Genomic DNA, 131,648 nt, shown 5'->3' on the forward strand with positions numbered 1-131,648 from the left:
AAATGTCATTCAACATTAGATACAGTAGCTATAGACTATATTTATTCGACATTTCTTACCATTATCGTCAAACATGAGCCAAGTCAGTTCAGCTGTTTGTCATATTAAGTCAAAATGCAGGCAAATCGTTTGGCTTGTATGTGGTGAAATGTGAGGGAATGCAATTCTTGCTCAGTTTAGAGGTGGGAAATCTTACATCAGTGATGTTATAGCAGATTTACACTGTCCATACAGTGGCTCAGAACACGAACAAAATAAATAAATATATAAGGACAAGAATGTGTTATCTTGGTTTTTAGACATTCTACTGTACAATGGTAATACCATGTTTTGAACATGATACATTACATCCAATTATTTAACCCTCCTACGGTATTCATGCCACCTTCCTATGGTATTGGGTCATTTTTGACTGGAAGGGTCAGATGTGTAACCCTTTTTTTGATGATGATGATGATGATGATGATGACAATGATACCATTTCTTCTTCCCTGAAGTGAGAACAATAAAATTATGCATTTCTTTTGGGATTTTATGCAATTTTTTTAATCTTATTTACATATACATTTCTAAACTGATCATTAATTTGCATAAACAAATAAGAACATTTTTGGAAAAAATTACATATTCAGAACCTTCCCTTCTGTAAGTTAAAACATGAGGAAAATATGAGAACGTGACATGAATTGGAGGCAGATTGCTGCCATCTGGTGAACAAAATATAAATAACATGACTTGAAATCCATGTCATGCCAGTAACAGCCAGTAAATGGCTGTAGCAACCTACTGTGCAGTCTGATGGCTTGTTGTAACCTAATTTTATATTTAATCACAAGATATGCTTTTGGACATATATTTAGACATTATCAAACTATTATTTGTCAAAGTTTAGCATTTTAAATTTGATTTGAAGTTTCATTTTATTTAGGTTTATGTCATTATGCTTGTCATCAGACCTGATCATGGTGTTACAAAGAGAAGACAGAGAATAATAATTTTTCTACCAATAATTTATTTCAAACATAAAAATGTATTATCTCAAAGAAAATGTATAATAATATAAAGAAAATGAACATGAAGAAACAGAAATAAACTGCAAAATTCTGAAAATTCTAAAGTATAAAACAAAAGAATCAGAGTAAATATTCTGCAATTTCAAACTTTATATAGTACAGTTTTATTTTGCAAACATGTGTGTGTGTGTGTTCTGCATTGTGAGTGTGTTATCTTCTCAACCCTTCATTTCTGAGTGTGTATGTTTAGAATTGTGGTGGATTCATTGAATTTATTTTACAAATGTAAAAAAAAAAAAAACATTGTGTTTCACCAGTCTCAGCAGTTCGTTCTTGTGTGTGTGTGTGAGTGTGTGTGTGTGTGTGTGTGTGTGTGTGTGTGTTTTGCATTGAGGATGTTTTAGAGTCTCACCCTGTAATTTCTGTCTGTTTCTTTTTTTTTTTTTTTTTTCTGTCATTCAATGTTTTTGCATTGTGGCTGTTTTACTGATTGTATTTGACAGATCAAAAAATGGCAAATGGAGGAAAAGTCACCAAGTCTCCAAGTCTCAGACAAAGAAAACCGTTTTTATTACATTTTTAAAAATTTATTTCAGTCAAAAATGATCAAATACCATAGGAGGGCAATCGGTGTTAGCAAAATTAGACCACATTATGAATTTTAATTATTACGAAGCACAAATATGCTTATCATTTGTAAGTTTAGGCACTGGGACTAGTCTCTCATTAATAAAACTAATAACCATGAAGCCAAGCTTGACTTTTTTGTTAAACATATTTATTTATTTATTTATTTATCTTAATGGATGTATACAAAAACAATACAGAGAGAAACGTTCATTCAAATGTACATTAAATGGTTTACACGGTTTCAGTTGTGTAAACCATAACATTACAAAAAGTAAACATTAAACTAAACGAACACAGGGAAAAAGTGCCAGCTGCCACTTATACACAATATCATAATTGCTAATGATATATCATGTTCTAATAGACTTTTTGCCTTTACATACATACAAAACACTATAATATTATGTAAACGTATATGAATAAGGTGAAAGAAAACTGGTTTGGAGCCAGAACATTTAATTGTATGTATAGGATACTTTCTCGTTAATATAAATAATTGTATAATAGCATATTAATATTGTATAACTATATTTAGTTGCTTCTTAATGAAAATGTATAGATCAATCCAATATATATTTCGTTGCATCACAGGAAACGGAAACACTGTGTCACACCGCAACCATCGTGTGGGATTCCGCTTCCTCTTCAGTCGGGAATTTTTGTCCGCTCTGCAGGAATGTGTGGAAATGCTCGTGCTGGCGAAGAGGTAACAGCTGCACCATCCAGCTGACAAATGAACCGACTAACGGATGTCCATGCCTTTGGGTTTCGGCACTGAGGATATCGGAGACACACTCGGATCGCCGTGTAGCTGAATATCTGTCCGATCATCCCACATTCCCGGAGTCGCATGATTGATTGAAACTGCTCCTCCTCCTCATGGCGAAAAACACCTTGTCCTCGCGGTTCCGGGGAGTCGACATCGACGAATACGACGAGAATAAATTCGTGGATGATCAGGACGAGGCGGCCGAACAGCAGGGACCCGACTCGTCAGAGGTGGACAATCTCATCAGGCAATATCCTTCAGTTCAGTGCTATTGATGTCATAGTCAATGATCTACAGAGCTTATCCTGAGAGATCTTCTTTATTATTCTTGTCAAAGTATCTATATCATAAGATCAACCACAAACCTTGCCCAAGATTATTGTAGCTCGTATATTATTTACGTACAGCTTGTGTTTCAGAACCTGTGCAGCGGAGGTGTGTTCGAACGCGGTGGGTGTCCAAAATGTTGTCGGATGTTTGAATGCGCCTTCGATATCCCAGAATGCTGCCAAATGTTGGACTCAACCGTTCAAATGCGCCTTTGATTCCCAAAAATGATGCATAATGTTCAAATCAACCCTTCGAACTTTTGTGTTATGCTCGACCATTTAAACGTGCCAAAGATAACCAGAAATTATATCGAATGTTCAAATCAACCGTTCGAACGTATTTCTGATACTCAAAACTGCTGTTGAATGTTTGAATCAACCATTTAAATGTACCAAAGATTCCCTGAAATGATGTTGAATGTTCAAATCAACCGTTCGAACGTTTTTCTGATACTCAAAAAGGTCGTTGAATGTTTGAATTAACTGTTAGAACGTGCCAAAGACGCACAAATGCTTTCGAATGTTCAAATAAACCGTTCAAACATTTTTGTGATGCCCAAAAATGCTGTTGAATGTTTGAATTAACTGTTCAGCGAGCCAAAGAATCACAAAAATTATGTTGAACAATCAACCGTTTGGATGTGCCAGAGATGCTCCAAAATGGCTGTTAAATGTTTGACTCAACCATTTTGCCCAAAAATGACATTGAATGATTGAATCAACCATTTGAACATTCTTCTGATGCTCAAAAATGCATTTGAATGATTCAGTTAACCGTCTGAACGCGCCTCTGATGCCCACAAATGCTGTTGAATGTTCAAATCAACCGTTTGAACATTTCTCTGATACTCAAAAAGGTTGTTGAATGTTTGAATGAACTGTTCAAGCATGCCAAAGATGCACAAAAATGCTGTTAAATGTTCAAATCAATGTTTCGAACATTCCAAAGATTCCCCAAAATGCTGTAAAATGTTTGAGTCAACCATTCGAACACGCCAAATATGCCCAAAAAGGATGACGAATGGTTGGATCAACCGTTTGAACGTTCTTCTGATGCTCAAAAATGCATTTCATTGATTCAATCAACCATCTGAACGTGCCTCTAATGCTCTTAAATGCTATTGAATGTTCAGATCAACCGTTTGAATGTTTTTCTGATGCTCAAATGCTGTTGAATCTTCAAATCAACAGTCTGAACACACCAAAGATGCCCAAAAATGCTGTTGAATGTTACAATCAACCGTTTGAATGTTCTTCTGATGCTCAAAAATGGCTATAGAATCTTTTAATCAACCTTTCGAATGCGACTCTGATGCCCAAAAATGCTGTTTAATGTTTAAATCAACAGTTCAAACATTCATCTGATGCTCAAAAATGCTGTTGAATGTTCAAATCACCCGTTCAAACAAGCTAAAGATGCCCAAAAATGCTGTAGAATGTTTGAATCAACGCTTGAACACCCCAAGGATGCCGAAAAATGCTGTAGAAAATTCTAATCAACCGTTCGAACGCACCAAAGATGCCCAGAAATGCTGTCAAATGTTCGAATTAGGGCTGACACAATTAGTCGATGTTGTCGACAAAAATTTTCGTTGCGGAATAGTAGTTTGATCTTAACGTAACATAAGATCATATGAAACTCTAATGATTGCACACAAGAGCAGCACTGCAGCTCGTGCCTGACTGAGGAGAGGAAGAAAACACATCTCACAGTCCAGACGCACTCTAAACTTTCCAAACAGCTTCAGGTGATGTAGATCGCAAAGTATGAGGGAATTATAATGCAGAAATACAAAATAAGTAAATACAGAAGCACTCTTGTTGTGGAATAAGCAGAGCCAGAGCTGATGCTCAGCTGAAGCAAAACTTGTGTGTCGAGCGTCTTTAAAGGAAACACCCCGGCGTTACATCTTTAATGCAGTTCTATTTAATGCGTTATAGCTTTAATAAAGTTAAAATAATAAGGAAACTGGCATTTCTCTGTGCGGTCATCGCCTCTTCTATGAGTTGCGCAAAGTGTCCCGATCTAAGGGGGAGAGATTGAAACTGCACCCGGCTGAGGTACACTCTGTTGCTGGGATGCTCATCCCTCGAGTGCGCACGCTTAATGCAGCTAGATTATAACGCGATGGCAACTTATTGAATCATAATATATGTGTCTCTGTGCATTTCTTATCGTGAAGAAAATTGGCAAAACGCAGCTTTATTAATAAGAGAGAGTTTTTTTTTTTTTTGTGAGTTAAAGATGGATTGAAGTGAACAAAAAAGTGAGAGAGGTAGTCTTCGCCCTATTATACGCTGCAGAAAAATTCATTTTTTATTTGTTTTCCAATATAAATATCTAAAACTCCTTTAAAACAACGTACATTTTTCTTTAGCAGCTATACTGCAGAATATTTTTTTTTTGTTATCTGAGAGTGTTGAATATAATATTAAAAATACAAATATTTTAAAATATCTAAAAATCCTTTTAAAAAAGATGCATTCACCTGAGAAGCAGCATATAAGATGTTTAGACTTGCTTTTAGAGAACAGATCTTGAATATAAGTATATTTTGTCTTTACTGCACTCGCACAAGTATAAACAAGTAAAAAAATACACTTATATACAAAATACACTTATATTTAAGATACATTCTCTTAAAGCAAGTCTAAATATCTTATTACTTCAAGTAAATGTATCTTGTTTTAAGGATTTATAGACCATTTTAAATGGAAAAAAAGACATATACTTGAAAACAATAGGATTTTTTTGTAGTGAAATATTTACTGAATTAAACATTAATTATTTTTTCCCTTTAATTCAGTGAATGTCATTTAGAGGTATTTTTAAAAGAAGATTTTGTCCTCTTTATTGTTAGTAAGCACATTTACTACAACCTTTTAAGTCGGGGCACAAGCTGAATAGTCGGTTAAGAGCTAATGATTAATCGTTGCAATAATCGCCTGAATAGTCGAATAATCGTTCTAATAATCGTTAGATTAGTCGATTATCAAAATAATCGTTACTTGCAGCCCTAGTTTGAATCAACCGTTAAAACGCGTCAAAGATCCTCCAAAATGCTGTCGAATGTTCTAAATCAACGGTTCCAATGAATGGTTGAATCAACCGTTTGAACGTTCTGATGTTAAAAAATGTTGCAGAATGTTTCAATCAACCGTTTGAATGCTTTATTGAGATGGACATCGTGCAGAAACGGTTGTTAAAAACAACAGCAGCAAAATAGCGTCCCTCAACTGACAACTGTTGTGAACGGCTTGGCTTAAAAATGGCAGTAAGTCTTAATAATTCGCTGCAACTATAACACTATGAGAACGCGCAAAATGATTGACAGGTTGAAAGTGTCATTGTCTGCGGACACATTTTTGTTTGCTGTTTACAGTCACAGAGACAGGTGAGATATCTTACAACACTTATTTCAGTAATATCTCTCAGGGAGTAGGAAAATTTGTGTACCTTTCCATGCAGAAAATGGACTGTAGGCGTGCCAATTACATTCTGCTCTAGAATTTGACACGATCATGCAGTTTTTTCAGCATATGTACCATGTTATTAAGAGAGGGTGGGTGTTTTTTTTTTGTTGTTGTTATTTTGTAAGTGACCCACTAGGACTGCCTTTTGCTTTACTCATTTAGTGTCTGAAACCAGGATTTTCCCCCTCTGCTTAATTTGATGCCATTTATTTAATGAGGTCAGCAGAGTAGGTGATTGCAATGATCTATTTGTGGTATTTGGAGGCAGAAGTGGGCAATTCCACGAAAATGTCAACCATACCATGGAAAAATGGCGATTTCAAGCTTATTTCAATTCATCATGCAGCCTTGATGATTATTATAATGCAATATGCAATCATTCAAAGTCTGCAGGTTTCAAAGCGTTTTGAATGGTTTCCCCTCATGATGTAAGTGCTGCTTTCACAACTGTCACGTCCGTAACGAAGAGATGTCACATCCGTAACGCTGGTTTTTCCCCATTTATGTGAAAACTACAATGAATAAAAAATAAATATTACATGTTCTTAGGAGTGCCAACCCTTCTAAATTCTGTGGCTGTTATTATTTGTGGATTGTGCATTTAAATTCACAGAGTTTTTACAAAGTGTGTGGTCTCCCAAAAACTACATTTTTGTCACAGCCATAACGCAAGCTCATTTCCTGATATACTGGTAATGAGTACTTTATATATGAAGTTACATTTCACATTTTCATTTCAAATGTCACATCCATAATGCTGGAATTGCCCAACTCTTTTTATAAAGATAAACTTTAAAGAGGTCTGAGTTGATTTTAGAGACTGGACTCTCACCAATAGGTGAGAAAGGCATAATTGAGTTAATTGCTTTCTGATGTTGGTGTCATTGGTATGGATGGTTCTAGTGTGTTTAGTGTTTATCTTGGCAGCAGGTTATGCATTTTTATTTGGTCTTTCATCACCCTAACAGAAGGCGATTTAACAATGACTTAACATATAAAGGGTGTGAATGATATGACTCGGATCAAAATCGTATTAAAAATGAGTTGAGATTAGCCATTGAGATTAAAACACCCATTTTGTTAATAAAGAAGCTTACTGACATTAAAATATTCTGCTAGTTTAAATTAATTTAGTCATGAAGCTGTATGTTAAAAAAATTTATATTTATATTCTTCATAAATAAATACAATCTTCGAATCCCCGTTCATTTAAACAGACGCCTATGTCAAAGTAAGATGTACAGTACTTGACATATTACACACACACACACACACACACACAAAATCTCTAAGGAATGCTCTTTTGTGTACTTTGTGAGTGTCTAACTGGTTGGTTAGCTTTCCTTAACTAACTGTGATGCACAGGGGACATGATGACAGCATTTCACATTGCCTTGAGGAATCCACCAATCAACTCCAAGAATCCGGCAGTGAAGGTAAGAGACATTAAACAAATTCTGTTTCTCTGACATGTTGATGTAGCACTTTCAAATGTTTTTAAGGCATAACAGGTTGTCTGAATAATGAGGAAATTATGTTACTAAAATGTGCTGTTGTATTTATATTCCTCTAGGGGTGTGAAATTCTGTGCTCTGGATGGTTTGATATTAAAGCAGGAAGCTGTGAGTGGCAGTGCGTTGCAGTGATTTTACCAAGGTTAAGGAATGTTGCTAGGCACCGTTCCAAGCAGAGCCTTGAGGAGCTTAATTGCTTTTATAAAACGGCGGCAACTAGGGATGCACTGATACTGGTATCAGAATCGGGTCCGATACCACGCTAATGTACTTGTACTCGTACTTGTAAAAATGCTCCAATACCAAAAACCGATACATCTGACGTACGAATGTCATTACGTAAACATTCAGCGCACAGATTAAAATCACGTCATGTCCTAGTGAGATTATTTAACAGCAAAAGTACTGATTTATGAGATAAATAGATCGTTTGCACGTGCAGCGTTTTAAATGCGAGTGCTTGTGAATGTGTGGAGCCGGTGTTGTGCTGACACAGAGACACAAACTGCTCATACCTTTAAGAGATCCTTGAATCGTACACGGAAAACACCATCATGAGCATCGCATGCTCTGTTTGTAGCAGATGACGGCAGGCAGAGCACTAATTCACTTTTTAGCACGAGTCATATACAGACTACATATTTATTTATTTATTTAAATAGTAGCCTTTTGCAGTTTTAATAATTACTGTGATTCACATAGCGACCTGCTTTTCCGGATTGGGAATCTGCTGTCATTACGTCAGAGCTCCTTGGTCTAACAACTCAGAAACTTTTCAAAATAAAAGCTCAATTTAAATGAAAAAAGTAGGACAGAAATAGATCACTACTGTATAGTTATGTAATATTCACTGTTATACTACTACTACTACTACTACTACTACTACAAATAATAATAATAATAAATCAATAGTAACTGTATTATATTAAAGCTATATCTCACATCTGTGATGCTCTGTTATGCAGCACTTTATTTGACAAAATATAACTCCAGTGTTGTATTTAGGATTGTACTGTGATGTTCTGTATGAAACCACTTCATTTGATAAAAATAATAGTTTCATGTTGAAAATTAATTGTTATACTTTCATTTGATTAAAGTTTTAATGTATTTATTTAAACAATTTTGATGATAAAATTGAAATAAACTGCTGATATTGAGTTCAGAAAAAAAAAACAGGTATCGGACTCTGTATCGGCGAGTACTAAAAATAAGTATCGGTACTCGTTCTCAAAAAAATGGTATCGGGACATCTCTAGCGGCAATAGCAGTTTGATAACAGGCCGGTGTTTAATAATGATTAGTACTGTTTATTAGAATAAATTAAGAAATGCAATGAAATGATTTAATTAGTAAGGATTCACAAAAAACTAAATGTTACATAATGAAATGCAGGCGGTTTATCATGGTTTGTGGCAATTACGTGCATTAAAGGAATGTTCCGGGTTTAATACAAGTTAAGCTCAATCGACAGCATTTGTTGCAAAATATTGATTACCACAAAAAGTTATTTTGACTCGTCACCACTACTACTATTTTTTTTTAAAGCAAAAATTCTGTGTTACAGTTAGACACTTACAATGGAAGTGAATGGAGTCAATCTGTAAATGTTAAAATACTCACTGTTTCAAAAGTACAGCCACAAGACATAAACAATATGTAATGTCAACAAACCCGTAAATGACTGTAAAAAAAAAATTACGATTTAAACAACTTTACAGCTCAAATAATACATGAGTTTTAACAGAAGAATTAATGTATGTGCTTTTATAAAATTATAAGCTTCACATTCCTGTTTGAACCCTCCAAAAATTGACCCCATGCACTTCCATAGTAAGCACCTTACTGTAACCCCGATTTTTGCTTTTTTTTTAAAGAAGCGACAAGTTAAAATAATTATTTGTGGTAATCAACATTTTGCCACAGATGCTGTCTATTGAGCTTAACTTGTATTGAACCCGGAATATTCCATTAATATGAAATCGGATGATATGTGGATAAAAGTGCTTATATCGTGTATTTTACAACGGATTTGAACGCAGCTCAGCTGCGTATATAAATAATGCCAAGTATAGTTATTTAACTCAACTGCATGCTGTTTATCATCTTAATGGTTTGTAGTAACTTGGTGCATTAATATAGAATTCAACTAATATATTTTTAGTGGCTTTAAACGTCAGATTTAGACCAGAACTATACATTTTTATAAACATGTTTATTAGAGCTGTCAGAATTTACGTGCTAATGCAGGTGATTCATTTAAAAAGATTAAAACACAATTTTTTTTTAATCATGATTAACACATTTACCATTAGTACAGCATAAACCAGCATAAACACTTGTTGGAAGGGCAGAACCTTGTCAGTGTTTACACGCAGAGTCATTACACTAACGCACACTTCACAACACACACACACACTGCACTTCTGTGTCAGTGATCTAATGATGATTTACAAAACAGACCTAGATCGAACTTGTGAAAGAAATCAAGTATTTTTTTAGCCAATGTAAGGCACATTTTAATTACCACAGAAGCACGTCAAGTCTTTACTATCACCAAAACGTAGAATGAGACGTTTTCGTCTGCAAGCGCTTTTCATGTCAGTTCAATGCGGCACTTGACGCTGGCATTGACGCCCTAATGCGAATCATGAATGCGGCTTCACAATTGCTGTAATAGTGGATAGCCACAGTTCACCGTCAGATTAATATTGTGTAGGATTTGAGGTTAAGAGATTTAAAGGGGTCATGAACTGAGAAATCACAATTTCCTTGATCTTTTGACATATATGAGATCATTGTACTATAAAAACATCCTGTAAGTTTCAGAACTCAAAACTTTCTTGTTAGTCTAAAAACAGCTTATATTGTAGCCAATCTGCCAAAACGACAGGATGTGGATTGTGCCACTTTATTATGTAATAGTGTGGCTAAACACCGCCTCCACAGAAGATCAACGCCTGCTTCTACATCACTGCCTATTTAGCCCCTCCCACCGATTCACGCATGTAGTAGGTAAATAATGAGAGAGGCAAATGCAGGTCTACGCAGACACCAAATGATAAAGATGGCTCCGAAGACAACAAGACGCTGTGCAATGCCAAGTTGTGGAAAAACACAGTCTTTGCATTGCCTTCCTTCTGATCCCAACATTAGGAAAGAGTGGATGAACTTTATTTTTAATGAAGTTCCAGACCGCGTCAGTAAGAACTTGGTCCTTTGTTCACTTCATTTTACCACGGATTTGTTTACAAACATGGCACAATTTGACGCAGGACTTTCAGAAAAATTTCAACTAAAAGACGATGCTGGGCCGACTATATTGGATCCGACAGTAATGTCACACCACACAAGTGTGAGTAACTGTTTTTATTACGTGGTCACTATTGCTTTGTCTGTTAGTACAGATCGTTTGATATGTACTGAGTATTTATGCGTTTTTAACCTAAATCACAGCAGCGTCTATCTATGAATGATGTAGGCTGTCAAACATACATGCAGAAGTTTACATCGGTGGGCACACAGCTGTCTTTTGGAACTTTGGGACTTAATCATAGAAGCAAAGGTTTTTTAAATATGCAAAACTGTTAGCCAATCATACCAGTGGGCGTTTACTTCCGAGTCTGCAATCCGCCATGCCTATTCAAACGGTGTGTTACGATGAGGGGGGTCAAACCAGGACAGAAAATAGCCTATTACCTCTAAATTATGATGTTTTTTGATGTAAAAATCTTGTTAACATTATAAGTGTACCTCAGAGAACAGTACAAAATAAAAAAAGGCAGTTCATGACCCCTTTAATGCCCATTGTTATGAATATGGAACTTGTGGAACTTGATGAATATGGGGACTAGTTCTTTCAATTAGCCAAACTCCCACTTAGACTTTGGGAAACATTTAATATTACATGAGTTGGTGCTATTTTAGTGCATTTCTATCTTTATACTGTGGAAGGCTTTGTTTAGAAAATGTTAATAAAGCATTGTATTGTTACATTTGTTTTCTTTCTTTCCTAAGATGGAAATAAATGCATTTTGACAAGAAAAAAGTATATTTAGAGTAATGTTTCAGCACTTTTAAAATCTGCAATTAACTACAAAAAATTACGTGATTAATCGACTGACAGCACTAATGTTTACACATTTCAGCTTTACCACCTCATGAGAAGACCTTTTTTGACTAGCATTTTGTTTCTATCTCACCACCATCTCTCCACTTTCTTTCTATTTCTATCTCTACCTCAACAAACTCTCCCAGGAGCGAGCGCAGGCGGTAGTTTTACGAGTGCTGACTGCTTTTAAGAGCAGCGACATTGAGCCAGCAGTGAAATCTCTGGACAAGAATGGAGTGGACCTGCTGATGAAGTACATCTACAGAGGCTTTGAGAAGCCCTCAGACAATAGCAGTGCCATCCTTCTGCAGTGGCATGAAAAGGTTGGGCAAGGAATAAAGCTCTGATATGCTTAATCCGCCCTGCGTTTGATCTTGATGTTTTCGCTTCTCACACATCAGTTTCTATTTTGGTCTTTGTTCTCCCTTAGGCTTTTGCTGTAGGGGGTCTGGGATCCATCGTGCGGGTGCTGACTGCGAGAAAGTCTGTCTGAGAAACAGAAAGAGGAAAGACTTGCAACTTGCAACCACAACTACCACAGCCAATAGCTTATTTCACTCAAAATCAACAGACAATGAAAAGATATTGTTTGATATTTCATGTAAATTATTGATTCTTCAATATGTTCTTATGGAAATCATAAAGCCTGACACGTTTCTCGACTAATGAAAGTGAACTGTTTTTGCAACAGTCCATGAACTGCAAAAGAAGGACAATGAATCAAATGGAGAGACTTTAATGTCTAAGCCCTGAGCTGAAATTTCAGGGCATTAAGTACTGTGACAAATATGAAAGTTGTATTTGCTTGTTTTACTTAGGCACTCTCGGATATGTAGTTCTCATTTCTTTAGTTCCAATTCTCATTTTTCTTATTGTACAGAAAAAAGAATGTTTAATATATGGTATTTAGGTGGTGGATCTATGGTTTCATTCATAGTGTGGGGTTGAATTGGGTTGGGATGGAAGGGTTATTGTGAAGTGCCTGGTGCAATAAAGATCATAAAGAGTGTATTTCTTTTATTTGACTATGTGGTCTGCACTCACTGAGCATTGTATTAGGAACACCTGTACACCTACTTGTTCATGTGATTATCTAATCAGCCAGTTGTGTGGCAGCAGTGCAATGCATAAAATCATGTAGATTTGGGTCAGGAGCTTCAGTTAATGTTCATATCAACCATCAGAATGGGGAAAAGGTGGTTTGAGTATTTTTGTAACTGCTTATCTCCTTGGATTTTCACACACAACAGTTCTAAAATTTACTTAGAATGGTGCCAAAAACAAAAAAACACCCAGTGAGCATCAGTTCTGCAGCCGGAAATGCCTTGTTGATGAGAGAGGTCAACAGAGAATGGCCAGACTGGTTTGAGCTGACAGAAAGTCTATGGTAACTCAGATACAAAATTGTGGTGAGCAGAATAGGATCTCAGAATGCACAACATGTCGAACCTTGAGGAGGATGGGCAACAACAGCAGAAGACCACGTTGAACACTTTATTAGGACCATAGTGTTCCTAATAAAGTGCCTGGTGAGTGTTTGCCCAAGCAAAATGAGCCCACCCCAAAGTTTCAAACATATTCTGGTCCCTCCTTCAATGTAACTCCCAAGAACGAACCCATTAGCAAGCACCACTCATTACAGTTTGATGGAAAAACACCAATTATAATACCATTACATTAAAGTTAAAGTACAATCAGATTGATATAAACAGTGAGTGTGTTTATATGCGCGATCTTACACCAATTAATAATCAGACAACGTGTAAGGTCATGAAAATGCTTTTAACGGTTTGCTTTTATCAGGGTGAATTTAGGTTTAAGCAAAAAAAAAAAAAAAAAAAAATCACGACTTAACCAATGTGCAGAAGTTTACGTTGTGATGTCAAAAGCAGAGAATAATCTGATGATTTCAAATCCTCCCTGGACCTGTGGGCCCCTAGAACTGTTACCACCTTTCACCCTACTAGCTACGGCCCTGGGTGTGAATGTAAACACATTACATATAGAAGTAAAAAAAAAAAAAAAATTCTACATTTGGCAGTTATCTTATAAATGCTAATCTATTGGAAAACCCTCATTTAAAGTGAAACTGAACCTTGTAAATATGTCTTTGCTTGATCTGATGTCTGATCTCATTTGAATTCTTCTCTAAAAATGATTCAGAAAGCCTTTTCCTTACCACTTTCAAATCCACTTTTACAACAAAAGAACAGTGTAGTCAGCACACACATCAAGATATAAGCATAAATATGTGTTCAAACAAATTCACTGAAAATATTTTACATTTTTTGCAAGTTTTGACATAAAATAGATACTGCTATGATGGCTACAGTACCATCAAACAGTTGTACAAATGTGCAGTTCTCTGTTTGGTCAAAATTTATCCTTTAAAAGAAATCTCACTTTCAGACTATCCTTACACAGGGCATTCATTTATCTGTGTTTTAGAAGGGTCATTTGAAAATCTTTATCTGCCAAATTACAGGGTGAACAAATTCCCAGAAATTAAATTTTCAGAGGAACAAAAAACAAAACAAACAATCTTTGTTATTTTAGGATGAGGCCAATGATAAGCTGGGGTTCACAAATGATTCAAGCTTGAGAGTAAGGAATTGTTGTTTGTTTGTTTTTTGTTTTTTTGCATACAACAATATGACAGATAAATTCTTTGGGTTCTGTCTTAAAAAAAAAAAAACAAAGACTAAATTTCCAACATTTGTGGAGATAATGCTGTGTTCTGTCATTGAGTGTTTAATTTTAGTGCTTATGTGGTCTTAAAAGTGTTAAAACACACGAAATTAGACATTAGAAATTAGAAATTTGCTGACAGAACAGTCAGCAAAACACTGGCTTTGACTGAAAACTAAATTCAGTCTTCACAGGTAAAAAAGGAAAGGTATTTCTAAAGAAATGTTTCTCAGGGAAATATAAATGCAGTTGATAGTATTTTAGCCTTGAATGTTAAGGCTTCAAGTGTTCTCAAATTCTTAAGTATACACTCAAATCCAAAGTACAATCAAAGCATAAAGGCATGCATGCATATTTCCTCATTCTGTGCAGAAATGCCTTTATATTACAGTTTCAAGCCCACAGTGAAGAATCTCTTTCATACACACATTCGCAAACAGTGTTGAAGATGAATGCATGTATATGATGAACAGAAAAAAATAAAATAAAATAACTTACATATCCACTGATTTAAAAATCTTTTCATTAATTATATACAGGCATTTATAAATACTTGTATGTAATGTACGCAATTATAATTTACACATACACAAGGCAGATTCAAGTAAGATACTTCCACATATTCAAAAGCATGACAGTATAGGTCATTTTATCCCACTCATGATTTTCACTGCTGTCCAGCACAGGGTAAAATTATCATGGTGTACCGCTGGAATGGAGCTGTGTACATAATTAATCCAACCATGACTTCACACAGTCCATTCTTTAGTTATGCATTACAAAAAAGTGAATGAAAAACAATCGATTTATTGTGTTGCAAGACGTTCTCCAGTTGAAGGATGCTGGAAATAGCTGTGGCAGATTCTGAAAGCAGATTCAACCAGCTGCACAAAGATGTTTCTCATGTCCGATGCTCATTGTCAGAGCAGATGCTACATAGTACTTGAGTGAGACAGATGATGATAAACATCTTTTAACGATTACTTATAAGGATTAAAGTCCCCATTCAAAAAGAAAAGGTCCATAAATTATTTTGTTTCCGATCCTTGCAATATTTTAATGGTGAAAACTGGAGAGTTAGAGCAGTTTTTTCGTCTCCCATTCTTTCAAGGGCATGATGAGGAACCGTTGAGGCAGAGAATGAAACTGCAGAGTCTGCAGTTGTTCCCTTCAGACGTCAGTTGATGTCTTTCCACTTTTTCCTCTTTCTCTTCCTATTTGTCTCTCAGCTCCAACTTGTTGAGGTTCCTGAGATGAAAGGTCGTATGATACCTTTGGGTGTGGGCTTGGAACCAAACCATGACATCTGTAACCCAAAAAAAATAAAATAATATATATATATATATATATATATATATATATATATATATATATAGACTCAAATAGTGCTTCCAGTGTTCAAACGTAAGGTGGCTACATCATTTTCCCACTTAAAGGGATAGTTCACCCAAGAATGAAAATTCTCTGATCATTTACTCACCATCATGCCATCCCAGGTGTGTATGACTTTTTCTTCTGAACACCAAAAAAAAAAAAAAAAAAGAAAAAAAAAAAAACCAATTATTTATATATATATATATATATATATATATATATATATATATATATATATATATATATTTCAGCTCTGTTGGTCCATACAATGCAAGTTAATGGGTACCAACATTTTGAAGTTCCAAAAAGAACAAAGGCAGTATAAAAGTATTCCATATGACTCCAGTGGTTAAATTCATTTCTTCAGACATGGTATGATAGGTGTGGGTGAGAAACAGATCAATATCAAAGTTCTTTTTTTTTTTTTACTATAAATTCTCCTCCTTGCCCAGTAGGTGGCAATATGCACTAAGAATGCAAATAGCCAAATACAAAAGAAGAAGAATGTGAAAGTGGAGATTTATAGTAAAAAATAACTTAAATGTTGATCTGTTTCTCACCCACACCTATTATATCACTTCTGAAGGTGTGGATTTAACCCCTGGAGTATAATTATTATAGATAACTTTTATGCTGCCTTTGTGTGCTTTTGGAGCTTCAAAGTTCTGATCCCCATTCACTTACATTGTATGGACCTACAGAGCTGAAATATTCTTCTAAAAATCTTTGTTTGTGTTTAGCTGAAGAAAGAAAGTCATACACATCTGAGATGGCATGAGGATGAGTAAATGATGAGAGAATTTTCATTTTTGGGTGAATGATCCCTTTAATAAGTTGAAATGGAGAAACTTGTGAAATTTTGGTCAATAGCCTATTTATTTTTTTTATATGGCTAATAACTGATATGATGGCCACAGTTACACATCTATACTGTTCAGCCTGTTTCTTTTTCACAGCCCTAAAGCAACATGTGTTTGCTCCAGTCTAGAATTTTAGAGGGTTCAAGTAAAATCAGGCATCAAAGCATACAGTAGAAAAGATGGATAACTGCTGGCTTTTAAAACCTCATATAGAAAGAGAGTATGTTTAAATTGGGGAAAAAAAGGCCCTGATATCATGCTTTTGATGCTGAAAAAAAAAAAAAAACACTCCATCATTGGCTTATAATGATATTGTTACCAATATATTGTGCATCCCTTGTTTCATATAGTATACCTTTGAAAAGGGACAGTATGATTTGAAGCCATGAGTGGAATGTAGCACAGTGAAGTGCAGTGATTTCCCCTGCTCTCATGTACTGCTGCTGGCATGAGTTATAAATACCAGCCAGCTGTTATTCCTGACCGTCTCACTGAGTGCTAATGGTTTGATTCAGAGCGCTGAGCCAGATTTCCTGACCCACATTGTTCGCTGCTTCAGTAGAGTGGCCTAGTTAGCCCACGGGTGCGGAGGAGAACTCTGCTTAGTGTGGTGAGGTTAAAGAAGAACGTAGGCTGAGCTTTTTTACATGTAGTCCTCAAATCACACTTACAGATATATGCATATATACACACCTTGTACTCCAGTGTCTGTTTGAGCATGTCCTCTTCCTCATGTGTGAAATGCAAAAGAACAGAAACAGCTCTGATGAGCTGGTAGGCCTGGAGGGAGGGAGGGATGGAGAAGGAGAGAGAGAGAGAGAGAGAGAGAGAGAGAGAGAGAGAGAGAGATTAAAAAAAAAATAATAGGTGTTTGGAAATGAGTAATGCCAGATTAATCTGATCGAATTTAAAAAAAAATAAAAAATAATAGAGTAAAACATTCAAGAGAAAACCTATTGCTTCACAAACATTTGTAATTATAAAGTTAAATGCAAAGGCAACAAAAGATAAAAAAAAATGGCATATTTTTAAAATTACATATATTTTTATACTTAAGCCACACTTAAAATCCATGGATGTCATTGCATTAGATAACAAAATATCAAAACAAATGACATTTATTTTAAAGATAGCACAACCACACAAAAACGAAGTTAGCTCTGAGAAAAATTCTAGCATCATTTGCTTTGAAATTCTGTTAATGCAATAAAATTAATACATTTTAAAGTGTGGCTTAAGTGTCCAAATAACATCTGAGACCACTGTACATCACAGCACAAGCCCTCACCTCTGCCTCTCTGGATGACATGAATTTTAGCACCACATGTTTGAGGTACTCAAAGTTGATCTCTCGTGTGTCTGTGAGGTCTGAACTATTGGTGACGGTGGTGTTGGAGGTAATGGGAGGCAGGCCTTGGGTTTGAGTATGTCCTGGTGCTGGAGTTGTGGCTGTGTTGGGTGTCTCTGAGACTGATCTCTCCTGCCTCCCATCCTGAAATCTCTCCTTCTCAGAGTCAGGATCTGGTTTCAGTTTCTGTTTTATAAACACAAATGAATGGTTACCAACATGGATTCTGTAGTATACTTTCTGTGGAAGGGTGAAAAATACATGCATTTAAAAAGGCACACACCAGCTCTTTCTGTAATGTCCTCTTCAGTTCTGCAAGCCTCTGCTGTAGCTGTTTTATTGTCTGAAAAGAAAATAGGCAAATATACAAATCTTTAGTCTAATCTATATGTATTCATGTGTTTGAATGTGAATATTCAAATCAGTGTACAACAATACAAATTGATCTTGTTAAAAAAAACAACATGAAACAGCATTTTCAATGCATGTAACTTCCATAAGTAAGGGGTAATGTACAGTCAGCCAGTTGTTGTTGCAAAATAAACCCATTCAGTGTGATACAAGACCACTCTGTTTCGCATCGGGGTCCGGATCACCCTGTCAGAGTGGTCTTGTATCACCCTAAAGGGGTTTATTTTGCAATAACAACTGGCTGACTGTACATTTTCCCTTACTCACGGAATTTACGTTTCATGTTGTTTTTTTTAACCAGATCAATTTGTATTGGTGTACACTGATTTGAAAATTACACGGCTACAAACCAAATAAATAAATACACATTTTTGACATTTTGATTTGCACTGAAATTCTGTTATTATGTGAGAAGAAAGAAATCGCTTAACTGCTGATTTGCACCTCCGATTTGCTTCAGAGTTCTGTTGGGGTTATTTTTTTTGCTGACTGCTCAATATCCAACTTATTACAAAGACTACTTGCCAAATAAATAAATAAATGGACAGGAAACATTTCAGATAAGTTGAAATAATTTTATTAGCTTACTTTTAGACACCTCTAAATGATACAAAAAGTAGGAAAGATGGCTCGCAAAACCCGGTTAACAGGTCTGATTTGACTTAATTCCTGGTTGTGTGGATATTAGTACAATCAGAATCAAGTATTCCAGAGAGCCGTGTAATAATGTGACATATTTCAAAGTTAACCAATTGTCAGATGGAAATAATCTAGGGTGGGACTTAATTTTATCCATTGGAATCTGATTGGATCTTGACATGTGTGACGAGGAGGAGGGCGTGGCCGGGCCGAGAGGATTCACGCCCGGCGCTGAGTTGCCCAATCAGTGGAAGACCAGAGAGAGAGAGAGAGAGAGAGAGAGAGAGAGGAGACACGCACGCAGCAGTGTTTTGTGTGTGTGCATTTGTTATGTTTCAGTTCAGTGTTTTATGTTGAATTAAAGTGTTTTGATTGTTAATCCGGTTCCTGCTTCTTCATTTCCTGATGAACGAGAGGCTTGTCTGCCACAACGTGATGATGATATAATTGGTAAATATTTTTTACCGCCCACATGATCTTATAAAAATATCAGTACAAAAAATGTTTCAGAGGATAAAGTAATTACATTTTTAGAATAACATTGATTCCACAATGATTTTGAAACCTCCAAACAAAAATGTCATACACTGAATCAAATACAGTGTATTATTTATAATACATTTTTAATAATAAATGTATAAAAAATATTTTAAAGCTAAAATAATTCATAACGTGTCCCTGGACTTTTGTTATCAACAAAAATTTTACGTTACAATTTATATGAATGTATAAGTCGAAGTGTACATCTAAGATCGTGTCTGGCTACAATAACTTTTTGGTAACTTTTCAATATTTTGCCTTCACCAGTTCATTTAAAACGGTCCTGCAGTGTGAAAAAAAACATTAGATCTCTCAAAGTACAATTATTCCATGTAGTCTCTCAATTAATATGAGCTCATTAGGGCAGCATGCATAATGATTATAAAAGAAAGTTTTTAAATAATGATGTTGAAAATCATTTTAGATGGGAGAATAGCATGTATCACTGTAGGACTTGCCAAAAGTATATTTCAACTACCCAAAAATGACCAGGAATCTTGAAAGCTCTGCTTGTCTTCAGTTTCTCAAGCTTATTTGCCCTCACCTTGTTCTTTTCAGCCATTTGTTGCTCCAGGTCTTTGTTGACTTTCTGCAGCTGGTCCAGATCACTTACTGCAACCGTCCCATTCTGTTCACTCTCACACTTGTCTGCATGTGACTGCGCCTCTAAACTCAACACCTCACCCTCAAGATCACACACCTAAACACACACAGTGACAAACAGAAACATGTAAATGCACATAATACAGCAAGTACAGGCAGTTCAGATGTTCATTGGTATGTATACAAAAAGACTCAAACACTAACTGACCCGTGATTGGTAAGAGGTAAGTTGTTGCGTTTTAGTGAGGACTTCCTGCTGAAGTGACGTCAGCTGAGAGTTGTGTTCCCGCTCTCTCTCCTCTGCTTCCAAATGACGAGACTCACACTCAGCCTGCAGAGAGGACAGACTGCTACGGGCCGCCTGCAGATCTGACACACACAAACACACACACAATAAGAACCAGCAGCGTTTTCCTGATAATCATTAAAGAGTCCATAGTGTTTTTTAATCTTCTACCCTCTTTCAAAATGTTTAGCTCCGCCTCCTTCGTCCCTAACGCTTCAGAGAGTCGATTCACTTCTTGTTCCGCCCTCTCAAGAGACTCTGTCATTTTGCTGACCTACCAGAGATGAGCAATATACAAAGTTGAAAACATGCTACTATTTCTTTTTCCATACTCTCCAAATGACAACTAACTGGCGATGATAAATACTAATAAGTTCCAAAAACAAATAGACAGATGCATGAATTAATAAACGGATCTGCATTTGAACAGGTTGGTGGATTAACCTGTTGTTGAAGCTCCTCCCTCTGTTTTCGTGTTTCCTCCAGAGCTTTGGCAATTTCAACACTCACAGTTTGTCTGCTGTTCAACTCCGCCTGTGATGCACATAAATACCCTCTTGTTGGCAATAGACCTAATTCACAGCAGCACATCTTTGATTTTTGTACAGTCTCTTCAATGACATGCACTGTATAAAGCTATCAAAAAGCTCCTGGATCACATCTAATTTTCCACAACTCGTGTTGTCTGGAGTTTTTTATGTTTTTGTCTACTGAAGTTTCTTGGAAAGATATTTTTTCCAATGTTTCGTCAGCAGTACAACCTACTGAAGAGACTGCACGTCTATCCCTCACAGCATTGTTGTCATTCTCATCAAAAATCATGATGGCTCTGCTGTTAATAAGGTCTTTATAACTCATAAAATACTTCTCGAAATGTGCACAAGTTCTGCTTCAATCATATTCCAATTTTAAATATGCACCAAAATAAATGAAGTAGATTATTCTCTTTATTCTTACTCTGGACTGCTCCAGTTCCGCAGTTAGTCTTTCTACAGTGCTCTCAACTTCAGCTTTGCTCTTCAACAGCAAGGCCTTTTCTTCTTCTAGTAACCGCTTGAGAGAGAGAGAAAGAAAGAAAGAGACATAAAAAGAGAGGTAAACGTTAGTCTGATATTTAATAACCTTCCCGGGTTTTTTGTTTTTTTTTGTTTTGTTTTTTTAATTATCAAAGAAAGTCATGCTATTGACATTTCACACACCACACTGTCCTGATGTTGGTTGACCTCTGTTTCTTTCTCCCTCTGTAGTAGAAGTAGTTCTTCCTCTAGTTTGGCTATTTTCTCCAGGCCTCTCTGTCTCTGTGTCGAGACCTGCTGTTGTAGCCTCTCCCTCTCCTGTGCCCACTCCGCCTGCTGTGGGACCAAAGGTCAAAAGGTCAACACTCTAAGAGAAAAGGTTAAAGGATTTTAAGGATTAACAATAAAGCTGATTTGAAGGCCAGTCACCAAATTGCCTTACAAGCCATTTTTTGTTAATAAACCCAATAGGTTCCTTGTCTAACAAACAAATCATTGGGGGTACTTTCAAGCGTGTCATTTAATCCAAGATCAGACTAAAGCTTTGTCCGCGGAACTCTCTTTAAAGAGTTTGATTAGACTTTAATTACATCACCACCTACCAGTTTTTCTGTATGCGTTTCACTATCTGCAAGCTGCTGTTCCAAACTCTTCATATTCTCAAAGGTGTCAGTCAGCCTCTTCTCCAGCTCGGATATCTGAGAAAACACACACGTCATTCAGGTCTATGATGCACAGTCGTGTTATGTTTGAGTTAACTGGAGTATCCTACTACTCTCACCTGTGCATCTGTCCTCTCTCTGTAAGCCTTGGATGAGTCGTCTTTGTGCTTCAACAGAGTCTGGAAATCTGTGATATTAGCGTTCAATCGAGAGATCTGGAAACAGAGGGAAACAGGAATTCTTTTATTACAGTACAAAAACAGTTAAGTACAGCATAGTATAGCACTATACAGTAAAGGTCATAAAGAATACAACTGTACAGTACAGTGTAGTACAGTACAGGACAGTATAGTGCAGAGTACAGTTTATTGTAGTTTAGAATAGTACAGAGTACAAAAGTGTACAGTATAGTACAGTGAAGTACAGTACAGCTAGGGCTAAGTGATAAGACAATATAATCTGATATCGACGTTATCTGACAAATTGCGAGAGTCACTGACAGACCATGATTGACAATATTGTGAAATTACAAAACCATGAAGCTGGGAAGTCACCAAATTTTAAATAGTAGCCCAATAGTTATCATGCACTTACATATTTAGATACTAATCAAAATGTTAAAACGTTAAAAGCATTATGGATAAAAGAGGCCGGTTGTGTCCATTTTCACTGCCAACATGTTCTCTGGAATCGCATGAAACATTTTCCAGTTATAACCCACTCTCTAGACTCAGACATGACTTGTAACAAACATGCTTTGGCTTAGCAACTAGATAAAAACAGCACATACAGTATATTGGAAATTTCATAATAAAGGTGGTACAGCCTATCGAGAAAAAACATAATTATAAAATGTCATTTAGGTGAAATTAATGAGTGACGAATCATCGGTCATTATGAAAAACTTGTATTCAAAAGTTATTCAAAACATTACTTTGTGACATCAACTTCTATTTATCATCCACTCCATTAAGAAAATTTTTTAATGTGCAGACCATGAAATTAAACTAAAGTTTACTTTTGAAATAAAATCATGGCATGCATAAACGCCATTAAACAATTTTAGGATTAGCTTCGGGAACGTGCAGTTTAAAAAACAAAGATAAGAGATTAAATCATAAAATAATACAAAAACACATTCACCTTAAACCTAAGATTGACTATTTCATTTTCTTTAGGCAGCATTAACTGCATTAACAAAATGCAATACAAACACAAATTTGATAAAACAGTGGAAATTATTTGCATTAATAAAAACACATTTATTATGCTTACACATAACAGGAAAACTGGAGTTTTGTAATCATTTATGCACAGACTAAGTGAAGTAAACAAACTGTTGTAGCTGTTTCATGAAAGTAGAAATTATGTAGGTTGTGTTGAACTTTCTTGTGGTAATGGTTCATTTATATTTCAATAATTAGGGGGCCAAGCAGCGAAGCTGCTGGAACCCTATTGTAATTGTACAGATTTTTTTCCTTCTTTTTCTTATTATTTAAATTTAAAAAAGAATGTTGCCCTAAAAGTGTCTGGGTGTCAGAGACCTTAAGTCGTGGAGACTCCAAACTTGGCAGGATGATCCCAAATCCACCCAACTACTCAGGCGCACAAACACACACCCATCTGACCCTAGGTGGCGCTATAATAAAACATTTTACATTGACTCATATCTCTGCAACCGTAAGGACTAGAATCAAAATGTTTTCCTCTGATTCCTTGAGTAAAGCCCTACAAAATGTACATCTCCGATTTCATTTCAGTCTATAATTTTTTTTCTGCCATTTTTAATTTTATGAGAAACCTACTTTTTCTAACTCCTCCTAGACCGTTTGTCCGATCAGCATATAATTTGGTATACATCTACAGACCCCCCGACAAAAAGTTATCAAAAGAATTTCAATACGTGAAATCCTTCCGAAGATATTAACGATACAATTCCTTCGGTTTAACGCAATTTGAGTAATTCATCAATATCTACTCAACGCAAACTCCAAAAGTAACCAAACTCACATAGTCAACAGGACGTTTAGAAGACGTCAGCAAAGTTTCGTACAATTTCACCCCTAGGAGGTGCTGCAACTAAAAAAACGTCATAACTTTACAGCTATTTGAGCGACAAAGTTCAAATTAAATATGCATCTTCTTTGGTTCAAATGCTAAAATATTCTTAAAATCAATCCGCCAAATTAACAAAAATGGCTGCCAACAGCCAATCAAATTTCAGCACCTTATATCTCGTATTGGGAATGGCCAAGGTTTATGAAAATTACTATACACAAGCAGGGTGTCAACTCGAATCTGCATCTAAAATTGTGTGACATTCGGCCACACGTTGGTGGTATAATTAGCAAATTCGCGTTTTTGTTCATAACTCAGGAACCGTATAGGCTTCAATACAAATTTGCTTCTTTGAATCCACCAGTGCCCCACTATGATATGGTCACTTGAATTTCCATTCCTGCAAGAAATTCTTTTTACAATTTCGATTTATTCGAAAAACCTACTTTTCCGAACTCGTCCTAGGCCATTTGCCCGATTCTCAGGAAACTTGGTATATATCATCGTTAAAAAGATATAAGCAAATATGTTTTGGCCATGGCCTATAATGACTAATTAGCCTGTATCTTGTGAGTGCAATTTTCAAACTTAACAAAATTTGTACACATGGACAAGAGAACACTCTGAGGTAACAATGATTTTTGTTCATTTTTTATGCTAGGGGGCGCTATAAATTAAGACAATCCTATTTTTGCAACTGTGCTCAAAGCAGGTGAAATGTCACACCAAAATAGCAGTCCACAGCATCCACAGGATCTTTTCTGTCAAATTTGTTTGTTTTGGTCATCTCGCCATATGTGCTTGGCCCCCGACAATAGTTGCTTGCGGCTATATTTATAATTATAATTATTGTTTACATTTAATAATCTTTAAATCTTAATTAGTATTGGTAATTTTCCACCTGTTGTCATATAAGGATTTTTGTGTGACAGCAAATAGGGCCGGTGGAGGAAGTTAGAGACAGTAAATGTTTGGATTTGGGGAGGGGTTTATTTACAATTTTTTGGTTACACTTTACAATAAGGTTCCATTCGTTAACATTAATGCATTAGGTGTTATGATCTAACAATGAACAATATATTTTTTACAGCCTTTTTTAATCTTTGTTATGGTTAGTTAATAAAAATACAATTGTTCATTGTTAGTTCATGTTAGTTCATAGTGTATTAACTAAAGTTAACATATACGACTTTTGATTTAAAAAATGTATTACTATATGTTTAAATTAACCAAAATTAATAAATGCTGTAAAAGTATTGTTCATTGTTAGTTCATGTTAACTATGCGATTTGAATTTCAAAATATGTTTGTTTTAGGTTTTTCATGTTTCATTAAATTAATTAAATTTTTAAAGTAAAACCGACTGGAGGATCCCCCGGCAGTGGGGTTGACGATGTAATCGGATATCTTTTTTTTAATATATATATATATATATATATATATATATATATATATATATATATATATATATATATATATATATAGTGAAAATATTTCTTGCATATTGCCCAGCCCCAAGTAGAGCTCAGTATAGCACTCTATAGTACAGTATAGAATAGTACAGTCGTGAATATTAGGTCAGTATACAGTACAGAACAGAATAGTATAATGCAGTATAATACAGGTCAGTGTTGCCTTGTACAGTACAATATAGTCAGCACAGTGTAGTCCAATACAACATGGTACAGCACTGTGGTATAGTTTAATATTAGTAAATCGAAGTGTAGAATATATAGCATAGATGTTGGCCGTTTACCTGGGCCTCTAGTGAGCTGACTGCTGTGGTGTGATTGGTTCTCTCCTCCCACAGCTCTCCTCTGGCCTCCTCTAACCTTTGCTCTAATGAAGACTTCTACACTCACACAAACACAACACATGTGAATACGAGATGACTGAAACAGCAAGATGATATGCATGTATATGCGTGCGTGTCCTCTGACCTCCTTCAGCAGTTCATGCAGATGTTCATCTTGAGAGAGGTCTGCCACTAGTCTCCTCTCTAAGGAGGCGGCTTTCTCTTGCAGATCAGCCAATAGATGCTCTCGCTCCTCCTCTGTCGCTGCAGTCTGACCAATCACAGTATGGCATGAGGAGTTATCCCATATCATAAATGAATAATGTAAATTTTTCACAGCATCCAAAACAGAGAATGAGTAAGAACCTTGTTCTTGTGCTGCTCATGCTGTAGTTTCAGTGTTCTGTGTTCAGACTGGAGATGCTCCATTGATTTCTCTAGTGCTTTTGCGTTGCTTTGTGCCTGGAACACACACAATATATGTCAAGCTGATTTTAAAAATACCAATCAAAATTTTATTGGAGAGTCAATGTCATTATCAGAAGTGCAACACTTTGACTGTTACACATGTATGTTTTGCAGGTCAATACTTACAGTGCCTACAAAAAATGCTGGCTACTTCAGGGGTAAATTGTGTGTGTGTGTGAATGCAAGGGCATAAATATTTATACAAAGGATTATTGTAATAAAAAATTATTTTCTCTTTGATATTATAGAGCAAACATTTTCCATCAAATACATCATGGACCATGCATCAAGCTATTACACAATGAAACGCATAATAGATAAAGTTCAAAGTGGGAATGAATACTCTTTAAAGGGACTGTAACTCGATTCCCATAAGTCATCCTCTTGATTGAGTATAAGAACTCTCACCTTTTGGAAATCTTCTGACACCAGCTGGATCAAATGCAGTAATTCCTGCTCTCTCCTCTCTAGACCCACAACTCTCCTCTGTGCCTCCGCTCTCTCACTCATCAGCTCATCCCTGAGACATAGACACAGAGAGAGAAAAAGTGTAGATTAGATTTTTCATTTACAAGACATGGCTGCATTTTCTAAAAACCAGTATGTAAACAAACTAAACAGATGTGCGAAACCATCCTTCTGAAACCTAATCTTAAATGGAAGATTTTTAGTTAACCTCTAAGCTTTGTTCACTGTTAACTTGATTAATATTTTAACAGTCTATTTCACATTTCTTTTCCATTTCACATATTTTACAGTTTTACACTTTGATCAAAAGATCCAAAAAGCTTACTCTTAAAAATGTCCTTTCACATTCTCACATTTTTCAAACATTTGTGGAAATAAAGACAAGTTCTTTATTCTTTACACACCTCTGGGCCTGCAGCTGTGAATTGAGCCGCCACGTCTCTTCAAGTTCTTCTCCCAGCTCATACAGCTTATCTTGGGTCTGGCTCAGGGTCAGTCTCGCTGTGTTCAGCTCATCTCCTCTCAGTTTGAGTTCTTTCTCCCGCTGACTCAGTTGCTCTTCTCGTCTCAACAACTGCAGGAGAAATTCCCACTTATGATCAGAGTTCTTACGTGTTCTGGGAGGAAGTGACAGACTAGTCTGTTTTGCGATGCTTAGTGTGAGATAAAATGCTCTTTTAAAAGAATATTCTGGGTTCAATACAAGTCAAGCACAATCGACAGCATGTGTGTCATATTGTTGATTACCACAAACAATAATTTCAACATGTCCCTCCTTTTTTAAAAAAAAAAAGCAATAATCTAGGTTACAGTGGGCACTTACAATGGACGTGAATGGGGCAAATCTGTAAACATTAATATGCTCACTGTTATAGAAATGTATATCCACAAAACGTAAACAATATGCATGATAACATGATTTTAGAGTTATACAATCACTTACTAACCTTTTCTGTGTAAAGTTAGAGCCAATTTTACAACTTCATTGTCATCACGATATGACGACGTAAACACTAAAGTGACAATTTAAACAACTTTACAGCTCAAATAATGCACACGTTTTAACAGAAGAATTAATTTGTGCTTTTATGAATTTACAAGCTTCAGATTTCTGCCTTTTAACCCTCCAAACATTGGCCCCATTCACTTCCATTCTAAGTGCCTCACCGTAACCCAGATTTTTGCTTTCTTTTTTTTTACACTACCAATCAAAAGTTTGGACACACCTTAATTAATGTATGTTTCTGATCTCAAATCTTTTTATCTAAAGGTTTACATTTAAATGACTGAAATGAGTTTTGGATACAACTACACATAAAATGTTTTTAATGGATGATGTCACGATACTGAATTGCAAATAATTGCCCAACTTGAATGGGAACTCCAAGTCTTTTTACAAAGCATCCCAGGTGGAATCCTAATGAAGTTGGTTGAGACAATGTCCAGACTGATTAGAGCGGTTATTAAAGTAAATTGTGGCTATTTTGAAGAAGCTTAATTATAAGAGAGTTTTGGTTTAATTTTTTATGGTTTATCATAATCACCATACTTCCATTTTTGTTATTTCATTTGCTCACTTCACTATTATTTTTAAATATGGAATATAGAAATAATAAAGAATGAGTAAGTGTGTCCAATTTTTTGACTGGCAGTGTATATCAGTACTGGGTTTGTAATTCTGGAATATTAAAGTATGTATTAATGCTATTCTAGCAATATTTAACACAAAGTTTACTGTGCTGACCATGTGTTTGACTTTGGCCAGTTCCTGCTGCTGAAAACCTTCCAGTTCATCCAGGTCATCTCTCTTCTGGAAAAGACTTAAACTCTGCTCTGTCATCTCTTCTAGCTGAGCAGCTAGTGATGCCTTCTCCTGTTTGAGAGAAAGAGAACAAAACAATCACTTCTAGATTTCAAAATGCAGGCAGAGGTTATTAATAAATGTTGTTTTAAAAACAGGAAGTAGTCATTTAACAGATGTTTTTATCCAAAAGCAGTTGCCCCTGAAGGAATCTGAGGGCGTTAATGACTCATGGATCGTCCCTTGTGGGCCTCGAACCAACAACATTCCAGTTACAAGCTCAGACCACAACGCCTCAAAACACCTTTACCTGCTCTAGCAATGCAAGCTTGTCCATCCACTCCTGGTCCTTCTTCTCTAATGCCAAGGCCATGCCTTCTGCCATCTTGGCTCTGTTAGCCTGGAAGGCTTCATTCTGGTCCTGAAGTTTCCGCATGGATGCTGACCGAAGATAGAAACTTAACAGTTTAAATGACTGTCAGACTGATATGCCACTTAAAGGAAAATTCATGGTTATTTTCATACTAGAGTCTATGAACCACAGACAATAATTTTGACTCGTACCTCACCGTTATAAACAAACAGCAAACTCATTTACAGTAAATACTCTAATAATAGACGCTTAACGGGTAAGTGAACATGGGTTTTTAAAAACAGAAATGTGAAGCTCGTATTTTTACTAAAGCACTTGAATTCCTTAATCAAAAACTTTGAAAATAACCCAGAATATTCCCGTTATAACTCATTGGTTAGATGTTATCACAGACAGTACTTAAAGGGATAGTTCACCCAAAATGAAAATTCTCTCATCATTCACTCATCCTCATGCCATACCAGATGTGTATGACTTTCTTTCTTCTGCTGAACACAAACAAAGATTTTTAAAATATCTCAGCTCTGTAGGTCCATACAATGCAAGTGAATTGTGGCCAGAACTTTGAAACACAAAAAAGCACATAAAGGCAGTATAAAAGTAATCCATATGACTCCAGTGGTTAAATAAAGGTCTTCAGAAGCGATATGATAGGTGTGGGTGAGTAACAGATACATTTTTAAGTCAATAATTTTTTTGACAATAAATCTCAACTTTCAAACAACCCTGCTAAGCACTCTTCTCTCCTAAAGGGGATCGCACACCGGACGCTTCTGGCGGATGACATGGCGCGTTCAAAAATTTGAAACAATTGTTTTCGATGAATGTACGCACACCTACAACTCCAGAGGCTGCTCAAATTTTTGCCACGCCACGGAGCGCAACTCGAATATTTTCCATTAAATTTGACCCAAATCATTATCAATGGACATGTATTATTTACTCTAGCCTTGTTCATTCTTTACGAAGGGAAAAATCTTGGTAACTTTTGTGTGTACTGTCTGCAATCTGAACCGCATCGACGTGCCTGGTGTTGGATACCTGTGCCGTGTCCTAGCCACGATGCGGCGTGGTGCTTCTCATCCAGTTTGCGACCGCCTTAAGAGTTCTTCTTTTATTTTTGGCAATTTGCAATTTTCTTCAATAAAAACTTCACCCACACCTATCATATCTCTTCTGAAGACATTATTTTAACCACTGAAGTCTTATGGGTTACTTTTAAGCTACATTTATGTGCTTTTTTGAGCTTGCATTTCATGGACCTACAGAGCTGAAACATTCTCCTAAAAATCTTCATTTGTGTTCAGCAGAAGAAAAAGTCATATACATCTGGGATGGCTTGAGGTTGAGTAAATGAGAGAATTTTCATTTTTGGGTGAACTATCTCTTTAAGATACATTAGAATTCAGTCAGCGTGGATCTTTGTTAGTGTGCTGCATTTTAAATGTAAATGTACTACTTTTAATCATGAATTGTTATTTAATTGAACCTTTATATGGAAAAAAAATCAACATAGCCCAGCAAACCAACTGTCATGAAAGAAAATCCTAAAAGAACAACATTACTTAATTTTCAGGTGTCAGTAATAGCTTGGTAGACAGATTGTTAGTACATGCACCTATAATGAATCTTATAATCTTTTTTTTTTGTGTCTATAAATTGAAACTGTGGCAGTACATTCAGAGCATGATGGTACCTTTTGAGTCCCACAGCAGATGGGGAGTTTTTGCTGACTCTTTCTTCTGCAGAACTCAAACAAAGATTTTTTAGAAGAATATTTCAGCTCTATAGGTCCATGCAATGCAAATGAATAGTGTCCAGAACTTTGAAGCTCCAAAAGCACACAAAGGTAGCATAAAAGTAATCAATAAGACTCCAGTAGTTTAATCAATATTTACATTTGTTTTGTTTTTTTGTTTTTTTTTACTATAAATCTCTACTTTCACTTCAACTTTTTAATTCTTTTGTTTTTGGTGATTCGCATTCATTGTGCATATCCCCACTTACAGGGCAGGGAGGAAAATGTATAGTAAAAAAGGACATAAATATTTATCTGTTTCTTACCCACACCTATCATACTACTTCTGAAGATATGGATTTAACCACTGGAGTCAAATGGATTATTTTTATACTGCCTTTGTGCTTATTGGACCTTCAAAATTTTGGAGTTAATTGTTTTGCATTGTATGGGCCTACAGAGTGGAGATAACTTGATTTGTGTTCAGCAGAAGAAAGAAAGTCATAAACATCTGGGATGGCATGAGGGTGAGTAAATGATGAGAGAATTTACATTTCTGTTTGAACTATTCCTTTAAGCATTTTCTCTTGCCATGTCACTAGCATTGTAAACTAAAGCAATCATGGTTTGCACCTTTAAAATCAGAAGCAATGGCCCCAACAACACAATTATTTTCCAGTCATGGAAAACTCTTAAAGCAAGAGGTTAATGAACAATCCTGATTATTTGTTTCTGATAAAAAAAAAATCAACTTTGAAAATTTTAGTTGATCTTAAATAGCTAGATCGCAGGTATCTATGTTTTAGCTGCATGAGGTTTGTGTAAAAGGATCGGACAAACAAATGGGAAAAGAGTGGGAGAGAAAGCTAAAGAAAAAGGAAGAGGTGAAAATGGGAGGAAAAGAACGTTACGTACAATCCTGATACTTTTCTAATGCAATCTCAAGCTTCTCCTTGGTCTTCTGCATTAGCCGAAGCTGCTCAGCATAGTCTAGGGTTGAGGAATGAGACACCGACACACACACGAACGGAGGGAGGGAGGCAAAGAAGGATGAGGTGGGGTAGGGTGGGAGGAGGGAGATAAACAGGGGGGAGAAAACAAAGGGATAAACATGATTGAGAAGGTAAACAAATGAAGTGGAAAAACAGAATGATTTTCTGAGATGAGAAAACCAGACTGATTGTGAGGTCGTACAGTGATAGCTACATTTTACTGCTGACCTTTGACCTTTAATCATTACTCATAATCAAGTTAGTTATGCAATCATCTATCTACTACTGCTCAGTGTAGATAGCATCTCTATGTAATTGCATACCACTGCGGGCAGATAGTGAAGCCCAGATATTTATTATTTATGTTGATTTTCAAGGCAGTTACAGTAGAGTCATTTGAATGAATTTCGAACTTGCTCTGTGATACATGAATGTGGTGAATCTGTCAAATGTTATGTACTTTATACGTTTTTGCAGTGGCAAAATGTATAAATTGGGGTGTTACAATACAGACTGAAAGTGGTACTGTATTTATGACAAAGAAGAGAGAACATACACATACTAGTTTACCTCTAATTTGTAATTAATTTCCATTGATGCTTATAGGTTGAAGTGTGTAATTTCTGCACCACTAACAGAACTGCAAATATAATGGCCGTTTTCAAACAGGTTTCTCAAACACTTCTTGTCTTCCATTGGTCAGCAAACAGGTAGTACTCATCCCATTGGTTGTGCCAATTTTGCTACGTGGGGTCATAGGGATGCTCAAACAAGTAACACAGAATAAATCGCTTTTCACAATTTTTGGGCAAATCAACCTATGAATGGCTTACTTGCAGTCGTCCATCCATTTTAAGATTAAACACTTCAGACATTTTATTGTCATTTGATTGTCTCAAAACATCCTTTCCAATCTTCATTTTGGCCTGTTGTATCTCATTTGCCTCTCATTCACTCTCTCCTAATGTGTTCACATGAGTTTTACCGTCTTGTGCGTGTGATACCTGAGAGTTTGGCCTCCAGCTTTCGTATCTGATCGTTTCTGCGCTGAATTTGAGACGAGAGATCATCTCTGGAGCTACTGCCATCAGACGTCTAAAAGTGAACGATACAAATGCAGACACGATCATCAGAATCATTATATGACTATAATTATATTATATTACATCATTATATTCTTTTTATCAATCAGCCAAGCAGAAATTTAACTACAAAAATGACAAAACCATAAATCTCAAAATGCTACAGCACAAAATTCATCAATTTATATGGTATATCCGAACCCATCTTTCCTTATAATAAAAAAACCTGTTTGGAAAGAGTACTTTGATTTAGACCCGTTATTGATACACCTGCATGTCCTCTAAGTCTGCAGCTTTAATTATTTAAGGCTTACAACAACATGAACCTATCCTTTTGCAAGTTGGTTCTGGTGGTTTACGAGGACATTTTTTTTAGGTTATACACTTGTCGTTACGAGGGTATTATGCTACATGGTTTATGAGGACATCCCTAATGTCCCCATAATTCAAACAGCTTAAAAAAAACATACTAGACAATGTTTTTTTTTTTTTTTTTTTGAAAATGTAAATATGCCACAAGGTTTCAGTGATGCTTAAGTTTAGGGGTAAGGTTACTGTTGGGGGATAGAATAGTACATTTGTACAGGGTAAAAATAATTGTCTATGGAGAGTCCTCGTAAACCACCAATACCAACAAATGTGTGTGTGTGTGTGTGTGTGTGTATCTCTTTGTCTGTGTACTGTATGTGTTTGCACCATAAATTGCTCAAGGATCAGGTTACACTGGTTTTTCCAAGCAGATGACATTAATACTTCTTTATACTCCACAAGTTTACTAAGCAGCAGGGTACTGCCCTCTATTAATAAAACTACTCTTAATACCAGGTCAATCAGATGCAGCACAGTGCAAACACACTTACCTACACACACCTCCTACACACACACACACACACACACACCCCGATATAACTTTCTGATTACAGGGTATCTGCAGGTTCGTAGGAATGAAATGTAAGACTTTTTTTAAGCCAAAAAATAGAAACATTTTAGACCAATTTCACAATGAAAAAAATACCGTTTACATTTCGGATTAACAGATTGATGAAGGTTCATACATCTGTAACATGACAAGTTCAGTACAAATGTCCTTGATTGCTGCACGCACTCACAATAAACTCAAGCGTGAGCTGCGAAATGCTGGCTGCACGAGAGAGGGAGAGAGAAAGAGGGAGAGACAGAGAGACACGAAAGAGCCGATTTACTCACGCAGATTCTGTTAAAGTGTCTCCTCTATTCCCGCACCAAAAGTTAAGACCTCCACAAATGAAATTTATACGTTATAAGTACATTTAAGACTTTTTAAGGACCCGCGGGTAACCTGGATTATAGTAACTCTTTTATGCTTTTTATTAAGGCCATGCTGCTTTTGCCATAGACAACATTTTGATGTTTACAGTGTCATCCTGCAAAAGGCTGTAGGTTATGTGGAACTTTGCAGTGCGAAACTGGGATTAGTTCATGTATCCTTTGAAAGTCAGATGACACTATACTGATGCCTAAAAACATAAACTTGTATGTTTGTGGTTTGGTTAGGAATAATGATTGCTGTATCTTCAGAAACTTATCCAGCTACAGATTTTGAAACAGATGATCAATGGACATATTAGCTTTACATTTATATTTAACTTGTGATCACATGAAAATATAAGATTACAAAAAGCTAAGGACTAAGAGGTGCAGTTAGACAGAGAGAAACAGAAACAGAACGAAAGATTTACTCACAAAGTCATCCCCTGAATCTGCCCCAACAGAAGTGATGGACTCTTTGCTCATGGAGCGGGGAATGCGACCGGATCGGGGGGCAGTGGCTCCCTCGTCTGCCAACTTCTTCTTCAACTTCGCAAACATCACTCTTATGTTTAGAGTATAAATGCGTGTTTAAAGTACAAAATGTGACGATTTGACTGATTGTCTCCGGTAGCATGAGACCCTTTAGGGTCCTCGTAATGCCGAACTAGCTTTGTACACTGGATAGGATGATCTCATTCTGGTGCCACAGTCTGCTGCCTCGACTCTGCGAAAGATCAGACAATCACAACATTAGTTTGGTCAAGTTGTTTACTAAGCATTAAAATGCCTCGGCTGAGGCTCAGATAGAAAGACAACAACAATTTAGACAATTATGCAAAAAAATAAGCAAACACAGAGAATGTAAACAAAGTATTCAATAAAATAAAAAAAAACTCAATATGTAAATATTATATAAAAAAAGTTATAAAGTGAATAAAAAAATTCTATATTTAAAGAACGCTAATGGGACAGGAGCACTGATTAACTCCTAAGGTGGAAAGCCTTACATGCATTAAGAAATAGCAAGGATTCTGTGTAAGCTGTGACAGTTTTACCAAAGTGACGTGCTGTTTGGTAGTATAGCAACAATAAATGACCAGTAAAACAGTAATTAATATTGACTCGGCAAGATCAAATTCTCTTGATCTTGTATTTCAACGGTCACATTAATTCACTCGAAATTTTACATTTGTCACAAGGGAAATGTATTTACTTTTATACAGCTGATACACTTTTAAATACGCTGACAGTGAAATACTGGAAAACTGTATGCCAACTCGACGACAACAGAGAGTGTTTAACAAACATCACTTTGCCTTTATGGAGGGTCACTATGGAAGTATATCCAATGGTTAAGAATACACTGGACTGCCAAATGGGCTCAGTGTTTACATTGTTTGACACGCTACATTGTTGTAGGCTAACCGGTATCAGATGTACGCTTGATGCCAAAACGAATCATCTATATTCTAATAATAGTGGAAGACAACATCTACCCCAAAGATGTCGATAAAAAGCCCAGTACCGAACAATTAGACACAAACTGTAAACATAGCGAGCTAATGTTAGCTTTCGTGCATCACCCTTACTAAACTAACAAAATAGACATGCAAGAACCTACCTTGAAACCTCCATAAACTCCGTCATAACTGATTTAATTAATATCTTACAAGAAACGTTTCCCCGGAAATATGCTTGAGGATGACGTTACATATGTGTATGCTGCTTTTGTCGGGCTAGCTGGCTAACTAACTTCACGTAATCTTCAGTCACCAGATTCCTGATGACGTTCCAGGAACAACTTGGCAATTTTGCTCAGCGCTGATTGGACGACCATACGAGCGAGGCGTGGCTACGGTTTCGCTCGATATCATGTCAATCATGAAAGCTGTCATACCTACAAAGTCACACACACACACACACACACACACACACACACACACACACACACACACATACACACATGTTGGTGCAGCTATCATTATGAGGACTCTCCATAGACATAATGATTTTTATACTGTATGAACTATAGATTCTATCCTCTACCCCTAAACCTAACCCTCACAAAAAACTTTCTGTATTTTTACGTTTTCAAAAAAACATCGTTTAGTATGTTTTTTAAGCGATTTGAATTATGGGGACACTAGAAATGTCCTCATAAACCACATTTATAGCATAATACCCTTGTAATTACCAGTTTGTAACCTACAAAAAAGTCCTGTAAACCACTTAAACCTGCCCACACTCATACACACACACACACGCACAAACCTACTAAGTCACAAAGTGTTAATTTCTGTTTTCAATTGATCCTCAAATCAAATCAAATCAAATCACATTTACTGTCGCACAACCATATACACAAGTGCAATGGTGTGTGAAATTCTTGGGTGCAGTTTGAGCAACACAGCAGTCATGACAGTGATAAGACATATACCAATCTACAATAAACATCAGATTTACACAACACAATTTAAAATCTAATATACACATAATTACACACAACACAATATACAAATAATAACATACACTGTACAGTATACAATACACACAATATAGATACACATTATTCAATAAAAAAAATAAAAATAATAGAATGTACTGTAGGTTGTATTGTACTGTATTGACATTCAAGCTGTCGGTTGATAGTAAGTTGTTAAGAGAGAATATATATATAATAATAATATAATTTATGACAGTCCGGTGTGAGATATAAGAGTAAGAGTAATAAAGTGCAGTGCTGATGTATTTTGATAGTGGGAGATCAAGAGTTCAAAAGTAAGATTGCTTGGGGGAAGAAGCTGTCATGGAGTCAGCTGGTGCGTGTCCTGATGCTGCGATACCGCCTACCTGATGGTAGCAGTGAGAACAGACCATGGCTCGGGTGGCTGGAGTCTCTGATGATCCACCGAGCTTTTTTCACACACCGCCTTGTATATATGTCCTGGAGGGAGGGAAGCTCACCTCCGATGATGTGTCTGGCAGTTCGCACCACACTTTGCAGTGCTTTCCGGTTGTGGGCGGTGATATTGCCGTACCAGGCGGAGATGCAGCCAGTCAGGATGCTCTCTACAGTGCAGGTGTAGAACCGTGTGAGGATGTGGCGGTTCATTCCAAACTTCCTCAGCCGTCTCAGGAAGAAGAGGTGCTGATGAGCCTTCTTCACAACGACTTCAGTGTGGATGGACTATGTGAGTTCCTCAGTGATGTGGACACCCAGGAACTTGAAGCTGCTGACTCTCTCCACTGGTGCTCCATTGATGGTGATGGGACTGTGTTCTCTGTCTTTTCTCCTGAAGTCCACCACAAGCTCCTTTGTCTTACTGACGTTGAGGGAGAGGTTGTGCTCCTGACACCAGTATGTCAGAGTGTGCACCTCCTCTCTGTAGGCTGTTTCATCATTGTCAGTGATCAGACCTACCACCGTCATATCATCAGCAAACTTAATGATGGCATTGGAGCTATGTGTTGCCACACAGTCATGTGTGTACAAGGAATACAAGAGTGGGCTAAGAACACAGTCCTGCAGGGCTCCAGTGTTGAGGGTCAGTGATGAGGAGATGTTGCTGCCTATTCTAACCACCTGGCATCTGCTTGACAGGAAGTCCAGGATCCAGCTGCACAGCGAGCTGTTTAAGCCCAGAGCCCGGAGTTTCTCATCAAGCTTGGAGGGCACTATGGTGTTGAATGCTGAGCTGTAGTCTAAAAACAGCATTCTCACATAAGTGTTCTTTTTTCCATGTGGGAGAGAGCAGTGTGTAGTGTAGATGCAACGGCATCATCAGTGGAACGGTTGTTGCGGTAAGCAAACTGCAATGGGTCAAGAGAGAGAGGCAGCACAGAGCAGATGTAATCTCTGATTAGTCTCTCAAAGCATTTGCTGATGATGGGGGTCAGAGCAATAGGACGCCAGTCATTTAAGCAAGTTATTTTTGATTGCTTTGGAACAGGCGCAATGGTGGATGTTTTAAAGCATGTGGGGACTACAGACAAAGAGAGGGAAAGGTTGAAAATGTCTGTAAAAACACCAGCCAGTTGGTTCGCACACGCTCTGATGACGTGGCCTGGAATGCCATCTGGACCCGTGGCTTTACGGATATTCACCCGTCGGAAGGATTGGGTTACATCCGCTACAGAGACGGAGAGTGAACTAACCTCTGTAGCTTCGGCTGTGAGAGCTTTCTCCGCGAGGGCGGTGTTATTTCCCTCAAAACGAGCATAAAAAGTATTTAGCTCATCCGGTAGAGAGGCAGCGGTGTTCATGGCGGAGTTTTTATTCCCTTTAAAGTCCGTGATGATGTTAATTCCCTGCCACATGCTTCTAGAGTTGGTGGTGTTAAATTGTCCTTCAATCTTGTTCCTGTACTGGCGTTACTGGCGTCCTGGAATGCATAGCTAAATTTCCCCCCAGAATGCATATGTGGGTCAAAAATAAAAACAACTTTTAAATGACAGCTTACTGCTTACTTTCTTCCTAAATATAAATCACAACATGACCATGTTTAACATTACCTGTGTGATTACATAGATAACAGATGGATAATAAAATAAAAGATAAAGTAGGGGCATTAATACAAACTTTCATAATATAATGTAATTTAGTATAATATAATATAATATAATATAATATAATATAATATATCTGCTTTCTCTGTGTGGCTTGCTCTGTAATTGTCAGCTTATGGTTGGCTCCACAGACCACACAGTGTGTATGACCTTTGAAATTATTTTCACATGAGCTGTGTAATCACCACCAACATCATGTGGGCTGTTTTGGCTATCATATACTCAGTGAGCACTTTATTAGGAACAGTACACTTACTTATTCATATGATTATCTAATCAGGCAATTGTGTGGCAGCAGTGCAATGCATAAAATCATGTAGATACGGGTCAGGTTGATTTTGATTTCTGATTTCGACTGTGACGTAATTGTTGGTGCCAGACGGGCTGGTTTGAGTATTTCTGTAACTGCTGATCTCCTGAGATTTTCACGCACATCAGTCTTTCAGAGTGCACATTAGAATGGTGCCAAAACCAAAAAAACATCCAGTGAGCAGCAGTTCTGTGGACGGAAACACATTGTTGATGAGAGAGGTCAATGGAGAATGGCCAGACTGGTTCGAGCTGACAGAAAAGCTATGGTAATTCAGATAACCACTCAGAATAGCATCTCAATGCACAACACATCGAACCTTGAGGAGGATGGGCTACAACAGTAGAAGACCACGTAGGGCACATAGTGTTCCTAATAATGTGTTTAGTGAGTGTATAGTCACACATTTTTAAAATCAAAAGTTGTATTTGTTAACATTAGTGCACTATGCACTATGAAATAACATGAACTAACAATGAACTATTGTATTATTATTAACTAACATTAACAATGATTAATAAATACTATAAAAAATGTATTGTTTTTTGTTAGTTAAAAATACCTAATGTATTTACTAATGTTAACAAATGTAACCTTATTATAAAGTGCTACCGAATGGATATTAGTATAAAATCATTAAAAAGATCGCCAAACTCATAATAAACCTCAATCAACTGGGTTTTAGATGTTTAAAATTTTAAAGTAATCTCCAAGTTATTTAAAATCCACTAATCCACTCAGGGCTATTTCTAGATATATTTCTGAGCATAATGCATAAGCATAAACCCAAGGGGGAGCACCAACTTTTTGTTTTCATTTTCAACTCTATATCTACGGTTTTATCATTTCAAATCTAACAAGCCTGTTTTGTTTTTGTGAAGTGTTTAGTTTGAAAAGTATGCTTGTGCCATATGTCTTTAAAATAAATACAACTTGATTTATTTTGTTATAATGCAATGATATTCATACAATTTTTGAATCCAAATACTTTTTGGGGAGATGATTTTATATATAGTGGGAAATATACTTATAGGACAATATATAGGAGTAGGACAATAGGCCTACAACTAGGCCTATAATTATGGTATAATTCAATATATATATATATATATATATATATATATATATATATATATATATATATATATATATATTATTTTTTAATAAAATAGCCAAAAATAGGCTATATAAGGGAAAATATTTAAAATATTTATATAAATATAGTTTACAATGTATATTTACATTTTATTTTCCTGATATGTTTTTGATGTGTTATTTTTCTGTTTATTTTTTTAAAAGGTGTTTATGACATAATAGAAATATTTTTGGTGAAAAACAATAAAAAGATCTTCAGAAGTCCCTGTGTAACACATCATATTATATTTATTTAAATATTTATGTTTCTTCTCATTTTTCAGCTATGCACATTGGGATGTTACATTTATGTTGTTTAATGTTTCTTGCATTATTTTCGTGTCGTGTGTTAACATGATGGTGTTTTGATTATGAGTGTGTAACACTGTGCACTAATCTAAATTAGCCATTGTTAATGAGAAAGCCAATTTTAATTAACTTTATCTTATTGAGAATAAAGATCTTTATATGATCTTTTAGCATTCTGCCCATTTGAATTAAGGTTACTATCTGTACATTTTAAGCTAAATGGTTGATATATTGACATTGTATAAATGAATGAAAGATATTCATTATTCCAGACTGCCTGAAATATTGCCATTATTACACTGAATTTCTGCCAACTACGGCCATTTTTTACCATACATTTAACATGACTTTTTATAGTGTAGATATGAGTATCCATTAGGAAAATGCAATTAGGAATTATATTTGGTTAAAACAAACTTTTGGTTGATCTTACCCTCTTTAGGTCAGAATACAGCTGGTCACTGTAGAGGACTATGATCTTCAGGAAACTGCTCTTCACAGTGACCCTGTAGAACCCACGGCAGAGGAACCTCCTGCCATTTACCTTGAGGTCCCACCCACTTCAGAGGATCAGGACGTCCAAGTCCACGACACTCCATCAGTCCTGCAGCAGGGGACATTGTGTCTTCTGTGACGAGACCGCTGGAGGACAGTGTGGACATGAGTCCTGACGGTGAGATTACTGTCACAACACCAGACATAACACACGCATGCTCTTCTTACAATACTATTTTTTTTTTATTGTGGATATTGTTTTTCCTGTCCTGATGAAAAAGTTGATTGAGGAACAAAGATAGAATATGGTTGTATGAGGCCCGGGGCCCCATTATTAAAATCTGTCCTTGCTCAGATATGAAGCAGTCTTGAATCAACATGTTGACGGTTTATAATGTAAATTATCTTTTGTAAGTACTTTGTTTAAGGTTAGTTTACAAGAAACATAGCAATTAACAGTTTTTCAACATCAAGATGTACATTTTATGGGATATTCTGGGTGACGTAGCTGGTCAACATTATGGTTTTAAACACAGTTTTTTATCACTGTTTAGCTTTTTTGAAGTTTTCTTAAATAGTTCTGCAGTGTGACAAATTGAAGGGATAGTTCACCCAAAAATGAACATTCTCTCATCATTCACTCTTCCTCATGCCATCCCAGATGTGTATGACTTTCTTTCTTCTGCTGAACACATACAAAGATGTTTAGAAGAATATCTCAACTCTGTTGGTCCTTACAATGCAAGTGAATGGTGATCAGACATTTTTAGCTCCAAAAATCATATAAAGGCAGCATAAAAGTCATCCATAAGACTCCAGTGGTTAAATCCATATCTTCAGATGCGATATGATAGCTGTGGGTGAGAAACAGACATTCCCTTGCATACATTCCCTTACATCTGTATATAACAAATTTGTATTTGTATCTGTACATACATACATACATAAATGCATATATATATGGGTATATATATATATATATATATATATAAGGTTGGGGAGTAATGGAATACAGATGGAAAACATTTATACATATAAATGATGCGATCCAAAGTGCATTTGAACAGCAGTGAAACACTTTCTTATGATGCGTTACATTCATACGAGCAGACAGAGAAGTAAGTTTGAAGTAAGTTTGGAGCAGAAGAAATAGAAATAAACCTTGTGTAAATTGTCAGCTTTATGCTAAGCTAAAATGCTATTTCTAGCCATTTTACATGCACATGTTACCAGGCACGATCATATTTTTTTATCAAGAAAATTCACGTTGGATTATAATTTCTTTTTTCTAGTAAGACCTTTGATATTAGGGCAAAAATCATATTCTTGATAATAATTTTTGTATTGTTTTCCTGTAAAAATATCTAAAAATCCTTAAAACAAGATCAGTTTGATTTATCTTGTTTTAGAAACAACACTGCATAAGATATTTAGGTTTTTCAGAGAATGTATTTTTAAAATGTGTATTTTGTCTTACTGTACTGGCAGATTTTTTATAGTCAAAACAAGTGAAAAAAAATCTACCAGTGCTGAAGAAGTAATCCAAAGTATTTAGAATACGTTACTGACCTTGATTAATCTAACGGAACATGTTACAAATTACATTTTACAGCATGTATTCTGTAATCTGTAGTGGAATACAATTAAAAAGTAACCCTCCCAACCCTATATATATATATATATATATATATATATATATATATATATATATATATATATACATATATACTCAGCAAAAAAATACTCAGCAAAAAAAGAAACGTCCCTTTTTTAGGACACTGTATTTGAAAGATAATTTTGCAAAAATCCAAATAACTTTACAGATCTTTATAATAAAGGGTTTAAACAATGTTATCCATGCTTGTTCAATGAACCATAAACAATTAATGAACATGCACCTGTGGAACGGTCTTTAAGACACTAACAGCTTACAGACGGTAGGCAATTAAGGTCACAGTTATAAAAATTTAGGACAATAAAGAGACCTTCCTACTGACTCTGAAAAACACCAAAAGAAAGATGCACAGGGTCCCTGTTCATCTGCGTGAACGTGCCTTAGGCATGCTGCATGGAGGCATGAGGACTGCAGATGTGGCCAGGGCAATAAATTGCAATGTCCGTACTGTGAGACGCCTAAGACAGCGCTACAGGGAGACAGGAAGGACAGCTGGTCGTCCTCGCAGTGGCAGACCATGTGTAACAACACCTGCACGGGATTGGTACATCTGAATAACACACCTGCGGGACAGGTACAGGATGCAACAACAACTGCCCGAGTTACACCAGGAACGCACAATCCCTCCATCAGTGCTCAGACTGTCCGCAATAAGTTGAGAGAGGCTGGACTGAGGGCTTGTAGGCCTGTTGTAAGGCAGGTCCTTACCAGATATCACCGGCAACAACGTCGCCTATGGGCACAAACCCACCTTCGCTGGACCAGACTGGCAAACAGTGCTCTTCACTGACGAGCCATGGTTTTGCCTCACCAGGGGCGATTGTCGGACTCGCGTTTATCATCAAAGGAATGAGCGTTACACCGAGGCCTGTACTCTGGAGCGGGATCAATTTGGTGGAGGGTCCATCATGGTCTGGGGCGGTGTGTCACAGCATCATCGGACTGAGCTTGTTGTCATTGCAGGCAATCTCAATGCTGTGCGTTACAGGGAAGACATCCTCCTCCCTCATGTGGTACCCTTCCTGCAGGCTCATCCTGACATGACCCTCCAGCATGACAATGCCACAAGTCATACTGCTCGTTCTGTGCGTGATTTCCAGCAAGACAGGAATGTCAGTGTTCTGCCATGGCCAGCGAAGAGCCCGGATCTCAATCTCATTGAGCATGTCAGGGACCTGTTGGATCTGAGGGTGAGGGCTAGGGCCATTCCCCCAAGAAATGTCCGGAAACTTGCAAGTGCCTTGGTGGAAGAGTGGGGTAACATCTCACAGCAAGAACTGGCAATTCTGATGCAGTCCATGAGGAGGAGATGCACTGCAGTACTTAATGCAGCTGGTGGCCACACCAGATACTGACTGTTAATTTTGATTGTGACCCCCCCCCCAGGGACACATTATTCCATTTCTGTTAGTCACATGTTTGTGAAACTTGTTCAGTTTATGTCTTAGTTGTTGAATCTTTTTATGCTCATACAAATATTTACGCATGCTAAAAATAAAAAAAGCTTTGCTGAAAATAAAAGCAGTTGAAAGTGAGAGGACGTTTCTTTTTTTGCTGAGTTTATATATTGTCTTATTGTGTATTTCTATATATTACTATTTTATATTCACTTTTTCTTTTTATTCTATTTTTTTATTTATTTATTTTTTATTATCTCTGCCTTGTTGTTGTATTATTGTGCTCTGGAAGCTCCTGTCACCAAGACAAATTCCATGTATGTGGAAGCATACTTGGCAATAAAGCTCATTCTGATTCTGATTCTGAAAAGTATAATTATTCCATTTATTCTCATTTAAAATATGAACATCTATTCAATCTTATTCTTATTAGTCATTAAATCTGTAAATATAAAAGAATTAGAAAAAACTTTCATAATGCTTTCAGATAAAGTATAGCATGTCACACTGCAGGAAACTGCTGTCACTGCTTGATATTTCATGACAACTACAATTATTTTTCTTTGCACAGATGATATTTTCTGCCACTATAAGCCAATTCTGGGCAATAAGCTGGGTGAAGGAGGATATGGGGACGTCTTTGAAGGCATTCGCTTGGAGAATGGCATGAAGGTTTCATTTTTTTAACTTACAATTTCTGTCTTATCCTGTCTTATTCCTTTGCTAGCCCTACTCCTGGTATCTATGGCCCTACTCTTATGGTATCTTGTGTCCACTATTTAGAGCACTTGACCAAACATGCTCTACATATCTACATATGCTTGGAATTTAAATCGACAAAACTTTACATGTCTGTTCAGCATTAATGACTTTTCTATTTTGTTCATCAGGTGGCATTAAAATTTGCCACAAAGATGGACAACATGGTGTATATGACCATTGTAAGCAGGCTGCAATCTCTATGTTTCCTTCTCTCAGCCATTGTTATCAGTTTAAACCACCTCAATCTAACCATCATAAAAACTGTCCTCCTTCTAGCCTGGTCATCCCAAACCCATACCTTCAGAAGTGGCTCTCCACATACTTGCCAATAAGGGCCCCAGTGTTGGCCAGATTATTCAGTTGCTGGACTGGCAGGAGGAGGCAGAATACTACATCATAGTCATGGAGAGTCCCTCCCCCTGTGAGACCATGTTTGATTTCCTGAAGCTCCACAGAGGCAGCTTAAATGAAGGGCTAAAATTTATTGACGCTAATGCTAAAATGCTAAATGCTAAAATAAAAAAAATAAAAAATGGTAATGCAAACATACACATTGTACAAAATCTCTTTCCTCCAGGCACAGATGAACCACCTGAGTTCACAAAGAAGGGGAGTACCATGGTAAGCCAATGACTGTGTGGCCACTGGGGGTGCTCTTATTTACATTGGCCTGCCGATGCTATCCAGACAGCAACAACCACCACATGATCAATGTGAACCCATGGACCAAACCTGGTTTGTCAAAAGGTGAGATCCTTCATCACAACTAAAATCCAACTGTAATTCTAAAGCATATAAAACAGAACAAAGAAACATGGTAGGAAAATATAGCCGGGGCCAAGTGTTATTTATATATATATATATATATATATAATAATGCAGGAATTTTTCTAGATTTTCTGACCTGTAATGAGATCTTACAGCCTAGAATAATATGATCAAAGAGAGCAGGTGTAAAGTTTAAGGTAACAATCAGTTTCTCCCATCTTTCTACACAGAGTGCTGCCATCTGATATCTGCTTGCCTTTAGAGTGAACCAAAGCAGCGGACTGACCTGGAGAATATCCTTCTCCATGACTGGTTTAAGGGACCGAACCATCTAAAAATGATTTTAAAGATATATTTACATTTTGTATATTTTAAACCAGATTTTTTGTTTTTGTTGGTGTTTGGCTTGGTTATCATCAGACTATGTATATTAGCTTTATTATGCCACCATTCATTACCTGCTGCAGCTGTCATATTGTCAATCCACATACACTGCGCAGATGACAAGTTGTATGTTTATACCTTGAAACATAATTTTAAATATGTTTTATATATTTTTAACATTTCTAATTCAGTTGTTATGTTACATATTTTGCCTCTCTTTCTGTGCATTTGTTTTTGTGTTGTTTGTTTATTTTTACATGGGAAGAAATTAAAAAGTAAAATAGGTTCTAAGTGTGATGTATTTAAACAATAAAACTGATTTCTTTTTTCTTTTTTTTTAAGTCACTGCATAAATCATGCTGTGGAGAAAAGTAGTCTTCAGTCAGCTTAGTGTCTGGCAGGCTGACATGAGTGGCCTCTCCATCCCTCCAGCCTTAGCGTCTTGCAAGGCTGACAAGCCCTGGTAGCAACTGGTGCCTTGACTTGATGCAACAACATTTGCGCCTGGCGAGATTGCTTGCCTAGGGATGTGTCTCCACCTAGAGGCCACTCAGAGACACTCCGGTCAATATGAAGCTCTAACTATACACCAGTTCCAGAACTGTCTCAGCCATTCTAGAGGTTCCTGCCACTGACACCCGAATGTTTCCTGCTATGGGCGAAAAAGGTTCCTGTCATGGGTGCCCCAGAGGTTCCTATAACGACCACCCAAAAGCTCCTGCGACTGATGCCCTAAAGGTTCCTATCGTGGCTGTCAAGAAGTTCCTGCCATGGCTGTTCAAATTTTCCTGTCATGGTTCCTGGCATGTCTGTCAAACTTTCCTACTACGGCCGCCCAAAGGCTCCTCTGACACTGACGCCCCAACATTTCCTGTCATGACAGCACAGAGGTTCCTGCTAAGGCCACCCAAAAGTCATGGATACCTTATAGATTCCTGCTACGGCCACCAAGGTACCTGTCATGGGTGTCTCAGAGGTACCTATCATGACCACCCAAAGGCTCCTGCCACTGATGGCCCAAAAGTTCAGATTATGGCTGCCCAGATGTTCCTGCCATGGCCGTTCAAATTTTCTTATCATGGCTACCCTAAGTGGTTCCTGCTACGGTTGCCAAAAGTTCCTATCATGACCGCTCAAAGGCTCCTGCCATTGATGCCCCAAAGATTCCTGTCATGACAGCCCAGAGGTTCCTGCCACGGCCACCTGAATGTTGCTATCATGGATACTTTGGAGGTTCCCAAAGGTTCCTATCATTGCTTTCCAGAGGTTCCTGCCACGGCCGTTCAAATTTTCCTATCATGGTTCCTGCCACAGCTGCCAATAGTTCCAGTCACAGTGGCTCAAAAGCTCCACTGCTACTGATGCCCCAACATTTCCTGTAATGACAGCCCTGTGGTTTCTGCCAAGGCCACCCAAATGTTGCTGTCATGGATACCTTAGAGGTTTCTGCTATGGCTGCCAAAGTTTCCTGTCATGGTTGCCCCAGAGCTTCCTATAATGACCGCCCAAAGGCTCCTGCCACTGATGCCCTAATTGTTCCTATCATGGCTGCCTAGAGGTTCCTGCCACGACCGTTCAAATTTTCCTAACAAGGCTACCTCAGTGTTTCCTCCTACGGCCGTCAAAAGTTCCTATCACGGCCGCCCAAAAGCTCCTGCCACTGACACCCCAAAGGTTTCTGCCACAGACACCCACATGTTGCTGTCATGGCTGCCCAAATGCTCCTTTCACTCATGCCATAATTGTTCCTGTCATTACTGCCCAGAGGTTCCTGCCATGGCCACACACATGTTACTGTCATGATTGCCTCAGAGGTTCCAATCACAGCCACCTAAAGGCTCTTGTTACTGATGCTCCAAAGGTTCCAGTCATAGCTACGTTAGAGGTTCCTGCCAATAACCCCCCAAAGTTTCTTGTCATCGCCACCCAGAGGATCCTGCCACTTACGCCAAAATAAAAATAATGGATGACTCAAAGGTTCCTGTCATGGTCGTTAAGAGGCTTCTGCCACTGACACTCCAAAGGTTCCTGTCAAGGCTACCTCAGCGATTACTCTTTACGACAACACAAAGGTTTCTTACATGGTTGTCCAGAAGTTCCTGTAATTGCAGCCCAGAGCTTCCTGCCATAGCTGCCCCAGAGCTTCCTGCCATGGAGGTCAGATCACTGCAGCTCAAAAACAGGAGGATTTATAGGGGGTGGCTGACATGAGCTTCAATTCAAAGTTCAAATAATTTTTAACCTTTATTCATAGATTGTTAGAATAATATGTAAGATATTAAGCATTATTGATTTGTCTAGTTTTGTCAAGATCAACAATAAGCAATTTTACGTTACAGTTGTGTCTTCTAAATGGTGTGCAAGTGGGACTTTTAGCAAATTTTTGGGATGTTTTTTTTTTTAATTAAAACTCAATCCTATCAAACTTTCCCTTCTTGTATTCAATGAAAACAATAACTTATATTGCTTATTTTGGTTTATTAAGATAAACCAAACATAAAACTGAGGAACAAGGTGCAGACAAATTTGTGTTTTGGATAAGGTCTATTTTAGTTTATTTTTACTTTATTCTTTGAAACAATCAAAGGTATTGGATTCTTAACATTGTGACTCATGCTGCTATAAAAAGAGATCCAACAAAATGGGAAGCGCAACGACATCTGAATACACGAATTCTTCAAAATTTTTAACCATTTAATCAAGAAGAGTGATTAAAATGACATTAAAATGTTAACAATTAATTTAAAACCATTATTTGATCAAACACATTAAAGACACATTAAAAGTGCACTCAGTAACTTTTTCTATGGTAACACTTTACAATAAAGTTCCATTTGTTAACATTAGTTAACATGTAATAATAATGAACAATACCTTTACAGCATTTATTAATCTAGTTAATATTAATTTCAACAAATAGTAATACATATTTAAAATCCAAATTTGTGTTTTTAAACATTAATTAATGCACTGTCTATGAACTAATATGAACTAACAATAAGCAATTGTATAATTATTAACTAATATTAACAAAAGTTAATAAATGCTGTAAACAATATACTGTTAATTGTTTATTCATGATACCACATGTATTAACTAATGTTCAATGTGTGACTATGTAATTTAGGTGGCAGGAAAAAAAAAGTTAAAGTAATGTTAACCACAGAACTTTTTTACTCATAAATTGATATATTATGTATGAAATATTATTTATATAGAATTTGTATGTTCATATTCACCTCTATTTGTGTTTCTGTGACAGCTGAAGGGTGTGAGACGATGAACAAGGAGGAAATATGCAAATGATTTTGAACTAGTTGAGCGGAAAATCCAAAACGTTTCTGTGAAAGGTTTTTTTTAGACAGTAATTTTGTTTTTATTTATTTATTTATTTATTTTTATCCCCTTTTCTCCCAATTTGGAAAGCCCAATTCCCACTACTTAGTAGGTCCTCGTGGTGGTGTGGTTACTCACCTCAATCCGGGTGGCGGAGGACAAGTCTCAGTTGCCTCCATTTCTGAGACAGTCAATCCGCACATCTTATCATGTGGCTTGCTGTGTATGACACCACGGAGACTCACAGCACATGGAGGCTCATGCTACTCTCCGCAAACCACACACAACTTACCATGTGCCCCACTGAGAGCGAGAACCACTAATCGTGACCACGAGGAGGTTACCCCATGTGACTCTACCCTCCCTAGCAACCGGGCCAATTTGGTTGCTTAGGAGACCTGGCTGGAGTCACTCAGCACACCCTGGTTTCAAACTCACGACTTCAGGGGTGGTAGTCAGCATCAATACTCGCTGAGCTACCCAGGCCCCCTTTTAGACATTAACTTAAAAGTAAGGGAGTTGGATACATGAAGTTATCAGTAAAGTTATCTGATTAATTTTTTTTGAGAACTAATAAGTAATTTGTAGTGTATTAATTTTGAGTAACTTACCCAACACTGATAATCAGACTTAAGATTGTGAAGCAAACACGCATACGCATTAATGCGTCTAGATAATGCATCCCTTCAACTTTTCAACACACTCTTAAGTCCTGAGTTTCAATGACCATGTGATATGAATGTGAGAAAAAAACCTGCCGCTATGCTTGCACAAATAAATACATCTCAAAGTGCTACAGCACAATTCAAATGCTTAATCATTACATTTTTAACATTTAACCACTGGCACAGTATTTTATTAATTAACACGATGTCCTTGAAATCAAAATCTTTCAATGTAATAAAACTATTTGTATGGAGGGCTTTGATTTTAAGCTGTCACTGAAACCCCAGAATATCCTATGTCAATCCATCACATTTCTATAATGTCATTGTTTTGTTATTGAGGTGAGCAGGATAGTGTTTCATCTAAAAGGATTTCCACAAATAAAAAATCCTTCAACATACAGTAATAGAACTGCATGATTTAACTGGTTCAAGGATGCATTCTTTGAAAATTTTAATTCTATACATTATAGTATAGTTTAGCTATATGGGGTTTAATCACTGAATTGAGCAGGGGTTTCTATTCATCTTTGTGCCTCCACCTGTGCACAGTGGCAGCTCACTGACTGAACCCCAGGTGTTCACACATCCCTGAGAAGATGTCAGTATGAATGTTGGCTTTCACCTTGACTAAGTCTCAAAACAGCAGGAATGAGAGTGAGGCAAAAATATGCCTCTGAATCTTTAACACAATATTGTTTAAAATACAGTACAAAATATAGGGTGTATGTTGCAGTTTAGAAGGTGTCAGGTGCATACTGATCATCACCATCATTTTGTAAAGTTTTAGATGCATAGTGCATGTAGTGGAAGATTGCAGACTAATAATTGTATGGTCTTGTAGAACATCAAGCTATATTGTACATTTATCTAAAAGGGTAATCACTATATTTCTGCTATTTATGGACAAGAGGCCACTGTAATGAAAGCTATTTTACAATACAGCACAAAAACCTGACCATATTGCATACACTAAAAAATGTTAACCTACAAATGTGCTTTTTGTGGTTATATCAAATATTAACTGGTTAAGTAAAAAATATTATTTAACATCACTGAATCAACCTGAACAGCACATTGGGTTACATCAGCAAAACTCATTTTAAGGCTTAGATCAGGTAGAAATAGCTCTTTAAAGGGACAATTGTTGCATGTTACCACTTTTTACAGTATACATTAACGACAGATCAGACGACAGGGCATCTGCAGAGTTATGCCGCATACTTTTGCACAACCAGAAGATGGCGCATACTCTCAGTGCTCAGTATTGGATGCCGCAGAAATTCAATCCACCGATATAGTAGGCTACAATACAATTAATTCTGTAAAAATAAGTGAACAAACGAATAGAACAATAAAAAAATTATTCCTCAGAATAAAAGGAATATTATAAAATAATACGAATTCCAAAGAATACAGATACAGATTCCATTTACAGATACAGGTAGAAAACAGAACAGTGTGGTTCTTCTACATATAGAAATTCCTTTAGACAATCATTAGTTATACAATAGTAATAAATACATAATTATTCAGGAGGACAGAATAAAAAAGCATGAGTAGCCCATATGTTGTACAAATAATTTTTGATAATTATTTTTTAGAAGTAATTTTTCTTATTTATCTCAAGTGTTGATTCAACAACAGACAATAAAACGAGCAGTGGAAATATTTTAATGGTCGTCTGACGGCATGAACCAGACAGCTACCCACAACGAGGTTTCGACGCACCTGATTTTAACCAATCAGAATTCTCATCGTCTCTTAAGCGGAGAGAAAAACAACTCACATATCTGACTTCAGCGCTTAAGCCTCTTTGCATTCTGATTGGTCAGCAAGTGTGCCACTCTAATGCGCTGCGTTACTACTACAGGTCGGTGCGAATCAAGCACCTTGCAGTCGGTTCATAGCCATTGAAAAAAAGGGGGTATCTCTTGGACATGGTGGAGTAGGCAACGTAGGGGCGGCTTGGAAACCACCTGGTCAGGAATAACCTAATGGAAATTGGAGGACGGAGGCCTTGCGAAGTCCGTTTCGAGGAGGTTTTCATGGAGCGTTGAGATTTTATTATGTGGTGGCTTGCCTTAACGATGCTTACATCTCCGACTTTCTCATTAATCGTGTTTGTGTGGATGGGTTTATCCGAGGCGCTTCATTCCTACGATGCGCTGTCGTTAATAAGGAAACCTCGTGAAATCGCCGACGAGCATCTAAATAAGAGCGCTAACGGGTTTCCAAGGTACGGTATTGTCGCATTAACACCCGCGCCCACGATCGCGTCCTCCAGAAAACCGATAAATGTCGCCGCACCAGCAGCCACCACCACTGAACCACCAACAACAGACCCCACCACCCCATCACTGTCTAATCCCAGCTATGTGGGCGCATTTGATCGGAGAAAGCCCAGTTTTCCTGATATACGCATGAAAACGTCGCAGATATCTGACAATAAAGCCGTGCCCGATTTTAGGACAACCTCTGAAAATTCTCAAGGTGAGTTAAAATAATCAACAGAATGATATAATGCTCCTGAGATGGGACTATTCTTATAAGCATATGCCATTTAAATGTCCGCTTTGATAAACCTTTTGCGATCATCAGGACTTTCCTGCTTTCTGCTTTATGATCTGTCATTCAAGTCCTTTTCTGGATTTAAGAAAACAGTAATAGCCATGCAATATGATATATTGATGAGGTATGGACCAGCAGGTAAATCAATCAATCAATCAATCAATCAATCAATCAATCAATCAATCAATCAATCAGTCAATCAATCAGTAAATCCATCCATCCATCCATCCATCCAACCATCCATCCATCCAACATCCATCCATCCATCCAACCATCCATCCATCCATCCAACCATCCATCCAACCATCCATTCAACCATCCAACCATCCATCCATCCATCCATCCATCCATCCATCCAAAATAATTGATTTATTATAAAACTTGACCTTTGATTGACTTTATTTAAATACTATATGATGCAACAGTCCAGGCTGGACTTACACTGATGTATAATGCTGCTTAAGTGCTTATCCATTGCTGTAATGTGGCAAATCATATTATAATGTGTTTATACTGGCTCCTCATCGATTGATCTGCAGGCTTTTTGTGTCCTAGCTAGTCATTTGTCTATCTGTCCTGGCTTTACCTCTTCACCATGAAGGAATTCAGGATCTGTGTTTTCCTATGTCACCATCAGCCAGCATTTCCAGGAATAGTATATCCAGCTGTGTTTATTTACATTCTTATTAAAAAAATTTCAATAGTATGGTGCAAGTAATAGCTGGTAAGAAAGGTGATCCATTGTGTTCATCTGTAAATAAACCAGGTCACGCTGCTAATGAGAGCGAGGTCTACATAAATCTTGCAGTAGTCGTTTGGGAACACCAATTGTTCTTATGGAAATATCTATAGACTTGGCCTACTGTTCCATAATAATGCTAAATCCCCAAGACAACAAAACAGACAGTTACCACCAATGCACTGACAAAAGGGTCATTGACAAGCTGATTGTACACTGCACAGATTTAGATGTTTATATACATTTAGAAGCTTGCACTCACTTTGAAAAGAACAACAGGAGGACACAACCCCAACCCCCCCCCCCCCAATATTTTTTTTCAACAAGATTTCTAGCCCAAAAGAAAGAAAAAGGAAGAAAGAAAGGATTTTGAATGAAAAAACAACAACAACAAAACATAAAAACAACCTATAATATTTCCAGTTCATTATAAACCAGCAAGCTCTACCAACAATGTTTAACCCTTCTTTGCCCTTCCATTGGGATCAGAGATTCCAGGGCTATTGTTCCTGATGGTCAAGGTTATAATCTGGAAACAATGTCCACAAAAGCCAAAGCATGGGACTGTGTCTAAGCCTGCCTTTATTAAGAAACAGGAAGTGCTAGGGGGATGCCTTTAGATCAGTTGTTCTCAACTTGTTTTGCATCAGGACCCAGATTTTACAATGGACATCAAGTGGTGACCCAACACATTACCAAAATAAACAAAATGTCCTACAAATAAAACATTGAAATATATTAATATTAAAATAATCTATATGTAATGTAGTGTGGGTCATATTTTCTTTTACCTTGCATAGTTTAAATTATGGTTTACAAGGATGAAGGCATGTCAGGCAATCTATCCATGTTGATATTGTTTAATTTGGCTCGTTTCTATCAAGTGACAGAGGAAATTGACCAGAATAAGAACAGCCTTTCACATCAAGTGTTTTCTCCCTTTAAACATTGACAAGCCTATTCATTTATCTATACTAACTATGCACGTTATATGGTTAGTTGCATTTTATTCTTTGTATTTAGCATTGTTTTTTTCCTGCTGTCCGAGACACTATCAGAACCAACCAATTAAGAGTGGACAAGCAAATATTATTTGCAAATTAGCGTTTAGGGCTTTACTGTCTTATTTAAGAATTGTATCATTTAAGGAACAGTGAACATGATCCATTATACCTTTACATTAAATGTAATCATGGTTGTCAATGAAACCAACAAATTTTTCCATGCAGCTGGAGTGAAAAATACAAAAGATCAAGAACAGAATACAGGTATAATGTGAAAATATTTCTTAAGGGGGTCATGACATACTCTTTTTTTATTATTATTTTTTTTTTTTTACATATTATTATTTTCCCTGAGGTCCACTGATAATGTTAGTAAAGTGATTTTGCACCAAAAAAGTCATAATTTAGTAATATATGATAATTTTCCACCCTGTCTCTGGCCCTCTGTCTGAAACGCTTGGTTTTGGCCTAAATGCCTCCTTAAAACTTTAACGTAAACGGCCACTGTTATAATTGGCTAACATCGTGCAGCCCCTCAAATACAGCCATATTTGAATCTCAATCGAAAGAGAATGAACCAGCTCCACAACATTATAAAACTACATTTCAGGGTTTACACATAACGCACATCCAACACATTGCATCTGAATATACACTTTTGAAACACTTATTCTTTATTATAATTTTTTTTCTCCACATTTTAGAATAATAGTAAAGTTATCAAAACTATGGAATAACATAAATGGAACTATGGGAATTATGTTGTGACTAAACAAAATCTAAAGTAAATCAAAACTGTGTTATATTTTAGCATCTTCAAAGTAGTCACGCTTTACCTAGAATGTGCAGAAATGTACTCTTGACATTTTCTCAACCAACTTCTTGAGGTATCACCCTGGGATGCTTTTTAAACAGTATTGAAGGAGTTCCCATCTATGTTGGGCACTTATTGGCTGCTTTTCTTTATTATTTGGTCCAAGTCATCAATTTCAAAAACGTTTTTTTTGTAATTAAATTTGAGTTTTATAATGAAATAAATTAATATGGTGGCGCAATTATATTTTTGTCTACAAAACTAATTTCAAACATTTAAGCATACGGCTTCAGATCAAAAGATTTTTAAGATCATGAGAAACATTTCAGTCAAGTGTTTCAAAACTTTTGACCGGTAGTTCATTAAATTGTTCAACTCAAGCACAACTGTTAACACTCAGCACCATAAACTATCAAACAGTCATGACATTTGAAATTTTCATGAATGAAACTGTTTACTTACAGTTTTGTGATTGGGTCCAATAGTGTTTTTAACTGCCCCATTCTTTAATAACTGTTCCTTTGCAAAGCTTGAATCATATTATGACTGGTTCACAAGCAATCTAAGCTGATATGATAAAAAAACCCGCACATTGGCCTACATAGTCCAAAGCACAATGAAGCAAGACACACACACATATAGTATCATCCTGCACTCAGGCGCATATCGTCGGAAATACATTAAAATGCTCAAAGACGTCCATCTAGTGCATGTTTACATGTACCAACAATTAAAAATAAAGCAGATGGGCGTGAGAATGCTCTCAGGACTTATTTGTGCTCAAAACAGCAACATCAAGAGCAACTGATGAAGCAGAATGGGGTCTTTTTCAGAGTCGTAACTTGACACTGTGTCTTTTAAAAGCAGTATGAGATACATGGCAATGGTCATAGACGTCTGTCTAGTGCATGTTTACATACAATAATAATTCAAAATAGTCTAGATTGGTCCCCTTTGGTGTTCATGAACAGTTAGGCCACACTAGGCCTGTTTGTCCTGCTCTCTCTCTCTGAGAACAAACTGAGCACCAGTGGGCGGGGCCAAGGATGTGACGATGTAAAGTAGGCATTGATGTTGTTGCTGTAGAGGCGGTCATGAATTAACGGGCCCCCAAATGACGTAGGGAAGTCACGGAAGTAGAGAACAAGGCTTCTTGCAGCTTGGTTTGAATAAATGCTTTTATTGCATTGGGGATTAAGTTTTGAGTTCTGAAATTTACAGTATGTATTTATAGTAAAATGACCTCAAGGAAAATTTGATTCCTCATGAAATAAGCCCTTTAAACTTATTCGAAAAACTGCATTTGCAACAACGCAGTACCTCTTATGTTGCTACTGTGTATATAGGACTTTAGCTTTCTTTTACTGCAGAGTCTGCAATATTGTAATGGAAGCAGATAAATGCATTATGGTACGTATGATTTCAGAGGCGAGCAAGTTTGACCTACATCTTAGCAGCTGTGCATTAGATGTAATCGCGCTGTCATATTTAAAATTGTCATAATATTGTTATAAACAGATGAGTCTGGTTGGCAGCCTCATTTATATGGATGTAGTATGTATAATCTGTCAGACTGGAAACAGTAAGCTTCTTATCAAGAACCTCCATAGCCCCCTCAGGAGCAGAAGGTGTTTACGACGTACAGCTCTGTGTTTTAGAAGGTGTGTCTGTCTCTGCATACAAATGATGTTTTTCCCCTCAGCAGGTGCCCCTCTGGGTGACCTGATGCAGTAAATCTGGTGAAATGGGTTCTTGGGGATGGAGGCATGAGAGATCCAAAGAAAGGCATCTGGCTCTTAAAGGGATAGTTCACCCAAAAATGAAAATTCTGTCATTATTTACTCACCCTTTACTGTTTCAAACCCATATGACTTTCTTACTTCCTTGGGATACAAAAAGAGATAAACTCAGTCACCATTTTCATTGTGTGGAAAGAAGAAAATCTCCTTTGTTTGACAGAAGAATGTTTGGAAGAACATTAGGGTGAGTAAATTATTTTTTATTTTTCAGGTGAACTATTCCTTAAATGTAGATCACTGTTGTGTGAAGTATCTTCAGTCTGATGCATGAAACCCTTGCTGAGCATGCCACTGTCATTGTTAACATTACACTGAATTAGAGACCGATATGGGATTTTTGAAACCGATACCGATTTTAGAGGGGAGGGAAAATTCACAGATTACCGATATGGTGGCCGATATAGCACATTTTTGAGGAATGAAAACAGACCTTTTCTATGTGGATTGTGCACCGATTTGACAATGCAAAGGTACTCAGAAGGCTGCTTTCTTAAACAAATATTTTTATCAAAGAATATTTGACATTATTATTATACATTGTCAGCAAATTCTAGAAATGAACACTGAGAAAATAAAAAATAAATAGAAATACAATAAATAGCTTAATAAACATCAGTACTGTTAGTATAAGTCAATTGCTGACCATTTAAATAAAAAAATAAAAAAATAAATAAAATAAATAGCTAAATAAACATCAGTACTGTTTAGTAACAGTCAATTGTTGACCATTATAATAAAGAATAAATACAAATAACATAAATAGCTAAATAAACATCAGTACTGTTTAGTATCAGTAAAATGCTGACCATTTAAATAAAGAATAAATACAAATAAAATAAATAGCTAAAACATCAGGGGCCGGTTGCACCAGCTATACGTACATTACAACTTAGCCTAGTTGTGGCATAAATGGGCACAAAATCAAAATTTATGCACTACTAAATATTTGAGCGTTGCACCATTATGCAACGTTACATTTATGTAGGATGTAACCCTACGTATAAACTAAATATTTACGGAAGCCTCTGACCAGGAGCAACTGATAAAAAAAGCATACTCACTTAATGACATCAATGAGCTCATGTTTTGGTTGACAGGCATCAGTCCTTTTGACATATGTGATGGTGTTGGCATTTACACTTGTTTACATTTACAAGAGAGAGAAAAAAATCGTACTTTTAAGTGGCTCTTCAGTATAAAACTGATCTAACGGTGCAGTTTTTAGGGTGCATCGCCCAGTGTCAAGTTTCAACACATTCAAAATATATATAGGATATTAAAATGAATAAATGTCTATTTTTGCAGCCTGTTGTATTAGTATTTATTTATCACCCCTTATTTATTTTAGATACAGTTCCTATATATTATTATTTACACAGGGCAAATATACTATTTATTAAATCTTCTTTTATTACGTATCCTATTTTAATGTCTGGAAAACCAGACTTTTAAATATTACATTTCATAAATGCAATGACTGGAATTGTTCGGTTGAAGGGGTTACCAAACTGAGAATCCTTAACAGAACAGTTTGGTGAATATATGTTTACATATTAGCTTCAACTCAGCTGACAAGCAATGAAAGTAACTACGTGGTTAGCTAGTTAGCTATAAGCTCGTTGTCACAGAGAGTAAAAGATGGACAAGCATTGCGTCTCACCAACTAGGTAACAACGTAGTGTGAAATCAACACTTAAGAGACACAATCCACCACCGCACCGTTGTCTGCTGAGCTGCAAAAAGATGCTCTGATGTTTACCTTTCAGTCTGCTACATTACTGACTGCACTGACAAACTATAGCTAACATAACAAACAGATGTGATCAACATGAGTGACATGGTTGTCAGGGACAGGGTTAACATTTTTAAATAAAATTATGGGGTCATTGTTTATTAACTTTCCAGTATGTATTTCACAAACTAGTTAGCAACTTAACGCAAAGACACCACTTATCTCCACACCGCTTAACTCCGCCCTGTCTGCAGAGCCACCGTCAGCTCAGCTCTGTAAACAATTGAGTCGGAGCACGCTCTGCTGGACAAACTACGTTATGACACCAATTCCATAATATCGGCTGACCGATATATTGGTCGGGCACTACACTGAATATTCTCTGTTCTTTGAGTGCATTGATTATTAGAGGTCAACTGATTATAGGTTTTGCCAAATAACTCAAGAAGAAAGGCAGATTTGTAATTGAAAGGCCAATAGATAAATCGTTATATTGAAAATAGAGGTGAGCAGTGTGACAGTATTAGTAATTAGTAAGCCTATTTTCCAATAGTCCTATGCATTAAATACTTCAGAATTTTCTATTTATTTGGATCTTGATAGGTGCAAACTAAAACATAAGATTATTCATAATAACAAAGATTTTTGACAATATCTTATTGTTCCAAAAGCTGCTATCTGTGATGAATAATCACTGAAAACTAGTAATAATGTTGGCTTGAGTGTTGTTCTACAGACTTTGTTTAGGGTTTTTCCAAAATCCTTAAACCAAGACCAAAATGACCAATTGTAAATCCTACAGCTTTCAATCTACATCCACCAAACTTGGCACAGACCTTCAGACTATTCTGACTAGCATTGCTTTATCTTATATAACTGATCAGAATGAAGGTTTTCACTCCATGGACGGTCACAAATCTGAAAAATCCCAAAGACTTAAATTGACAGGATGTTCAAACGAGCCAACAGAATGCTGGTTAATTCAAACTCCAACTTTTAAACAATTCAAATGTAAACAAACACACCTGGAATATCATGGTTTTAGGTTACAATACATACAAAGTCTATCCATCTATCTATATTTCTAAAGGTCTTATCTGAAGGTCTACTTGACTATCTATCTGTCTTTTTAAACTTCAGACAAAGGCTGAAGAAATTTACAATCTTTATTGTCTTCTTGTTATATCTATTGCAGGGAGGGAGGTTTTATATTAAAGAGGTGATGCTACTCGGGAATTGCAATGGCTAAACAATGATTAACCCCTCGTCTGGCTTTGATTTCTGTCCTGTAATCTAAATGGCCCACCAAAAGAGCATAAAACCTCCACTTTAAGAGGCTGCTTTGGGTATAAGTGGGTGAACAAAGGCTGCTGAATAAAAACATATATAACATGAAAGATGGATTTAAATGTACCCAGATATCCATTTTTACAAATATAGCCCACTTTGCTTGTGAGATCAAACACTTTTCTGAATAGATTCATCTTGACGGATAATGAGGTGGGATTTTGATGTCACTCATTTTATTGTCATTTAAAACTTGTGCAACTAACTATTTTCTCAGCTTGTTTAGCTAATTCGTATTCACGTTCTAGAGTTGATTGACAGGTGATATCTGTATCTAAAAGGTGATTGGCTCTTTTAACTGTAAGGCAGGACTTCCTTTCTACATCCGTTGACTGTTGGGCGGTCAAAGCTCCTTGGTTGAGTGTTCCAATTTCTCTCATTAATTTCATAGAATTTGCCCATCTCTGCTAAATAATCTCTATTCTAGATCTAACTGCAGCAGGACTCAACATCCAGATGTTGCTGGTTAACTCAATAATGCTGAGCCAATTAGTTACCAGACTGTATTTAGGTCAATATTCAGATATTTCAGCAAAGCTGCAGGATATCCCTCTTCGATTTAATTGCAGTTCCTATAGATTTGTGATTACACAAGCTTCAGTTGTTTTCAGCAGCTGGAATTTGCTGTTTTGGTATAATATTGGGGTTGGAATCCAGTTTTAAGGTGGTAATAGACTCTACTAACAGAAATTTTATCATTCAATAATCATTTTCTTAGCCTGTTGTTTCACAGCCATTTGACTTGACTTTCTGTCGGACACACAAGATGTTATAAGATGGCATAATATTCACCCAGATCTTTTTTAATACAATGAAAGTGAAAGGGGAGACGCTGCCAAGCTCCATAAATGACCAAAAAAACACCATAAAAGTAGTCAATATGACCGTCCGCTATTACCCAAGTCCTCTGAATCCATACAATAGCTTTGTGTGAGAACCAGATTGACATTTCAGTTGTTATACACTGATAATCATCCCCTACGCTGCAGCTGTCAAATCTTATTTGTGTCCGTAAATATTCAAATATGGCGTGTCAAGACCCATCGGTTGAATCATATGGACCACTTTTATGGTGCTTTTTTTGTCATTTTTGGAACTCGACAGCGTTGTTCCCCATTTTATTTTATTGTATGAAAAGGAGCTGCATAAAAATGTCCTTTTGTGTTCCACGGAAGAAGGAGAGTCATATGGGTTTGGAAAGACGTGAGATAACCTTTTAACTCAACACGAATATTTCCCTGTCAACCCTATACATTCTTTCTCTGTTACCTTACATCCTCTCCTGCATACTAAAGATGTGCGCTCTCACATTCTAAAATCAACTTAATGAGCTATCAAACAATCAGGTCAGGGGAGTCATTCATTATAGCTGGCAGAGATCATCAAGATGGAGGAGTGAGGCATAGTGGACATGAAGGAGAAATTTACTGAAGAGCAGTTCACCATGGCGTTTTTATTTTTATTTTTTTTACTTTGGCTGCAGTGTCTTAAACCATTATTAGAAATGCCAGACATAGGAGGTGAGCTTGTCTGTGCTTTATATTAATATTTCATGAACTTAACATTAGCCCTCTTTGGTTGCCAAAAATGCATAAGGAATACTTTCTGTGTGTCTCCTCTGAAGAGCTGGTGTGTAACTGCAGTGGAGAGGGCGTGTCGGACCCTGACGAGTGTGACCGTGAGACAGGTCAGTGTGATTGTATGCCGGGATACACTGGTCTGGACTGTGAGGAGTGTGAGGAAGATCACTTTACCAACGGCACCATTGGATGTCTGCCCTGTGCATGTGACTCGTTTGGCGCAGACAGCTCAAGCTGTGACAGGTAAGAGGCATTATGGGAATGTTGCTGTTTGTTAGCAGATTTATAGAAGTAGAAAACTGAAAAATATATAATGTACATAAAAAAATGTAACTAGTCTACTTCTACTCAGGAAATCTGCTTTGAAAATTAATTCAATTAAATTAAAATCTTACAATATTTGTTGTCTTAACCGTTTTCATACAAATTCCATTTGACCCAATTTGGAATGCCTAATTCCCAATGTGCTCTAAGTCCTCATGGTGGCGTAATGACTCTCCTCAATCCGGGTGGCGGAGGACGAATCTCAGTTGCCTCCGCCTCTGAGACCGTCAATCCACGCATTTTATCACGTGGCTTGTTGAGCGCGTTACCGTGGAGGCATACCGTGCGTGGAGGCTTCATGCTATTCTCCGTGGCATCCACGCACAACTCATCACATGCCCCACTGAGAACCACATTAAAGCGACCACGAGGAGGTTACCCCTTGTGACTCTACCCTCCCTAGCAACCGGGCCAATTTGGTTGCTTAGGAGACCTGGCTGGAGTCAAACAAAGATTTTTTTGAAGGATGTATGAGGTGTTCTTGTCCATACAATGTAAGTCAATGGGGTCCAACATTTTCAAGCTCTGAAAAGGACATGAAGGTAGCATTGAAGTAATCCACATTTGGGTGAGAAACCAAAATAAAATTCAGTACTTCTTTAACAAAAAGCTTCACTTCCACCCAGCTCTTCAGTGCAGGTTCATGAGAGAAGCTCATTCACTTGTCCTGGCACTTGACGCATGCACACTCACATGTTCATGCAAGAACTTCCAGTTGCATTGCATCAGTTCTTATGTGAACATGCAAGCACATTTGTGTCAAGCACGAGAACGCGTGAATGAGCTTTTCTCATGAATACCTCATACATTGTTCAACATATCTTTGTTTGTGTACCGCAGAAGAAAGAAAGTCGTATGAGTTTGAGATGGCATGAGGGTGAGTAAATGATAAGGGAATTATAATTTTTGGGTGAACTACTTGAGAGTCAGATCTTCCGTATAATAGATTTCTTTAACAATTTTAACCCATATTTATTTATACCATAATGTTTTTTATACATGCTATAAGTATATTAGTATTTTATTATCCAAAATATTGTTTGAAATGGTACATTGTTGAAAATTCCCTTTACATACTGTATCCCTGAATCGTTTAATTTATGATTGAACAGTATTCCAGAAATCGGTAACTTTTGGGCAGTTCCTTTCTATGAAAGTTTAAGCATCAACTTTTTTTAATGCTAAGGATAGCTACGCAACAAAGAACTATTTTACGGACATCTGCTAACATCTGCTATATAGCAATAAGATTGTTGCTTACTGTGTAATAAAAATGTATAAGAGAACCACTTGTTATAAAGAGTAAACATTACTATTTTAATTAGGCAAAGACCGATACAAAATGTGTGTGCCGATACCGATATCCAGTTGTTTAGAACATCTGCCAATACGCAATACAGATAGTTTGATGGTTCTGCTTTTTTATGCTACCTTATTTCAAAATGCTGATAATTAATTGCAGAACTTGGAAAGAAATAGAAATAATAACTTTATTCTCAATGTCGGGGCCGTTTCTGACCATTTTGGCAACCTAGACGAGATCACGATTGTCGTACGGGGGTGGGTGGGTGAGTGGTGGTGCTGGTTGGACGCGGCGGTGTATTTGCGTCATTTGCGCTGCCAACTGTCGGAGCTTGGGGTTGGGGGGTTCCAATTTTAGAAATGGCTCTGCTCAGTGTCTCTAAAATGTTTCCATATTTGAGTAACTGGTCTCAGTTATAAACAAAACACTGAAAAAAAAGCACTTTATTAACTCACATTAACTGAATAGACTCTTCTTTATTTTTTTAAATGTTCATAACTCACATTAACTGCATTATGAAGTTTGTCTCTTTTTAACTGAAGCATCCTTCGCCTTAGCTTTACCATACAGCATTTATCATACTTCATGCTGTGTCGAGCTTTAAAGTCAGTAAGCAAATTTGTTGTGATAAAAGTTTTAATAGTGGTTTCACCTCATGAAATTCAATCAGTGCAAAGCTTAGAAATTGCAACTCTGTTGTCATTGTCACCCAATTCAAAGTAATTGAACAAAAGAGACATTTTCTTTCACACACGGCCAGAGTTGTAGGCTAATTGTCTGATGCATTTTTCCGTCCCCTTTTGACATAGTCAGCCCATGATAATCGGCTGATTTAAACAATCACACGATGTCCGATGTCCCCCCAAAGTGAAAAACCCAATTGCTTTTATCACTCGATTTGGATGTTTGGCCGATATATAGGTGCATCTCTAGTTTTAATGTATTTATTAGAAATTTAGTAACTTGTTTTATGCTGAAATAAATTCCTAAATATTGCTTGTTAACTACATTTATCAGATGTAGCTAACTTCTAGGGACCGTTTCTCCCCAAAGTACGTATACTGTAGCTGTGTAAATCCACAGACACTGCAGACGATTAGGCCGATTAGCTCAGAAAGCCGTATTGCCTCTTTCTCCCACAATCTTGGAATGTACAGTACTTGGTATGGGTGAAATAATTGGGACATATCATTTGCCTTTTGGCATATTTCTGTTGTGCTTTAATTGTTTAGTGGGATATTTGCTATGTTTACTTGGAGACATGCTGATTATTGCCAGTTTGAGGCTAATGAAATGGCATTTCTTTTGGGGAGCAGATTGCAGTGATCCCAGCTTGTTATGGTACAAGACCCCTAAGTAATGGATTTAGAGTCAAGGAAGGCTTTTAGAGTCAATGACCAAAGCCAGGATTAAACCCAAGTTTGTGCTTTTTTTCAAATACAAATGGACAGTTTTGTTGGCAAAGTACAGTACGATAACGTCTTTGATGTGTGAAGCTTTAGACAGACTACCAATCTTATTTTCACTCAGAAATATCAGGATCAAATTGCAGCACATCTGACCATATTTTGAAAGGAAGATGAGAGGGAAATGAAATGATGGAGAGAGAGAGAAGCTAATTCACCCTTTCATTATGAAGGTCACATTTTATGATCTGTTAGATACCTTCTCCAAAATCACTCAAGCATGGGTTATGTGGATGCTAAGGAAAGCACTATAATAAGAAAACTGGTACACACACACACACACACACACACACACAAAAAATAAAAAAATTGGTAATAAGGTAATAAGAGGTAATAAGAGACGCTCCAATCTAGGGCACAACACTGCTTTTGTACATCCCAAGCTCAGTGATGTGCTAATGTATCCAGAGTGCTTCAAAAGTGCATAAAAGTAAGATTATTGTGGGTGCGCAACATGTAGTTCACGGCATTAAACAGTTTTTTCTTCTGCATCAGTTTATTAAAGCAATCCTTTGTCTGTCAGACACCCCAACCTAAAGAAACAGCAACAGACTCTAAATACTTTCCACAACACCTTATAAATCAACCTGTGGGACTATGAATAATAACGGGAACATTGCTCACAGCAGGCAATTTAAAGTCCGATCATGACTAAAATTGACATTTATTGCTGAATTTGGTGAATTTGTACAGAAGCAATGCTTTAAATGATGAGGACGATTTAAGACACAACTTTTCAAAGTTTACTTGCTGATAGTAACTACAAGCAAATGCACCATGCTGTCAGCACACTTGAACATTACAAAAAGTGGCATCTTTAATTCATCACTTTAAAATCACCACAGCTAAAAATATGACTAGTTTGTTGTTGGACGACTGGTGGAGCATCCTGTCCCATTTGTAGAATGCGTTTCTTTCTATGACTTCTGCTTGTTTTACATCCATCGTCTTCAGTCAGTCATTTAAATGCTGCCAAACAGCCAATTTAAGTCGCTTTTTTGATGGATATGAATCTGGTAGATAGAATTCTTCTGTTATATTTTGGAATTCATGTGTTTAAGCTTCAGTTTCATGTGAATTGAAAGTTCATGTTCAGTTTGTGATATCTGGCCATTAAAGCACCACGTGGCCACCGTCCGTAACCATAGCAACAGCTCCAGCACACACATATGCGCAAGAGTTTTCCAATTTAGGCTTACAAAATTTTACGAAAAACTCTTATATTATATATTTATACATTATATATATAATATTTTCACCACATGTAAATAAAGCATTTCACGGTTTTTAACCGTGGATTCTAAATTCTTATGGTTAAATTAATCGTATAATCATGTCATGCCTAATTCAATGCATATTCTTAAATATTTATACACTGTATCATATCAAAAATTCAGAAAAACCATTAGGGTTAATGTTTCAAGAAAAAAAATTACCGTTCTGAAAATTATGTTTCTTACATGCTCATCTGAAATTCCTGTCTGCTTTCCTCACCATGAAAAACAACTGATCATTTCTATGGACGCCTTTAACATTTTTACTGAATCCACATATGACTCATGTGATATATTTAATGTTTTCTAAATTAATAAGAAAGGTTTGTGTGGGTAACTGACCTACAGACCGAAATTGCACGTTGTCAGCCACTGACTGTCTTGTGAGTTTTATTCCTGCAGGGGGCGCTTGATGCTTGAAAACCAAATCCTCCATTCATCCACATTTAAATCTAAGAACACTTTATATCCATTTGGAGACATTTTACACTGGATAGTTATTTTTTAATAAAAACTGATTATTGCAAGAATTCATACCTGTGAATGAAATCAGACTCAGCATTTTCTATAAAAGCATTTTTTTAAATCCTCATCCAGTAATATTAAACAACTGTGAGTTCATGCATCCTGGCCAGGGCCAAATCACCCCCTTCACAGCATTGGGGGGGACGTTTTCCCCCCGTCTCCCCCAATTCTACGCCAGTGGTTTCAGGTAGGTTACAGTCCTGTGTGTGAAATCACAGCTCTGCTGAGGCTGGTTTCCTTACTGTGTTGATACATAAAGAGCTCCACAGGAAATTATAACAACCAATATGCATCCAATATGTTATATATTAACAAGCATCGTATTAATATATACTAGTAACCGTATCAAAATTTAACTTCAATCACTAGATGTAATTGTTGTAAGAAGAGACATGAAGAGCTTTCAAACAGTGAAGCGCCTTTGTGTCATGCGTTTGATGTGTCATGTTCATGTACATCCTTTCAAAGGGAAAGAACGTGTGATTATTTTAATCCTATGGGGCTGGATCCAATTCTAGACCCAGATGTAAAAGAACAGCTTTGTTTTGGGACTTAGTTATGTGCTTATAATATGAAGTGGTATTTCTGGCCAAGATTGTGTGTTTATTCGGTCTAACTTTGATGTTTAGTTAGCAAGTTAATGTAATCCTGCATTGAGGATAGTGTAAACATGTGTGGCTCTCCGTCCTAGGCGGAAGGGGCTCGAGGCTCACACTTTTTACTCCATTTAATATTTGTCCGGCTAGATTTGTATTGGAAAGTCGATTTTTACATAGCCACATACCTTGAAGCGTTGGCTACAAAAAAGCTATTGAACATTTTCACAGATATTGCCCAGGGCGGAAAAAAGTTTATTGAACACATTTAAAATGTTTCCTTCATAAAATAGATGGATATAATATAAATTGAACTTTTGATTCCAAATCTTATTGTCACTGTGATATAGCTCTTGTGGCAACTTCCCTGCATGTGTGACAACCAGTCCCAGTCTCCGCTATAGGCTTTCCATCCATTAGTATTAAAGGTACACATCATGTGCAATGTACTGCACATGTTAAGTGCAGTGTGGTTAAAAGTCAATAAAGTATGATGCAAGGAAAACACTTTGGCCTTAAGTGTATATCAACATCTGCACAACTTTACCAGTTGCTAAGAAACCAGATCTTCCATGTGTCGTCCACTCTTTGTAAAAAACATCTAAGTCTACCAATTTCAAAGCACCATTGTCCTGTCATTGTGTAATACTGACCTAATTAATATGCAGCTGATCTGCCCCAGGGTCCCTGAAACATTAATGCGGTTTCTCCTACTGCTGCCTGCTGAATGTGGTTTCTCCCTCTGAACACACACTCGTACACACACCAACAACCAATCCAAATGATTTAAGAAGCTCCTGGTGATATTATAATGATATATTATGTGTCAGGCCTGCTGCATTGGAGTGTGCTTCTGTATGTTAACTATGTCATATATAGTTTCTATGGTGTAGAATCTGACTGATGCTGTTCAGTATCAAATTCTAAAGTGTTTTTATTTGAACAAAGGCAGTTTTAGTGTGAAGCACAAGGGCTTTTACTAATCAAACAAGCACAGATCACTCACAAGAATGATGAATTTAGTTAATGCAGTCTTATTGTTGTGTCTGTTTAATTTGGATGTTTTTTGTATAGTTCTGCTGAGCTTTTTTGTGCATATTATTGTGTATTTAGGGATGATTGGTTGTGAACCAACTATTATGCATTTAAATCCACATTATAACACGGGAGTGAAATGCTTATTGTGAATGATCATGTGCCCTGACTTTTGTATGCTAGTGTATTGTATTTAAATTGACCTGTCAATATCATAATGCCATGCTCACACAACTGAGATATAGGTAATGGTTGAACAGGTTCTTTTCTGGTATTACAAGTATTTTTTTAGTGATATTATGACAACAAATAACAAGCATCCTTTGCCAGCCTCGTTTTCAGTGGCCTGTTTCTAAGAATAGAGCCTTTTTAAGCCTCATTTACCAAATTTTCCTTAGACATAGGGGTGTTTTTATATCCTAACACTAAATAATTATTTTAGAGCGGGGTTGGATCCATTTAGATAAGCATCATGGTGCTACTGCTACAGATGCTAGAGATGCACCGCCCTGTTTCATGTTTGCACAAAATGCTAAATGTGCCACCCTAATGAATGGTGCTGTTCAACAGCTGGCTTTAGGGAGCTGTCTGTGGCCTAGAGAGACAGAGACAGAAACAGACTATGGGTCTGTCTGCTAATGAATCTGAATGCAGTGGGAAGGTCATTAGACAGGGCATGATTGATCATTATCTGACCTTGATAATCTCAGTGTTTCTGTGTGAGACAGTGTGTGTGCGTGTGTTTTGGGGAAAAATATGTCTTTATATGCTCTCACTGGCTCTTCTTTTGAATCTATGCAGTGTTTTTTAGAAAGAGAGATGTTTCTGTTTTGCGTCCCCTACAAAAAACCTTTTTTTGGCTGCTTTAACCTCCTGTGATCCGAGCATGACTGCTGTGTGCATTTTCCATTTCCCTTTTTGATTTGTAACTAGTAGCACCTAACAAACAAGCAAAAAATAAAAAAATAAAAAACATTATCATTTTCAATTATAATCATTAAGTATGTGTCACCATTTAAAAAAAAAAGCTTCTATTTATATCCAAAACAAGCTTATATTATGTACTGTGTGTTTTTGTTGAAAACATTTAAACAAACAATGTGTGAAAACAAAAAAAGTACAGAATGAAAGCATTTAAGCTCATGCAAAGCGAAGAAAAAGAAATCAACAATAAAGTAGACTGACGCAATTAATGTACAGGACGAATATAAACACTCGGCATATAATAGTTATCATGCTTATATTGTATCTCATGACATGTTTTTGTTGAAAAAAACAAGCATATCCACATGCTCAGTAAACTATACTCATTTATACACACCAGTTTAAATGATGGGATGTCCCTTACCTCCGCATATATGCCTTGTACATTGGGGGAATACTGGAGATTTACATGTGGGGAAACCCCACTATTGCAGCGCAATTCCGCTGCAGGTCGCAATAGAAAGTTAAGAAAACAAACACAGCAACAACTGTGGAATATCTATAAATAAAGATAAACAACGGAAAGTAAAATAGCAAAGTCTTTCTTGGATGCAATGTTTGTTGATTACAGAAGCGTTGTAGGGAATACGTTGCTACAGGGATGCTGCTTTCTGATGAGCTGCACATATACGGGAGTAAAGAGTACACTACTTATACAGTGCATTTAAACAGGAGCCCACCTTTCTCACAGTAAGCCACATTCTCGCAATAACCCGCTTTCTGGTGTCCATCTAAAAGTACTGACAGAACCGTTTGCTCATCAAATGTGATCAACTTGTGTCCACACTCAGCAGCGCCACCCAGTGCATTCTGTTATAACAGCAGGTTTTAGTTTGTTTGTTCAGGATTTAACATGCATCTCACTGTATATATGTATATGGCCAGCAAAGCAAAACTTTGTGAAATTACTTTTACTTTTTGCAGAACGAATACTCGAGTATTCAACTACTTGTGCACATCCCTACCAAAGATGTGTTCAAAAACAAGAGTGATATATCCAAAACAAGTCATAAAGATTTTTTCACCCCCCTTAGCGTTTTGCGCCGAAGTAGATCACTAAAAAGCATTTGCGTGAGCGGTGAAGGTGTCTCTACATCATCGCTGCAGGAAAAACTTGTTGTTTTTTCCTGTAAACACTGTTGTCATGACGAGTACATATCTCTAATGAGCTATTCAAGAGATTGGACAGATTCACAGCGTGTTGAGTAACTCTCAATTGAGATTATGAGCGCGCATGTTTGATTGACAGATTGTGAGCGAACATGTACTGTGTATGAACACGTGCGCAGACTGACCACCGCTCTCATAACATCAGCCATGCTCAGATATGATTTGTTGTTGTTTTTTATATGTAACATTCTCTTGCAGTTGAACTCCCTCTCTAATGTGATTTAGCAATGTAAAGAACTAGCGTAAATCCTCATGAAAATGGACACCTCACAACTCTATTTGATAGGCTGCTGATAAATATATTTCTGATCATGATATCATGGCGCAGGCCACAAAAGATCGCTCGAGGGCTGTGTGTACAGTAGCGCTGCTCTAGAGTCTTGTGAACAGTATTCAGTTGGTTTTTATTCATTTAAATTATGCGTTGCATATAGCAAAGCCAAAATACAACATCCACGCATGTGGACGCGGGGTCGCACGAGGTTAAAGTGTTAAAGAAAAAATGTATTTACATTATATTCTCACTTCATCTCGTTCCAAATTTGTATGATTTTCTTTCATCCGTGGAACATAGAAGTTCAGCAGTATGCTGGTGAGCTCCAAAAAACAAAACAAAAAAAACACCATAAAACTACCATAACAGTTATCCGTGCTGTCTTCTCAAGCCATACAATAGCTTTCATTGTATTCACTTTCACTGTATGGAAATAGAGAAGCATAAACATTCTGCTATCTCTGTTTGTGTTCGACGGAAAAAGAAATGCATACAGGTTTGGAACGAGGTTAAGTAAATACATTTTCATTTTTGAAACCAAAAGCCTTTAACAGGCTTTGGTGATCTTTCTTTCTCTCTCTCTTGTTCTTGATCTTCCTCTGTTTCTCTGGAGAATGTGATTGATAGGTCATATATGTCACATCTCACTCTCATTCCCCAGTATGCGTTAGGTGCTGAGCCATCGCCATGGCAACTTCTCTATCGGCCCATGCGCATCCACATATATACACGCACCCACCCACCCTCCCACACACTCGCACAGCAAGTGCAAATGTATCCACTAATGCCCCACAGTCTTCAAAGGAATATGTTAGCTAGCAATGCAGAGGTGCTTTTTGACTGTAATATTTCATCCATTGTTGTGTTATTTCTGTTGTGGCGCAAATACACATTGTATTAGAATTTGTTACACTATTTGTTTAGTGAATGCAGCAAGCAACTTGGTAAACAGACCATAGTCAAGGAGACACTGTATTTAATTTGCAATATGTGTCGTATTTCACCCTAAAATCAAAAGGAAAAATATGAGAAATTATATTTTGCATAAAGAAATTGAAGACTATTTTTAGGACAGTAATTTTGACATTTTTTTCATCACAATTAAACACCCCCCCCCCCCCCCCCCCCCAAAATTCACATTACTGTGAAGTTAAAAATCTTATTCTGTAATACAGAATGGCACACTGATTTTGTTATTAACATCAGCATAAATCTATATGTACAGTATGTACCGTATGTATATATGCATTTCAGCAATGAAAATAATACATTTTTGCATTTTAGTAGAATGGGTGGGGGTGCTTAAATCTCATAAAAACAATGTCACAATGATTCAGTTTATTTATGCCAAAAATATTCCTTATTATTTTTATCATTGAATTTGGGGTGAAATATGACCCAGACTATTCTTGACAGTTCTCTTCAGATTTACCCTGAAACGTTCATTCAATATGTTGTGCTGTTTTAGGTTCCAAGGTCATTTTCACAACCCATGTTTTCTGGAGTTTTTCTGTCTACTCGTATTTGGACTTTCATTCCACAGACTGATCTCATGAAAATTACGTGAATGTGGCTACATTTTTGCAGAATTATATTATGTGGCTACTAACACATATTATGGCAGTTCTGAGGTGAAATGTGTACTATGTGGCGCGAAAAACGATTTAAATGTTCTCCCAAACAGGTGAGATTTAGAGCATCTATCGAGTTAAATCAACAAACTGACCTCTCTACCTTAAACCTTAAATGTAAACCTAACCTATTGTGTCATAAAAAGCAAATGTTACATGAAAAATGCAATTGCTGAAGCAACCACGTTATTTTGTGGTGCTACTATGCAATCGACTGATCGCAATCGGTTTAGCTGCCTCGCAGTTTAATTGCAAAGAAGCTTGTAAATGTACAGTAGTTGGTTATGTAATGCAAACGTTAAAATGTATCGCCTTACAAATCATGCACCATAGTAAAAGTGTTTAGATGTCATAAGGTAGCATTGTGTGAGGAACAGGGTGAAAAGTCTGTGTTAATGAACTGAAAATCTGCCCTTCTACTCGTGATAAAGAAGTAGAAGTCATTGTTTTAGCATCTCCAGTGTTTAATTCAACAAGAAACTGCTGCGATACGTACAACGAGCTACTTAAAAATAATTTAGCAAAATTGTAAGTGCAGTAACATGATTCTATGAAACAAGGCAACTGAAGTGTGTATTTTGTTTTTACGTCAAAATACTTTCTCCTATCCCAGCTTAATATGCAAAGACAACTATAAGTAAGCCATTTGTAGGTTGATTCTCCAGAAGAGTATAGGTAAACACTGTGGCTTTATGGCACTATCAAAATATTGCGCTTGGCGTTTTTGTTTGAGTACTGCGACCAGCTCACCACAGCAACAATCAGTATGTTTACATGCCTCTTAAAAAGACATTAGTCTTTTTAAAATGTCATGTAAAAGCTTTAGACTGACTGGAATCTCGCCTGTCCTTTTTTGCGAAGGCGGACTAACTGACCTAGATAATGCGATTGTAGCTCGGCTTCATCCAGCATGTTTACACGTTATTTGGACCACAACAGGCCTTTGCGTTGTGCGCGTGTGCCATAAAAGGGAAGTGACAAGCGACGCGTATTAAACACTTCCTCAGCTGATGTTCTTTCTTTTAATATTTGATTACGCGTTGTGTCATGTATACCTGGACAGACAGATGACGACTGTAGTTTGACTGCGGAAAAACCCACTGTAGCTCAATTATATTTGAGCACGTAAATGTACTGACTGGCTTATACAATGGCGTGAGATTGGGGCGGGATGATATGCTTGTATGAACAGTTGCAGAAGGGGGAGTACTTAGGAAATACTTTTTGCAATTCTCATTTGTTATTTTACTTCCATCTTCTCCCTTCCCCCCTTCCTTAACTCTACAGTAGGCCAATAATGTGTCATTTAAGATGTGTGTGTATGTAGCTATTCATTCAGATTTCACGTTGTGAGGATTGTGACAGTGTGGGGCATCTTCAGCTTTCTCCTTATGCCTTTGATACATGGCAGCAAGCATCTGCGCTGAACATTTTCCATACGCTACAATAACAATCCGCCCACGATGTGGGTAGAAGGGGATGACACTGATGATGTTGTTCCTGTATGTGTCATGTATATTTCATAAGCCATATCAAACCGACTACTTAAAAAAAGCCCAGGAACAAAATCAGCAGTGATTCTTTGTTCATTTCTGGTACTTTCTGTCTTAAAAAATCTCTGCTCTTCCTCTCAAATCCACTTTTTCTGTTTTTGCCCAGCCGCTGCCTCTGTTATTGCTGCTGTTGTTGTTTTTCTGGGGTCCCCAGCATTGGTGGAGGAGATCCTGTCTGCATGGCTGAGTGCTTTAAGCCTGTCCCATGGGTCCCATCGTCCACCCCTCTCTCATCTATCACTAGCTCCACTCACATAGAGGAACCAGTCACACAACCCCAGGAAGCCTTACCCCAACCTTCACCCCAGAACTGATGCAACAGCTCAGGGGTGTCTGTGTACAGAGAGTTGACCAATGACTGTTTGGGAAAAGCAAAGGTTAGAGTAGCCATTAAACGACTTACCAATCAGCCAAATTACTAAATGAAGGAGTGATGAGCACAATACATAATTTTTTTAATTATCTTACAAGAAATATTATTAGCTGTTCTGGCGTTTCTGTAGTGGGGGGGAGGGCATGGTTAAGTGTCAGTCTGCGAGAGAGGGAGAGCGGTAAGGCTCGTCACCTGGGTTGTGAGTACTCTAACACCTGTCTCTAATTATAGTGATGGTGGAGGGAGACCTGAAAAGGCACGCCAGAGCATCAGAGTGGGAGAGAGAGTGGCAGAGGAAACTAGTGTCTGTGTGTCTGGCCATGACAGATAAAAAGACCACATTTGTTGAAGTTCTTTTGGGATACTGAGAGCCTGGTTTATTGATCCGTGTGTGTGTATGTGTGAGAAAAGAAATACTCACCTCAACTGTTCGCTGTCTCCTGACTCCTCCATTGCCCACGAGCTAAGTTCTATTACACAACTACATACAGAAGTGATGGTGGCGTAGTGGGCTAAAGCACATAACTGGTAATCAGATCTGGTTCGATCCCCACAGCCACCACCATTGTGTCCTTGAGCAAGGCACTTAACTCCAGGTTGCTCCGGGGGGATTGTCCCTGTAATAAGGGCACTGTAAGTCGCTTTGGATAAAAGCGTCCGCATAAATGTAATCACAGTGACCCCAAAAGTATCTAGACACTTACAGTAAGTCACAATTTAAAATGTATAAATGTAATTACAGTAGATATGCATCAAACCAAGTGGCAAATGTAAAAACATAATGTTAGACCTTTTGCTACACCCAAAAGAACTACTTTTTTCTCTGCCATTTTTGCAAATATGTACTTTAAACCAGCTGGTCCCAAGATGAGTTTAGTGGATGTATGAATTTAGTTCCCCTCAAATTCACACACAGAGTAACCACATGTTCGTCACATTCACTAATCACTATGGACGTATCCAAATACTTTCTGTAAATTTGTTTTCTTAATTTTAAATAAATGCCACTTGGTTTGATATTTTGTTATCTAATGCAAAGTCATTTATGTATTCTTAAGTGTGACTTCAGTGTGGGTCAATGATATATACGTAGAACGTTCTCTGTGGCATTTATTTTGAGTTTCTTAAATATTGTAGATGTTTGTTTTGCTATATTGATCAGTGTTTTGTCATACTCCTACACTCCTCCTACTCAACACTTCCTACAGCTACTGTAGTTTCAGTTGTCAAACCACTGATATTTGGGGTTGACAACTTTACAAGCACATTGAGATCAAACACAATTAGTGCTTGTGTGTGTGTGAAGGAGAGATTCCAGGAATATGGCCTGAAGCAGCAGATGGTTTTTAATATGTGATCTGGGCCACTGTACCCACATGTAGAAATGGTTGAATTAAAAATGAAAGGTCTAGACTGCTTTAAAGTGTGCATGACTGCAGTTCAGGGGCAAAGCCATTTGTATGCGTGTGTACGTGTGAGAGAAATACTACTGGAGTGTGCTTAAAAGGAAACTGGATGCAAAAAGAGGATGATTCTTTGTGTTTTGTGTTCAAACTCTTGATATGTGAACCTGTTATGGAAAAAGATTACCATTGGTGCATGAGTGCTTTTTTTATTTAATTAATTTTAATTTTCTTTTTGGCCTTTTTGAATAATAGTTAAGTAGAAAAGTGACAGGAAAATAAGCGGAGACAAAGGGGTAATGGGATCAGGAAATGTTTCATTCCTCAGGTTCGCTACTCAAGCACCATGTCTCAACATGTCAGGTCATGTGTGCCGACTGGTAGGTTGTGGCTCCGAGAAGAGTGCAAATTTGTAAATACTACAAGGTACACAAAATGTCCAGACTGCCACTGTGAATGTTGTACTATCTGCTCGTATTCTCTCTGTGGCCCATAAGGATTATAGATAAAGATGCAAAAATCTGGATATTTAATTTTGATTTTTTTTGTTTGATCTTTTGTAGTTCAGGTACGTGTGTATGTAAGACAGGTGTGTACGGGCCCAAGTGTGATGACTGCCACCCTGGATTCTTCCACTTCAGCACCACAGGATGCCAGCCGTGCCAATGCAACAACCATTCGACTTACTGCCACCCACAGTCAGGTCAGTCTCACAGAATTTTATTATCATTTGATGTCTCCAGATGGAGTCTAGACTAACTTAAAAACTGCAGATATATGTATACAGATGATTCTGTGCCACCATTAAAAACTTCTCAAATGTTTATATCAATATGTTCACATCAGGATCAGGAATTAACCAGGACTCGGGGGGACAAAAATGCCACCAAAATTCTAAATGTGGTGGCAAAAATGCCACTGTAATGAATTCCTGTTGTTTTATTTGTACTCTAATATCTGATGTATTTCCTAGAATTATATACTACGCAAAGTTAAAGGAATATTCCGGGTTCAATACAAGTTAAGGTCAATCAACAGCATTTGTAGCATAATGTTTACTACAAGAATTAATTTCGACTTCCCTCTCCTTTTCATAAAAAATAAGCAAAAATATGGGTTAATTGAGGCACTTACAATGAAAGTAAATAGGGCTAATCCGTAAACGTTAAAGTACTGTTTCAAAAGTATAGCCACAAAAATAAACAGTATGCGTGTGTTTACACGACTTCACAGAAGGGAAGGAGGACATGGGGAAGCGGTTTCCAGGCTCAGTTAAGGCTTTTTTAATCGCCACTTCAATACTTTACAACTTCACAAACTCATCAGCTTCACAGGCACGTAGTCACTTAAACACATTAGCTTCACAAACACAATAGGGTAAACACAACAGCTTCTCGAGCACCGTGGGCTTTCTTGTGCCAGACTCTCTCTCTCTGTCTGCTGGTAGCGTGGCCGCTTATATGCCGCTCTCCCCATGCTCACTGGAATTAGAGACAGGTGTTAGACATAATTAAGCTCAGGTGTCAGCGCCCTTACCACTTTCTCTCTCTCCGGACGGACTCTCGACCACGCCCCTGCAGCCACAGCGTGTTAACATGGTTTTAGTGTTATAAAATCATTACTAACCTTGGCTGGGTTTCCCGATAACATTGCAACTTAAGCTTTAAAGATCATCGTAACTAATGTTTCTCGTTATTTTACGATGGGGTTTCCCAAACCAGCACATAGATCGCTTGTTATAAAGTTGAACTTAAGTGCTTCATTATGGGAGCCGTCCAGTCCAAAGGTGTTGATCACTTGGCCAGTATGTCCAGGTGTTTGTCGTCTCAAAATGAAAATAAGGTGGAAATACTGACAAATATGGAAGTTGTTTGTAACCTTGTCGAGGCACCGAAATGTATTACCTAACTATTACAGAATTTATTTAAAGAAATAATTATGGCTTTAGTAAGACAGAGTTTCAGATGTATTGATGCTCAATCATAGAGATTAATGAAGTGACTCAATAAATGCATGTAACATGAATGTACGCTATGTGAATCATAGCCTAAAGTTTTGCTCCTTGGGCTGGAAACTGAACAAATGCACACAGAACAGGATTAAAATGATGGGCATTAGTATTGATCTACTCATAGATCTGTCTAAATATTAATAGATCATCTGGTTAGTTGAAGGTACTGTGTACTTGTAGCCTTACTGCCATTATGCATCATGCAATTCGTTACTGCCTTGTAAAAAGACTATAGGCGAGCCGATTTGAAACATCCATTGGAGGAAGGAAGAAGAGGAGGAGGATAAAGAGAGAGAGAGAGGGGAACTCTCATTGCACACTCTCACTCTGATCTCCTCTGTTAACCATATTTTAATGATTTATTAAGGCATATTTATTTACGGACACTTTACTCACGTCTTCTTAAATAATCTGTTTAAAAAAACCTATCATGTACCTATGTACCTATGTTCAAGTGTGTGTGTGTGTGTGTGTGTGTGTTCATTTCTTAAGCAAACCTGCTGACATATGAGACATGTAGGCGTGTTTGTCTTAAATCATTTCAGCCATGCCTTAGTATACTGATGTCATAGATGTGTTTGTCAACTGCTTGTTCAAGTGCATGAGCCTGTGAGTGAGTGTCTAGAATCCATCTGTCTCTCTCTCCGCAGTGTGTGTGTGTGTGTGTGTGTATGCACAGATGGTAGCTGGTAACCTCTCTCCTGATGCAGAGAGCCACAGTCAGATTTACAGCCTTCCTCAGTCATAAAACCAATCAGCATCTCCAGAGACTGCTTACAGTTCATAGACTTAGACTCACCCCTCACTATACACGTAATACCACACAGAAAGGAGACAAGCAGTTTCGCATCAGTGATTGAAATTACACAGAAGATTTTGGGATTGTGCCAGTTATTTTGCCTTGTCTTTGTCCAAGCAAAACACTTACTGTATAACTGTAACGTCAGGCTTGTGAGACAAAGACATGATCAATGTGAGACAAAATGCAGTATTAAATATAATTTAAAGAAATAACAATAGCAAGGTATTCTGTAACACAGGCTCAAAGCATTACTAGACAGATGAAATAAAAAATGTACCATAGACAAAAGCTGATCACAATAACCAAGATATACAAACACAACACTAGACAAAAGACAGGTCAAACACATTGACCATACAGTATATAGGTTTGGAATAGGATACTACCATACTACTGCTGTATATAGTATGCATAATGGACATAGTATGCACATTTTCTGTTGCATGGAATACCCAGATGAACTACTAGATTTGCCAAAATATGCAGTGTACAAAACAGTGCACATACAGTACAGCAGAGCATTTAGCATACTACAGATTGAAACTTTTGCTGTATAATGTGTTCTGTTCCACATACTTAACATACCATACCCCAAACTTTTTTGGTTAATGTTACCATTGTAGAAATAACCTATTTGCAGGCATATTTTTCACCCATGATTATTTTATCCCACGTTTGATAGTGTCCATAAATTAGATGATTACACTGTAAAAAGTGGTAAGCTGCAATTGTTACCTTAATGAATGTTTTCTAACTGATCTAACCCTCTCATCATTTACTCACCCTCATGTCATCCCAGATGTGTATTACTTTCTTTCCTCAGCAGAACACAAATTAAGGTTTTTAGAAGAACATTTCAGCTCTGTAGGTCCTTACAATACGAGTGAATGGTGACCAAAACTTTTAAACTCCAAAAACAAATAAAGCAGCATAAAAGTAATCCATATGACTCTAGTGGTTAAATCCGTTTCCTCAGAAGCGATATTATAATTAAAAAAATCAATATTTAAATCCTTTTAATGTGGAAGTGAAAGTGTAAGTGGAGATTTATAGTAAAAAAGGACTTAAATATTGATCTTTTTCTCACCCACACTTATAATATATGGATTATGGATTTAACCACTGGAGTCGTATGGTTTACTTCTAAGTTAACTTTATGTGCTTTTTGGACCTTCAAAGTTTTGGTCACCATTAACTTGCATTGTATGGACCTACAGAGCTGAGATATTCTTCTAAAAGTCTTTGTGTTATGCAGAAGAAAGAAAGTCATACACTTCTGGGATGGCATGAGGGTGAGTAAATGATGAGAGAACTTTCATTTTTGGGGTGAACTATCCCTTTAAAATTTGTTTTGTTGGTGTAAACTAATGTATTCAGGTTGAGTCAGTGATGTTAAGTAATATTTTGAAGTGAATAAAACCAGTTAATTTAGATGTTACCACATTAATTTCATTTTTTAGGTTAATCTTTTTTCAGTATACTGAGATCATTTAATCTCAACATGGCAGCCACCTTGAGGGGGCGACACGCCCCATGTTTATTCTATGCCACTGATAAGACTGAAGTCTTCATTTAATATTTGTCAGAAGTACTTTTAATTTCTTGGTAACACTTTACAATAAGGCTTCATTTGTTAACATTTGTTAACAACATTAGTTAACATGAACTAACAATGAACAAATGTATTTTTATTAACTAAAATTAACAAAGATTAATAAATTATGTAATATATATTCAAAAATGGAAAAAAAAATTGTTTAGAAATTGCAGTCTTTACCTTATATGATGGTTTGCATAAGGCTCTGAGGCAGTTAGCAGGTATAATGTACTGTCTGTTCTATTCAGCTAATCATCCATTACTAATAATTAGTCATTCTGTATTTCCTCCCTCTCTCAGGTGTTTGTTTGGACTGTCAGGACAACACTCAGGGCCACAACTGTGAGGAGTGTCTCCCCAATTTTTACCGTCGTCGTGGCGAGGAGTTAACGGAGGCCTGTGTGCCCTGTCCCTGCACCTCTGAGAGCTCCACCGGCAGCTGCCATCTCGGTGAGTCTCCATCTCTGAGACATGTTGACAGGGCTGAGGGTGGGTTATGAGTTCAGTACATGATGTCCTAAAAGTAGTCTGGAATTATTCAACAGGGTTACTGCACCACTGCGCTGTTCTAGGAATGCATGCCACGGTATATCTTTGAAGACAACAAGAAATGTCTTTCAAAGTGCATTTAACTTCCATAATGTGACATGTTTCCATGGGAAACTATCTATTTTGATTGGAAAGGATGAAAAAGGGCTACATTAGGCTATGTTATTATTAGTGATGTTTGCTAAGACAATTTTTATCATTATTATTATTATTATCAAATCTGTTGTACAGATTTGAACAAACACTTAACCTTAGGAACAAACCCCCAAGTATAAAATTTTAGCGCATAACTTGTCCTGTACCATTTGTGCTGCGAATATGAATGATATGTGCAGCTTGTATAGGGGTGCTTTTACTTTTATAAGTGATCAAATTTAAGATTTTCACCTGGCAAGTCATTTAATGGATGAAAAAATATCATGGACTTACAGTATATTAAAAGAGCCATTTCTAGGGACATGAGAATCTTGAAAAGGGACTTGGGGGTGGGCTTTTTTGATTTGGGCCAGTAAGTAATGATCGAGAACACCCTAGAAACCCCCTAGCAACCACACAAAACCCCATAGTATTTGCAAAGCAATGCCAGTACAACCACCCCAACCCCCTAGCATCATTGTGTTGGTGCCTTTTGCATGGACAAGCAATTAAAATGTTCTGCAGAAAATGTAGACATTTTGTTGGTTAACTTTATATTCTCCGTCCACATGACATCAGAAAAAAGTTTTTTTAGAGGTCATTATTTTGATGGAAAATGAAATGTGAACTGATACATTTTTCTGAAGGACAATTGGTCTAAAATTGTGCTAAAGGCTTTCATTTAGAAAGAAAATAGGGTCAGATTTTATTTCATTTGGTCAACAAAGGGTACAAAAATGTCCTTGGCCTCAAGTTCAGTGTTGTAGAGACTATAACCTATTCCTATCATTGTTACAATGAAATGGGCCTAAAAAGGTCATGACATCTCCAGTGTACAATTCATTATATAAGTAACCTGACTTTTGTTTCTGTTACCTACAGTATAGTTTCAAAGCATTAGGCTGATTAAGTTGTCTGTGAGTTAGCAGGTGTGAATTGTGTATTCCTGCATGAATTTATATGTGATCTGGGGTCTACAATTTGTATGGAATGGAAGAGCCAATCAGAGATGTTGTTTCCATCTCAGCTTCCTGTCCATTGGTCCCCACTGCACGGCAACAGCCATGGTGATGTGGCTTTGGGTTGTCAGTTTAAATTTACGGTCAATGGAGCCTGAGGTGGAAAGTCAACTTGTGAAGGCGAAAAAGAGAGAGAGAGAGAGAGATGTAGAGTGACAGAGAGATAGAGTACTGAAAGTTCAGATATGTTATATAATGGCACTTCATGTTACGGTTCGACTCGACTCTGCTCGCTTTACTTTTCTGAGCTTGCTTTTCCACTGCAATTTAGTGCAGCCGCAACGTGGGTTGGATCGTCATTGTTGCGCCACCTCTACTGCCGTGACATAATCTTAAACCGACACAAACACACAACAAAGGAGCCACGGAGGATATCGAAGTAATGGTGTTCTTGATTCTTGGCATGTGGCTGTTTTTCACAGCAAGATGACAAACTTTGTTTCAAAAGAGGCTGACGGCAGCAAGACAAAATACCGCTAAAAAAACAGGAGAGTTTGGGAAATCATACACCAAAGCGCAGACGAGGACATCACGGTGTTAGCTCAAAGACGACACACAAGGGTAAGCTAACTTGCCATCAAGCTTATAGCAATGACACTGGTAGTGACGATTTTCTCTGACCAATTAGTGATCTGCAGGGTTTTGAAGTCACATTTAGTATTGGCTCGGCTCGCTTGGAACCTCGACTGAGGTGCTACTAAAAAAAAGTTCCAGGTACCAGGTACTATCCACAGTGGAAAACCCCCAAAAAGTGAGCAGAGTCGAGTCGAGTCGAGCCGTACCGTGCAGCGGAAAAGCCCCATAAGTGTACTCAGTATTGCCCTGTGGTTTATGATGTTCAGGACAAATATGAGATTATAAGCACTTTACATTGGCCCCCAAAAAGTATTTGGACACTTAAAGGTGCTTTAAAGGGTTGTCAGCCATTCTCGAACTTCTGCCAGAATAAAGCGCAACAGTTTGGTTCCGGAAGTAAAAATCCAGTTTATTTTCTCCATAAATGAATTGATTTTTAGAGATAACTTATAAACCCTTAAAGACTCCGAAGCTGTTAATCAATGGTATATTCTTCTGTTGAAGACATCAGTCTGTGTTATAACTTTATAATGGGTTTACTGTAATAGCAAAATATCTGCTGAAGAACTACACTACCTGAAAACTCCTGAAAACAGTGCGTGGCAAAAAAGTTCCCCACTTCCATGAAGCATTGTGGATGATATAATCAAGTCGGCCTCACTATCAAAATACTTATACACTCATTGAGCACTTTACTTGGAACATTTACTTCTTCATGTGATTATTGATCAGCCAATCATGTGGCAGCAGTGCAGTGCATAAAATCATGCAGATACGGGTCAGGAGCTTCAGTTAATGTTCACATCAGCCATCAGAATTGGGAAAAATTTGGATCTCAGTGATTTGGACTGTGGCATGATTGTTGGTGCCAGATGGGCTGGTTTGAGTATTTCTGTAATTGCTGATCTCCTGGGATTTTCACAAACAACAGTCTCTAGAGTTTACTCAAAATGGTGCCAAAAACAAAAACATCCAGTGAGCGGCAGTTCTGCGGATAGAAACGCCTTCTTGATGAGAGAGGTCAACAGAGAATGGCCAGATTGGTTTGAGCTGACAGAAGGACTATGGTAACTCAGGTAACCACTCTGTACAATTGTGGTGAGCAGAATAGCATCTAGAATGCACAACACATCAAACCTGAGGCAGATGGGCTACAACAGCAGAAGACCACGTCGGGAACTTTATTAGGACCATAGTGTATATTTTTATATATCTGAATGTTTGCAATAAACGTAAAACATTGCTTTTATACTTAAAGTGAACAACTTTACATCAGTAGTTTACATTTTTTTTTTTTTACGATTATGTCATTCGCAATCCTTAATGGGATTGTAGTTCATTCCCTCATTAAAGACGTTAATGCTCAGAACTCTGGATTTTCCCACTTTCGACTTGAAAATAATTACTGGAACACAGTTAAAAAAGTTAAAAGAGCGCAAATCTGGTCCCAACTTTGTGAAAGTGCATCTGTGTTTTCTTAATTAATTCCTCCTGCTATGCTAAAGGCAGTAAACTCTCATCTGTTTGCATCACACACACACACTCTATGTAGCTTTTGCGTGAGGCTGGCATGGGCGAGGAGTTCTCATCACAGTAATGTTAGGAGAGCCTAAATTAATTATTTTCGCCCTTTGGCCACTTCCGTCTGTCAATGCCCAGCAGTCTGTCTGTGTCTCTCTGATTTCCCTTTGACAGATTTTTGTATGTCACCGGTCAGTGGCAACAAGGTTAGTAAGTGGAGGGGTGTATGAAGGGAGATCTGGTTTAATCAGCCAGTGGAATGGAATCGCCATGGCAACAGTGGCCATTGAGAAAACAGAGCAGCAATGTGGTATCATGACTATAGAACTGCAGAGGGGTTAATGTTGCTGCATGTGTGTGTGGAGTTTCACTGCCATTCAGTTTTTATTGTTTTATGATATGAAACCTTGTAGTAGGCAGTTGTAGGTCATCCAGTTCAGTCATTCAAACATCCAACTGTTTCTTTCCTATCATGAATATTTCAGAGCTGATCACAGCTACATTCTCTCTCTCTCTCTGTGTGTGTGTGTGTGTGTGTGTGTCTTGTAACCCTTAAGGTGTTTTTATCTTTGCTCCTCAGTATTTCACTTCCCATGATACCATGTTATATGGCTATGATAAATATATCATTGTAATGAATAAACAAGAACCATGGTATTTCCATCTGATACAGTCATGGTACTGCCAGTTTTTTTGCAAGGTCACTGATGATGGAAAGAATAGATATTAAAAAAAAAATATTCCATAATACTACATTGTCTATACTCCACTCTGAACTTCAACAGAAGGTGACAGCAGGGATACACATGAATTTTAATGTGGTGGCGCCACCGTATGGTTGGATTTAGAACTATACTAAAGTGAGACAAGTAGTAAGTGGCTGGCTGTGTATATAGAGGACACTGAAACATTGCTTTGATGTGTTCTCCAAAAAGAAACCATAAATACTAAGTCATTACAATGAGTCATTGTGTTACTCTGTCATGAATGCTAACAGCATGAAGTAGAGAGGACCCAAATGCTAGAGAACAAATTTGGGCTTTTATTGAAAAGAATACAAACATAAACAAAACTCTCACAAGGGAGAGATAAAACAAGATAAAAAAATAAATAAAAAAACTAACAGATAAAATGACAAACACAATCAAAATACAAGACTGGCAAAACCGACAAGACACCGACGAGACAGAGAAGCAACAAAGTTGAGACAGCAAACTGGCACCAGACAGAGCACACAAGGGAGAATAAATAGGGAGTGAAATCAGAAGGACAGGTGTAACAGATGATCGGCTAATATGGCAGTGACATCACCAGGGCAACGGGGCTGAGTCGATTTAATGTGGCACCTGCAAAACACAAAAAAGAGGGAAAACAGAAGGCGTGGTAATAACTGAAGACAGACACCAATGCACAAGGGAATGAGAAAACACAAACCCACGTGCATTCACATAGCAAGAGACAAAATACATGTGCCTGAGGCCTGTACCATGAAGGTCGCTGAACGAACTCAGGGTTTCAGGATTGCATTGGCGGGCTGTGCATTTTAAGTCTAGGCCTTCAGTGTGATTCATGCATTAAGAAAACACAGTTTCACAATGAATAGAGACATTATGTCACAGCTAACTAGTAATACCAATTGACATTTTAAAAACACATCCACCCACGAAAGCCAGAACTTGAAACAACTCATAATGCTCAAGCAAGCCTAATTTTAACTGCATCATGACTGTTTTGTGAAATGAATGTCTCCCGAACAGACATTCAAAAATCATAATTTTTCATACGAATCTACCAAGGATGTCTATAATACCTGGAAAAATCTGTCTAATAATATTTGCGATTTAAATATTGCTTGCAGTAAATTTCGTTTTGTCAGGGTACACGGTTATGCTGTGTTCCATTCAAGTTGTAATGAATGGATATTCCTACTTGATATCTCCGACCATAAATCCATTCCATTCCCCAATATTCGGAACTGCAACGCACCCGTTAGCTTAGCAGGGGTTTGACTCTCATTAGGGATGTCTCCTAACAACCCAACTGATTAACAATGCTCTAGCGCTAGCATTTGTGCTTCATGTGTACGATTATCAAAAGAGATTATAATGTTTTATACACCTGTTTCTGCAGGCGTTTGTTAAACAAGCTGAGTTAGAATTACAACTTGTAGGCTCATGCAGAAATTCTCGAGTTCAAGATGATTCCATTGCACTTTTCCTAGTAGGAAGTTGTAAAATCCGACTTGCTGAGTTGAATGGAACGCAGCACTACTTTTCAAAACTTGATCCGACACTGAATGCTCAAGCAGCCTAATTTACACTTTGAAAACTCCTGATGTTGCTATAACAATGCAAAAAAAAACACTTACCTATTTACTTGAAGTGAAAATCAGTTTTTAATAAATTAAGCAATCACACGGTCATGCAGAACATCTCGTGTTTGTAAATCCATAAGGATCTCTTTCTCAACGGCAATACCAGCAGTGATGACAGCCGACTCGTCAGCAAGATGTGGCGCTCTTCGCTTTCAAATTACGTCACTTAAAGCATGATTGCGTCACTCAAGGTCAGCTAGAAGGCCTCGACTGGGATATATCCTAAAGATCACACCCACCAAGAACAAATGAATCAATCTGATTGGCTGATGAATCTGACAATCTGACATTAGTTGCCCATTCATTTGCACTGTTGGGGGATTCTGTGAACTAATGTGCTGCTTCAGGCATGCGATTTGTGAAACAGTTGTCACACTTCGCTTGTAAGTATTAAGGAATAAATTCTGACTGGATAAACTTTTAGTTTTTCTCTATTTGTTTGTAGATTAATTAAGAGTGGAAAGCGATTAAAGATAGAGAGGCAAAAAGATGATTGAGAATGAAAGGATAAAAAATATTTATTTATTTGGCATGTTACGCCAGCAGAGAAGGCTTTGCTGGCCCTGAGAATTCGCCACTGCAGGTTTGGTTTCAGGTTGACAAATCAAACCAACCCAATCAGGCTTACTATTTTCCATGATGCAGCTCATAAACTTTCTGTCAACTCAGGCTTCAAGCCTGACATTAAGATTAGATTATGTGCTCGTGCACATGAATGAGTGAGGTTTGCAGCACACAAACTATCGTGTGAGAGAACGCGATTCACGCAAGAGGTGGGATTTACCTCTCTGCTGAAAGCTGATGATTATGAAAATAATAATTTAAATTCATTTAAACTGTGCACAAGACATTATTTTAAAAATATATATATAAAAATCAAATTGCATTTACACTGCTCATGAGTTCAGCATGAAATTTGAAGACATAAAACACATGATTTACACAGTACAAGGGAAAACTGTAAAATTATGAATCAATTAAAGACAATTAATAATAATAACTATTATTAATAATAATTCCTTACATTTATATAGTGCTTTTCTAGGCACTCAAAGCACTTTACATAGTATAGGGGGAATCTCATCAACCACCATCCACATGGATGATGCAACAGTAGCCATAGTGCACCAGAACACCCACCACACACTAGCTATTGGTGGAGAAGAGAGATGAGAGAGCTCAAGAGGACTGCTGCAAACAAATTCTTACTGTGATATAAAAAAATATAAAACAGCTGGTATATCAATGCGTAAGTGAATTCATATAGGCCCACAACAAGAACACACAGGCTTATTCATTTTAAAAGCTACAATTTATTTTATAGTAAAAAACAGTAACATTTAGAAAGATGTAGTTCATTTATAAGAAATTGCTAAACATTTCATGCCAAATAGATTAGAAAATACATTTAAGTTTTGGGCAGATAGAGGTCTGAAAAGATATCAGCAACTGTTCACTGATAAAGGAAGGGATATCTTTTCAAACCTAGCAAAAAAAGGATGAGCTCCCAAATTCAAACGTTTTTTTTTTTAAATTATTTACAGGTAAGAAGATATTTATTAACAGAAGTTAAAGTAAAAGAAATAAAAAGGGAAATGCATCCATTAATAAATTATATAATTGATACATACAATACAACTACTCCAATAAAAATGTTAGGAATTGTAAAGTGATATAATTTTATTCAGAGTGTCCTGTATATGAAATAAAAATTGGTCAGCAAGACTGGGAAGAAATATCATATAATACATTACTACTCAATCCAGTGATTGGAGGGAATATTCTTGGAAGATAAAAATGAGATTTTTTTATAACACCTGTTATTGAAATGTGGATTTCTAAAATGTTATTTATAAAGTGTGCTTTAAGAGACACGGGGGAGTGACTTGATTGCATCAGAGATGTGATTTACTTGAATCCAGATACAATACACAAAACAGACAGATAACATGTACATGTCAGGGCTCTGCCACAAAGAATCAGATTTAGCTTTATTGCCAAGTATGCTTACACATAAGGAATTTGTCTTGGCGATAGAAGCTTCCAGTGCACAAACAATACAACAACAAGACAGAGATAATAATAAAAATAGAATAAAAATAAAAAGCGAATAGAAAGTATAAGTATATATAGAAATACACAATATGGCAATAAGACAAAAGGGAAAAACCTAAAACTACGGGCAGAACCCTGTACTCAAATCTTTGGTTGTCATGTTTTTTTAACAGATTCCAGAGGAGTCATTGTGTTACTGAGTCATAGTGTTGCTCAAACCTTATTGTTATTTCAGTGTGTTTCATTTTGTTAACAGATTCCAGTGGGCGGCCTGTATGTGACAAATGTAAGCCTAGCTTTTCTGGACCAACATGCAATGTGTGTATCGACGGTCTCTTCAAATCATCAGGTGTGTGTGTGCCCTGCGACTGTAACGGGAATGCGGATCTTCGCTCCAGGCCTCAAATATGCCACCCTGAGACCGGGCACTGTCACCGTTGCATCAACCACACAATGGGCGCACACTGTGATATCTGCGCCCGTGGATATGTAGGGGACGCCCGCTCCCACAACTGCACCCGGAGAGGTACGAAAACTTAGCCCAGGATTTCTGGGGAAAATGGGAAGATACAAACAGATAGTCATGAATTCTGCCCTACAAATGCAAAGCGCAGTAACTACACTAACAGTGAAACAGAGAAAAAAGTATTTTCTTTGTTCAGCCAAATGTGGATTATAAAACAGTCACATTTTATCTGAATCTGAATATATTTGAGCCAAACCTATCTGTCACAGGACAGATCATAATCAAAGAGACCTGATTTAGGTCACAACTCAATTTTGTCTAAATGTGTAGTTTTAGTGTAGGTTTTTTTTTTTTTAACGTGTCATTTAGTGGCGGCTGAATATAAAATCAATAATACATCAATAGGGTCTTTGAAAAATACGTTTGTTCAAGATGATAAAAATTGTATATTTTTAAAAAATCTAGTGACAGAAACACGTGTTAAGGTCGTTGAAATTGAATATTTGTGTCCATGTTGGTTTCATTCATTTTTAAAAAACATAACATTTTCTACAAAATGTTTTTAATAATTTTAAAAATGTCAGTTGGTGTAACCATCAAGAAAAGGTATTCAAATACTTTTTATTTTTCAAGGTGAAAATATTTTTTTGCAAATAATTTTTAAGTCACAAATATCAAGAAGTTTCTTAGGGTTGCTCGATTTGATAAAATGTGCCTTTTCATAAAAATGTCAAAGTATCTGATACATTTTTTTTAAAAACTTTACACAGTCATGGGGTTCTAAAGAGGTCCTCTCTGTTTTATGGTCTTCTTGTCACATGACAACAGAATTGATACCTGCATGTTGGTTACACCACCTGACTTGATTTGGTGGTCAATGTTTTTTTTTGTTTTTTTTATATTAACAAAATTATTTCACTTTTTTTTTTTTTTTTTTTTTTTTTAAGAAATAATAATAATAAAAAAGATTATTCCAAACTACACATTTCTTTTTTGAAGATTTTCAGCTTTTATTAAGACTTTGAATTTTATCCATACAAATACACCAATTACACATTTTTTACTTAAATCTGCAGAAAACAAATCAAAATGACTTTGAATTCAGGAACTGAAAACATGTTCATCATATTAGAGGTGCATTCAAATATTTGTTGTGTGTGAACTGCATTTTTAATGTATTTTTAAATAAATTAATAGAGACAATAATCAGTCACCAGTAAATTTGTGATCAGAATTTCTGTCCATCCAAAAGTAATAAGTACTGAACTAAAAAAAATAACACAGAAGAATATACAGTCGTGGATATCTAGTTTACTTGGTGCCAGGTGCCTCAAACAAAACTCTAAATATCTTTCAAAGACTTGATGTCATAAACCTTTCAAACCTTGCCAAATCCAGTGATTAGTACTTTCTCAGAAGTGTTCATTTTTGCAGCTTTAATTAATTAAACACAATTAATTTACAGGCAGATTGACAGAAACCTTACCTGACTCCTGAAACCTCAGTAGAAGCCAGCTAATCAGTTTGGAATTTTAATTTTGGCAATTTCCAAAATTTTATTGCTTTCCAGTTTTGTATGCAATATGTTTCAAATGGTCAGGGAACACACTGTGGGTGGTCAGTGGGACGGAGATTACCACCAATTTAAAATCACTATAAAAAAATAGAGATATGAGAACCTGGTGATGAAACATTATTCATCAATACAAACTCATGATGGCGTCATCTCAAAGGTATTTTATGTAATGGTTGCTAGGGACCTTGCTTGGGTCATTGACTAAATGAGTCATGACAAATTAATGCAAGCTTCGCTGTAGTGTGAATCATTTTTAATGATTTTATTACACCACTCGCACTTTTACCATACTGATGATAAAGATTATGAGTGAGGATAAATATTTTTAGTGAAATGAAATAGGAAGAAACAGAATATAACAGTATGTAAAATTCATACATACTGTATTGCAACCTTACTTTTTATGCTGTTGTTTCCTCTCTGTGAGTGTGCAGCAGAGGAACTCAATACTCAGTGAAACGCCAAATTTCACTTATTTCAGTATTATATTGTGTAACATTACTTAGATACTGTAAATACTACTATCTGTTTTCCCTTTTTATTGTCAGAATTTTATTCCTTTTCTTATATTCTTTTAACTCAATTCTCTTTTTTTTTTTTTTTTAAATGCACAATTTAAGTTGGAGCTGACCTGCAGAAATTTTTTTTTACTGCTCAAGCACCACAAATAGGGTACAATGGGGCTAAAGAGACTTTTGATTTTATTTTCTCCCAAAACAATAAACAGCAACAAAAACCACCACAGAACTTTCCTTAACACTTTTTTGTCACTATACACTGCAAAATATTCCTGATATTCCCAAAATATTACTTGCAATGTCTAAAGTTTGAGTTAATTTGAAATAATATTTAATCATTTTTAAAATGTTGCAAATGAATGTAGCGAATGAAAATCCCTGAAATGATCACATTTATTTTGAGACAAAATACTTATTTGTCATTTTCAGTTTTGTTCAAGGTGATTAACTCAAAAGTTTTTTAATAACTGTCCAGTAAGTGAAAGGATAGTATTTGGGATAAAAAAGCCCGCTCCCACAACTGCACCCAGAGAGGTATGAAAACTTAGCCCAGGATTTCTGGGGAAAATTTTTCAATGGGCTTGAACATTCATCGTCCCACAGCTCTTCCTCAAATGGAGAATCTTCCCTTTTTAGAATACGTTTGAACCACCCTAGCCATACATCTCTCACTCTTGTCATCCCCCAAGACAAACCCTGTCTCCACACCTTCCACGGCCCCTGTCACCAAGGTAACTCCACTCCTTTTCCCTCTTTCACTGTGAATTATGGCAGGAACCCCAGGCCACAGCCAGTGCCCATGCCTGCCACGGTTAACGAGCCAGTGTCCATGCCAGCCACAGTTAACGAGCCAGTGCCCATGCCAGCCACGGTTAACAAGCCAGAGCCAATGCCTGTAGCCTCGACTGTCCCAGAGGCAATGCATGTAGCCTCGACCGTCCCAGAGCCAGTGCCTGTAGCCTCGACCGTCCCCGTAACCACACTCCCTGCTGGCCAGAAGAGAAGGAAAAGGACACCTTCTCCCCAGTCTCTGCCTGTGCTCACGACCACGGAGGTCGTTCCCCAGTCTCTGCCTGTGCTCACGACCACGGAGGTTGTTCCCCAGTCTCTGCCCGTGCTCACAACCACTGAGGTCATTCCCCAGTCTCTGCCCGTGCTCACGACCGCAGAGGTCGATCCCCAGTCTCTGCCTTTACTCCCTTCCACGGCTCTCAGCCCCGAGCCTTCCACGGCTCCGCCTGCCTTAGCCGAGCCTCTCCAGGCTCTGCCTGCCTCCGTCGAGCCTTCCTTGGCTCCGCCCTCTGTGTCTCCTACTGCTCTGCCCTCAATCTCTGGATCTCCCCCTTCTACAGCTCTTCCCATTCCACCACGCTCTCCACTACCTGTGTCTCCACCAATACCCCAATCCTCCTGTGTCTCCACCAGCTCCTCCTCCGGTTCTTCCCCTTGAGACCCAAATCTTCCATCCTCCTGTGGCTCCGTCTCCGGACCCATCTCCGGCTCTGCCATCGAGACCTCAAGTCCCTGCTCTGTGGCCACCTCCCAGGCCTCCTGTCCCTGCTCTGTGGCCGCCTCCCCGGCCTCCTGACCCAGTCCCTGTCCTGCGGTCGCCTCCCAGGCCTCCTGACCCAGTCCCTATCCTGCGGCCGCCTCCCAGGCCCCTGGATCCATTCCCAGCCCTGAAGCCGCCGCCCCCCAGGCCCCAGGATCCATTCCCAGCCCTGAAACCGCCCCCCATGCCTACTGTTCATCTTCCTTGGATCCTTCCTCACATTCTGCGTCACCCTACCCTCATCATCCGTCTTTGGGGTGCCAGGAGTCGCCATTTTGGGGGGGGGGGTAAATGTCACAGTTATTCACCGTTCTGCTCCTTGGACTCGTATTTTGATATGGTTTTTGTGTCATCCTTAGTTTCCCCTGGACCACACTTCCCATAATGCACTGCCCTCATCACTGCCATCTGTTCCCATTCTTCCTCACCTGTTCTCCATTCCCTCATCAGCATCTTGTTGTATAAATATCCTCTAGTTTTTCCCATTCCTTGTCAGTTCTCGTATTGTTACGTTGTGTTAAATTGTAGCTTAGTTGATTTATGAATTATGTTCCACTCCAACGTGATTTCTTGTTTAACTCCTTGTATGATGTCCACTCCTGCGTCTCCAGTTAAAAGATTGAAAGTTAATTTACTCCTGCATCTCCTCTCTTCCACTCCAAGAACCAATGTTACACCTGGTGATGAATCATTGTTAATCAATGAAATGACACCATCATGAGTTTGTAAATGTATTTGTTGTAATGGTTGCTAGGGGCCTTGCTTGGGTCATTGACTAAATGAGTCATGACAAATGAATGCAAGCTTCACTGTAGTCTAACATACATACTGATGATAAAGATGAGTGAGGATAAATATTTACGGTTCCATTTCACCGAATTGCAACCTTACCTTTTATGCTGTTGTTTCCTCTCTGTGACTGTGCAACAGAGGAACTCAATACTCAATGAAACGCCATATTTCACTTATTTCAGTATTATATTGTGTAACATTACTTAGATACTGTACATACTACTATCTGTTTTCTCTTTTTATTATCATAATTTTATTCCTTTTCTTATATTCTTTTAACTCAGTTCTCTTTTTTTTTCTTCAAATGCACAATTTAAGTTGGAGCTGACCTGCAGAAAAATAATTTTACTGCTCAAGCACCACAAATAGGGTACAAAGGGGCTAAAGGCACTTTTGATTTTATTTTCTCCCAAAACAATAAACAGCAACAAAAACCACCACAGTACTTTCCTTAACACTTGTTTGTCACTATACACTGCAAAATATTCCTGGTCCATGAGATCATTACTTGCAATGTCTAAAGTTTGAGTTAATTTGATCTAATATTTAATCATTTTTAAAATGTTGCAAATTAATGTAGCAAATGAAAATCCCTGAAATGATCCCATTTATTTTTAGACAAAATACTTATTTGTCATTTTCAGTTTTGTCCAAGGTGATTAACTCAAAAGTTTTTTAATAACTGTCCAATAAGTGAAAGGATAGTATTTGGGGTAAAAAAGCCCTGCAGTTGCAGGGGCTAATGGCCCCCATAAAACACATTGTTTTTCTTAAGTTGGGCAAATAGATTTGTTAAGAAAAATGTTCAAAATGGGCTTACATTGACTGATACAATCACAGTGGAGATTAATTTGTTTATAGAATACTTGAGATGTTATGAAATGCCAAATGTGATTAAAATGAATAGAAAATGGTTAACCCTTTGCAGAAGTAGTTATTTTGAGGAAGCATTACCATAATTTGTTACTCCAAAAAGCATCTTGCTGTCTCAAAATATTAGTTGACAAATTGTGCCCTATAACTATTGTACCTATATTTACACAATATCACAGTAACCCCTCTGCTGGCCTGTTACCCCAAATTCACCATAAAAAAAAAAAATAATTTTGATGAAAACAACCTTCCGTTATTGTTTCTTTTCACACAACTGATGTTGTTCCATTAATATTCATTAAAAAGACATTTATTTTTTCAATCTTGATACACTTTGTTACAAATAAATGACTTTGACATACATATTTTATTAACCCCTTGTGGGAAATTGCAATGCAAAAGTAGACACCATATACACAAAGTTATATATTGCACAGTTATGGATTATTTGCAGATCCTCTTGACAATAAATTGCATAACATCTGCCATGGCATTTAGCTCATGTCTGTTAGCTTTGAGGTCATCTATATGCTAATGCACTTCTAAAAGCTGACAAAATTAACTTTTAGCAGATATATACATTTAAAATGTCTTTGTCTTCATGGAAAACATACCAAAAATATGAATGACTCATCTTGCACTATAGATTATTGTCCAATCAGATGCTCTCTAGAATGTCCCTCCCCTTAATACAGGAAGACCAAGTAGCAAATCATGGTTAATGGTTGTAATGTAACTAAACCTTTTCATATTGGGTTGGAATGCATAAGTAAACTATAGCAGGGTAAACTTTTATAGTGGTGAATGGAAGACCATGGCAAATATTATTTTTGCATTCCAGTCTGCTCCGACAGCAAAATAAAAAAATCCACTATTACACTTCCATGACATTTAAAAAAAAAAAGAGGAAAAAATATAGAGAAATGTATTACAGAAGTCAGAACAGAGAAAAATGCTAAATTTACTGTCATTTCCACAGCAGCTGTATATGAAACCCTATCACAGCAGTGGTGACTTTTTAATTATTTTTTTAAATTAATGCCAGGATAAAATTACATAAAGAATCATGTTTTAAAATTACATTACTTAAATCGAAAATGCATAACTTTTTTGCTGGATTAATGCTGCTAAATAAGGCAGGAACGCGTCATCACAGTCTGCGAAAAGGATCCATTGGCTTTTTGGGAGCAAGGGACTAGCTATATGATATTCAGCAACCAACACAGTCAACACAGCAAATAAACCCATTTCTTTGGGTCTTGAATACAATTTTAAATGACATGCCTTTTGCATAGTATACCTCATGCGACCCCACGTACACATGAGTGGATGTTGTATTTTGGCTTTGCTATACACAACACATAATTTAAATCGACTGATCTCAGTTCAGAAGACTCTGTGCTGTCAGTGCTGTCAGGGTTAAACTTTCATGACAAAACATGGCGCTGATCACATCTGGTAAGTGTAACGTGTAGACACAAGAACAGACGATGAAGTGAGAACCCAAGTGCAGTTTATTTACATGAGTGTTATCCAAAAACGTGAATCCAAACAAAACATACTTAAACGACTAAACTTGACACAATGTTACAATAACACAACACATGACAAATGACAATTGCAAACATGAGGGCTTAAATACATGAACATGGTAACTACAAAACAGAGACAACTAATGAAAAGACTAAACTAATGAACTTGAAAACAAAGCAATGAAACAAGTACCAATGATAAAACAGATAACAAGACTATTAAACATATACCAATGAAGAGACAGGACTAATAAACATAGTGGAACAAGAGGGTCACATGACAGTAACATGACAAGGAACCAATAAGAACAAAACACAAAAACATGGCAAGAACAAGGAACTTAGTTTTCAAAATAAAAGACAAAAAAACAAAAACACACGAAAACGTGACAGTAAGGGGCCGTTTACACGACAACGTTTTCAACTAAAAACTGAAAACTTTTTATGCATTTTGGCTGTTCGTTTACACGACAACGGCATTTTGGAGCCTGAAAACACAAACTTTTGAAAACAGGTTTCAGAGTGCACGTTTTTGAAAACTATGGCGTTATCGTCTCTGTGTAAACATACAAAAACAAATTTGTGAAAACGTTGACATCATGCGCACACGTATTACGTGTTCAATCTATAGGCATGCACGTGAGTACTTCAAAACAATGCGTGAGACATTCAAAACTACAATGGCGGACTACAGGACTGTGTTTGTGCTGCTCAAGATTTTGTCCAGACAAAATTGCTCGATGTTTTCGCCATCTTCATTGTTTGTATTCACCGCTCTGTGGAAGAATGCTTATGTGTGCAGTGTTTCTTTACAAAGTGACATCGCCAACTACTGGCCTGGCATGCATAATACAGCGTTTTTAGTCGTTTTCACAGATCCATGTGAACGGGGATCGTTTTGACAACGTTGTCGTCTGTACGTGAAACTTTTCAAAAACTCAAAGGAAAAACGTTTCCTTTTTTAGTACATCGTTGTCATGTAAATGTACCCTAAGAAACCTAATTAAGGTTTCAGAGGCTTTATATGGAGTTAGGATGAAAATAAGGTACATTTTGAACTGATCTGAGTACAGTACAGACAGACAGCACACTGGATGTTAAGTCATTCACTAAATAGGGAGCATCCTATAGCTTTCCTATAGAAGCCAACTGCATTCAATCCAAACTTCCTATCAAAAGTTCAGTTTCAGGCTGCAGATGATGTTTAAACCACTCAACATGGCTGACAGACATGGGACAATGATAATCAGAACATAGATTCAGAATTTATAATGTATAATTTTATTTTAACATGGTTGGCAGTGATTGGACGAAGCTGGCCATTACTTGTATCAGAATTAATTATGCTAATTTCTGATTGGTAAAATGCTTCAGCACTGGCTGTCACTTGTTTGTTTGACAGTGCAAAGAGAGAACATTGAGATTTTGTTGCCAAAGAAGGAAAAAAAAAAAAAAAACATTGTAACATAAAAGCCAAATCAAGTCAAATAATTTTTATTTGTATATTTTTTATTTGTGCTTTCCCCAATACACATTGTTCCAAAACAGCTTTACAGAAAATCAGATATAATGTCTGTAATATCTCAAAAACATGAATAACCAACACTCCTGAAAACATAATAAACAATTTGATAAAAAAAAAAAAAAAAAGAATCGTACTTTCTATAGCTTAGTATCATTTAAAATTTCGCAACTTAGTTCCCGCTGTCCACATGTGGACATACATTTTTAGGAAACTATTTGCTCTAGGATTAAATTTTTTTGTTGTTGCATTTTTATTAGATGCTACTAGTTACAAATCAAAAAGGGAAATGGAAAATACATACAGCAGTCACGCTCGGGTCTAAGGAGGATATCAAAAGAAAAAAAAACATATTTACATTTTTCTTTTTTTCTTTTTTTTGCCTGGTAACCAAAATTTTATGTAGATGTTTATGTCGTAAAACTTAAATAACTTTTTTTATTCAAGTGACAAGTATTATTTAACATTACTGAATCAATCTGACTACATTGTTAGGTACACAAACAAAAATATTTAAGGGTTTGTTCAAGTAGAAATATCTCCTTAAGGTAATTTGCAGGTTACCACTTGATAAAATGTATGGCTGTGTTGTACATGCAGATCCCATGAACATGCATGGGTTTTAGCAAAGTCTGGCACTTTTTTCTAAAAAAATAAAAGTTCATAATTTTTCACTTGTATCCTTTATCTCTGCAAATCCACTAAGCATTTTTATCATTTACTCTCTCTCTCTCTCAGCTGTGAAAATCCTCCCAACTCAAGACATCAAGACCTCCACTGCCGAAAATCCCAAATCCACACGTTCCATTCTTTCCACACCTCCATTTTGCCTCCTCACTTCCTCCTTCCCCTCCACCACCACCCACCCCAGCCTCCCGACCCTGCAGTCCGGCACTGTAGACTCTGCAGGACACAACAGCACAGCTTCGGCCCTGACCGTGGTGTCCTGGACGCAGTTTAACATTATCATTCTCGCTGTCATCATCGTCGCCGTCGTTCTCCTCATGGGCTTCGTCGGAGGCGTGTATACGTATCGCGAGTATCGGAACCGTAAACTGAATGCCCCTTTTTGGACCATTGAGCTTAAGGAAGATAACATCAGCTTCAACAGTTACCATGACAGCATCCCGCACGCGGACCCTAATGTACTATTAGAGGAGGAGCCATGCGTGGTAGCAGCCAATGGGCAGTTAGCGCTAGCCACTGCCGCCAACATGTACAAAGCGTGAAAAAGTTGTCACGATTATATCTGCTCTGGGAGCCAAACTTACTTGTTTATTTAATTCTACATATTATTTAGCTCCCCTATGAGGTCCCATTGCATATCCTCATGCAACCTGTTCTCACAAAAGATATTTCCTGTACCATTTTGGAGGACTCTATTAAATTCAAGACAAGCCATTAACATATTACATTATGGTAGCCCATAAACGCATAGAAAATAATTATTTACAAGAACATTTTGTGCTGCCTCTTAAATGAGACTCTAAGCTTTTTGTGTTTGAGTTTAAAGACAGTTCAGTTGAAACTTCTACATGAATAGGGCTTCATCTCCCCTATTAAATAGGCATGGAACTTGACAGACCTTTGGACCAGCACAGCAGGATAATGACAACTAATACTGTTGTCTGTATAGGAAGCCAACAAGTTTTTGAGACAATAACTCTACTCTTAAAAACCGCCGGGCATACGCATGGAACTAAGGACAATTACATAAGCTTTTTATACATCCAAACATCTTTACTCAGAAAAGATAGGAACTTACAAGTTCAAAATGAACAAGGCTTTTGTAAAGATACCAAGGCTGCCAATCAGGTGATATTTGTTATGGAGGAAAAGTATGTCAGTGCAAAGCGGCTATCTTTGACTTGGACTATTTCGTACACACATCAAAGGCAGCGCTTTGAAATGCAGTCTTTGCAATATAGTTTCCCGTTTCTTGCAAAGATCAGAGGAAATATTTGTTACAAATTGGAACCAAAAGCAAACATGTTACATAACTGTCATACCTGGGTTACTGGTAATACTCGCACCTGTTTCAGCCTTACTGTGTTTGTGTTTGTGTATGTTTGTGTGGGTGTGTATGTATGTGTGTGGGAGAGAGAGGGTGGAGACAGTTTCAATTCTAACTGTGTGGAGCTGGATTCTACGCAGGAATGTACAAAAAGACAGTGTGAGCATGGATAGATTCTGCTGCATAGTATCACGAATACTTATTTAAATATTTGACACAATATTGTAGACACGAAAGCCATGTAAGCATAAAAAGACACAGTAGTGTACAATATTCTGACTTTTAGAGGACATTGTGAAGTGTGTTTGGGAACCTATAAGGTACAACAGAGGACACAATTTGTTTTTTCACCTCCATTTGTCCAAAAGGACACTTTTAAATGTGATTTGGGATCATTTTGATGATTTGGACAAAGGACTGGTCTTTTTAATTGAATTACTGTGTTGTTGTTTTTAACATCATTTTGACTACTATTTATTTATCCTTTGTGTTTTGTCTCTGTTCTTATTTTATTGCTGTTTTTCAATCATCATGCTGCATTGTACAGTGTACCATACTGAATGCAAACTCTTGTGAATTGTGAGCACAACCTCATTGACAAGACATGTTGGAAGTCTTATTTCCTCCTCTGGAGTCTTATTTTCTGTCTATTTATTAAGTCAGGTTACACATTAATAATTCACTGTATATGGGATGTCTGTGGAAAATACTGTATTTTCTCATTCCTGAGTTGTCAAATGACAGAAATTAAAGGATTATTGAATCAAAATATATGCCTAAATAAGACAGTATATTTTTCAGACTGAATGCAAGTGAATTGAGTGCTTTGCAATTCCGTAGAATAGTGATTTGGAATTTTAGACACACCTCAATATTTTTAATCACAGGACTCTTAAAAAAAAACCTTTTTAAAACCTACTGCTGTGCATGTTTTCCAGGTTCCATCATACCTTTCAAAAAACTCCTGAGAATAGAAACCTTAAGGCATGTACAGATGTCACGACAGTCTTTGTTCCTCAAGTGAGTAGCTAAATTCAGCTTAGTGGATGAGGCAAGAGCAATCATTCCCAGAGAGCTGCTGGCAGACATCCAGACCTATATCTGGTTGAAATCCTCTTCATATTCAGTTAGAACGATCTGAGCTAATCATGATCAAATCAGCTCTTTTGATAGATGTTTTTCCACATTTGTGGATTGTTTCTTGAAATAAATGAATGCCATATACACGCAAATCATCCAAAGTGTTTAAGTTACTTTCTTTTATAGGTTTACTGAGTATTTGTTTGTGTACTAATGTCAGTGACAGATACAGTAGCAAGAAAAAGTATGTGAACCCTTTGGAATTAGCTGGTTTTCTTCATTATTTGGTCATAAATCTTCATCAAAGTCACAAGTATAGACAAACACAATGTGCTTAAGCTAACAACACACAGTTATAATCGTTCATGCCTTTATTGAACACATCCCTATTAAGCATTCACAGTGCTGTGGAAAAAGTAAGTGAACCCTTGGATTTAATAACTGGTCGATCCTCCTTTGTCAGCAATAACCTCAATCAAGCATTTCCAGTAGCTACATATTAGACCTGCACAACATTCAGAAAGAACATTTTGGATCATTCTTGCTTACAAAATCCTGTAGGATATCTTGATAAACTTGGAAATGTGGTTTTCACTTGATGATGGCAAGCGGTCCAGGCGCCAAAGCAGCCCCAAATCATGATGCTCCCTCCACTGTACTTCACTGTTGGGATGATGTTTTCATGTTGGTATACGGTGTACTTTTCATGCCATACGCAGTGCTATGTGTTTCTCCCAAAGAATTCAACCTTAGTTTCATCAGTCCACAAATACTTTTACCAGTAGCGTTGTGGTGTCAAGGTGGTCTTTTTCAAACTTAAGGCATGCAGCAATGTTTTTGTTGGAAGGCAGCGGCTTACTTCAGGACACCATGCCTGTTTAATGTTTTGCGTATAGTATACTTTCAAGATATATGTCAACCAGTTCCAATGATTCCTTCAATCTTTAGCTGTCACTCTAGGGTTCTTTTTTTACCTCATTGGGCATTCTGTGGTGTGCCCTTTGAATCACCTTGGCTGGATGGCCACTTCTAGAGAGAGTAGCCACAGTACTAAATCGTCGTCATTTATAGACAATTTGTCTAACTGTGGATAGATGAATATTTAAGCTCCTCTAGATAACTTTTTAACCTTTCCAGGTTTATGCAAAGCAACAATTCTTGATCGTAGGTCTTCTGAGATCTCTTTTTTGAGAGGCATGGTCCACGTTAACAGATGCTTCTTATGAATAGCAAACTTAAAATATTTGAGCGCTTTTACAAGTCAAAGTAGCTCTAACCCACACCCTCAATCTCGTTCCATTAATTGGATGCCAGGTTTGCCAACTCCTGACTTGCTTTAGTTGACGTCATTAGCCTATGCATTTAAAAACTGTACTTTTTCCAACCTACACTGAATGTTGGAATGTTGTATTTAATATGTACAAGAACAATACAATAATTTGTTTTATCAGTTAAAACAAATTTATACATAAATGCAGGCAATTCCAAGGGGTTCACATACTTTTTCTTGCCACTGTACTACACAGTTTCAACTAGTGTGAAACTGACACTAGTTGTATTACCCCTTTTTAATTTTAGATGCAGACACAATAAATTACCAGCGGCAGGCCATGCATTAAAAGTCTAGGCCTTCAGTGTGATTCATGCCATTAAGAAAACACAGTTTCACAATGAATAAGACACCCTATGCCTTTGGGCATCATACATTATGTCACAGCTAACTAGTAATACCAATTGACATTTTAAAAACACGTCCATGCACGAAAGCCAGAACTTGAAACAACTCATATTGCTCAAGCAAGCCTAATTTTAACTGCAGCATGACTGTTTTGTGAAATGAATGTCTCCCGAACAGACATTCAAAAATCATAATTTTTCATATGAATCTACCAAGGATGTCTATAATACCTGGAAAAATCTATCTAATAATATTTGCGATTTAAATTTTGCTTGCAGTAAATTTCGTTTTGTCAGGGTACACGGTTATGCTGTGTTCCATTCAAGTTGTAATGAATGGATATTCCTACTTGATATCTCCGACCATAAATCCATTCCATTCCCCAATATTTGGAACTGCAATGCACCCGTTAGCTTAGCAGGGGTTTGACTCTCATTAGAGATGTCTCCTAGCAACCCAACTGATGAACAATGCTGCAGCACTAGCATTTGTACTTCATGTGTACGATTATCAAAAGAGATTATAATGTTTTATACACCTGTTTCTGCAGGCGTTTGTTAAACATGCTTTAATATAATGTAATGTGGAAACAAACTCATTTATCGATATTACTTAATAAAGTGAATGTTTATCAATTACTTTGTAAATCTCCCTGAGTGTCGCCATGTTTGTGTGACACCATGCCCCTGCATCTCGGCAAAATCGGAGTTGAGAATTTCTGCATGAGCCTACAAGTTGTAATTCTGACTTCAAAATGCATTCCATTGCACTTTTCCTAGTAGGAAGATGTAAAATCCGACTTTACGCTGAATGCTCAAGCAGCCTAATTTACACTTCGAAAACTCCTGATGTTGCTATAACAATGCAAAAAGCACTTACCAATTTACTTGAAATGAAAATCAGTCCTCCTTTCCTGTTTAATAAATTAAGCAATCAAACGGTCATGCAGAACATCTCGGGTTTGTAAATCCATAAGGATCTCTTTCTCAACAGCAATACCAGCAGTGATGACAGCTGACTCGTCAGCAAGATCTCACGCTCTTCACTTTTTCAATTACGTACATCACTTAAAGTGTGAATGCGTCACTCAAGGCTAGCTAGAAGGCCTCGACCGGGACATATCCTAAAGATCACACCCACCAAGAACAAATAAATCAATCTGATTGGCTGATGAATCTGACAATCTGACATTAGTTGCCCATTCATTTGCACTGTTGAGGGATTCTGTGGAAATTCTGAAGGCCTGATGGGGCGCTCAGACTCAAGTGCTGCTTCAGGCATGTGATTTGTGAAACAGCCGTCACGCTTCGCTTGTAAGTATTAAGGAATAAATTCTGACTGGATAAACTTTTCGTTTTTCTCTATTTGTTTGTAGATTAATTAAGAGTGGAAAGTGATTAAAAATACATAGGCAAAAAGGTGATTGAGAATGAAAGGATGAAAAATATTTATTTATTTGGCATGTTACGCCAGCAGAGAAGGCTTTGCTGGCCCTGAGAATTCACCACTGTAAATTACAATAACATACAGAGAGGTACAAAAATTCACTCTGGCTGCCCTGCCAACAATGCTATCGAAGATTCGAGGATGCTCTGACGTAGTTGAAATAGGCGGCAATGTTCATTCGGAATGCTTGGTTTTGTGAACTATATTTAAAGGGGCCGCAAAACATCCAGACATGTCGACCGGTATCTTTTTGCCGACCTATCACAAGTAGCATATATCCTCATGAAATCTTTTAAATGTGAAAGTAAGGAATCGATCGATGGCAGAAAGTAATTAAATATATAAAGAAAACGCTGATGGTATAAATGTGTTACCGATTGATCAGGCAGCACGGTTTTGCATGCTATGGCGCCAAAATTAGCATGCAATATATTATATATAATATTATATAAACCATAATATCCACTTCATCAACTCACCTGGCATACCAACAGTTTCAGACACCTTTGTCCATGCATCATTTTTTTATTTTTTATTATTATTATTATTTTATATCCCTGTAAGCAAACAGGGTCAGATCGTATATTACGGGAAAACCCGCCACGGCAATAATTAGTTTCTCCTCAATTTTGTCTTCGGAACTACTGTAAATTGAATTTGGTGGGAACCAAAGTTTACACTGTTGTGTTCTCTAGACTTCGCTAGAGCGGAGCACTTCTTTATTCCAATAGGTTGCCGCGGAACCGCATCAAAGCTCATTACCATAATGTTGCCCGCACTTGAACTCTCCTCTGATGCCCACAATGCCCAAGATGCGCCGACCACGGACGCGCCGCTTCTCACTGAGAGACGCTGGCTGCCATAGAAAATGAATGACTTCCGGTCGATTTGACGCTCTCGACGCCTCTGGTCTGAACGCACCATTAGGCCCCTATAGGAGAAATGTTTCTATGCAAGTATTTTCATAAATTACATTATCAGCATAACAATGAGTGAAAGTTTGAAAAATTGAAATTAATTTAAGAATTATTGTATTTGGTATGTCCCCATTTTGCCTTAATGACAGCATGTACTAGAGGTGAAAAGGAAATCTGACCCTTTTTTAATTTATTACATTTACATGAGTTAACATGGTCAATGTCACAAATTTGCATATATGATTATGAAAAAAAAAAGTTCAATAAGCTTAAATAATTATACATGCAAGGGGTGATAGATGTGTATAACTGATTAATGGGTGTCCCATTTCTGTGGAATTTTTCACGTGCAGAGTCTGAGCCTTAGTATTACAAAGGAAAGCGAAGTACATTCTCTTCCATTTTGACAGATAAACCTAAATGCACAGAATTTGAACAAAGGACTGTCACATCAGAAACCTGTCAAAAGACAAACAACTGGTACCGTTCGATATGGTTGAGAAAATCATTAGATCCATCTTTGGCATCTGGAAATTGCCGAATCACAACAATAAACAGTAAGCAATGTGGCCAAAATTATACATCTACACACTTTGCGTATTTTGTGTGATCTGGTGTAGTGTTACAGCCAATAAATCTTCAATTAAACCTTTTTGATAACTTCGAGTGAAAAACATCTTAATTGGAATAAAGCTGCACCAAATAACTAAACACTTTGTGACAGATGATTGATAATAGTTTTTATGATTTGTATATACCAGTATATTTTAGAGATGATCAACTGAACCTTCAGACCCGGTTCTGATAGTAGCAAACATTTTATCAAGATACTGTTATGCTCAGAAAAGAGGACAACAGAAATGATGAACCCAAACGCCGATTTATTCAAGCACACAAACAAAACACGGGTATATACACGGAGCACAGAACTGGGTATCAAAAATAAAGGAGAAGTCAAACAAAATAATAACTTAACACAGGAGACATTCTTCAGGAAGAGTCACAAGGATGAGTGATACACACGTGAGGAGTCCAAACGAGACTAAACCAGGAATGGGAGAGGTGAGTGTTTATAGTGTCCTTGATGAGGTGGCTAATGGAAATCAAGTGAGGGTAATCAGTACTCAGGGAAGTTGGAGTTGGAGCAGGGAAGAGAGGAAGCAGAGACTGATGAGGGGCCTGACAGATACCTCATGTACTTAAATCATTTCATATGATTAGTCAGATTTATATTCAACTTTGAACTCTAAAAAGCAGGAAAAAATCTAGAACTACAAAAGCTAAAGTGTCATTCCTTTAATCTATTGTTAAAAGCCTTCGTCAATGGTTACCCATTTTGCTCTGTTAAGCTAAGGACTATTTAAGCTTCCATTTGGGGGCGATAGAGGAACCAAATTCGTAAAACCTAATTGATAGAACACAGCTGATCTTTAAAATGTGTATTTATCAAATGTATTATGAGCTATTATTAGATAAAAACCAGCTAAAATACAATTATTGTGCTAAAGCTTATCCCTTTGCAAAAAGAAAGCCCTAAAGATGTGATATCAGTTTGTGTTAAAAATTAACACAATCCAATAAAGATGACAAGCAGCAGATTTAGAAATAATTTTGAATATAAATTGTATTAATACACATAAAATACACATAAAATAGCATTTATTGGATTAGCTTTGACCAACAAGCTTTTTTAAAAACAATACATTCTAGTTCTAGTTTTGAGTGTATTCTACTGTAGTCCAACAGTTCCCATCTCAAAGCACTATATTCCCTCTGCATACAGAATTATCAAAAGAATGCATCTACTCTATGTTATGCACATTACTGTTGAGTCAATCTCTTGAGAACAGGGGAAAATCCAATGATCACACCCAAATTATTTTTGTAATGTCTTCTTTCACAATACACATTTTAGGGGGAAAGCACATTTTCAAAATAGATAGATGACATCATGGTCCAACAAAAGGTTTTTGCTTGACTAGGACACAATGTGTGCAAGGCAATATGACACCTCTGAGTTTTGGAGCTGAATGCAAACATTCTACTCACTGTCTGTATATGCCCTAGTGTCTATGAAACTGTAATCACCAAGTATGCAGAACTTTCTCCAGGTAAAACAACATTTTCTACATAACTTAAACCCACATGCCTAAATATTTGGTTCCTGCTCCAACACAGTGTAATATTTTTCTGCATTCTTCCTAACCCTTGTGTTGTGTTTGTTTGTGATAACACCTTTTGTGTTCCTGGTCAAAATTGACTGGCCCACTAAGATTGTTAATAAATCTCTCATATTGCATATATTATTTAAGGAATAATTGACGACGGACCATTGAATTGTTTAAAAATAATGCATACCCGAGGCGCGTCGTGACCGTTACACCTTGGGTGTGCATTATTTTTAAACAATTTAACGGGCCGGAGTCAATTATTCCGCTTATACCACGGTTACCACACCTTAACGCATCGTTCAGGGTTTTATTTTAAGAAATTTTTTGGTTTTCGTCCCTAAAATGCTCTTATGAGAGGAGCTACTTTATTTTGCCACAGATTCTGCGTATTACTTTAATACAGTCCGAGCCTTCATTACTAATTCGAAAACGTCATTTTAGAACTAGCAACGGAGGATTAGGAGGCTTGCATTGCTTTACTATAATTATAATTAATAATTCTATTTATTTATCACACATACAGTGAAATTCTTTTTTTTTTCACATATCCCAGCTAAGCTGGGGTCAGAGTGCAGGGTTAGCCATGATATGGTGCACCTGGAGAAAATAGGGTCAAGGGCCTTGCTCAAGGGCCCAACAGTGGCATCTTGGTAGTGCTGGGGCTTGAACCCCCAACCTGCTGATTAGTAACCCAGAGCCTTAACCACTGAGCTACCACTGTCCCTGCTTTACTGGAGCACTTACTGTAGTACTTACTGTAGTAATAAGATAGTTTGTATTTGAGGGATCGAAAGATGGGATTACCTTTTTTTGTTGCAGTTCTTGTCAGAAATAACATTGCTTCAAAATCGCCAAGGTGTGTGTCGCCATATTCCCGTTGTAAACATTTTAACTTTTTTTTCATCCCCACTGAGATGCAGGATTGTGCTGACATGAGGACTGTTTTTCTCTCACGAGTATGTTTGGGCCTTAAGTGTGTGCGTTATGCGTATAATGTCTGTGTGTCCACGAGTGTGTGAGTTTGTGTGTGAGAGGGGGAGCGCGAGGGTGTTTCCTACTGATCAAGTGTATCTTTGATACAGCTCAAGCCTTCATTGCTAATTCGAAAATGTCACTTAAGAACTAGCAACGGAGGATGCGCTGCTTTTCGGCATTGGAGTAACAAGGTTACGTGCATGTGTGTGTGTGTGTGTGAGCGTATGTAAATGCGGGGGAGACGAGGGAGCACGAGGGCTCTTTTTAACCTAAATTGAAATAAATTTAGGATATTTTAGACATTGTTTTGACGTTCTTAACCAATTTACTTTAACCAATGTCTTTGTTTTAATTAGTTATTTTGTTGTGGTAGCCTGTAGGGCTCTTTGAAATAACTGAAATAATTTGGCGAAGTGATATGGAACTAACTAACTAACTAACTAACTACCTAACTGCCTAACTATCTATCTATCTGCTGGGCCAGTGGGGGGCACTCCCTGCAGAAAATAAAAATATGTAATAAATTAATAACCACTTGCTTGATCTAAACAAGTGTCATTTTAAAGCGTAGAATCTGGACTTTACAATGCATATAGCTGATCCTACCAATGATTTATTAATGCTTTTTAATTTGCTGAAAAATTAGAATTGTTTTGTTCTCATAATTTGCTAATTTGTTATCACTATAATTATATTGTAGTGATATAGTTGGTAAAAACATAAAAAAGATGAGATAGGCATGCGTTAAATTGTTGGAAAGGTCTTAATTAGAAAAATGCAATGAGCAAATTTGTTTCACTCAGATGCCAAACTACAGTGAGTATTAGTGTAAGATATTCCCACTGACACACATAAATATAATAAACAGGAGTGTCTTTTGTTTTTACGTTTTTCCTTATTACTTCCTGAAAAATTCATATAACATAGACAATGACATATCGTAACTTACAGCAGACTATCCCCATTCAAACGACCTCAAACGTAAAATAATATAAGAAGATCTTTAAATATTCCTCCCAGAGTGTACATGGAAAGACAATGCAAAAAAGGGTGCTCAAAACACGTTGTGTGTGCGCACACATGTCCGAGGACTTTGTGTGTGCAAACACATCCACATATGTGCTCTTCCGAAGGATTGGGATGCTCCTGAACACTGCATTTCTGTGTCATGAAGTCTAATCCATTCATTTCCAATGGACGACCACTTTAGACCGCAAACACCATAGGTGTAACAAAGTTATTTGGGCAGTTTTGACCTGGAACACATTATAAGGGTTAAGGACAAACTTTGTATGAGAAGTCCTGCTTTACTTTTTTGAGTGGATGTTTTTGTTGGAGGTTTTCAATATGCTTTCTAGCTTGAATCTACGACATTAAGCAAAGGATTTTAATATAATTTCAGGTATTTATCTAATATCTAACAATTTAGGTATCTTAGCAGGCATGTATTTCAGGTCAGCATGTGTTTTATTCTGGACTTGAACTTCTGTAGATATTACAGATAGTTTCAGAAATAACACTGGGAAAACTTTCTAATAACTTTAATAAGTAAAAAATACTTAAATATTGATCTGTTTCTGAACCAAACCTATCATATCACTTCTGAAGTTATATAGTTAGCCACTGGAGTCGTATGGATTACTTTTATGCTGCCTTTGTGTGCTTTCTGGACCTTCAAAATTCTGGCCAACATTAATTTGCATTGTATGGACTTACAGAGCTAAAATATTATTTTAAAAATCTTCATTTGTGTTCTGCTGAGAAAGAAAGTCATACACATCTAGGATGGCATGAGGGTGAGTAAATTATGAGAAAATTTTCATTTTTGGGTGAACTATCTCTTTAATATTCATGTTCTATTCAGATTGATTATTTCTTTATTAGGTTCTCCATATAAAGAAATGTACAGTGTGTGTATAATAATAAAAAGTATCTGGTACAATAATGATGTTTGGAGTTCATTTGACCCCAGCAAAAACACAATGTAGAAAACCTCTTCAGAGTGTACACCAAATTTATGTATTCATATTTTATACATGGACACACCAAATATAAGTAGCATTCTTCATGGAGGAAGTTAGAATAAAGCTTAAAATAAGCTTATAGTCACTTCTCCTAGGTTTTAGAAAAAGTAATGAAGTACTAACCTGAAACTTTAAACCTATTATGCTTTTTGGGATTTTACCTTTCTTTTAGTGTGTGATATAGCTGTCTGTGTATGTAAAAGGTCTGCAAAGTTACAAAGAACAAAGTCCATGCAAAAGGGAGTTATTCTCTCCCACAGACAACACTGCTCAAGAACTACAATAAATGGGCTGTTTGTAGTCCAGCCATTTCTTCTGTAAAGTATCTACGTCACTATGTAACACATTTGCATAATGCCCGCTTAAGAGATACTTTGGCCCGCCCTCAAACAAAGGTAGTTATGGCCAATGCCAGGATGAGTTGGGTTAGTGTTTTCGCCATGTCGAGAAGACGCTGTTTTCTTCACTGCGAAAGCAAAACCTCTTTGTTAGGACTGGGTAGCTCAGTGGTAAAAGATGCTGACCACCACCCCTGGAGTTCGCTAGTTTGAATCCCAGGGCATGATGAGTGACTCCAGCCAGGTCTCCTAAGCAACCAAATTGGCCCGGTTGCTAGGGAGGGTAGAGTCACATGGGGTAACCTCCTCGTGATCGCTATAATGTGGTTCGTTCTCGGTGGGGCACGTGGTGAGTTGAGCGTGGATGCCGCGGTGGATGGTGTGAAGCCTCCACACCAGCTATGTCTCCGTGGCAACGCACTCAACAAGCCACGTGATAAGATGCGCGGGTTGACAGTCTCAGACATGGAGGCAGCTGGAATTCGTCCTCTGCCACCCGGATTGAGGCGAATCACTATGTGACCATGAGGACTTAAAAGCACATTGGGAATTGGGCATTCCAAATTGAGAGAAAAAAATATCTATATATTAATTATTTAGCAGTACAACCACAACCAATGCCGGATTTTCAAGACTGTTACTCCTGAAAGATGGTGCAGTTCCCACTTTTTTGGGACAATCTGGTGCTTCAGAATCACAACCTCTAAGTATGCTTGATTATTTGTGGATTTATCTGCTACCGAGAGTTCAAAAGTGGAGTTTTGTGTTGTAGCTATGGTGTACACCCAGTGCACAGCTGTAGGCCTCTGCTAACCTGCTAGCTAATGTTATTGTGTTGAAATAGATTTGCTAATCAGCTGGGGGCCCACTTTTACCAACAATTGTGTAGAATTATGCAGATTGTTTGTTGTTCTTCCTATCATGAATAGTGATCAAGTATGGAGATGGATTTATTTTTACAAATGGTAATTTTATGTCTGCAATCCACGGTAGTGCTCAGCTAATTTGCTATGTAATGTTATTGTTTTGGTAAGGGTTTGCTATTCAGCTGTGGGCCGGCTTTTACCTAAAACTGTGTAACAAAATGGTCGATCTCAAGAGTCTTATATAATGACATAATTACAAGTTGTAATGTTACAGACGCTATCCATGGTAGTCCACGGCTAACTTGCTCACTAACCGGGAGTAAGCCTCTGTTCTCCATTCATAGCTCGGGTGAAAAGTTTCAGCTACACCCATTCCAGCAAAAGATGACTAATTTAGATGCACTACATGTCTTTTACTTGAAGCTTTGTTAGGTTCACAATAATCAACAGTGTACTTGTAAGAAAGCTGCTAAATTAAAACTTACCACTGTGAAACGTCCTGCTCAAGTCATGCTTGCAAATGTATAGTATGAGAAAAATAATGTTTTTTGAACATTAAAGCATGTAAACCTATTCTAGTAGACCCCCAAAATAAAATTATGAACCTGTAAATGAGCATAATATGGGCTCTTTAATGTTACATGTGTTTTTGAGCTAGTTTTTGGCCAACCCCAAGCAAAACATTACGGCTAAAGAAAATGTTGGTACATCCATATTTACAAATGTTCATATTTGCATGCACATCAAGCACTGACCTGTAAAGCATTATATACAGTAGTGTAGTCTAGGCCATATGCCCACCTATCTTTCAAAGGATTTTGCGTATACCCACCTAAAATGAGTTATGTTATGTATGGTCGCCTGAACCCTTATAAAAAAAATTAATTAAAAAAAACCCTACAGCAATCCTGCAGGATGTTTGCAGGTATCCTGCAGGAATGATGAAATCCTGCAGCACACATGGACAAAGTGTTCCTACAGGTTTTAGAATGAAACTTTAAAAACCACAGAGACATACAGGAATAGCCAGCACACAGAGTGTGCAGTATATTGTGTAGTGTTTATTATATAATTAAAACGATACATTTTATTAAGCTTCAGACTACATACAGTTGTGCTCAAAAGTTTGCATACCCTGGCAGAAATTGTGAAATTTTGGCATTGATTTTGAAAATATGACTGATCATGCAAAAAAAAACTGTCTTTTATTTAAGGATAGTGATCATATGAAGCCATTTATTATCACATAGTTGTTTGGCTCCTTTTTAAATCATAATGATAACAGAAATCACCCAAATGGCCCTGATCAAAAGTTTACATACCCTTGAATGTTTGGCCTTGTTACAAACACACAAGGTGACACACACAGGTTAAAATGGCAAATAAAGGTTAATTTCCCACACCTGTGGCTTTTTAAATTGCAATTAGTGCCTGTGTATAAATAGTCAATGAGTTTGTTAGCTCTCACGTGGATCCACTGAGTAGGCTATATACTGAGCCATGGGGAGCAGAAAAGAACTGTCAAAAGAGCTGCATAACAAGTTAATGGATAAGGATATAAAAAGATATCCAAAGCCTTGAAAATGCCAGTCAGTACTGTTCAATCACTTATTAAGAAGTGGAAAATTCGGGGATCTCTTGATACCAAGCCAAGGTCAGGTAGACCAAGAAAGATTTCAGCCACAACTGCTAGAAGAATTGTTCAGGATACAAAGAAAAACCCACAGGTAACCTCAGGAGAAATACAGGCTGCTCTGGAAAAAGACGGTGTGGTTGTTTCAAGGAGCACAATACGATGATACTTGAACAAAATGAGCTGCATGGTCGAGTTGCCAGAAAGAAGCCTTTACTGCACCAATGCCACAAAAAAGCCCAGTTACAATATTCCTGACAACACCTTGACACGCCTCACAGCTTCTGGCACACTGTAATTTGGAGTGACGAGACCAAAATAGAGCTTTATGGTCACAAACATAAGCGCTATGTTTGGAGAGGGGTCAACAAGGTCTATAGTGAAAAGAATACCATCCCCACTGTGAAGCATGGTGGTGGCTCACTGATGTTTTGGTGGTGTGTGAGCTCTAAAGGCATGGGGAATCTTGTGAAAATTGATGGCAAGATGAATGTAGCATGTTATCAGAAAATACTGGCAGACAATTTGCATTCTTCTGCATGAAAGCTGTGCATGGGACGCTCTTGGACATTCCAGCATGACAATGACAATAAGCACAAGGCCATGTTGACCCTCCAGTGGTTACAGCAGAAAAAGTTGAAGGTTCTGGAGTGGCCATCACAGTCTCCTGACCTTGATATCATCGAGCCGCTCTGGGGAGATCTCAAACGTGCGGTTCATGCAAGACGACCAAAGACTTTGCATGACCTGGAGGCATTATGCCAAGATGAATGGGCAGCTATACCACCTGCAAGAATTTGGGGCCTCATAGACAACTATTACAAAAGACTGCACGCTGTCATTGATGCTAAAGGGGACAGTAGACAGTATAAAGAACTAAGGGTATGCAGACTTTTGAACAGGGGTCATTTCATTTTTTTTCTTTGTTGCCATGTTTTGTTTTATGATTGTGTGAACCATAAATTGTTCATATTATTTATTTATGTATTGAACAATCTAATTTTCTTACATCTTTTATATAAGTGTAAATATCTGACTTTTTGAGACCGGGTGAGTTCATTTTCTTTTTTCTTTTCTTTTTCTTTTTTTTTTTTTTTTTTACATCCAAATGACAGTAAGTTTTCTGACTCTCGTAATTGTTTATTTCCTCTGCGATAATAATTTTGGCACGGAGTCAAGTCTCTCAGTCATGTGCGGCGAGTCAAAGGCAAAGCAGGAAGCGACACTGGATTGACCTGACTGGGAAGACTCGTGCTGTCATGTCAACGAAACTTCACGGGTGAGCTGTTTGCTTTTGGGCGTTGAAGAATAGGCTACACGTGGGAGAAATTAGTGTATATATATTGAGGAGCTGGAGGGCATGTAGCAGCGTTTCTTAAACTACCAGATATGGAGCTCGGAAAAGAAGACAGAGATTCTAAAGACTACGTTGTTTTAATGGAGCCATACCCTGTCAACAGCCTAAAGACGAAGTACCGCTCTTTACGACGACAGATGTGCTTCATTCAGTTTATAACTGTTTTTTTCTGCCTCACCTGCTGTCTGTTCACGCTCGTGTATCAGCAGTTCGCCTCAAGCTGCAAGGTAAAAAACATTCAAATTCAAATGACTTAGTGCTTAATAACCCTACGGAATTTAATTCATTTTGCAGCTAAAATTATTTGTAAATATTTCCTAGGCATATTTTTATTTGCCAACGCATATTACATGTAGTCTATTGAGTATTTACTTATTAAGTACCTAATAAATTGCTCTCTTTTCAAAGGAAAATGAAATCAAGAAGGCACCTGAAATTGGTAATTACTATTTAATTATCTACTAATCAAGCCTAATTTCATTGTTTGTAAATATTGAATTCAGTGTTTATTTAATTTGTTATTTTTATGTAAATAATAAACCTTTAATAATAATAATAAAACCACATTTTCATCTCTTCATATAGGGATGCAGAGACAAGCTCTTAAATCACACAGCAGAGAAGACATTACCCTGAGACAAAGTCCTACACCTTTTACTCGCCTGACAAGTATGTGTTATTTATTACCTTTTGCTGTGACAGGGTCTATTAATAATTGCTAATTAATATAAAATAATCTAATTGTTAGAGAGAATCAGGCAATCCTGTAAAAAATGTAAAAGTGGCTAAATTTGTATCTGTAAATACAGTCCTGAAAGTGCCTGCATTCTGATACATCATTAAGCTCATATACTGGTACACCTCATTCAGTGCTTCCAGTGGTGTAAAGCAGTAGATAATATCAAATGCAATTTTGTCTCTCAAGGATTCTGATGAATGTATAACATTTTTGCCTAAATATCAAATTTTCATGTATTCACATATTTTTATTTTTTTTATTATTTTTTTGTAGTAGAAACAAAAAATGTTGATTTATCTGGTGCTGGTAATGTGAAATGGATGCAGATACAAAATCTGGAGCCAGACCATACTGAATACTTCGACTTGGGTGATGACGGTGAATCTCTGATAGTGCGTCGTGATGGGACTTACAAAGTTTCTCTGCAGATAATGTACAAGGGAAGTGAAAGTGATGATGAAACAATTCTGCAGCACGAAATTCACCATTACACTGAAAGCTATCCTGAATTCCTGCCCCTGCTCACCTACATGGAAACAGTGAACTTTAAGCATCCATACTGGAGGAAAACTCTGTTCTCAGAAGGTATCTTTTCTCTCAACACTGGGGATAGACTGAAGGTCTGGTCCAGAAATCTCTCCCTCATTGACGCTGGAGGAAACCTGGAACAAAAAAACATCTTTGTGGCTTATCCTCACTTTTCCGGTAAAATGACTTTTCTTGAGTAGCTTTGCTTAAATGTGAAAGGGTTGCTATGATGTGTATCATATTAGAGCTATAAACAAAAACTTTACAGGGCACAAAGAATTAAGATGCTCCACTTTCACTATTCAGAGAATTTGAAAGGTACAATTATGAAGAAATTCCTCAAATACTCAATATCTATAGAGCACAACAATTTCCGCCCACTTTTTCAGCCACTTTGGTTTCTGAAAGTGTTTTTTCCCATTCATTTTTTTCTATAGCAATTTCATAGAATCCTGCATTAAAAGAAGTATAAGCCAAAACAACCAGCTCCGAGGTGAATCACAGCATTGAAAACTTTGATTTGAAGCAAAAAAAAAATTTGAAAAACGAACAAAAAATAAAAGGTACAAGACAGTATACTTAACGTCTTTCGTGATTCAACAAACTACAATACCACAAAGCATTGCAAATTAAAAATGGTAGAAAAATATAAACCTGTTCATTTAAAATTGTTGATTATAAGTATAGAAAAAATACATTTTATCTTTGTTGCAAAATATTTATATTTATAAGTAGTTTGAAAGTGTAGGGAGACCGACTTAAAAGTGCAATCACAGTGCGTCATGGGAGTGTGCGGCCACTGTTGGGTATTGCTTGGTGGGCTTTGTTGGTTGCTATTCTCTGATTGATGGATATCTTTAAATAATGTGGACTGATGGCTTCAACAGAAGCATATACCATTGATTAACAACCTCGGAGCTCACGGTAGTTCTGTCTTCAAAGGTTTTTAAGTTAGCATTAAAAATAAATTAGTCTATGGAGAAAATGAATGAGATTTTTACTTCAGAAACCAGACTGTTGTGATTTTTTGTAATATAATACTTACTCATTTATGTTCTGGTACTGTAAAAGTGTATTTTGTTTTGTTTGTTTTTTGTTTACATTTGGTAAAAAAAAATAAACAGTGAGGTTCATCCCGGTCATGTCAAAGAAATCTGAACACGAAAATATTGTATGGTACAATATCATTAGTCATTGCAATTACTATAGTGCACTACTCTGGATTAAATGGGTCTGTTAACTATTATTTCATAATACATTTGAATGAAATACCTTTTTATATACTTGAAAATTGTTTTTAAATGATATTTTCATGATTTTTATTAAGGCCATAAACCATCAATAAATATCATTACATAAAGATTGTCTCTCTCTCTCTCTCTCTCTTTTTTTTTTTTTTTGCTGTCTTTAAGTGATGCCACATAACTAGGGATGTCCCGATACCATTTTTTTTTTAGAACAAATAATATAATAAAATTACTGTTGATTTATAATAATAATTATTAATTGTAGTATTATACTGAATATTACATACTATACAATAATGATATATTTCTGTCTTACTTTTTTCCCCTTTATTAAATTAAGCTTTTATTTTGGTGGGTTTTTAATTTGAAGTGTTTCTGTGTTGTTATGACCAAGGAGCTCTGATGTTAAGCCGGCCACTACATAACCCAATGTGATTATTAAACCGCAAAACGTTGCTATTAGATGCAATGAATATGTAGTCTGTATGTGCCTCACACTAAAAAGTGAATTAGCATTCTGTTCGCTGTCATTTGCTACAAACCGAACATGCAATGCTTATGATGGTGTTTTCCGTGTATGAGACAAGGATCTCTAAAAGGTATGAGCACTTTGTGTATTTATGTCAGCACAATACCAGCTCCACACATTCACAAGCACTCACATTTAAAGCGCAGCACATGCAAACTATACATTTATCTCATTAAATCGCAGCTTTTGCTGTTAAATAATTTCACTACGACAAAACGTGATTTTAATTTGTGCGCTGAATGTTTTCGTAATGAAATATGTCAGATGGTATCGGTTTTTAGGATCAGAGCATTTTTACGAGCACAAGTACAAGTACATGAGCATGGTATCGGACCCGATTCCGAAACCAGTATTTGTATCGGGACATCCCATAACCATTAGCCAGATAATCATCTTAAAATATTCAAGACACTTGAATAGATATAAAATATAATACTTGCTCAGGGGCATTACGTATTCCCAGATTTATGTAATACAGTGAAAACTAAAATCTATATCAGTGGTTATCAGCCTTGTTCCTGGAAGCCCCCAACACTACACACGTTTGATTAGCAGAGTGATTAGTGGAGTGCTTTAAGACCTGAAATGGGTGTTTCAGATAAAGGAGACATCCAAAATGTGTAACGGTGGTGGGGCTCCAGGAACAAGGTTAGGAAACAATGGTTTGTATAATACAAAGTATATCTACACTGTAGAGTGAAATGGTTTAAATCACCATACAGGACCATTGGTAAATCAGTGATAACTCCTGATAATGTTTGCTGTGACAGCATTTGCCATAGAATGGCTGTCTGACGTACAGATAAGGGAGTAAGCCCAGTTAACCACAAACAGTGCTTAGTAATAATTAGTCCCACTGAGATTCAGTTAAGTGATTATAATAATCTATCATCACCCACTTGATTGCTTAAAGTTGTGGCTGAGGGTAAACTGAGGGCCTTTTTGATTGTTCTGGAATAACAGAGTACCTTGATTGAATGTTAAGAATATCTTTGGTAATATACTATTGGACATTAGAGTCCTAAATGAAAGTGCCTCGTATTCAGTTACTTGTTATTGAATGCTAAACTGCTAAAGGTTGTTGTTGGCAAGTAGCTTTTCACTGAAGTCTATTAATATTCCACTGCCTTGGTGCACATGATGGTGTAAACAACCTTTTAATCTTTAGGTCAATGAAAAAGTTTTAAAGCTTAATTCATAAAACAAATAACCACACAGATGTATTTCCTGTCGGACCAAGGTATACTTTGTCTGACACAGTGTTGTGGCGCACCACTCCCTTTCTAGATTGTAATAGTATGAGAAGGATTTCAAGTGCATGACTCAAAACTGTGTGGTGTGATGCAATCACATCCTGCTATTGTTGACATCTGGATTGCTTTTGAAGACACTTTCACATTTGCCTTCATATATCATAGTTCTATGTCTGCAGAAAAAAAGAGATTCATGTTATTGTTTTGTGGTGTTTTTCAATTCAAAACGCATGTCCAAGACTTATATATATATATATATATATATTTACAAAACTAAAACTTTAAAATGACCTCATCATACACAGGAACTCCTTCAATTCTGTAGCATCCCAAAAGGCACATCATGAAGTTAATTGAGAGAATGTCCAGGGAGTGCAGAACTTGAATCTAGACAAAGGGTTGCTACTTTACTAAAGAAGCTCAATCTCATGTACGATAGTTTTGATTTCTTTTCAACATTTTTGGTCATGACAACATATTTAGTTTTGATGACTCGAGTCAGTTTTGATGACTTTGCAATTATTATAAAATGTTAAAAATAGTAACAATAAAAAATTAGTAAGCCTAAGGGGCAGATTCACCAAAGAGTATTTACTAATTGCACTGCATCTTGAGTATTTAAATTAAGCCATTCATAAAATACATTTTTATTTAAAAGAGATGTTTGTGAAGATTTTCAACCGATCATATCAGCAGTAGTTCATCAAATAATGATAAAATGATGAAGAGCGTATTAATGTGGCATATATCCAGATGTACAGTGTAGTCAAGCACACTTTCGGCATGTTTAAGAGATGATCCAGGTGTCTAAATCACAGATGCTGTACAGTCCCGGCAGGGTGTGCCAAATACAGTGGTCTGCGGCATCCTTGGCAAGATCAGAATTGGGTGTGCAAACTGCATTTAGCAGTGATTTCGTGGGCGCGTTTGCACCGTTGCCTGATCTGCATAATTTCTTTAGTGAAATGGGCACTAAACGAGCACAGACATCGCATGCAAAACACTGAGGGTGTAATTTATTCTTAGTGAATCTGCCCCTAAGTGTGTATAATAAATTACAAAGTGCGGATAAATACAGTATATAGCAAGATAGAGAGAGAAAATGTCATCTTTGAAATTACCCCTCAAAAAAGTCTGTAAAGAAGCTTTCTCTTCCCTCCTTTGGAGAGTGGTGATTTATTTGTCTCCATTTTTTTGTAGAAGTAACTGACAGTTTAGTTGTTTATCTCCACAAATGTAAAAGTTTAAATCCCTAAAGTTAGCCTCACCTGAGCAGAGCTGGCAGTGATGATGATGTGCACTTAGTGTTTACATTTTTAAAAAGACAAATAGCCTGAAAGTACATGCAATATTGTAAATAATGAATTCATGAAATTTACCGTCTCATAACTGTGTACATGTAAACTTATTTGCCATTATTATCTTTACTGAAATAAAAATCTACTCGTAGAATGAGGCATTAAGTCATTGAAAACACATTAGTTAGGTTTTACATGTAGCGTCCTCATATTTAAATGCAGAAAGTGTGCAAATTAGAGGAAGAGTACAGGTGCAAGAAGGTGGAAGAGAAGGATGGAGAGGAAGGCCATGACAACATTTGTATATAATTTGTGCATGATTGTATTTGTATTGAGAAAAAAAATAAAAAACTCATATATATATATATATATATATATATATATATATATATATATATATATATATATATATATATATATATATATATATATATATATATATATAATACACAGTATATAAATATGTATATTAACCTAATATTATTTTTAATTTTTTTAACAAATGATGTCTAAATGTATTTGTATGAATACTGTATTTGGGAAATAAATTTACAGTGCCTTGTCATACTAAAAATTATTTTACAGTATTCATCTAACAGTTTCAATTTACTGTACATTTGATTTTGTGTTCAAAACTGTGTATTGAAGAATTAAAATGTAAAAGTATAACTTTTATCTACATACCTAAATCTATGTAGATCATAGTTGTATTATGTTGCAAAATACAAAACATACAGAGGTCGCTCTGAAAATCCATTCTCATGAGCAGTTGTACTAATTAATGCGAGATGGCTAAATAGTACGAAATCGTATGGCTTTTAGAATACCCAATTACATGAGCTTCCCTTGTGTTGTTGTAAACCCCAGTATGTCATGGCTTTAGTGGTACACAATATGTATTTAGATGCAAGCCTAATCCTTTAAATAAATTGTAACACATCACCAGACCCTAAACGTAACCATGACAGATATGTGATAAGCCTAAGAAAAATAAATGTAAAGGTTCGGAAAACATGTTCAAAAGATTTTTCCTAATTTCATCCCCTAAACCAAACCATAAAGTCGATGCCCTTAGCATGATTTGAAGAGCAAAAATATTTAGTGTACCATGGAAGAAAGGAAATATCATGGTTTAGAAAGAGACAACAAAAGCATATGTCATTTGTTGGTGTAAAAGTCGTACGATTTCATATGAGCAAACTTACAATTTCAACGTCTTTAACGAATTAGTATAAATTGTCATTAAACTGTGTTGAAAACTTTTTATGTACCTGTATATTAGATAAGATTAAATTACATGAAAGAGAATATAGTTTTTATTTAGTGTTTGATTCTTTGAGTCTTTGATGTTTGTGGTTTTGATTTTGTGGTTATTTTTAGAAAATATCTTATAGGTTTCTGGAAATGTGTCTTGGCAAAAAAAAGAAAAACAAAGTGAAACCATGACTTATGCCAAAATATCCTGATGCCATCTAAGCCTGACAGAAGCATAGATTTGAGATCACATTACAAATGCGTATGTGTGGGTGAGATACTATGGAACACACATGCACAAAAGCCAAAGAAACCATATTAAGCCCCCAGAAATGCCCTGGAAAACAAAGACTATGGGTGTATGAGTGTTCCCTGGAAATAGATCTCATGACCTTGGCATTTTTAGCACCAAGCACTACCAGCTGAGCTACACAACCTTATGAGCATGTTTAATTAAAGTATTTGTAAAATTCACCTTTGGATAACCAGCTGTCTGCCAATTCATCAATTCACCAATAACACATCATCTAAAAACTGTGGCGCTCCTTCGTTAGATGCTGAACACAAGGGTCCAAGACGTCTGTCCAGCGTATGTTTACGTAGAAAAACAAATGAAACATAAAAAACTGATTCGAGCTTGGGAAGGTGTACATGCCTACGGGAGGCTTGTTCTTTAAAAACAGAAAATCAATAAATTTGATTTTACATTGGACCCTGGTGACATACTGGTGTTTACCTCTGTGGCGGAATGATCTGCCCTTCCGGCTCGTCATCGTCACCCTGCCTCTTAGGGCCAACCTTCAGCCAGGCTCACAACAGGAGTTGGGCAGGAGAGAGAGAAGAGGTGCATAATTAATAAGCCTCGTTCTGACAGAGGTGGATGAAGCACACCTGTTGTGAATAATGCTTCATCACTGCTGTCTTTAAAACACAGAGCGCAGCTCTTCTCAGGGAGCTGGCTACAAATCTCCATGTGTGCACACACTAGCATCCTCGCACGCCCAGGACCAGAGCTAAGAGTGTTCGGACGAGTTGATGCGCTGCCGGACCCGCACCTCGGACCCCCCCCTGGACAGATTAGATGAGTCACCGGGGGAGAACTGCACACGTCGCGGCCGATGGGCTAGAGGCCGGGCCGCCTTCCCCTCTCACCTGCTGTGGGCCTGGGAAGTCATGCCACCAAGGACGCAGCCGCCCCTCACGCTATGGACCCTGGAGGGGAGCGTGTGCGGCCGACAGACCCAGCTCATGCCTGGGCCATTCCAAAGACACTACCCTGCCCTTCACGGAGCCCCGTCTCACTGCGAGGATGCCAGATTCCCCCTTTGTTATGAACACTATTCCCCCTGGACACTTTATTTTCCCCTTTTATGGACATTTTACTTTTATTATTATTTCCAATAAATGCCTCTCCGAGGCTTGATGCCACACCCACTGTGTCTGTCTCTTGCTCACCCCGCCACAACCTCACATACAAACCACAGTCAAGACAGATTCCTCCTACTGAGTCAGACCTTTTTGTACCAAAGAAGCTATTCAGATTCTGGTACTGACCCTAATCTGCACTCATCTTGACTTCTGCAACTCATTCCTTACCGGTCTACTGTGGTGGAAATTCACCCTCTATTGGAGATGGGAGAGCTTCCTTGACGTGTGAATGAATAGATTGGACAGTTTTGCATAGTTCAGACATATATTTCACTATCTGATAATCTGTTTGTTGCAGGGTGCCTTCTTGGGAATCTGTAAGGGAGAGCGGCAGTCAGTCTCATAGGAAGACCGGTCAACACTTCCAGTGGGCTCAGACCTGTCTGTTTATTTTGACATCCCCGAATGTACATAAGGACCAATGGCAAAACTTGGACCCAATTCAAACTTGTGTCAGACATCACTTTAGCTAATCAGAATCAGAATCTTTATTGCCAGGTATGTTTACACATACAAGGAATTTGTCTTGGTGACAGGAGCTTCCAGTGCACAACAATATAGTACAGCAACAAGACAAAGATAATAATAAAAAATAAAAATAGAATAGAAAATAAAGTATATATATAGAATACACAATAATACTACTATATATAAATTATATATATGTACATAGTGAAAATACAAATCTGTTATATACAGTGCAAGGGAATGTAGTGGCAGAAGAGGCAGGATGTTGTTGGATAAATATAAAAAGAATAAACTGTGAATTGCACATAATTATTGCTCAATGGGGCAGTTTTAACTGTTCATGAGATGGATAGCATGGGGGAAAAAACTGTTCCTGTGCCTAACAGAGCTCTGTAGCGTCGGCCAGAAGGCAACAGTTCAAAAAGGTAGTGGGCAGGGTGAGTGGGGTCCAGAGGGATTTTTCCAGCCTTTTTCCTCACTCTGGAAGTGTATAGTTCTTGAAGGGAGGGCAAGGGGCAACCAATAATCCTCTCAGCAGTCTGAACTGTCCTTTGTAGTCTTCTGATATCCGATTTCATAGCTGCACCAAACCAGACAGTTACTGAAGTGCAGAGGACAGACTCAATGACTGCTGAATAGAACTGTATCAGCAGCACCTGTGACAGGTTGAACATCCTCAACTGCTGAAGGAAGTATAACCTCTGCTGGGCCTTTTTCACAATGGAGTCCCAATGTGGGTCTCCCACTTCAGGTCCTGTGAGATGGTAGTGCCCAGGAACCTGAATGACTCCACTGCTGCCACAGTGCTGTTTAGGATGGTGAGGGGGGTCAGTGTTGGAGTGTTCCTCCTAAAGTCCACAATCATTTCCAACGTTTTGAGTGTGTTCAGCTCCAGGTTATTTTGACTACACCAGTGAGCCAGCCGTTCAACCTCCCTTCTGTATACAGACTCATCATCATCTTAGATGAGGCTGATGACAGCAGTGTCGTCTGCAAACTTCAGGAGCTTGACAGAGGGGTCCTTGGTTGTGTAGTTGTTGTAAACGGGGAGAAGAGTAGTGGGGAGAGCACACATCCCTGGGGGGATGGTGCTGATTGTACAGGTGCTGGAAGTGAATTTCCCCAGTCTCACTAGCTGCTGCCTGTCCGTCAGAAAGCTGGTGATCCACTGACAGATAGATGTGGGAACAGAGAGTTGGTGTAATTTAGTCTGGAGAATAGCCGATGGTGTTGAAAGCCAAACTGAAGTCCACAAAAAGGATCCTTGCATATGTCACTGGTCTGTCCAGATGTTGCAGGATATGATGCAATCTCATGTTGACTGCTTCCTCCACAGACCTGTTTGCTCGATAAGCAAATTGAAGGGGATCTAGAAAGGGTCCAGTGATGTTCTTCAGGTGGGCAAACACCAGTCTCTCAAATGATTTCATGATCACAGACATCAGGGCGATGGGACTGTAGTCATTAAGTCCTGTGATTTTGGGTTTCTTTGGGACAGGAATGATGACTGAGCGTTTGAAGCAGCATAGGACTTCACACTGCTCCAGTGATCTATTGAAGGTCAGTGTGAAGATAGGGGCCAGCTGGTTAGCACAGGATTTAAGACAAGCGGGTGAAATGCCATCTGGGCCCTGTGCTTTCCTTGTATTTTGTTTTCAGAAGACACGGCACACCTCTTCTTCACAGATCTTAAGTGCAGGTTGAGTGGCAGGAGGGGGGAGGAGGGGGTTGCAGGAGGTGTTGGTGTTTGTATGAAGTGAAGGTCAGAGCGGGTGTGGGGTGTGAGATTGGGCCTTTCAAATCTACAGTAGAACACATTCAAGTCATCAGCCAGTTGTTGGTTCACTACAGTGTTGGGAGCTGGAGTCCTGTAGTTCGTAAGTTGTTTCAGGCCACTCCACACCGATGCAGGGTCGTTAGCTGAAAACGTGTTTTTCAGCATATCAGAATAGTTTTTTTAGCCACTCTGATTTCCTTATTCAACGTGTTTCTGGCCTGATTGTACAAGACCTTATCCCCACCTCTGTAAGCATCCTCTTTGGCCTGACCTTTGGCCTGTGTTTTATCATCTGATTCAGATGTTCAACAGCACCCGCCAGTTGTTTCAAATCAAAATTTAGCTTTTCTGTTTCATTTTTTACCACTGCGTTCATAAAGTGAGAACCATTGTCTGAGGACAGTTTACGGGGAATTCCCCATCTGCGAATCACTTCCCTCGTCAGGTGTTTAGCCACTGTCAGTGCATTTTGTCTTCTGCATGGAAAGCATCCAGGATATTTTGAAAACATGTCAATCACAATCAAGTAGTATCGATAACCTTGAGCTTGTGTTAATTCAATAAAATCCAACATCAGATGTTCAAACGGTATCTTTGGTGTCGGGTGTGCACTCTGCAAGATGGCTGGCATCTTTCCAATATTCATTTGCATGCAAATTGGGCCGCAACATTTGAAAAGCCTAGTGTGTACCAGTATCTTTTAATCATATCAACCATTCCTCCTTTAGATATGTGGTCTGCACCATGCATCAACTTAGCCATAAGTGGAAAAACATTTTTAGGTAAGCTAGTTTATTTTCAGAATCAACCCAAGTGCCTGTGGCAGAATCCATCCTGCAGTTTGCACGGCAGAGGATTAGTTCTTCCTCGGTAGCATTTTGCTGTAAGAAAGGTAAATCAGAAAGGTTAGTTAATGAGACATCGACAGGTCTGTCATCTGTAGCTGTGGTAAATCTTTCCATTCTGCTGCTGCTTTTGCAGCCATGTCGGCACGATTATTGCCTTCTGAAATCCAATCAGAATCATGAGTATGTGCTCTGCATTTGCATACTGACAAAGACTGTGGGAGGAGAACAGAGTCCAAAAGATTAATTATAATTGTTTTGTGTGCTATCGGCTTTCCAGAGGAAGTCACAAAACCACGATGTTTGTATAGTATACCAGTGTTATGTAAATTGCGGAAAGCATAATTACTGTCTGTGAAAAGAGTAAGAGATTTTCTCTCAGCCAAAATGCATGCACCTGTGAGTGCAAACAATTCAGCTGCTTGGGCAGAAAGAGATGGTGGTTATCTAAAATTTTCCACAACATTATATGAGTCACATACAGCATAAGCAGATGAGGGAGACCCATCGAACAGCCTTGAACTGGATCCATCTATAAAGAAAATACAGTAGTCATTGAGATCATGCACGTCAGTCAGGTTAGTCCTCGGTTTCGAAACAATATTTAATACTGTTAAGCAGTCATGGGCAATGCCGTCATCTGCAGATGGTAAGAGTGTAGCTGGATTTAGAGTGCTTTTAATTCGTGAGAGAAAATATGACCCAGATAATGTACTGATGTTTGTACCAATTGCAACTTGTCACGTGCACACTTATGGCTATTTTCAGCTAAAAAGTGTAGCAAAGCCTTTGTGTCCTGCAAGCAGGCTTCCTCACTTGGGCTTGCTATAAGAAGGTCATCAACATAAATCAAAAGTGCACTTCCGGCTGGAGGTTTTAATGTTTCAAGATTGCGCAACAATTGAGCCGTAAAAAATGTTGGGGAGTCGGTATATCCTTGTGGCATGACGTTCTACTGGTATCTTTTCTTTTTGAATGCCCAACGCGTCACCTGGCCATTAAACTGTCTCCCTTGATAATAGTTCAGCTGTGCCATCTGAAGTGAACTGTTTGTCACGTAGGATGCGTTCAGCGTGTTTGGCCTGGTCAATAATCTCCTGTAGATTCTTGTTCTGCCATCCTATGCAACTGCTCTTTGCCATGTCAGCAATCTTTTTGTCTAGTCCTTGTGCTATAAATTGTCTGGCGTACTGAGACCTGTCACCTTCATCATTCAGTCCAGAGTGATCCTTGACGGCCTGGACTACGCGATCCACATAATCATCCACTGTCTCTCCGGGTTTCTGTCTGCAGTTATTAATTTTGTCCCAGTCCTTTGTCATGGGAAATTCCACTCTTATACGATCCATGAGTTTTGTCCAGTTGGTGGGGCAGTGGTCAGGGTGTTGTTCGCCTTGTGGATCCCATGGGTGTGTTGGATCATTACGTAGGCGTTCCCATTTCAGTCTGAAAATACGAGCCATCACTTTAGTCCATTCCGGGTTAGTCAATTTGACCATGTCATCCAGAGTCTCTAATCCCTGGATACATTGTTCGATGTTGGTTTTTGGGCTTGTAATATCCTTAACCATGGAGTCCAGTTCATGTGGCCAGCTCATGTGGATGGTACACATACGTTGTTGCTGGCTGACCGGCCTGCCTCGCCCCTGTGTTCAGAAACTGGACCAATGGCATTTGTATCTTTGCTTTATCAGGTTCAAAAATCACTGGACTCATCGTCGTCATCTTCCTCCATCTTCATTTTTCTTGATTTGGATTTTGGAGCATGATGGTCTTTACTGGGTATATCTCTCCTTTCTCTACTGTGACCTCTAGGTGCTTTAGATCTGGTTTGAGAAGAGACTGGTTCTTCTTTCACTGTCATTCTTGGGTCCTCTGGCTGAGAGGTTAAAGCCCCAGTAATGTCAGCTGATGAGGGTTGGCTCATGGAGGCTGGAGTGGAGGGTGGCGGAGGATCATAGGGAGGAGGAGGAGGAGCCCCTGGAGACAAAGACAGATGCACAGCAGCATCATAATCATCTCTTTTTTATCCTTTATAATATTGACCATGTTTTTTCTGTCTATTTTCACCTAAAAGTCTTTTCTTAGCCTCATTTTCCCACTTTGCAAATTCATTCCAATCCATTCCACCTCTTGTACTCCTGTTCTGCAATAAATACCTACATTCTTCCAACTTAGTAACACTTAAAGTGCCATTTTCTGGGAACTTGCCCATAGCTTTACTTGATTTTTTTTTTTTTTATCCATTTCTCTATAAACCTTTTCCATTTCTCTCAAAGGCCCTGTGTTCTCATTGCTCTTTGAGGAACCCATTTATTTTAAGTTACTTTTTTTTCTTTAGAGCTATTTTGAGGGACTGCCCTCTGTTTCTTACGACTTAGTATGTCTACTAAGGTGGTTGCGAGCTACATACTAGAAATTATCCTAGTACAGTCCCAGACTTTAAAGCTTTATGCAGCAGTGAACTCTCTAGTTCACCGGGAATCCCCCTGGGACTCCTCTCTGATCAGAACTTCTCTAGTACAGCCCCTGACTGTAAAGCTTTGTTGCAGCTGTGAACCCAGTTCACTAAGAGTCCCCCAGGACTCCTTTCTTATGCTTAAATTTACCAAAGTAGCCAAATATATATAAAAATTAACTCACCGGGTCGTCGGCTCCATCACGCAGTGTGAGCAACTGCTGTAGCTAGGTGAATGTCTCGTTTTCTGAGAAATCCACTCATCCAATTTTCAGAGCGCTCTTCAAATTTGGTCTAGTTGTCATCATTCAGTCACTGCGCTGAGATGTTGGAGCCCACCCAGGGACACCAAGATTGTGGTGGAAATTCACCTGTGAAATTAATCAGGCCACTCAAGTGGTAAAGCTTAAGCAAAGACAATCTTTATTCTTTTTATTCACAAGCCTGGGTAGCCTCTCCTACTACCAAAGTATACCTCGAGCTATGAGGGTTATTCCCAAAATTCTGAGTACTTATTCAACACAACCATACATATTAATTTTTCAGAAAACAAAGAATCATCTAAATGATTGGCTAAATATAAAAAGTAATTACCATAGAATCTTCTATCTTTCTTCACCTTAAATGGACAGGTTCCTGTCCTGAAATGCACTATTCTTCATCCACACCAGTCTTCCTCAGTACATTCCATAATAATATGGAAGTTCTCTGCCTCCCTTTTCTCTCTGACATTGGCAGAGATGGCCACACAAATAAACTTCAGTCAACTTAGCTACACAAAGAGAAACTATTTATCCAATCATTTGAACATGTTTGGTTCATTTACAGAAAGCAATTTACAGTTAATAAAAAATTTATAACAAAGAAACAGAGCATAATGTAAATTAATTTTCCACACTAGTAGTGTATGTAATTAAATCTGAATCCAGAATGTCACAACCAGGCTGAGATTCAACCTTCCCAAGAACTCTTACGCTCTCGTCACTGGCTCCCTATCCCTATTAGGATCAAGTTCAAATAATTTGTCCCAGCATACAGACTAATGCAGTCAACAGAAAAGCACTCTAAGTCCTTGCTGACATCTAGGACTGGGACTCACCCACTCCAACTGACCACTACAGCATGCCTTGTTTATAGCCCCTCCAGCAAGACTAAGCTCTTCCTCACACCCAAATGATGGAATCAAGTTCCACTACATGTGAGAACAGCAGAATCCCTCTTGCCCACTTGCCCACTCCTATTGAACACCAAGACAAACCTTGTCCAGTAGGACCAAATACTTTGCTGTCCTCACATCCAAATTATGGAATAATTTTCACCTATGTTACATGTGAGAACAGCAGAATCCCTCCCAATTTTAAGATGCAGACTTAATACTCACCTCTTTCAAAAATTCACATTTTACGAAGTACAGACCGATTTCAGCTCAGAACGTTTGGCATACTGTCACTGAATCTACAGTGAGATCAGTCTAGTTAAATATGGTTTTAGGTCAGCAAGTAGCTTGTCCAATAGAATTCAAAAAAAGCATTCAACGCATAGGCATCCTGTACATGCTGATGTCTAGGACCATGACTTGCCCACTCCTATTGAACACCAAGACACACCTTGTCCAGCAGGACCAAATACTTTGCTGTCCTCACATCTAAATTATGGAATCGTTTTCACCTACGTTACATGTGAAAACAGCAGAATCCCTCCCAATTTTCAGATGCAGGCTCAATACTCACCTCTTTCAAAAATTTTAATTTTGGTAAGCACAGATGATTACAGCTAAGAACTTTTGAAATACTGTCGCTGAATCTACTGTCGCTAATCAGTCTGGTTAAATATGGTTGTAGGTCAGCAAGTAGCTTGTTCAATAGAATTCAAATCATCTGTTCTATGCTGAGGTCTAGGGCCAATTTTTGTAGGCACAGACTGATTTCCGCAGCTGAGCGTTCAACCAACTATCGCTCAATTCATTGTGAGATCAGTCTGTGTGAATCTGGTTGTAGGTCAGCAATTAGCTTGTTCAATAGAATTCAAATCATCTGTTCTATGCTGAGGTCTAGGGCCAATTTTTGTAGGCACAGGCTGATTTCCGCAGCTGAGCGTTCAACCAACTATCGCTCAATTCATTGTGAGATCAGTCTGTGTGAATCTGGTTGTAGGTCAGCAATTAGCTTGTTCAATAGAATTCAAATCATCTGTTCTATGCTGAGGTCTAGGGCCAATTTTTGTAGGCACAGGCTGATTTCCGCAGCTGAGCGTTCAACCAACTATCGCTCAATTCATTGTGAGATCAGTCTGTGTGAATCTGGTTGTAGGTCAGCAATTAGCTTGTTCAATAGAATTCAAAACATCTGTCCTAGCTCGGCGGCCATGACGTGGAACTCTGCCTCGGCGGCCATGACGTGGAACTCTGCCTCGGCGGCCATGACGTGGAACTCTGCCTCGGCGGCCATGACGTGGAACTCTGCCTCGGCGGCCATGACGTGGAACTCTGCCTCGGCGGCCATGACGTGGAACTCTGCCTCGGCATCCGCCTCCCTGGCTCGGCTGAGGCGTTCCTGTGACGTGGCATGGAGCAGGCTGAGGCGTTGCTGTGACGTGGCATGGTGCAGGCTGAGGATCTGGGACAAAAGATGGCACTAGCTCGGCAACCACGTCCTGGAACTCTGGCTCGGTATCCGCCTCCATCCGCAAACATCTACATAATACTTGACAAAGGACAATGGAGAACATGAGGGCTTAAATACATGGACATGGAAGAACACATGACAAAGATAACCAATAAAACCTGAGAACTCTAAACAAGATAACGAGACAATAAACCAATGAAAACAAGACACACGAACATGGAGAGAAAACATGAAATCACATGACAAGGGAACACATGACATGAAACAGGATCTAAACTTTTCAAAATAAAAGACATGAAATACATGAACACACACATTAAACATTACAAATACTACTGTAATCTGTGGTGGAATGAGCTCAGCCTCCACGCGACCTGCTGATACCATCTCAGCTTTCAAGAAACAGCTGAAACGACATCTGTTTCACAAGCACTTAAACGAAAAACAAACAAACAAAAAAGCTTTGTTTGCCTCTTTATTCTGAGCTAGCATCTTTACTACTCCAGCCACTGTGCGAACTTGGCTGTGCGATACTGAAGATATTGTTGAATTTTGTATGACAAATTGCTTATTTTGTTCCTCATTTTTAAGTCGCTTTGGATAAAAGTGTCTGCTAAATTACTAAATGTAAATCTACATAATTAACATTGAGCATGTTATTGCACAGTATTGTTTTGGTAAAGTGTTCTCAATGGCCTTGTATTGAATAATCATGTGTGTAAATGGTTGCTTATTCAGTTATATTTCACATGTAATTGCATTCTCAAACTTTAACTGATAAAAAAAAAAAAAGTTGTAAATTATTTATAATCAGTGTTGGGTAAGTTACTTAAAAATAGTAATCCACTACAAATAACTAATTACTTCTCAAAATTATAATCAGATCACTGTAATAATTACTTCATTGTCAAAATAATCACATGACTAATTACTTTACTTTTAAGTTATTTTGTAAAACACTTTTCTGTTCAACAAAGTCAAAATAATGCCTACATTTCTTCATTGTTCATTGTTACACACAAGTCATATACTCAGCACCTCACATTTCTCCTTCACAATGAATCGTTACAGGGCCATAACTCATAAATACATAAATAATATATTAGAAATAAGCATAACCCCATAATGTCCTATAAAGTAAATAAAGTGCAAGTCAGTAACTGTAATCTTATTAAAATTACACTACACTACTTTTTTGACTAAAAAAAGTACAGTAACTTTATACCTTCTTATCAAGGTATGACTAACACTATGGAGATAATTGTTGATCAGTTTCTACTTTTCCTCTGGGATAATGTGAAGGGTTTGTCTAAGACACTAAACTTTCAATCCTCCTATTCTCTGGATACTTAGCATTGTTTCCTTTTAAAAGAAATGTACCTGCCGAAAGTGTCAGTTCTTTGGTAAAATCAAAGTACTTGCCATTATTGCAATTTCACGAAACTAGTATGAGTGAAACCATGAATTTGCATGTCACTAGAGTGTGTGTGGGTGTTAAGGAGAGTAGGTAAGGTAACAGTTGCATAATGCCTCTAGTTATGTACTCTGTGCTGCAAGTACGGGCTGTGGGGATTCCCCATTCATCCATACAGTTCTGAATA

General features: G+C 37.5%; 4 protein-coding genes across 6 annotated transcripts; 3 read left to right on the top strand and 1 right to left on the bottom strand.

Moving 5' to 3' along the window:
• The first annotated feature begins 2,258 nt into the window (after nucleotides 1-2,258).
• On the top strand, nucleotides 2,259-12,870 carry LOC127415105 (actin-related protein 2/3 complex subunit 5-like protein). Its single transcript, XM_051653664.1, has 4 exons — nucleotides 2,259-2,662; nucleotides 7,579-7,651; nucleotides 11,987-12,163; nucleotides 12,271-12,870. The coding sequence occupies exons 1-4, from the start codon at nucleotides 2,523-2,525 to the stop codon at nucleotides 12,331-12,333; spliced, it is 453 nt and encodes a 150-aa protein (XP_051509624.1). The 5' UTR covers nucleotides 2,259-2,522; the 3' UTR covers nucleotides 12,334-12,870.
• Nucleotides 12,871-13,566: 696 nt separating this feature from the next.
• Nucleotides 13,567-36,109, bottom strand: LOC127415088 (golgin subfamily A member 1-like). Of its 2 annotated transcripts, XM_051653634.1 has the most exons (23): nucleotides 35,954-36,109; nucleotides 34,765-35,056; nucleotides 32,965-33,055; nucleotides 31,884-31,958; nucleotides 29,168-29,298; nucleotides 28,801-28,929; nucleotides 27,461-27,630; nucleotides 26,997-27,108; nucleotides 26,487-26,582; nucleotides 26,266-26,391; nucleotides 26,082-26,177; nucleotides 22,387-22,482; nucleotides 22,208-22,303; nucleotides 21,789-21,941; nucleotides 21,547-21,642; nucleotides 21,034-21,123; nucleotides 20,761-20,863; nucleotides 20,512-20,672; nucleotides 20,245-20,400; nucleotides 18,394-18,453; nucleotides 18,051-18,296; nucleotides 17,456-17,542; nucleotides 13,567-15,834 (listed from the first exon to the last, which is right to left on the bottom strand). In XM_051653634.1, the coding sequence occupies exons 2-23, from the start codon at nucleotides 34,888-34,890 to the stop codon at nucleotides 15,754-15,756; spliced, it is 2,577 nt and encodes an 858-aa protein (XP_051509594.1). In that variant the 5' UTR covers nucleotides 34,891-35,056; nucleotides 35,954-36,109; the 3' UTR covers nucleotides 13,567-15,753. The 2 variants fall into 2 exon arrangements, with proteins under 2 accessions (XP_051509594.1, XP_051509595.1); XM_051653635.1 differs by lacking the exon at nucleotides 31,884-31,958 and having other exon boundaries at nucleotides 13,568-15,834.
• A 15,915-nt stretch (nucleotides 36,110-52,024) lies between these two features.
• Nucleotides 52,025-102,457, top strand: LOC127415096 (multiple epidermal growth factor-like domains protein 9). Of its 2 annotated transcripts, XM_051653646.1 has the most exons (6): nucleotides 52,025-52,626; nucleotides 61,764-61,962; nucleotides 76,194-76,333; nucleotides 80,341-80,490; nucleotides 88,526-88,795; nucleotides 97,839-102,457. In XM_051653646.1, the coding sequence occupies exons 1-6, from the start codon at nucleotides 52,203-52,205 to the stop codon at nucleotides 98,327-98,329; spliced, it is 1,674 nt and encodes a 557-aa protein (XP_051509606.1). In that variant the 5' UTR covers nucleotides 52,025-52,202; the 3' UTR covers nucleotides 98,330-102,457. The 2 variants fall into 2 exon arrangements, with proteins under 2 accessions (XP_051509606.1, XP_051509607.1); XM_051653647.1 differs by lacking the exon at nucleotides 88,526-88,795.
• A 10,950-nt stretch (nucleotides 102,458-113,407) lies between these two features.
• LOC127415104 (uncharacterized) lies at nucleotides 113,408-116,229 on the top strand. The gene is made up of 4 exons (XM_051653662.1): nucleotides 113,408-113,826; nucleotides 114,008-114,038; nucleotides 114,185-114,268; nucleotides 114,612-116,229. The coding sequence occupies exons 1-4, from the start codon at nucleotides 113,632-113,634 to the stop codon at nucleotides 115,064-115,066; spliced, it is 765 nt and encodes a 254-aa protein (XP_051509622.1). The 5' UTR covers nucleotides 113,408-113,631; the 3' UTR covers nucleotides 115,067-116,229.
• The last annotated feature ends 15,419 nt before the right edge of the window (nucleotides 116,230-131,648 follow it).

Source organism: Myxocyprinus asiaticus, chromosome 24, assembly GCF_019703515.2.
Source record: "Myxocyprinus asiaticus isolate MX2 ecotype Aquarium Trade chromosome 24, UBuf_Myxa_2, whole genome shotgun sequence".
Classification (NCBI taxonomy): domain Eukaryota; kingdom Metazoa; phylum Chordata; class Actinopteri; order Cypriniformes; family Catostomidae; genus Myxocyprinus; species Myxocyprinus asiaticus.

Coding starts and splice junctions, on each gene's coding strand:
- LOC127415104 (XM_051653662.1), top strand. CDS start 113,632: ATGGAGCTCGGAAAAGAAGACAGAGATTCTAAAGACTACGTTGTTTTA. Junction 113,827..114,007: donor AGTTCGCCTCAAGCTGCAAG/GTAAAAAACATT, acceptor CTCTTTTCAAAG/GAAAATGAAATCAAGAAGGC. Junction 114,269..114,611: donor ACCTTTTACTCGCCTGACAA/GTATGTGTTATT, acceptor ATTTTTTTGTAG/TAGAAACAAAAAATGTTGAT.
- LOC127415105 (XM_051653664.1), top strand. CDS start 2,523: ATGGCGAAAAACACCTTGTCCTCGCGGTTCCGGGGAGTCGACATCGAC. Junction 7,652..11,986: donor CCAAGAATCCGGCAGTGAAG/GTAAGAGACATT, acceptor AAACTCTCCCAG/GAGCGAGCGCAGGCGGTAGT. Junction 12,164..12,270: donor TTCTGCAGTGGCATGAAAAG/GTTGGGCAAGGA, acceptor GTTCTCCCTTAG/GCTTTTGCTGTAGGGGGTCT.
- LOC127415088 (XM_051653634.1), bottom strand. CDS start 34,890: ATGTTTGCGAAGTTGAAGAAGAAGTTGGCAGACGAGGGAGCCACTGCC. Junction 22,304..22,386: donor GAGAGAGGACAGATGCACAG/GTGAGAGTAGTA, acceptor GTGTTTTCTCAG/ATATCCGAGCTGGAGAAGAG. Junction 21,942..22,207: donor AAACGCATACAGAAAAACTG/GTAGGTGGTGAT, acceptor TTGGTCCCACAG/CAGGCGGAGTGGGCACAGGA.
- LOC127415096 (XM_051653646.1), top strand. CDS start 52,203: ATGTGGTGGCTTGCCTTAACGATGCTTACATCTCCGACTTTCTCATTA. Junction 76,334..80,340: donor TTACTGCCACCCACAGTCAG/GTCAGTCTCACA, acceptor TCCCTCTCTCAG/GTGTTTGTTTGGACTGTCAG. Junction 88,796..97,838: donor CCACAACTGCACCCGGAGAG/GTACGAAAACTT, acceptor TCTCTCTCTCAG/CTGTGAAAATCCTCCCAACT.